Raw genomic sequence first — 144,179 nt, forward strand, 5'->3', positions numbered from 1 at the left:
CACACAGAGTCGGACATGGCTGAAGTGACTTAGCAGCAGCAGCAGCAGCATGTGCTAGACACTATTCCAGATAGTGAAGATGAGTAGTGAACAAAACATGGTCTGTTCTTATGGAGCTACAGTTCTAATGATGGTTGTAATGGTAGGATATAAATAAACAGATAATGTCAGATAGCAGTGAATGCCAATAAGAAAGAATAGAATTAAGTGCTAGGAGATAAATAGATGTCATATGGCAATGAATGTCAATAAGAAAGAATAGTTAGGTGATAGTGATATAGTATGGAGATATTAGGGAAGTCCTTTTTTAATAAGGAGACACTGTGACAGGGACATGAATGAAATGAGAGAACAAATGATACAGATTTCTAGAGAAGATCAGTCCAGGCAGAAGAAGCAGAGCAACATGTGCAGAGGCTCTGAAGTGGAAGCGTGCTGGTTATATTCACAGAACAACAGGGACACCACAGAGGCTAGAGCCATGTGAGTAAGGGAGAAGGGAAGGAAATACGATCAGAAAGCACTGGGACTGGGGGTGTGTTTAGAGCTCCTTTATGGAATTTGGATTTGATTCTGAGTGAGTTAGAAGATTTTGAGCAGAAGAAACATGATCATGAGCACAGGGGTGGCATGTCTTTAAAGAATCACTCTGGTTCAAGGATCACTCTGGTTCTTGTGTACAAATGGAGATGAACTGGAAGCCACTCCAGAAATCCAAGGATGAGGTACTAATAGCTCAAACTGGGTGGATGCTGTGGAGGATGTGGAAAGTGTTCAGATTCTAGATACGTTGCAAAGTCGAATGACAAGAAGTGCTGGTAGGTTGTGAGGTGGATATGACAGAAGCAGTTTCAAGGAGGATCCCAAGGGTTTTGGCCTGAGCAACTAGAAGAATGGGATTACCATTTGTGAAAATGCAGAATCTAAGGAGTGGAAATTAAGAGTTTGGTTTTGGAAGGATTAAAAAGTAAGGAGTGTGTATATGGTGAATTGGCAGTTGGATGTACAGATATATCCATTGATATGTTTATATCAGTGTTTATGCACACACATGCACACACATATTTCTGAAAGTGCTTACCTCTTGTGCTTACAGTTCATGCACTCTTCGTGCCCCAGCAGTACTAAACACACCCTGTTCGAACCTCTGTGCCTTTGCTCGAATTTTTTGTTAGAATACTGATTGCCATATTGGCAGTACTGGCAAATACTATTGAAAAATCCTGTGTTGAGGGACTGACATAAAGTCTTTCATAATTTTGATTGCTCATACGTCATGCTGCTGTATCTTGTATTGTGTTTACAAGTTTGTGCCTTCTTTTGGACTCAAGGATAGAGTGTTTTTTAGGTGTTTTGCTCTTTAAGCCCTGGATTACTGCAGAGTTCTAATAAATGCCTCTGTGCAGTGTTTCTGTCATTTGGCTTTATAATCCAAGCCTTGTGAAGAAAATGGTTTGTATTAATCAGCTTCAGTATAAGCTTATACATGTATTTGGCAAACTTAATATCAGTGACAGTCTCTTGGAAACTATTTGATCCATGTAACTACTTAATATCTAGTTGATGGGAGTCTGAAGGTTTAGAAACTGATGCTGCCAAGAAAACTGAAAATGCAGGAAGTTCATGAGAACAGTACTTCTGATCATGTGAGAATGTCTGCAGTACGTCCCTGTTTTTTCTGTACTGTGCATGTGATGCTTTCTCAAGTCTGGAAAATTGTCAAAATGAAGATTTCTTGGGCTCTAACACAGGCATAATAAAATAGAATTTGAGGTGGTGAAAAATGTCTCATCCTTTCCTACCCTCTCCCCATGTCCTTAAGCTTCTTCTCTATGTCTGTTTCTCCATTGTTGCCCTGTAAATAAATTATTCAGTACTATTTTTCTAGATTCCATATATATGCATTAGAATACAATATTTATCTTTCTCTTTCTGACTCACTTCACTCTGTATAATAGGTTCTAGGTTCATCCACCTCATCAGAACTGACTCAAATGCCTTCCTTTTGATGGCTGAGTAATATTCCATTGCATATATGTAGCACAATTTCTTTACCCATTCATCTGTCAATGGACATCTAGGTTGCTCCCATATTCTAGCTATTGTAAATAGTGCTGCAATGAACAATGGGATACATGGGTCTTTTTCAACTTGGTTTCCTCACGGTATATGCTTAGGAGTGGGATTGTTGGGTCATATGGTGGTTTTATTCCTAGTTTTTTAAGGAATCTCCATACCATCTTCCATAGTGGCTGTACCAATTTACATTCCCATCAATAGTGCAAGAGCGTTCCCTTTCCTCCACACCCTCTCCAGCATTTATTGTTTGTAGATTTTTTGATGATGGCCATTCTGACCGCTGTGAGGTGATATCCCATTGTAGTTTGATTTGCATTTCTCTAATAATGAGCAGTGTTGAGCATCTTTTCATGTGTTTGTTAGCCATCTGTATGTATTCTTTGGAGAAATGCCTCTTTAGGTCTTTTTCCTACTTTTTGGTTGGGTTGTTTGTTTTTCTGGCATTAAGTTATATGAGCTGCTTGTATATTTTGGAAATTAATCCTTTGTCAGTTGTTTCATTTGCTATTTTCTCCCATTCTGAGGGCTGTCTTTTCACCTTGCTTATTGTTTCCTTTGCTGTGCAAAAGCTTTCAAGTTTAATCAGGTCCCACTTGTTTACTTTTGTTTTTATTTCCATTACTCTAGGAGGTGGGTCATAGAATGTTTGATTGATGTCATCCAGTGTTCTGCCTATGTTTTCCTCTAATAGTTTTATAGTTTCTGGTCTTAAATTTAGGTCTTTAATCCATTTTGAGATTATCTTTGTGTAGGTGTTAGAAAGTGATCTAATTTCATTCTTTTACATGTAGCTGTCCAGTTTTCCCAGAACCATTTATTGAAGAGCCTGTCTTTGCCCCATTAGAAAATTCTTGCCGCCTTTGTCAAAAATAAGGTACCCATAGGTGCATGGGTTTATTTCTGGGCTTTCTATCTTGTTCCATCGGTCTATATTTCTATTTTTGTGCCAGTACCATACTATCTTGATGACTGTAACTTTGTAGTATAATCTGAAGTCAGGAAGGTTGATTCCTCCAACTTCATTGTTTCTCAAGACTGCTTTGGCTATTTGGGATCTTTTGTGTTTCCATATGAATTGTGAAATTTTTGTTCTAGTTCTGTGAAAAATGCCATTGGTAATTTGATAGGGATTGTGTTGAATCTGTAGATTGCGTTTGGTAGTATAGTCATTTTCACAATATTGATTCTTCCTACCCAGAAGCATGGAATATGGCTCCATTTGTTTGTGTCATCTTTGATTTCTTTCATCAGTGTCTTATACTTTTCTGTGTACAGTTCTTTTGTCTCCTTCAGTTCAGTTCAGTTCAATCGCTCAGTCGTGTCTGACTTTTTGTGACCTGATGAATTGCAGCACGCCAGGCCTCCCTGTCCATCACCAACTCCCAGAGTTCACTCAGACTCACGTCCATCGAGTCAGTGATGCCATCCAGCCATCTCATCCTCTGTCATCCCCTTCTCCTCCTGCCCCCAATCCCTCCCAGCATCAGAGTCTTTTCCAGTGAGTCAACTCTTTGCATGAAGTGGCCAAAGTACTGGAGTTTCAGCTTCAGCATCATTCCCTCCAAAGAAATCCCAGGGCTGATCTTCAGAATGGACTGGTTCGATCTCCTTGCAGTCCAAGGGACTCTCAAGAGTCTTCTCCAACACCACAGTTCAAAAGCATCAATTCTTCGGCGCTCAGCCTTCTTCACAGTCCAACTCTCACATCCATACATGACCACAGGAAAAACCGTAGCCTTGACTATACGGACCTTTGTTGGCAAAGTAATGTCTCTGCTTTTAAATATGCTATCCAGGTTGGTCATAACTTTCCTTCCAAGGAGTAAACGTCTTTTAATTTCGTGGCTGCAGTCACCATCTGCAGTGATTTTGGAGCCCCCAAAATTAAATTCTGACACTGTTTCCACTGTTTCCCCATCTGTTTCCCATGAAGGTATGGGACCAGATGCCATGATCTTCGTTTTCTGAATGTTGAGCTTTCAGCCAACTTTTTCACTCTCCACTTTCACTTTCATCAAGAGGCTTTTGAGTTCCTCTTCACTTTCTGCCATAAGGGTGGTGTCATCTGCATATCTGAGGTGATTGATATTTCTCCCGGCAATCTTTATTCCAGCTTGTGTTTCTTCCAGTCCAGTGTTTCTCATGATGTACTCAGCATGTAAGTTAAACAAACAGGGTGACAGTATACAGCCTTGACTTACTCCTTTTCCTATTTGGAACCAGTCTGTTCCATATCCAGTTCTAACTGTTGCTTCCTGACCTGCATACAGATTTCTCAAGAGGCAGGTCAGGTGGTCTGGTATTCCCACCTCTTTCAGAATTTTCCACAGTTTATTATAATCCACACAGTCAAAGGCTTTGGTGCCGGGGTCCAGCCCCGGTGGATCCAGGGAATTCGAAGCGGGGACGGCGTCATGGCGTCGGCGAGGATCAGGAAACAATTGCTTAATTAAATGTTAATTAAGGATATAAAGAGTAATAGAATGGGGATAGCTCAGTGAGGAAATTCAGTGGAGAAAAGAGGCTGAATAATTCAGCCAGAAGGTAAGAGAAGGAACGACATGGTGAGACCAAGTTTCGGTGAACAAGGCCCGCACTTTATTTTCCAAAGTAGTTTTTATACCTTAAGTTATGCATAGAGGATAATGGGGGAAGGGGTAGAGTCATGCAGTAAGCCAGGCTTTCTTCCTGCAAACTTATCATATGCAAAAGTTTAGGTGATTTGCATCATCTTCTGGCCCGGAGGCCTTTTTCTCTAAAGGTGATTATTCTCAAGTCAGGCGCCAGCCTCCAAAAAGCATTAGATAAAGTTGCATTCCTACAGAGCAAAGGTGTGGTGGGCTATAACAAGAAAAAGAATTAACTCAAGGGTCCCAGGTTACAAACAGTAAAGCTACTACTTACACCAATTATATAAATCAATACACTGCCAGGGACACAGCAGATAAGGGATATGGAAACTTAGCAGCAAACATTGGCCCAACAAGTGAAAATCCCTTCACCAATACAATTTCTAATCAATCTTTTAACTGCTCAAAGGAATCTGTATTTAGACAGTTTAGAACATCTCATGCCTTTCACAGTTGGGAGGCTCTGAACAATCACGTGTGGCCGGAAAAACCTGTTCAGGCAGGCTACAGGATTTCCAAAGGAGTTTGTAGGTTAAACACTGTCACACCCAGGAATTATTAACTGGAGCTGTAAGCTAACTCTTTTTTCAGAGAGAGGTAGTGGGGGACAGCCCCCCATAAAGCCAGAGGTGTAGGTGAAAGCACAAAGCAGAAAGTAGGCAGACTCTGGTTTTGGGGGTAGATGGGGGACTCCTGAGGCTCGATCCCGCCTTTGTGTATATATGCCGAGCCTCCTTCCTCATGACCTTTGTCATGGGCGGAGTTCCTCATGCTGGCTACCAGCAGTGATAGAATTCAAGTTGAGCTATTCCAGATCCTGAAAGATGATGCTGTGGAAAGTGCTGCACTCAATATGCAATATGCAATATGCACTCAATATGCAATATGCAATATGCACTCAATATGCAATATGCCCTCAATATGCAATATGCCGGCTCCCGGCACTTTGGCATAGTCAATAAAGCAGAAATAGATGTTTTTCTGGAACTCGCTTGCTTTTTCCATGATGCAGGGGATGTTGGCAATTTGATCTGTGGTTCCTCTGCCTTTTCTAAAACCAGCTTGAAAGTTTATTCCTCGATATTTAATTTTTTTTGTTGCAATGGTGAATGGGATTGATTTCTTAATTTCTCTTTATGATTTTTCATTGTTAGTGTATAGAAATGCAAGTGATTTCTGTGTATTGATTTTGTATCCTGCAACTTTGCTAAATTCACTAATTAGCTCTAGTCATTTTCTGATACTGTCCTTAGGGTTTTGTATGTACAGTATCATGTCATCTGCAAACACAGCTTTACTTCTTTTCTGATCTGAATTCCTTTTATTTCTTTTTCTTCTCTGATTACTGTAGCTAGGACTTCCAGAACTATGTTGAATAACAGTGGTGAACGTGGACACCCTTATCTTGTTCCTGATCTTAGGGGGAATGCTTTCAGTTTTTCACCATTGAGAATAATGTTTGCTGTAGACTTATATATGCCCTGTGCTGTGTTGAGGAAGGTTCCTTCTGTGCCCATTTTTTGAAGAGTTTTAATCATAAATGGGTGCTAAATTTTGTCAAAGGCTTTTTCTGTATCCATTGAGATGATATGATCTTGTCTTCAATGTGTTAATATGGTGTATCACATTGATTGATTTGCATATATTGAAGAATCCTTGCATTCCTGGTATAAATCCAACTTGATCATGGTGTATGAGCTTTTTGATGTGTTGCTGAATTCTGTTAGCTAAAATTTTGTTGAGGATTTTTGCATATCTGTTCATCAGTGATATTGGCCTGGAGTTTTTTGTTTTTTGTTTTTTTTTAATTGTCTCTGTCTGGTTTTAGTATCAGGTTGATGGTGGCCTTGTAGTATGAGTTTGGAAGTGTTCCTTCCTCTGCAATTTTTGAAAGAGTTTTAGAAGGATAGGTATTAGATGTTCTCTAAATGTTTGATAGAATTCTCCTTTGAAGCCATCTGGTCTTGGGCTTTTGTTTTTTGGGAGATTTTTGATCACAGCTTCAATTTCAGTGCTTGCAGTTGGGTTGTTCATAATTTCTATTTCTTCCTGGTTCAGTCTTGAGAGATAGAAGTTTTCTAAGAATCTGTCAATTTCTTCCAGGTAATCCATTTTATTACCATAGTTGTTCATAATAGTCTCATAATCCTTTGTATTTCTGCATTGTCTGAGGTAACCTCTCCTTTTCACTTCTGATTTTGTTGATTTGATTCTTCTCTCTCTCTTTCTTGATGAATCTGGCTAAGGATTTGTCAATTCTGTTTATCTTCTCAAAGAACCAGCTTTTAGTTTTATTAATCCTCATTATTGTTTCTTTCATCTCTTTTTCATTTATTTCTGCTTGGATCTTTGTGCTTTCTTTCCTTCTACTAATTTTGGGGCTTTTCTTTTTTCTTCAGTTGTTTTAGGTGTAAAGTTAGGTTGTCTATTCCATGTTTTTCTTCTTTCTTGAGGTAGGATCATATTGTCATAAACTTCCCTCTTAGAGCTGCTTTTGCTGCATCCCATAGGTTTTGAGTTGTCATGTTTTCATTGTCATTTGTTTCTAGGAATTTTTTTTATTTCCCTTTTAACTTCTTTAGTAACCTGTTGGTGATTTAGAAACATGTTGTTTAATTTCCATGTGTTTGTGTTTCTTACAGTTTTTTTTTCTTGTAATTGATATCTAGTCTCATAGCCTTGTGGTTGGAGAAGATGCTTGATACAATTTCAATTTTCTTAAATTTACTGAGGTTTGATTTGTGACCTAGGATGTGGTCTAGCCTGGAGAATGTTTCATGTGCCCTTGGGAAGAAGGTGTATTCTTCTGCATTTGGATGGAATGTCCTGAAGATATCAATGAGATCCATCTCATCTAATGTGTCATTTAAGACTTGTGTTTCCTTATTAATTTTCTGTTTTGATGATCTGTCCATTGGTGTGAGTGGAGTGTTAAAGTCTCTTACTATTATTGTGTTCCTGTCAATTTCTCCTTTTATGTCTGTTAGTGTTTGTCTTATGTATCGAGATGCTTCTATGTTGGGTGCATAGATATTTATAATTGTTATGTCTTCCTTTTGGACTGATCTCTTGATCATTATGTAGTGTCCTTCCTTATTTCTTGTACTTTTCTTTATTTTAAGGTCTACTTTGTCTGATATGAGGATTGCTACTCCAGCTTTCTTTTACTTCCTGTTTGCATGCAATATATTTTTCCATCCTCTCACTTTCAGTCTATATGTATCTTTAGGTCTAAAGTGGGTTTCTTGTAGACGGCATATATATGAGTCTTGCTTTTGTATCCATTCAGTCAGTCTGTGTCGTTTGGTTGGAGCATTTGATCCATTTACATTTAATTATTGCTATATATGTTCCTATTGCCATTTTCTTAATTGTTTGGGGTTGATTTTTTAAACCTTTTTTCTTCTGTTCTATTTCTTGACTGTATAAATCCTTTTAACATTTGTTGTAAAGCTGGTTTGGTGGTACTGAATTCTCTTAACTTTTGCTTGTCTGAAAAGCTTTTTATTGTTCCATCAATTTTGAATGAGATCCTTGCCAGGTACAGTAATCTTGGTTGTAGATTTTTCCCTTTCAGTACTTGAAATATATCCTGCCATTCCCCTCTGGGCTGCAGAGTTTCTGCTGAAAGATAGCTGTTAAGTGTATGGGATTTCCCTTGTATGTTACTTGTTGTTTCTCCCTTGCTGTTTTGAATATTCTTTGTTTGTGTTTAGTCTTTGTTACTTTGATTAGTGTGTGTCTTGGCGTGTTTCTCCTTGTGTTTATCCTGTATGGGACTCTGTGAGCCTCTTGGACTTGATTGACTGTTTCCTTTTCCATGTTGGAGAAGTTTTCAACTACAGTCTCTCAAAATTTTTCTCATACCCTTTCTTTTTCTCTCATTTTTCAGGGGCCCCTGTAATTTTAATGTTGGTGCATTTGCTGTTGTCCCAGAGGTCTCTGAGACTATCCTCAGTTCTTTTCATTCTTTTAATTCTTCTAGGCCTTTGTTAATTGATTCTTGCATTTTCTCCATTTTGTTTTCAAGATTTTTGATCATCTTTACTCTCCTTATTCTGAATTGTTTTTCAGGTAGTTTGTCTATTCCTCTTCATGTATTTGGAATTCTGTGTTTCTGGTTTGCTCCTTCATATTTGTAGTATTTCTTTGCACTTTCATAATTTTTTCTTAACTTGTTGTGTTTGAAGTCTCCTTTTTCCAGGCTTCAAGTGAAGTTGAATTCTTTCCTTGAAGAAGGTTGAATTCTTTCTTTTGGTTTCTGCCCTCCTAAGGCTGGTCCAGTGGTTGTGTAAGCTTTGTGTAGAGTGAGATTTGTGCTGAGTGTTTGTTTGTTTGTGTTTCCTCTCATGGGTAAGGCTGAGTGAAGTGGTAATCCTATCTGCTGATGATTGAGTTTGTATTTTTGTTTTGTTTGTTGTTTAGATGAGGCGTCCTACACAGGGTGCTACTGGTGGTTGGGTGATGCTGGGTCTTGTGTTCAAGTGGTTTCCTTTGTGTGAGTTCTCACTATTGGATACTCCCTACAGTTAGTTCTCTGGTGGTCTAGGGTCTTGGAGTCAGTGCTCCTACTCCAAAGGTTCAGGACTTGATCTCTGGTCAGAAACAAAGATTGTACAAGTGGTTTGTTATGGCAGTAAGTGAGATTAAAACAAATATCCAAAAATGAGAAACCAAAGATGAACCCCAGACAAATGGCAGTTACAAAATCAGGCAAATAATAGTTAAAATAATGGAATATACACATATACATATACACCCATGAGCAAAGTCAAAACAGTCCAACAAAAATAAAGTACAGTAGATTGATCCGGCAAACAAAGGAAATGAAAAATTATATTTACCAGTTAAGAACAAAACTAACTAAAGCACAAACTGGAAAACAAAACTAAAGCAGTGTGCCAAGTGGGGAATAGAACAATGAAAACAAAACTAACAAATATGTTGAGAGGAAAGGAAGGAAAGAAAAGAAAGAATGGATATACAAATTTAAATAGAGATAGATGAAGATTTATATACATTAAAGATTAATTGCAAGGGGAAAAAAAAAACAGGAAAGGCAAAGAAAGGGATAAATATACCAAAAATACAATAGGTTTTAAAAAATTAAAATTATAAAGAGGAGAAAAGAAAAAAAAAATGGAAGAAGAAAGAAAAAAGGAAAACTCCACAGAACTGCAAAAGCCCAATGTAGAGGCAGAGGTTTATAACAACATTAAAAAGTGTGACTGAATATACACATATACATACACACCCATAGGCAAAATCAAAAAAGTCCAACAAAAATAAAGTACAATAGATTGACCGAGTGAACAAAAGAAACCAAAAATTATATCTACCAGAACAAAACTAGCCAAAGCACAAACTAGAAAACAAAACTAAAGCAAAGTGCCAACTGGGGAATAAAGCCTTGAAACTAAAACTAACAACTATGTTGAGAGGAAAGGAGAGAAAGAAACGAAAGGATAGATATGCAAAGTTAGATAAAGGTAGATAAAGAAGATTTATATATGTTAAAGATTAAATTAACTGCAAGGGGAAAAGAAGCATAGGAAAAGCAAACTAAGGAATAAATATAGAAAAAATAAAAATAGGTTTAAAAAATTTTAAAAAGAGAAAAGAAAAAAAAGAGGAAAACTCCACAGAACTGCAGAAGCCCAACATAGAGGCAGAGGTTTATAACAATAAAAAATGTGACTAGAAAAAATAAAGCTCAAAAGCTTAATTGGATTTCATAGTGCCAGTAAAATTGACAGCTACAATGGGGGAGGGGGGGGGAGAGAAAAAAGAAAAAAAAATTCAAAAGAATCTAGAGAATAAGTCAAAAAATAAGAATAATAAATGTTTTTCTTGAGTCATTGATGTCAGCATCCTTTCCCACACTGGGAGTCATAGTCTGCTTTACCTCCCTCGGATGCCCTCCAACACTGTGCTGATCTCTGCACCTGCTGTGGGGGCAGCTCAGATTCTAATCTGGTCCTACTCCTTTGTGTTCTTGCCTCCAGCGTCCACAGCTATCAGAACTACTGAGTGTTCTTTTGTGGGAGCTCTCAGTGACCTTTTATCTATTCCATAGAGACAGTCTTCCTAGTTGATCATGTGGATTTAATCTGCAGCTTGTACAACTGGTGGTAAGGTTTTAGGTCTTCTTCCTTAGCCACACTGCCCCTGGGTTTCAATTGTGGTTTCATTTCCACCTATACATGTGGGTCGTCCACTGGGGTTTCCTCCTGGGGCTTCCCTTTAGGGCTTGGGTTTGCCCCTGTGAGGGCCAGGTGTGGAGGTGGTGCAGCTACTTGGGTCGCAGGGGTTCTGGCAGCACCAGGTACTCAGGGGAGTTGGCTGCTAGGGCAGCAGGAAATACAGTGTTCTAGAAGGGTATGGCAACCAGTATAGGCTGGTACGCTCCAGGATTCTTGCCTGGAGAACCCCCTGCTCCCTGACAGAGATGCCTGGAAGGCCACAGTTTACAGGGTGGCAAAGAGCTGCACATGACTGAAGTGACTCTGTGGGTATAAGACTTTTTTTGCCTGTGGCAGCTCTGCCCCAGTGAGAGTTGAGCATGAAGGTGGCACAGCTGCTTGGCTTGCAGGGACCCTGGCGGTGCCAAGTGTAGAAGGACACGGACTACCTCTGCTGCAGGAGTTATGTCCCTATGAGTCTTTTTTCGAGCCTCTTGTAGCTGGCAATCAAAAGGCCTATCTTTAGCTCCGCGGGTTCAGGCACTTAGAGGGCTACCTTGCCTGGGGTCCTTCTCAGTTGTTCAGTGTGTCAGGCACGTAGAGGGGCCGTCCTGGCTGGGATCCTAGTCTGTAGGTTGGCGTCCCTAGCACTTAAAGTGGCACCCTGGGTGGGGTCCTACTCTGTAGTGCAGTGTGTCAGGCGTTTGATGGGCCAGCCTCTCTATTGTTCAGCTGCTGATGCTGGCGTGTTGGGAGAGAGAGGCTATGGTGATGGCTCCATCCCCTACCCGTGACTCAACAGTATGGCCTTGCTTCCGCGGCTGCCTGGCTTTCCTCCCTCATATCCCCTCAATCCGTCTCTTTTCCCTCACATCCCCACAGTCCATCTCTCTGCAGTCAACAGCACCCCTCGCCCTGGGATTGCCCCACAATCCCTAAACTCCAGCTCCCAGCTGCTGCACCTTCCAGGGGACCTGTGTCCCTGTCCGGGGTGTGTACGGCTGCGGTAAGGACTGTCTGATTCTCATTCCATTTAGGCTGCCACAGATCAGCTGTTTCAGCCTTAAATGTTTCTCAGACAATTGCCCCATGCAGGGATTGGACCCCTGCCTCAGTTTCCCCACCCGCCAAGGGCAGGTCCAGTCCTTCTAACCCTCCTGTTTTTCCCATAGTTCCTTCGTCCTACTGAGTTTTGCATGGTTCTATATATTCTTTTCCATTGGTCAGGTACTCTTGTCCCCTGTTAGCATGCACTTCTGTCTCTGAAGGTGTATTCCTGATGTATCCTTGGAGAGAGATGTACCCCACGTCCACCGACTCCTCCGCCATCTTATTCTAGGGAAGATTTTTACCTCTTATTTTTAAGAAAATTCTATTTGAGTCTAGGGTAAATTGAGGACTATCTTGTAATTAAACTTAAAAAAAAAAAACTTTTAGTACTGTTCTACTGGAGCTTTTTATTTATGTATGTTTATTTTATATATACTTATTTATAGTTTGAAATCTTACTGTAAACTGTGTCCTAAATAGTATTAATTACACTATTTATTAATGGCTATGCCTGTTTTAATAAAGAGTAATATTTTGAAGCCAAAACAAAATTAAGTATACATTTTTCATTTTTTTGCCAACTGTGGAATATCTCATCATATGACCCACAAGCAAGATATTTGCATTATTTCTTCGACATATCATAATGTTCTCCAAGGACATAAGCATAAATAAGCCACAACTGCTAAATGTGGAAATCCAAATCATTAGGTTCCCAATAAGTAAATGATTCTTGTCTTGTGTTTTTAGGTTCCCAGATTGTGGTGAGCCATATCCTCGGCTGGTGGACCTGAATTTAGCTGGCGATCCTACTGAAGGAGCCTCAGTGGCAGTGCAGAGGGACTATGGCTTTTGGTGTCCCTGAGAGTTGAATATTGATCCTGATCTTGGCTGTTCCTTTTTGCACATGTGTGATTGTTCACCTCCTTGTCCAAATATGTACTTTAGGAGAGAAGAGCTTTCATTTGCTCGTTATTTCATAGGATTGATTTCAGTCATTTGCCTCTCTGCCACGTTTACTTTTTTAACTTTTTTGATTGATGTGATAAGATTCCCGTATCCTGAAAGACCCATTATAATTTACGGCGTCTGCTACATGATGGTGTCATTAATTTTCTTTGTTGGGTTTTTGCTTGAGGACCGAGTTGCCTGCAATGCATCCAGCCCTGCACAGTATAAGGCTTCCACAGTGACCCAAGGATCTCATAACAAAGCCTGTATCATGCTTTTTATGATACTCTATTTTTTTTTACTATGCCTGGCAGCGTTTGATGGGTGCTTCTTACCATCACGTGGTTCTTGGCAGCTGTGCCAAAGTGGGGTATTGAAGCTATTGAGAAGAAAGCCTTGCTATTTCGTGCCAGTGCGTGGGGCATCCCTGGAACACTGACCATCATCCTTTTAGCGATGAATAAAATTGAAGGTGACAATATCAGTGGCGTGTGATTTGTTGGCCTCTATGATGTTGATGCTTTGAGGTATTTTGTTCTTGCACCCCTCTGCCTGTATGTGGTGGTTGGGGTTTCACTCCTTTTAGCCGGCATTATATCCCTAAACAGAGTGCGAGTTGAGATTCCATTAGAAAAGGTGAACCAGGATAAACTGGTGAAGTTTATGATCCGGATTGGTCTGTATCTCATACCACTCATGGTTGTAATTGGTTGCTACTTTTATGAGCAAGCTTACTGTGGCATCTGGGAAATAACGTGGATACAAGAACGCTGCAGAGAATATCACATTCCATGTCCATATCAGGTAAGGGAAACCTTGTTCTAAATTTCAAAATATATAACAGTGAAAAGAGCTAATCTTAGCTGTATTTTTTTTTTTAACTCTTCATGAAAAACCTGAACTTTAAAATTTTGAAGTGAAGTTAATGAACAAATTTATTGTAGTAAGAATGTCATACACACGTTTCTGTTAACATCTTCCTTTTAAAAGATCACTTTCATGAGTCCAAGCCATGGGCTTTTAAGCACTTTACTTCTGTTATCACAGAATAGTTGCTTGTTGACTACTTAGAAGTCTGCAGGTTTGAGGGGAAGATATTGATTAAAAGACAGTGTCTGTGGAAATTTTACTGATACTTAGAACGGGAGTTTTAACAGTTTTGAAAAAAATTAGAATGCATTTGTACAAACATTTTCATCTTTTAGTTGGTCTTAGTTTTTCTTTTTTGCATACTGAATATTTTGTGATTTACCTTTTAATTTAAAGAGATTGGATAATCATAGAATTTTAGATCTAGAGAGAACCTTAGAGATGGTTTATTCAAGTTCCCTCTGTAATTCAGAGTTCTTAAACATCTATCTCATTTGAGGCTTAGAAATGTTAAGTGACTTGCTCACTTTATTAAAGTACTTATGCATTATAGATAACTTCTGTCTACTTTCTTTCCCCTAGTGGCGCAGAGGTTAAAGCGTCTGCCTGCAATGTGGGAGACCTGGGTTCAATCCCTGGGTCAGGAAGATCCCCTGGAAAAGGAAATGGCAACCCACTCCATTATTCTTGCCTGGAGAATCCTATGGACAGAGGAGCTTGGTGGGCTACAGTCCACGGGTCGCAAAGAGTTGGACACGACTGAGCGACTTCACTTTCACTTTCCCCTAGTAGACAGTGAACTCTTTAAATGCAAGAACATCTTTTTCATATTTTTTCAAAGCATGTTCTATAGGTTAGTAGATGATGGCATTGAGGATGGGAATATGTAGATTGAGAAGAAAACACATTTTTAAGAAACGTTCCACTTGTACTGGAAACAAGGAGTGTGTGATTAGCGCATAGTCAATTCTCGTAAATACTTGATGACTGAAAATGCCATTTCCTTTTTTATTTTGTGGTATAGATAATTCTACACAAAATTACACTTTAATTATTATATCAGTATAATTTATATTATATATAATATTATAAATATTAACTACTGGCTTTTAAAAAACCAACCTATAATTGAGAGACCAGAAAAAATGAATAATTGAAATTTTATTACACTTCTTGATAGAATTGCTTATTAAAAACTCTTAATATGAGTTTTCAGGCCTGAAGCTAAGTAATCAAATTTTGCCTCTAATGAGAGAGAAAGAGATGATTGAATTACATCATGTGCTTCTCCATGTAAGGTTTCTAGGATTACAAATATATATTATCTTAGGACTATAAAAGAAATAACATTTGGCTCCAAAATAATAATCTGAAAAATACCAGACCTCAAACATGTAAATTAGTAAATTAGAGTAGCTGGGACGCCACTATTTTCAAAACATTCCTAAGAATCTTTTAGTGCCGGGGACCAGCCCCGGCTGATCCAGGGTATTCGAAGGAGAGACGGCATAGGCGAGGATCAGGATACAATAGCTTCAATTAGATATTAATTAAAGATATAAAGAGTGATAGAATAAGGATAGCTCAGTAGGAAAATTCAGTGGAGAAAAGAGGCTGAGTAGCTTGGTTTACGCGGGAGACCAATAAAACTTCAAGACAAGAAGTTTGCACCACTTACGTAGGCTGCAGGCGTCCTTCCGTTCTCCCGAAGGAGAGGAGACACTGAGGCCTCCCCGGTCGGATCTTAGAAGCCCAGGCATAATTAGTAAGCATGGTGGGTTCCGCGCTCCAGATGGAGACTCAACCAGAGTGAGAGAGAGAGCGACATGGGGAGACCAGTATTTCGAGAAACTGATCCCAATTCTTTATTTTCCAGAGTCTGTTTTTATACACTAAGATGTTATACAAAAGTCACGTGGGGACAGCAGTCCTGACTTTTATTAAAGTCAGGTGCTTCACACAAATGTATACAGAGGTCTTAGGGGTGTTACATCATCTTCTGGCCAGGGCGGCCTGCTGACAATTTACGACCCTCTCCTTTTGACAGCGGTCAGTCAGTCAGGACACTTATTTCTCCAGGGCTGATTATTCTCAAAACAGATGCCACCCAAATAAAGTTACATTCCTACAGGGTGAGGGTGTAGTGGGTTTTAGTTAAGGAAAGAATTTACTTAGCCTAAGGTCTAACGTGATTAATATCAAAGGTTAATACTTATTTCTTCTATATATTCATTAATGTGTGTAAGGGCGGGGGATGTGGAGACTTAGCAACAAACATTGGCTCAACAAATGAAAAACCCTTCACCAACACAATTTCTAATTAGCCCATTATACTTATACTAATAGTTTTCTAACTTTTCTAAGGAACCTGTTTTTAGAAGGTTTAAAGCATCTCGTGCCTCTCACGGTTGGGAGGCTGTGAGCAATCACATGTGGCCGGACAAGCCTGTCAGGCAGGCTAGAGAACCTTCAGAGGAGTTTGAGGGTTAAAACACTCTTGTCACACCCAAGAGTTTTTATTGACTGGAGCTCTAGGTTAACTCCTTCTCCGAAAGAGGTGGTGGGGGACAGCCCCCCGTAAAGTCAGAGGTGTAGGTAAGAGCACAAAGTAGTAAAGTAGGCAGGCTCTGGTTATGGGGGTAGATGCTCGAGGAGTTCCAGGGGGACTCCTGAGGCTCGATCCCGCCTTTGCGTATGTCGAGCCTCCTTCCTCATGACCTTTGTCACGGGCGGAGTACCTTACTCTGGCCCCCAACATTTTAGCATCTTTAGAACCAGTTTGAGCTATATAAAAACCTGTGTGTGTATTCATTTCTTTACAGTCATAGGTTCTATAAGTGTTTTTTATTTCCAACTTACAGAAATAATGTTGGATTTCCAACATCCTAAAAAGAATAGAAAATGGTATAATAACTAATGTAGTTATTAAGGTATAAAGTCTGGGTCAGGAATTCCTGGCTTCATATCTCACTCTTATTATTTACTAGTTTTATAGTTTTAGATCAACTTCACCTCTTTCCACTTCAATTCCTCATCTGTAGAATGAGTAATGGAATCTCATAGTAACAAAAGAGTAATTGTGTTAGATATAAATAATAGTAGAATCTGTCTCCTAGGACTGTTTTTAGGCATCTACATGCAGTTAGAAGAGTGCCTTCCGTATAATAAGTGCTCGAATGTTAGTTCTGTTACTCATTTTTTCATTTATTGTTGCTGCTGTTACTGTTTTACACACACACACGTACATAAACTGTTTTTTAAACCATTCAGTACCAAACTTTAGCAAATGCTAAAGTTATTGAGAATATACATGACAGTATGTGTATCACTAACTTGTTCATTTTAACTGCAGTAGAGAGATTTAATGGACAAATATACTTTAATTCATTTACTCATTATTTTGCTGAGGGACATAGAGTTCCAAGTGTTTTACTGTTGTAATACCTACCTTCCTTGTACATGACCAGGAAAGTTCATGGGGTGTATACCTAAAAGTGTAGTCGTGGCATTTTAACATATAGGCATCTTCAAGTCAAGTGGTTATTTTTATTTACACTGTCAGTATAGAGTTGGAATTCCCCATTTCGCCCCATCTTGGTGTTCTCGGGCTTTTAAGTTTTTGTCAGCCTTTGAAACAATATCTCAAGCCTGTCTTGATGTTTATTTTTATTTCCCTTATGTCTCGGTGTTTTCATATGTTTACTGGCTGTTCCAGGGTTTCTCTTCTGTGATTTGCCTGTTTGTTGCCTTTGTCCTCTGCTCTGTCAGGTTATTTGCCTTTTATTGTTATTCTTGTTTTAATTCTTCTTCAGTTACTTGCATTGCAGATATCTTATCCTGCTTGTCTTTTCACTTTGTGTTTTCTTTGCCTTTTGTGTTTTAACAAATCCCTGCCTACCTCTAAAAATCATAAAAATGGTCTGCCATTTTTTCCAGCAGTTTTTTAAATTTGATCTTTTAATTCATGACTCTAATCTCTTGAAATTCATTTTTGTCTATGTTATGAGTAACAATTTTAGTTTTTCATATGAATGGTCCTTTTTGCACCATTTATCAAATAGCCCATGTGAATAACAATGCATTACTGTAACATACAAGTTCCATTTTTAGGCTGTCTTATTTACTGCTCTGTTTGAACAATCTTGTTTCAGTCCCACATTTCCTCTACCTTATGCTTCAAAATTATTTTAACTGTTCTTGGCACTCTTCTGTTTGAATTTTAGAATAATTTCTTCATGAGAAACAGTTTGTATTTTGTTGAAATTGTTTTAGGTTTTAAATGAATCCAGGGGAAATTTCTGTCTTTGTGATACTAAGTTTTAGTATCTTTTTGTTTGTTTATTTATGTATTCATTAATTTGTTCCTAGGTACCTTACAGTGTTTGTTTCAATTGTGAATGAGATCTTTTCTCTGTTACATTTTTCAGTTTGTTATTGCTGGTCTACAAGAATGCCACTGATTTTTATATATTGACCTTATATTGAGCATCCCTGCTGAACTCTTCTGCTAGCTCTAATTGTGTGTAAATTCTCTTACATATTCTTTGTAGAAATCCTGTTGCTGCAAGCAAGGCCAAGTTCATATCTCACATTCCAGTTCTTATGTTTTATTTAAGATTTTTGTGTCTATACTCATGAGATATATAGACTGCAATATTAATAGTTCTTCTTTTCTTGCCACATGTTTTTCCTTTTTGGTGTCAAGGATGTAATAGCTTCATAAAGTGAGGTCTTTTCCTCCTGTTCTTTGAAACTGTTTTTACAATGAATAGAGACTGTCTGCTCTTTGGAAGAGTCGGTATTTCATCCTGTAAAAATCCTCTGTCATGGTATCTTTGAAGTAAAGAGAGAGAAATTTCATCTTTCCAAACTGAAATTCTACGATTTTCCATTCCTCCCTATCTCCTGGCCTTTGGCAACCATTGTTCTACTTTATTTCTCTATGAATTTGACTGCTCTGGGTACCTCATATTAATGAAACTCAAACACTATAATTATAATATTAGTTTTCATTCAGGATTTTACTTCAGAGGAATTTTATACAGACTTGTAAACTGACCACTAGAGCTATTGAATTCCTATTTGAAGTAATATCCATACATAATTGAATACGATTTACTGTTACTGAGCATGCCTAAAAGAATGCTTGTCAAATTTCGATGGTAATTCCTAATGAGAGGTTTTTAAAATGTAGTAAGCAATGATGTTATCCTTGAGGTAGCTGCCTCAGGTGTCTTGGAGAACGTAATATTTGAATATATGTTCATGTGAATATCAGTGCAGTTTCTATCAGTATCATTTCTCCTATTAATGAAACTTTCAAACATTTGAAAATTGTTTGAGGTAGTTGATCACATTGTTTCAAAATACCCAGTTGGGTTTAAAGTAAATTGCATGTATTTAGGTCCCTGATTTGAAGAAAAGTGGGCTTGTGTAAAGTATTTTAAAATATTTAAAATGAATGTCCTTGCTGAAAACAGGAATTCACTGCTTGGATTTTTAAATGCTTTACACCAACTGTTTTTTGCAAGAACACTTTTTTAAAAATGTGTGTTAAATAATTCTTGAGAAAGTAATATTTAATGCCTGAAAAGAGTTGGTCGTGAAATATAGCTTGAGTTTTCAGAATAATGTATATTTTACAGTTTAAAATCAATAAAGTTTATTCCTAGAATATGTTTCATCTTATGTATTATTTAAGTAACAGTAATTTTCCAGGTAGTTTTTTTTTTCCCTGTAAAGTATTTCCTCCTATTTATTTAAGGGCTTCTAAGAGGCTCAATGGCACCCCACTCCAGTACTCTTGCCTGGAAAATCCATGGACAGAGGAGCCTGGTAGGCTGCAGTCTATGGAGTCGCTAAGAGTCGGGAACGACTGAGCGACTTTACTTTCACTTTTCACTTTCATGCATTGGAGAAGGAAATGGCAACCCACTCCAATGTTCTTGCCTGGAGAATCCCAGGGACCGGGAAGCCTGGTGGGCTGCCGTCTCTGGGGTCGCACAGAGTCGGACACCGCTGAAGCGACTTAGCAGCAGCAAGAGGCTCAAAGCATTTTATGAAAGAGTTACACATTTCAAAATTTGCTGATATTTCTAGAAAGCCATTCACATGTAACATATTTATTAAAAACATGGGGTTTAAAGTCCCATCTGTAACACTTTGAGTCTCAGTTTCCTCATGTAAATATAGGGAATAATATGTTAAATACAGTAATATCTACCTCATAGGTGGCTGTGAAGATTAAATGAGAAAGTTAAGCCTCTTACTAGAATGCCATACACAAAGAAAAATTGCATTATTCTGTTGTGGCAAGTACATAATTCCTGAGGTTTAAAAAAGAATTGTTCTTATATTCTGTATTAGAATCATCATTTTGTCTTTTAAACACTGATTTTCAAAAGAACATGTTTCCTTTTCTAAAGTTTCCCCCTTCATTTTTTTCTCTTTCGTCCATCTAATCCAATTATCTATATCCCAAGGAATTTTGATACTAGAACCTGTGTTTCAATAATAGAAATGTGTTACCGTAATAGAAGCAGCTTAGCCAAGACTGTCAAGTTCACATTAGAGCCATTTGTAGAATTTTTTAAAAAGTTATTTGTGTAGAAAACAAACAAAAAAACCATTATTTCTATTTTTCAGCCACAGAAGGCAGCCCATCTGTTGTTTATCTAATCTTGATTCAGAAACATACAAAAATAGAATAATAACATCATATCTAACTTACGATTTTAGCTTCATTTTCTGATAACAGTGTTTCCCCTTCACCAGACAATACCAAAAGGAATCAGCATTGTTTATGAAAGGACCATAAGGAAATGGGTATGTTTTGCTTTTCCAACATTAATGACAGCAAATAATTGTCTATAAATATATAGTATATACTACTAATCTTTTTTTTTTTTTTCCTGCTACTAATCTTTAAAGTGGTAAGTATCCTGCCTGTGACTTCCTAGCACCAAACTGATTTTTCCTCAGAATTGTTCAGTGCCTGTAATAGAAGGAAAGAGGGAGAGTTACTGAAAAAATATTCGAAGTCTCTTATAGGAAAGTATTTTGAAATATTATATTTTAGAAGTATAGACTATTAAATTTATTTTAAAAATATTCATCCTATTATGTACAGTCTGTAAAATGCTATCAAGGGGCACTTTTGGATAAATACCTTAAAATATATGAGTCATTTTCATCTGTGCTAAACAGACTAAATAGCCTAAGCCATGAGTTCCATTTTAGTCTTAGATCAACTGGTGGTGGTGGTGGTGGTGGTGATTCGTTAAGTCGTGTCCGACTCTTTGTGACCCGTAAACTGCAGCACGCCAGGCTTCCCTGTCCTTCACTATCAAAGAGACCCGTCTTTGTCTTTTTGGGCTATTGTTATAAATCCCATAGACTAGTTGATAAACAACAGAAAGTTGTTTCTTGTAGGCCTGGAGGCTGGGGAGTCCCAAGATCACCAGCAGGTGCCATGTCTGGTGAGGCCTGTTTCCTGGTTCCTAGACTGCCTGCTGCTTCTCCCTGTCCTCGCCGCATGGGAGCCCATTCCCTCCTGGCCTGACCCCTCCCAGAGTGCCTGCCTCCTAGGATCATCACCATGTGCGGGGTGAAGTTTGAGGGCCCATAAACCGTCAGCCCATTGCAATCCCTAAGTATACTCTGCATTATTTCAGTCCTTTGAAATAATTCGAGCTTTCCTAATGGCCCAATACATATTCTTTTTGTTATATGTTTGTTGGGCTCTTGAAAATAATATGTATCAGTGGGAATGCAATGTTCTGTGTGTATCAGTTACATCAGGTTTGTCACTCATGTAATTCAGATTCCAGTAGCCACGTTGAATAAAAGCAGAAGTAGGTGAAATTACCTGTAATATATTTTATTTTAACACACCCAAAATATTTCAGTGTGTAATCAACATGATAAAAGCTAATGAAATATTTCACGTTCTTTTTTTCATGCTAAGTCTTTAAAATCCAGTGTGTGTTTCAGGCTTGCAGCACATCTCATTGTAGAGCCAGCCACATTTTAGGTACTTCATGGCTGCAGGTGACTACGTACCAGGGAGCCCAGTTCCACGAGAGATGTGTCTTTAACATCTCCCACTGGGATTATGAACTCGGCTGTTACTCCTTTTCTATTTCTCAGTTTTTATGTATTGATATTTTGAGGTTATGTTATTAGGTACATTCAAATTTAGAATCCTCATCTTCTTGCTAGACTGAACTTGTAACAGTATGAGATGCTCTTTTTTATCGCTAGTAATGCTTCTTTCTTTAGACACTGTTTGACAGTGATATTGCCACGTCAGTTTTCTGTCCTTGTTGGCCTGGGTATCTTTTACTTTCACCTGTCTAAAAGATCTTCCATCTTAACATGTAACTCTGAATAGTGTATAGTTTTCTTTGGAATCAGTTTGAGTATTGGCTCTGTTTATAATGTTGGTATTCAGTGTGTAGATACCATGTTGCTGTGTGTTTCCTGTTTGTCCCACCTAGTCTGTGTTCTTTGCTCTTGGCCTTCTTTTAGAAGTATGAAGTGTTTCTCTAGTTCTGTGCTCCTCTGCCAGGTTGTTGGGTGCACATTTGCAGACACAGCATGTGTTTTACTTTCAAGTCTAACTTAGTACTTTCACTGCCTCCCTGACACGACTGTTTCCTCCTTGTCACTGTTACACTTTAAACTGTTAGATATATTTTTGGCGTTAACATCATTGTTCTGTAGAGTTAATACTTACCCTCACAGTTACCTCATTGTTGGTCTTTACTTGTTTTTTATATTTCCTTCAGAAACTACTTTTCTTTTCCCAAAGCACTGCCTTAATATTTCTTTTAGTTCATGTGTGTGGGTGATGAGTTGTCTCATTTCCATTTGCCCTTAAAGTCTCTATTTTGCTTTCACTTTCGAAGAGTGTTTTTGTTGGGTATAGAATTCCAGGTTGGTGGTTATTTGTTTTTCAGCATTTTACAGATGCCAGTCCATTATCTTCTGACTCCCTTGTTCTTGGAAAGTCAGCTGTCAGTGTTGTGCCATTAAAAGCCAAACCTTTTTTCCTCTGAGCGCTTGAACATTTTTCTTCTTGCCTTAGGCACCCTCAGAGCTGCTGAAATCAATGTGTGGTTTTCATTTTTGACTCAATGGTCTGATTCTTGAACTAACTCTTGTCACTGTCCCTGTCAGTTCAGTTGCTCCATGTCTGACCCATCTCAACCCTATGGACTGCAGCATGCCAGGCTTCCCTGTCCATCACCAACTCCCGGAGCTTGCTCAAGCTCATGTCCATCAAGTTGGTGATGCCATCCAACCAGCTCATCTTCTGTCGTCCCCTTCTCCTCCTGCCTTCAGTCTTCGCCATCATCAGGTTCTTTTCCAATGAGTCAGTTCTTTGCATCAACTGGCCAAAGTATTGGAGCTTCAGCATCAGTCTTTCCAATGAATATTCAGGACTGATTTGCATTAGGGTTGACTGATTGGATCTCCTAGTAATCCTTGGGGCTCTCAAGAGTCTTCTCCAACTCCCCAGTTCAGAAGCATTGATTCTTTGGCGTTCAGCCTTCTTCTTGGGCCAACTTTCACATCCATACATGACTACTGGAAAAACCATAGCTTTGACTAAATGAACCTTTGTTGGCAGAGTAATGTCTCTGCTTTTTAATACGCTGTCTAGGTTTGTCATAGGTTTCCTTCTGAGGAGCAAGCATCTTTTAATTTCACCATCTGCAGTAATTTCGGAGCCCAAGAAAATAAAGTTTGTCACTGTTTCCATTGTTTCCCCATTTATTTGCCACGAAGTGATGGGGCCGGATGCCATGATCTTCATTTTTTGAATGTTGAGTTTTATGCTAGTTTTTTCACTCTCCCCTTTCACTTTCATTAAGAGGCTCTTTAGTTTCAACCCCTGGAGGCATTTCTTATTCCCCTTTCTGTCTTTTCTCCACCATGAGGGTCCCCATTTATAGTTTTTAACAATGTAGTTTTAACAACAGGCTCCTTCAATATATTCTATACTTTTTCCCTCTTATATATATATATATATATATATTTTTTTTTTAACCGATCTATCCTTCAGTTCACTGATCCTCTCTTCAGCTACGTCCAATCTGATGTTAAGCCCAGAGACAGTTCTTAAATTCAGTCACTGTTATTGTAAAGTTCTAGAGTCGGTTTTGATTCTCAGAAATGTTGCCTTTTGTCAAGTATATTTTTGAACAGGTGACGTTTGCATCTGATACCTGTAGCATACCTCTGATATGCTGATATACATCTGATACCTCTGGATCTGGTTCAATTCTTTTTCTCTTGGTCCTGTTTGTTGTTACACCATCTTTTGCTTTTTTGGTTGCATGTTGGACATTATGATTGGAAAACCCTAGAGGTTCTGAGTGATGCTGCCTTCTCCAGAGTTTCCTCTGATGCAGACCTCCAGTGGGGACAGAGCTGTCTGTTCACTCAGGGCCTGAGGGACTTGAGGCTCAGGGGTCCTTGTAAGCTCAGTCTCAGCAGCCTTCACCCACCCGCCCCACCCCCCCACCCCCCGCCCCGAACCCCAGGGAGGAGCTTTCCAGCGTCTCCAGCGTCTGGAAGCCTGGGGTGCCTCCCAGGGCCCCCTCTTCTCGGCAGGTCCTGAAGCCCACCGTCTGTCTCCTGAGCACCACGAGTTGACTGATACTCAGCACTCAGCTGGTTTGGGCAGAGTGTTGGGTACATTTTCTGACATCTGGACTGACTTGTCAGGCCTGCGCTTGATTTTTTGTCTCCACAGCCCAAGGAACCCTCCAGAGCTGTGTTAGCCAGTCCCCTCTGCTTGATTTTTTCCCTGCCTTTTCTTCACAGAGTCGGCTTTGCTCAGATGCCTGGAGGGAAGGAGCAGCCCTGTCAGTCTCCAGCTCCCTCACTGGGCTTCCCTTTTGTTTGAAATCTTGGATTGTGGCTGCCTAAGGACCTCTTTTAAACCATATTTAGCGAGGAGCCTGGTAGGCTGCAGTCCATGGAGTCGCACGGAATCCGACACGACTGAACGACTTCACTTTCACTTTTCAGTTTCATGCATTGGAGAAGGAAATGGCAACCCACTCCAGTGTTCTTGCCTGGAGAATCCCAGGGATGGGGAAGCCTGGTGGGCTGCTGTCTATGGGGTCGCACAGAGTCGGGCACGACTGAAGTGACTTAGCAGCAGCAGCAGCTCTTGGTAGGCTGACCTACAAGCTGCTTGCGTCTGTCACTGGAAGTGGAGACACCCTGGGGGTCTTCTGTCATCTGAAGCCACATGTAACTCACAGTAATTGTATTGATCAAGTTTATTTGATACCGGGGAAAACAAGAACCAGGGGTCCTTGCTTGGTACCCACTGTTGTGTTTCTGATCAGAATCCCCAGCTTGCCCGGGCTGTTTCAGTGCCACGTGAACTTGGGAAGGAGGTGGAGCAAGCGGCCCACGCAGCCTGGAGACAGAGGAGGTCTCCCCTCTTCCCTTGCCCCTGCCGGCCCAGGGCAGGCCTTGCGATGACGGGCTGCTGGTGGTGAAGGAGAAGGCTGAGGAGGGGTTACGTGACCTGTATTCTGTGACATGGTTACATGTGGGTTTTCTTTTTCAGTTTGAAAAAATGACTGCTTTTAGTCTTCCCTCCAGTTTCACTTTAAGGTGGAAAATGAAGATTTTATTTGTAAAGCTGAGCACAGTAACCTTACAGTCTTTTTGAAAGCAGCAGTTGAAGTTTTAAAAACACATCTCTGAGAACTCCAGTAGATAAAGCCAAAAAAAAGAGAACGTGTTCAGGGTGAACTGAGGGCGGGACCCCAAACTGTACTCTGTCTCTCCCAGAGTGTGTAATTGCTGAGATGGGTGGATATAGGACCTCAAGCACCCTGGGGACCGAGGTCCTCAAATATCAGCAGAGGTCCGGGCTGAGCCAGGAGCAATGTGGCCTGTGCCCTGGCGAGTGGAGAGCCGCGAGGGTGGGAGTGGGGCCAGAAGAGAGGTGGGAGACTCAGGCGGGGTCTGGGAGGCGCTGGCTGTCACGGCTCGAGGCAGGGACACCCCTGAACCTCCACCGTGCAGCCCCCATGGGGCAGAGTCATCTGGCAGCTCAGGGTCTAAGTTAAGAGGGCGAGTTCACAGCAGGTTGAATGAACCCCTGTACCCACTGTGGGTTCATTTTAAGTGCCTGGAGTGAGGTTAGTCAAGCCCTTGCTGAGCTTGAGTGAGGGAGTCCTACAGGGAGGACCGAGCTCAGGGTGAGAGTGAGGGGCAGCTAGCGTGGTGAGTCCTCAGCTGGGTGGGTTCTGAGGACACCCTTGAGTTCAGGGGTGCCCTTTCAGTAGCCTCACTGGAGGCTTGTTTGGGGGGTAGAGGGGACAGAAGCCCACTTAAAAGACTTGCTCATTCCCAGGGGTGGTGGTTTCTGAAGCAGTTTATACTGGTCGGTTTGACTGTGACCCAGTACCCTGCAGGGTCATGTTTGACAGGGGGCCTGAGCCGTGGGCACGGCCTTCTTTCTGCTGCACCCCACACTCACCTGACGTCTTTTTGACAGCCCCTCCCCTCTCTCTGCACCCTTGACCGTGGGCCTGAGCCCAGCCCCCCTGTTACCACGGAGCCCCTTGTGACTGAGTGGGTTCCAGTTCCGGGCTCCTGGGAGACGTGCTGGAGCTAGAGCCTTCATGCCATTTGGTGGTCATAGTGTGAGAGCAGTGGTTATAGTGTGAGAGCAGAGTGTGTGAGAGTGGTGTGTGAGAGCACTGGTCGTAGTGTGAATAGTGGTGGTCGTAGTGTGAGATTGTTGGTGATAGCTCGGTGGCCAAGGTATCCTACCGTGAAACAGTGGTTGCCCCCGAGTTGGGGGCTGCCCCTATCCACGAGGATGGGTTGCAGAAGGGCCCACCTGTGGGCGTTATTCCAGCACTGCAACCCCAAGGCAAAGGCCAAGACTAGGAAGGACTTGGCTTCAGCCCACGTCCTGGAAGCAGAGTGGCCTGAGGTGAGAGCAGCCAGGGGCTGGGCCCGTTGGATTGGCCCTCACCCGGTGAAGCGTTGGGGTTGTGTTTCATTTTGTTAACATGATTGTGGGCCCTGGGCCTCTTATCTTGTAAGAGGTTGTGCAGTTGCTGCATGGAGGATGGGCGGGGGCCCCACAAGAAGGGAAACACTGGCTGGAGGAGTCACTGGGGCACGTGGACTGAGCTATAGAGTCAGTCCTTGAAGCAGAAAGGCTAAGCCTCTTAATGTCTCCCTTCTTCCAAAGAAAGGATACACGGGCTGGAGGAATGTCTGGGGCATGAGGATTGAGCTAGAGAGTCAGTCCTTGAAGTAGAAAGGCTAAGCCCGTTAATGTCTCCCATCTTACAAAGCACAGACCAGTGTGTCCAGTATTTTAATGATGGGTACCTACTGCTTACGCGTATGACATACACCCTCATAGCTACACATGTCTACTACATGCCTCTTACAAGTGCTAGACACTGTTCTGGGTGCTGAACACTCGGTATGTAGTAGGGGATACGTAGCCCAGGATTTTTTAATTTCTGCAAAGAAAAATAGAAGAATGAAAGACTCCGTGTGGTTCAGTTTAAGCAAGTTCACCACGTGGATGGCCCCGCATGCATGCAAATTGTGGTAAAGTACATATAACATAAATTTAACATTTTAACCAGTTGGTTGAATGACTGGGTGGCTTCAGTGGAGTCAGGCTAACAGATGGCCCTGAGGTGCCATCCACCTTTTTCCCAGAGGAACACTCCAAAGCCTCGTGGCTTGTAGACCTTCCCTTTTTTCTTCACTCTCCCCAGTGGCTCTAGGTCACTGGTCTGTGTGTCGTTTAAGGATCTCTTTATCCACTCTGTTGTTAGGTTTATGTTTTGAAAAGTTTCTCAGACGTCACTGGGTCTTGAGAAGGCAGGCTTGGACTCCGGGTTCTCCCCTGCCACGTGCCTGCCAGACCAAGGTGGAGGCTGAAGGCCGGTCTGAGTTGTGGTGGTCTGTGTGGTCTTGGGGTCAGTGGACCCCATCTTCTCTGGAGGGGCATGGAGATCCTTTGTGTGGAGCCTGGAGAGACTTGACATAGTCAGTCTTCACAGTCTCGCTCTCTTTTTAATTTATGTTTGCATTTAGTTTCTCATTTAACTGTTTTCTAGGAGTTTCCAACTCCTGAAGAACTAAAAATATTCAGGGAGCAGCTTCTTAGAAGAGGAAATCGCTGAGCTGAAAGTAGAAAGAAACAACACCAGGATCAGTAGGGGGATTTTCACGTGTTGACATTTGCCCCACGGGGGTCACCACTGGCCTCCGTGTTGCTGTCTTTAAACTTTGTCTGATTTTCAAGTCATTTTTCACATCTTCCCACTGAGCAGACCAGGGTGGATCAGTTCGGGGTTCTCATACCTTGCTTCAAATTTATGATGAGAGCTAATGTAATTTTAGTACATTTGAGGGGGGAGTTCTCTTAACTTACATTTTTGTCCACGCTACACTTTGTGTGGGATCTTAGTTCCCTAACCAGGGGTTAAAACCCATGACCCGTGGAGAAGTGTGGAGTCTTAACTACTGGGCCCCTGGGGAAGTCCACTCTAACTTTAGACAGAACTGGCGGGATTTTGATGTGCCTCAGCATGTTTCTGGCTATAGCGTGAGGCTGAGAGGAGTTATCAGCCCTGAATTCGAGCATGAGGTTGAAGGTGTTCCTTTGGCCCTGCCCTGCAGCTGCTGCTGGAGCACCTGGAGTGCCTGGTTTCCTGGTACATGCCATCCCTCCGAATGACGGCGGGCAAGCAGCAGACGAAGTCCCCAGCCGGCATGACCAGTGAGGTGGAGGTGCTCAGGGCACTGAAATTGCTCTTTGAGCACCACAAGGCCCTGGACGAAAAGGTACCAGCCACCCAGCCGTCCTGGATTTGTACACTTTCTGCCTTGTTAGGTGGATGATGCATGTATTTATGTAACTAGTTGACTTTTGAGCTTCTTGAATTCTTGTATATACATTTTTTTCTGTAAGAAGTCAGAGTTTTATATGGTTAAAAAGTGTTGCCTGTGTACATGCTCAGTTACGTCTGAATCTTTGCAACCCTGTGGACTGTAGCCCACCATGCTCCTCTCTTCATGGGGCTTCCCAGGCATGAATACTGGATTGGGTGTCCATCTTCTACTCCAGGCAATCTACCCGACCCAGGGATCGAACCTGCCCTCTTGCATTGGCAGGCGAATTCTTTACCACTGAGCCACCTGGGAAGCCCCCAGTTAAAAAGTATTAGTGGACATGAATGTCTCAAGATTTATTATATTCTGTATATCAACTTGCAGTTAAAAACTGGGTAATAGAATTAATTTAGGATAACATTTTGTTCTCTCAAAGTTAGAATTTAAAGCTGTTAACAAGCAGATTTTCTTGACGTTAAGATCAATGAGAGACATTAAAGGTATTCTGTTACAGTATCCATGTACTAGGGTGAGTATACACTAAGAAGTGTACTAACGTATATACACACATCAACACACAGTGACTCGGCCCCTTTTATTTGAGTTGAGAGCGTGATTACGAGTAGCACTCGAAAGGTGTAGTTCGTTAGAAGAATTAGGTGCCACCTATAAAGAGGTAAGTTTGGTCAGTCATTGTGTAATTTCAGTGAAAGGTTTGTCACTTGAATCATTTTAAAAAGGAATGAAGGCTGTAGTGGTGGGCATCAGATGTTATTTATCTTTCTGATTGAAGACCCGCCCACCTGGGTTATTTGAATGACTAGTAAACTAGACTTGTGGCTCAGAGCTGCAGGATCTCTTAAGTACCCCTTTGTCCAGTAGAAGACAAATTCTGACTCTAATCACCTGGTGGTATTCGGGATGGATAGCATCACCATGTATTTTCTTTTTATGTTGTGTTTTCAGTTTGCTGCTGCTGCTAAGTCGCTTCAGTCATGTCCGACTCTGTGCGACCCCATAGACGGCAGCCCAATAAGCTCTTCTGTCCCTAGGATTCTCCAGGCAAGAATACTGGAGTGGGTTGCTATTTCCTTCTCCAATGCATGAAAGTGAAAAGTGAAAGTGAAGTCTCTCAGTCGTGCCCGACTCTTAGCGACCCCATGGACTGGAGCCTACCAGGCTCCTCCGTCCATGGGATTTTCCAGGCAAGAGTACTGGAGTGGGGTGCCATAGAGTTGAGTTTTTCCAGGTGGAGTTTTGCTGTCTTTACTTATTTCTTTACTCTGATTCAATTTTTTTGATTTTAGCAGATGATTCTTACAGAGGAGAATAACCAGGAAAAGATACTAATGGACAGGGTGCTTGATATACATCACGAGCAAGAAAACATGCCAAGCGCCAATGGAAAGACAAGTCCTTGGTCTCGCTCTCTGTCTGGTTCTGTTTTACCATCCAGTCTGTGCGGGGCTGTTGGGACCTCTCACCGATGCACTATGTAGGTCTGAGCGGCCGTGAGGGTCCTGTGAGCTCCCATAGTGCAGAAGGCAGTTTTGACCTCACCAATTGCCCAGAAGTACTGTGTTCCCTCCCTCCCAAAAGCAGGCTGTGTAAGGCTTCCTTTCCCACTTAGAGACCCTCCGATGGCTCTCTAACCCATGAGGAAGACCTGGCTAAGGTGATCAAGCTCCAGGAAATCATATAGAGGCAATCACGGGAGCAGAGCCAGATGAAGGAGCGCCTGGCAGCCCTCTCTGCCCACGTGACAGAGCTGGAGGAGGACTTGGACACAGCCAGGAAGGACCTCCTCAAGTCCGAGGACATGAACACAAAACTGCAGCAGGGTGTCCACTGCTGCCTCTCTTAGATTTCCTGCCCATTTACTTCACCACAGAGCACTGAGTAGACTTCCCTGTGCTGTACACTAGGTCCTTACTCGTTGACTTTATGTGTAATATCAGTGCTGTATATATGTCAACCCGAGTCTCCCGGTTCATCCCCCCGCACCCTCCCCCCCCCCCCCCCCCCGCAACTGCCTGTCAAATGTGTTCCTGATGATGCTGAAATTTCCTTCTGATTCACTCATGCGAGTCTGGCGACACCTGTGGAGCTCGTTCTCTCAGAGAGATGGGAGCATGCTGTGTGGGCTCTGCTGAGGCAGCTTGCCTGGCCATCTTCTCGAGTTTTCTGAGGTTTTGCTCCTTGAAGGGATGTGTGACAGTGATACTGGTGGTCAGACAAGTCGAGTGGCGTTTGCTCACCCTCAGATCCTCAGGCCCGAGCTGTGTAACCATGTGGAATCGTGATGTTTCTGGCGGTCGTGTCTGCGGGTGTCGTGATTTATGAGAAACTCCCTAGCGGTCACTGTGAAAACAGAAGAGTGTTGGGGATTCAGGCCTCCTTCTGTGAGCCTCACCTCTCCTCTGTGCACAGACAGACGGCACCCACCCAGCCCACCCCTCCCCGTGAGACCGTCTCAGAGAGAACCCCTCCAACATGTGGTACAGCAGGTGTACTTGTTTAGTAGCTTGGTGTGAGTAATTCTGTTTGAGAACTCAAAACAGAAATATTCGCACAGGTTTGTATAACCTACTCACACTATTCTTTGGCAACAGGAGGAGATTAGGTGTCAGAGTTTAATACGTATAGAATTCTAGAAAAAGCGTTTTTAAGACCTTTCACTTTTAATGTTAGGACTTTGCCCACATTGGTTACTTAGTGACAAGGGAGGGACCTGAAATGGATTTTGAACTGGCAGACAGGAGTTGCACCAGCAGCAAGTTCTGGTCCTGGTTTGAGCGTTTCATACATATGGTGTAACTCTGCTTTAGAAGAATTAGGCTTGAGAAGGCTGCTCCCAGCTGTGTACAATTTGACTTCTGTTTCCACTCATTAATATTCTTACTTTAATTCTGAGGAAATTGCATGAGACTTTTCCAACTTTTACTTGAGGAAACAAGCCACAGAGCTCCCTGTTGGATCTGTTGAAGGTCCCTCCCTGTTCTGGGTCAAGCCCGCCTGTATAGTATAGCAGACAGAGGTCCTGACTTCATGCCAGATACCTTCCCTCCTGGAATTCTTGCAATAACAGGGTAGTTTAGTATACTTTTTGTTTGCTGTTTGGGTTTATTATGTAGAAAAGAAGCTTGGTAAACTGAGTGGCTGGACAGAACGTTAAGACAGATGGGTGCCAATCGTGGCAAATGTGGTCTTTAGGGTAGGCACATTTTTGCTCACGTCTGAGAAAACTGCCATGTCTAGGACTTTTATTTTGAGGACGTTAACTTTATGTTTGATTTGAAACTTAGGACGACGTCAATGATAAACTTAAAAATGAAATTGCAAATAAGGATTCTAGGCATCGACAGGTAATGGCCTTTATGAACTGTGTCTGACTTTTATAGTAGTGAATTACTGAGGAAGGAAAGTAAAGATCTTTTCATGTGACTCCCATGTTGGAAATCAAGTCCCAGTATAAAGTTCTTATGACCCTAAAATATTGCGTTCAAAAGTGTGGATATACATCATGGTAAATCAGCTGTACTGGAAGGAAATACATTTTTAAAAAATTGGGGGTGACTGCAACTTACAGGTTTGAATTATTTGGGACTTGGTTTAACCATTTTGTGAAATTCCACTCCTGACTCTTTTGTTTTACTTGAACGTGACTCTGTTGGCTTGTTAGAGTTTTTACTGAAAGAGCAGAGAGCAGCAGGGAACTTCACAGCAGCTGGCTGCCTGTTGGGAACTGGGGTCACTGTGACAAAAAGCAGGATTAGAGCTCCGGTCTGATTAGGGTTTGTACTTCCTGTGGTTTGGTGATCCTTACTCGCTCCTGTTCCTGAGTGGTCTCAGATAATCGGGATTTAACCAGGAAAACCAAATCTGGCTTCTCCAAAACAAAGTAAGTCAGTCTGATGTGTGCCAAAGTGTATCATTGTCCCCACCACAAAAATAAAATACTAGAAAGCCATTGAAACGTATGATGGGGAATACTAATTAAGAGCATTACGATATACAAAATAATGGCTGTAAAAGGCAGATCAGAAAATACTATGTACCATATGCTATTGTTTTCTGAGGGTTTTAAAGCATATCATATTGTTTGTGTACGTACATAGAGTAATATGCACACAGAAAAAGTAAGAAAGCTGCTTAGAAACAAATGCTAACCTCTCAGGAACCTGAGCTTATAGATACTTCAATTTTTTTTCTTTTTTTTAAAAAAGAAACTGTCTAAATGTTCTACATTGAAAGTTTTTCAGAGTAAGAAGATCTGTTAAAAGAATAATCGTGCATTTACAAATACTAGTTGACTGGCATTTCACCAGGCACGCTCTTATCAGGTCTGTATTTCAGAGGAGATGAAAGCCATATTTTGGCTTACATGCCCGTGGCCATCTGCAGTCAGTAGGGTTCCCTCTAAATGATGATTCTGGTGATGTTTTAAGAAGGGTCCATACTGAACCCTTCTTCCCTTAACTTGTCAATAAGAATGAATAAGATTCTACAGAAAACTGATCTTCTTTAATATATAAGAACTTTTTTTTTTTTTTTAAGACGTCCTTGGGGAACGTTTAGGAAAAGCAAATCTCTGGCAGGAGGTGTTCTGCTCACTGAGACCAAGCCCAGGAACACTGAGAAAATTTACCCTGACGCAGCTTCCGAAACAGAATGAATCCAGTAGACATGTGCATTTAGGTTTTGTCTCAGCTTACTTAAAGCAACAGTGGCTACACCTCTCGGCCTATTTTGATCCTCTGCTCTCCCTTTGTAGACGGAGGATAAGAACCGCCAGTTGCAGGAGCGCCTGGAGCTGGTAGAGAAGCTGCAGCAGACACTGTGGAGGGCGGAGACGCTGCCTGAGGTAGAGGCGGAGCAGGCACAGAGGGTGGCCGCGCTCTCCAAGGTACTGCTCTGGGTCCCTGGGGGGCAGGCGCGGGGAGGGCCTGTTCCGGTGCTGTCCCACCGCGCCCCTGCCCGTGCTGCTCAGTCCACACAGCATCGCAGAAGCGGGGGTCGTGCTGCCCGTCTGAGATGGGAGCGCTCCCTGAGTGTCAGGCAGCCCCTGCTTCTGCGTCATCCCTACGTAAATTTCCCTCGTTTTGTCCCATGTTCTGTGTGTCCCCAGGATGCTTCAGCTCCGAGTCACAGCTGCTCGGAGTTCAGTCAGCCACTCAAATCCTAGCAGGATAGAGACCTAGAAAAATCCCATTCTCGTTTAAGAAATGGCCAAAAATAGCTCTGTAATGAACACAGTTTTAAGTCATTATCCATACACTTGTTGAAGAAGTCCCAGCAGGGCACGTGTAGACCCGGGGCCCCACTTCCCGCTTGCCATCCCCGGGAGCCCACGGGTGAGAGGCCGCGTCCCAGGGATGTGGCGCTGCTGGGGGCATCGTCCCCACTGCCAGCCAGCCAGCCACCCCGTCCTTCTGGTGGGAAAGGTGTTGCCCGTGCTGCCGGTGGGCACTGGCTGGGCATGGAGAGTTGGGCCGGGTCTGTGCTGACGCGGCTTTCGGAAGCGTTGCCCGGAGCTCAGTGAGCGCCTGAGGGGCGGTCAAGTCGCTGGCGGCCGGCGGTGTAGGGTGCTCTCAGACCCTCCCCGAGCAGGGTCACTAACAGCCGCCAGGGGGCGCCCTTCTGCCTGTGACCTTCCTCTCCAGGCTTGGTTTCTCCTCTCCCCTGGCATCTCTGCTGTCCGTCCCCGGTCGGCCTTCTAGTCCGACCTTTTGTCTTCCGGAAGCTGTACCCACTCAGGAGGCTAAACAGTTCGAACTTCCTTCCCAGCTTAGGAAGGTAGAACGTGTGCCTCGCGCTTGCGGCTGCCTGCTGCCCACGCTGGCTAACCACAGGCAGTCCGAGGAGGGAGCGCAGCGGCCGCGGGTGCGAGCCCGGGGCAGGGGGAGCACGTCTCCTCTCACGAGCTGGTCACCAGCACCCTCCGTGAGCCACATGTCACACACGAAGCCGCCCAGGCTGCGTGAGCAGGCGTGCGGGTGTGACCCCCACGAACCCGGGCCCGTGGTCCGCACAGAGCATGGCCCACTTGCCGCCCCTGCAGTCACAGCCCGTGTGCCGTCAGGACAGGGTTGTTGCGAATGGAGCTGATGCTGTTTTTGGCCGACAGGCGGCAGAGAGACACAGCAGCATCAAGGATAGGCTGCGCCAGATGGAGGCCCAACTGGAGGAGGAGAACAAGGAGCTGCAGCGGGTGCCTATGCTGACGGGGAGGCGGCCCCTGGGCGGGAGACGCGGCTTGGGCAGGGGCCAGTGCTGCCTTTCTCTGCCGCTCCCGTCTCTGCCGCCGAGTGTGTGCATGTGTGAAACTGAAGGCATGGCGCCCAGGTGTGGAACCTGCTTGCTCGGACGTGGCGCTGGAGTCCCACATGCCAAACTGCTGGTCGAGACATGGTGTGTGTGTAGGATGGCTGTTCCTAGGCAGGAGGAGAACAGTAGTTGTACTGTGACAGAAGGCGTGTCAGGAAAGGGTGATGATGGAGGCTCGCATCACCAAGTCCTGAGAGAGGTTTCCCGAAAAGGTTGGCCACACAGCGATACAGACCATCCAGGAAATAGAGTGGGGATCCCGGGTCCAGCCTCACGTGTCAGTACTGTCCCCACCATGCCTGTGTTCTTGGCCCTGGACTGCAGAGCTTCACAGGCGGGCTCCCAGGGGGCAGTAGTTCTGACTCCCATCGTGAGACCCGTGGTGAGGCGCCCTCACCGCTTAGGCAGAGAGCTCAGTGTCTCCCGATCAGGGGTGCACTTCCTTACTTTCAGAACTGCTGCTCAGAGGCTGTTGAAATCGGGATGCTGTTTATGACTAAGCCAATTCAAAGTCAACTTTTGTTTTGCTTTAAAAATCTTTGAATGCCAATGCCTTATTGTGGAAGCTGTGACAGGTTTTGTTTCCTTGGGCTCAAAAATCACTGCAGACGGTGACTGCAGCCATGAGATTAAAAAAGGCTTGATCCTTGGAAAGCTATGACAAACATAGACAGCATATTGAAAAGTAGAGACATCACTTTGCCGACAAAGGTCCATATAGTCAAAGCTGTGGTTTTTCCGGTAGTCACGTATGGGTGTGAGAGTTGGACCATAAAGAAGGCTGAGCACTGAAGAACTGATGCTTTCGAATTGTGTTGCTGGAGAAGACTCTGTTTTAACAGAAAATAAACTGTTTTTAAATGTATTATGATGGAAAACTTCAAACATGCACAAAAGTGGATGGAGTAGTATAATAAATACCCATGACCCGTCCTGTCAATTAGTCTCAGCAATTTCTAACACAGAGCCAATCTCAAATAGATCATTCTTTTGTCTTCTCTCCATTTTTTTTTAATACAGTAGGTCCTAAAAGCTTTTTAAACCTTGAAATTGATGCTCATTTTATAAAACACAGACTTGCCAACTTTGTTATTACATTTAAAAATTGCTTGAGGTAATTATTTCCAGTTTTTTAATATGAATTTTCATATTGGAAAAGACCCTGATGCTGGGAAAGATTGAAGGCAGGAAGAGAGTGGATGACAGAGGATGAGATGATTGGACGGCATCACCAACTCAATGGACATGAGTTTGAGCAGATGCTTAGCAGAAGTCGAATTACATTTTCCTTATGGCTAATCCACTGCTGCAACATGTATAGCATTTCTGGTTTTGAACACTGAATGTGTTTGCATTATAGATGGGTTTAGAGTGTGTGGCCATTATGTGTGGTTCAGAATTCTGAGTAGTCCTTTCTGGGTTCACCCGAAAGCTGAGACAAAGCTTGAGCCTTTCACGTGGACTGTGCTGTGCGTCAGAAAGATAATACGAGCCACATACACAATCTAAAATTTCCTAAAAACCAACGGGCTACTTGACGTCCTTCTTTCACTGCAAGTCTTGAAATCCTCTGTGTGATTTCCACATCGAGCTTTGCACCAGCCTGTCTCACGTGCTCAGGGGCTGCACGAGGTGAGTGACTGCCATGGCCGACAGCACAGAGCTGCTGGGTTGAGTTGAGTGACTCAGAAACTTGGCCTGTTTGACTTGTTTTACCCCATGAGGAAGTGAAGTGGGCTGTAGAGGAATGAATGTGAGGAATGTAGGTGAGCTCCATGGAGACAGTTTAAAGCAATGAGAGGAGCGAGGGCAATACAGTGAGTCGTATCCCCCTGACCCAAACCCCCGCCCCAAGTCCAGCTTCTCTCTACCGACTTCATCGTTGTTAATGGCTTGCCATGTTTCCTCCAGAGAAACCTTTTCTACACCTGAGAGGGAACTTCCTCTTCATTATGGTTTATAAAGGTTAATATTGTTCTGAGTGTTTATATTTGCTAGGGACTCTTAGAGAACTTTTTCTCAGAATTAAAATGTTGGGAGTTGATACCTACTAACGTAACCTGTTCTGCACATTTTGGTGCAAGTCATTTTACATCTGGAAAGCAAGTGGTGCAGGCTGTGTCATTTGCTGTTTCATAGGACCAGCTGATTCTAAACCTGGAAACCCTGAGAGCCGAACTGGACCAGACGAGACTGCAAGGGGCTCCCTTCCACCACGGGTAGGCTGCTCTCCCGGACAGCTCCCCTCAGCGCTTTCGAGTGTCACAAGGGCCTGTCTGGTGTGTGGACAGTATGACTGGGTGTTGCTTATGGTTGCACCTCAAGGAGCCTGTAGCTTCGTGGCCAGCAAGAGGGAAGAGACAAGCATTGTTCCTTAGGGTCAAACTTGGTACCACGGAGTGTTAGTCACAGGATTGACAACACTCAAAACCACAGGCAGAGGTTTGGAAGTGGGGGGCCGACCAGTTGATATTTGGGTGTATTCATTTGAGGGGCCTGACAGACTGTGACACTGATGTTTCTGAAGAATCGCAGAAGGTTAATGACCTGTAGTCTTTTTTTTTACGTGAATGGAGCCTGAGACATGACTTGGCATTGACTGCGGTGGGAGGAATCACCTGGCTTGTGAATGAGGAGAGTAGAGTACTGAGCATCCTGATTTTTTCTTAACTCGTTGTTATAGGGGCAGTAATTCTTATTAAGTATTTAAATGTTTCTTTGGCTTCATCACGGAAAATGGTCACAAGTGAGAGATAAACTTTAGCAAAGGTTATTAAGTGCTTAACTGGTGACATTCATTCATCTGTACGAAATCGACTACTGCTTGAATCCTGACTTAGGAGACAATTTGGAGCCCATACGCATAGTTCTGTGTTTGTGTGCTTAGGGGATCCTTGCAGTCCAGGGCCCCCACCCAGCCTTCTTCTAGAGAAAAGGAGATGTCATTTGAGACACAGGCAGAGCCAGAAACTGGTCCTGTGTCCGAAACCACAGCGGATAGAGTTCAAGGAGAGCACGTGCCCTGCAGAACGGGAGGGGACATGGCCGGACTTGGTGGCAGAGCTCCTCCAGGGTGAGGGGCTGGTGCTGTCAGAGGTGGGGAACCCCTGCTCCCGGGGTGGATGAGGTGAGTGTGAGGAAGACTGCGTAGACAGTGGAGGAAGAGGAGGTGGACATGGCCTCTTGCTCTTGGGGGTTTTTGGGTAACAAGGAGGGCCCTGGTGCCAGGACCTTCGGGTTCAGATGAAGAAGCCTGGGGCCTGGTCACCAGTCCCCTGTGTGTCAGTGAGAGTGAGAGACGAGAAGAGGAAGTAGCCGTGGGGCAGGAGGGGCCACTGTACTCTGAAGACAGTGGGCCACAGCGACTGGTGCGAGGGAGGGGTGTCTCCAGGAGGCAGCTCTCAAGGGGTCACGGCAGTGACTTAGCAGCACAGGTGGGGCCTCGGAGTGGGGCTTGCGGGCAGTGTGGGCTGGGTGGGGGGCACTATGCTGGCTCAGGAGGGAGGGAGTGGGGACTGAGAACCTGGCTCACAGGCAGGGCAGGCATGGCGTATTTGGTGGGACCTCCCAGGGGAATTGGTCACCTTGTCTCTGAGACCTTCTCCCGGAGGAAAGAGCTTCAGGTAAGGAGGGGGAGAAAGATGGAGGCTGCACCCCGTGAGAGGACTGGGAGGTGATGGTTGGGGGCTGACCCAACCCGGAGGCCTCTGTGGCCCTCAGAGGACCCTCGAGAGTCCGCAGTCCACAGCGGGACTGTGTCATACCCCCCACCCAGTTCCCAAGTGTGCTCTGGCCCCAAGCCCTTGGGTGGAAGTGGAGCAGAGAAGGGAGCAGTTCTGTCAGGAGGGAGGAGAGACGGGAGGGAAGACAGGTGTGGCTCCGGGAGATTCCAGACTTCCATTTCCTGTGCAGCACAGCGTTCCTCGCAAAACCGTCAAGCAGAGCAGGGTGTGACCCTGAGCAGGCTGAGCTGGTGGTTGGCCCTGGTCACTTTGCAGACGTATGGGGTGTCCTGTCCTCGGAGGAGGGCCCTGTCTCCCGGGTTTAGGGACTCCTGCATGTGAAGACACCACCTTCTTCCCAGAGACAAGACTGAGCAGAGCCCGGGCGGTCCTGCAGTGCAGGCAGCTCACAGTCAAGACGGGGCTGCCCTGCCTCTCAGCAGGCCCCTGCTGAGTGAGCTCCTGGCACCTGCAGGCCCAGGCCTTAGTGCTCAAGGCCTGAGCATCTGTGACACACTCACCTCTGCTTTAATGGGAGACACCAATGGTGCTCAGCTCCGAGCTGTGGGTCCGAGGCCTTTCTGCTGCGGGTTGTCTGAGGCGCCTTTAAAAACACTGAGAGTGGTACAGACAGTGTTCCAGGCAGACTGTTGATTGTGATCCACGGACTTCACTTGGGAGAAGGGAGGTCAGAGCAGGCGTGGGCTGAAGCGGGAGGTGGGGTGTCAAGGGGAAAGCAGAGCAGGTGCAGGCCCCACCCTGGGACCTGAGAGTGGGCTCCAGGGGGACCCTGGACACCCCAACCCCAGACAGCCAATCCTGTCCTAGTCAGCTTCACACCCTCACGTCAGCACTGCCTTCCCCATGTACGGGAGTTTTCCAGTTGCTGGAGATGAGCCCTGAGTGTCTGCAGAGCAGCAGGCGGCCTGTTGCTATTGGAGCAGGAGGGCAGTGCCCTCCCAGGGGCCCTTTTGCTGTGAAATTGCCGATCTTCCAAATGGACAGGCTCTGGCTTAACAGACAGACTGAGCTCTCTTTTCTTCTAACAGCACTCTTCTTTCCTGTGTGTTTCAGCCCACCCCACTTGGGCAGCGCCCCAGACCTCAGGTTTCCTGTGGCTGACCGGCCCAGCATGGTACTAATTAGCACAGTTTTGAAATTGTCCTACAAGTAAATGGATACAACATATCCATCAGCTTATAGTGAGAAGAATTCTCATTGGAAGTTTAAGTGCCTTTATATTTTCACCTCATTCGTGGCATGTATTTTTTCATACATGTCTGTGTTTTGAGCTTCCATATTAAGTGAGCAGTTAGTTTGGGCCAGACATGGTCAGAAGTAGGACTCCAGCAGTGAATTAAAAACCGTGTGTGTTCTTTATCCACTGCTATGTAACGAATTATTGCAAAGCTTAGTGACTTCCCAGTGAGCAGCTCACAGTCCACAGTGCCTGTGCATTGTAGCAGGTGGGCCTGGTTCAGGGCCTCCTGAGAGCACAGACATGGGAAGGCCCCCCAGGGCTGGATCGCAGGCTTTCAGACTCACCTGGCTGCTGGGGACAGGCCCAGGTCCCTGCCGTGTGGCTTTCCCATGGCCTGGCTTTCCTCGGAACACCCTCTGAGAGCGAGAGCGCGGGGTTTAGCCCGGGGCCTTTCGCGCCCCAGTCTCGAGGCTGCACATCTTCACTTCTGTTTGCGAAAGTGAGCTGCGAAGTCCTGCCTCGCACAGGGGCTGAGCAGGAGTTGCCCCTTCTGCCTCTTGAAGGGACGAGGATGGAAGAATTTGTGGACCCCTTTTTAAACCCGCACAGCCTGTCGAACAGTAATGAGCAGGGAAAGGAAACCAGAGAGCCTGAGTTGTCCGAGGAGGAGGGGACGATCGTGTGTGAACAAGATGGCCAGCGAGGTGACACCAGGAGGGTGACCTTGAACCAGAGACCCGGAGGCAGGAAGAGAAGTAGCCACTTGGAGATAGAAAAAGGGTCGTGTCAACCAGCGGGGACAAGGGAGAGAGTGGGCTGCAACAGGGAAGAGCCTGGGCTCAGGCCTGGGCAGATCGAGGCCAGAGCCTGTTTCCTGAAGTGGGGAGGGCTGCCGGGGCGGGGAGCTAAGAGCCGGGCCTTAGCCCTGTTGAGGTGGATGAGCCCATGGGGCTCGTGTCAGGGACGTGTCAGGAGAGCAGCTGAGTGTTCTGGCCTGCATCCGGGAGAGGACTCATTCAGCTCAGGGTGGACTTGGGGCCGTGGACATACAGATGGCATTTAAAGGCACGAGCATGGTAAAGTCACCAGGCGGGTGCTGGAGGAGAGAGATAGGGTGCAAGGGTAGAGCTGTGGGGCACCCCACATTCCAAAGTTGAGAAGGGGTGCAAGGGACTGAGGAATAACCGCAGGGAGGGCAGGGCCTGGAGCCCAGGGAGAGACATGCTGGTGGGGGGGGGGCGTGGGGGAGGGCAAGGAGGGGAGGGGGCTTGGTAACATGTGTTCCTGGAGCCCCCGGGGAGCTGCCCTGCAGGGCGGGGCACACAGCCTGCTGACAGAGAGCTGGAGACCGAGCGGGGAGGGGGACCGTAAGGGCCACTCCCAGGGGGCTTTCAGAGACCCGCAGTGGGTGCTACAGGGAGCCCTAGAGGAGGAATCTGCTGGTTCCCCTTGTGCTATTGGAAGGCGAGAGAAGGGAGAGGACGTGCTGACCGGGCTGATGGGGGTGAACCCATAGGCAGCTGGTTCGTCGGAGCGGAGCAGGAATGATGGCAGGTGGTCCTGGAGCCAGTGAAGGAGGTAGCCCAGCCCTGGGGCGGGGTCGTGACAAAGACAGGAGGCGAGGGCACTGGCCACAGGGAACAGGGACCCAGCAAGCCAGCACCTCGAGGCTGCCCCTCAGTTTCTTTGAGGTCATGTCTGGGAAAGAAGGCAGGACCTGGGTGACAGTGTGGCAGGGGGGAGGTTTGCAGAGAGAAGGGTGTGAGGTGTGAGAGCGGGAGGGCAGCACGGGGCCCCGCGGGCACTCTCCAGTGTGTCTCAGATGACAGGGCCGCCCTTGCGGTGCAAGGGGCCGTCCCCCAGAACAGCCCAAGGGCCTGTGCCCTGAGGAGAGCCACGGAGGGCTGGCCCTCCCGTCTCCTAGCTGCCCCTGCTTGCTCCTGTCTGTGGGTGTTCAGACCAGCCTGGGAAACGGAGGGCTGGGAGCCTGTGAGGACAGCACTCTCCAGTGAACTGGTACCAGTGATGACCGCTGATAGGGATCCAGTGGCTGCCGAGCTGAAGGGTTCTTTTTTCTTATTTTCCTCCAGCTTGGCTGATGGAGGCATGGATGTATTTTTGTAATTTTCGGTTTCTGTCTCTTATTCCATTAGCCCACCTTTGTGAATAACCTCATAGGATTGCCTGCCTTCCACGCTGAGACCTGAATGTCACCAGGCCATCTAGGAACTGGATTCTCCCCCTGCCTGTTTCTTCAGCCCTGCTCGCTTAAGAGATGGCAGTGTCTCATGAGCATGGTCCATTTATCCACAGTCAGGGCTTCCATGTAAAATTAGGTTCAGTTCCCGATAGACTTGAGCTGCCCTGAATGTTGCTGATGAGACGTGGTCCTCTCATGCCCAGGTGCAGACCCTGAAGGAGCAGGACTGGGAGCGCGTGCAGCAAGCCAGCGTGCTGGCCAACGTGGCCCAGGCATTCGAGAGTGACGAGGGTGTGTCTGACGGTGAAGGCGACAGGGTCACCCTCTTCAGCTCAGCCACTCAGCTGTCACCCAGGGGGAAGGCTGATGCCAAAACTCTGACTGTGATGCTGCAGGAGCAGCTGGACACCATCAATGAAGAGATCCGGTGGGTGATGCCGAACTCCGCTCCCCAGAAACTCGGTTTCTTTGAGGAGCTGTCTTCTCCTAGGGACGTCTGAGTGTTCCATAGTAAGAAATCTGACCTCAGGTCTGCTTAAAGAATTTTCAGTTTTGAGATTGCCCTTGAGTATAGAACTCGGTCAGCTGGGGCATTCTGTCCACGGTGTGGTGTCAGCACTCTGTGGGGGGGGGGGGGACGTTGTGGGGTGTCTCCCCTCAGCTCTGAGCCCCAAGGTGGGTGAGGTGCCGAGACGGTGTCCCCTGCGGCCCATGCACCCTCCTGTGTCCCTCAGAGCCCCCCACGTTCTGGTGAAAAGCCACCTGGAACAGAAAAGCTAGAGTTTTGGGGTTGGCAAATTCCCACTCAGATCTGCATTTTCCTTTTTAACTTAATACAGTGTGAAGATTGGCTTGTAGGAAGACAGTGGTACAGGGACATGTGTTTGAGTTTTTCTCATCTCATCAGTATATTTAAGATGTTTTCTTTAGACACCGGCTTGGCAGTTATAACAATTTATAAAACGGGATAGAATCCAAAGGCCCGCTTCGTGGTGAGCAGGGGGCCTTGGGGCTGGGGGCCCCGAGGCCTGCCTGGTGCCACACCCGCACAGCTATGCCCATGTCCCAAGTTTACTTTCAGAGTGGCCGCAGGCTGGTGACCCTGCACAGGACCAGGCAGAGCTGCTGCTCAGATTGTTCTCATCACGTCAGCCCAGGCCGAGGTGCCCCTTCCTGTCAGCCGAGTGCGGGGCTCCAGGGGAAAGTCAGGGGGTGAACAGGACAACCAGAAAATTCAGGTGGTGCCGCCTGCCCATTTGACGCTGAGACAGACAGCTTTGTGGGCCGTGTTTGAGCACAGATGAGCTCAGAAAGATGGTCTTTCTGCATCCCCGCAGGAAGTGTGGAACGGTTATATATTAATATTTTTATTTTTACAGCAAGTTGTCAGGTAAAAGTGATTTTTTCCTTATACGACAAGTTGGCTTGATGTAAATGGTAAATTCTGTCCATCAACTTGTTATCAACAGTGAAAAGCTTTCAAGATGTATAAGTAGAAGTGAAGCTGGAGAGTTTACTTCCTGTAAGAATCTTGTATTTTAATTTGAAAATCATTTTATTTGCATAATCATGTATTTAAACTGCTATATAAAATCATCCACAGCACATTAGGGGAGAAGAGCAGAAACTGTGAATTCTAGGTTAATGAAACACATTGACATGAATCCAGAAACTCACACAAAGCGGGTGGTCAAGTGATGCGTTTGTACATATACAACCTTAAAAAAAAAAAAAAAAAAGATCAACTCAGCACTTCATCTGGTCTGGAGACTTGTGTTTAGAAACTCCAGCTTGTTCGTGAATTGCTGTTTTGATTGTACAGAGTTCCCGATTCCCAGTGGAAAAGACTTGAGGCACTGACGTGCATCTCTGCCCTGAGAGCCCGGGAGGTAAAGGTTGTCAACTTGAGGTATCTCCTCACAGGAAGAGAGTCGCCACCAGGGTCCCTTCAGAATGTTAGAGTAAATAAGTGAAATCAAGCGTGAATGATCAGGGGCCAGTTTGTAAGACTCAACGCTAAGTTATTTTAAGTTTGAGAATATTCAAAAGAGGAAAAGTAGAACCTTTTGGCTGAGATGTTAATTGAGCAACTGTTTCTGGAATTTGCTAATCGTGACACAGAATGCTAGCCCATATTTGTTGTCCAGACACGTTCCTCTGCTGACAAAGGCAGGTGATGGGTTTTATTCTATTTTAGGTTGATCAAAGAAGAGAAGGAGAACAAGGAGCAGCGGGCCGAGGAAACTGAGAGCAGGGAGGGCAGGGGGAGCTTAGGCAGCCTTTGTCATTTTAAATCAGTGAGCTCCCTCAACCTGCTTCCCGCCTCCTCACATGCCGGCTCCTGCCTGCCCTGCAGTGGGCATTTCAAGCCGCGAAGGGGGCAGCACAGCCCAGCCCAGGAGGGAGACTGGCTGGGCATCATGACTCTGGTATGTGTCTGCCTCCTCCCTGCCTCATCCTTCCCCCAGGACACTGGTTTTCTTTTGTTTGTTTTCTGGTTTTTCCCTTTTTACCCAGAAGAAAATCAGGTACATTTGCTATGCTCAGAGGTCTAAAATTTTTTAAACTGCCTAGTCTTTAATAATCCCACAATGACACAATGACAAATTAGTCTTGATATTTGGACCACTACTTAGCAAGTCATCATGAACTCAGCCAGAGCCTGCCTCTGTAACGTTGGGCCTGGCCTGTGCTGGGCACAGTAGCTACAAGGAAGTTTCTGTTCTCAGGGAGCAGACAACTTCGTGAAAGTAACCATAGGCAGTTCTCATGGCGTGGGAAAGCCGTGCAGCACATTTTCCATTGGGGATGCCTGGCTGCAGGGTGTAGGGCATGCAGTGGGAACAAAACCAAGAATATACATTGGTCTGCTTGCTGATGGACCTGGCCACACGCTCAGGCCAGCTCTGCATGTGAAACCAGGTTAAAAGCCCAGTGCTTCAGGGCCCCAGGGAAGACGTCGGGCTGCCTCACTTTTCCGAGTCTAAAACTGGGATGACGACCTTTTGGTGACAGAGTGTGTGGCTCTAAAGCACATGTTCCAGCTTTCTTGTGTGTTTAGCTTAGGTTTTGTGAGTGCATTGCTATTTACCCCCATGAAATCACGTGTACAACACTCTGCTTTGTAACTGGACTTGTATTATCTCTTTTTTCTGTTACCACCCATTTCATGTTAGCTGCATTGTTAGTCAGCTTATAATTAAATTAACTGTGAATCATTTTAGCGGCCTGTGAAGTGGTAACTAGTCCATTTTGTGGTCTTTTGACACACTCTTTTTATAATTTGCATCATTGGCTAATTAGTTGATATTTAAAATTCTTTGACGATTTCTCTGTGGTTTCATGCTTGATTTCTTTCCGAATATTTGTAAAAGAACAGTTCTGTGTGTTTTCCTTGTTGTTTGAGTTCTCTGACAGTGTGTCTGCTTTCATCATTGATTTTGATTTCCTGTCTCATCCTGTTGTCTGCTTAGTCGTCATCAATCCAGGACCCTCCCCCCCCAGCCCCCGAGGCTGTAGTTTACCCATCCATCTCCCCTCCCCCATCCCCCAACTTGCTCTGGTCATAGCAGTGCTGTGGTCCACAGTGTATGTCCCCTTAGTCGTGTTTGTGCTTTGTCTTCATGTCTCATTAAATGGTGTTTTTCCCCCATAGCAGTAAGTTGAATTGGTGTATCACTATGCAGTTACAGGAGAAGGCAATGGCATTCCACTCCAGTACTCTTGCCTGGAAAATCCCATGGACGAAGGAACCTGGTAGGCTGCAGTCCATGGGGTCACACAGAGTTGGACATGACTGAAGCGACTTAGCAGCAGCAGCACGCAGTTATAAGCATAATGTAGATGGATCCTAAACTACATATCATGTGTAATTCATAAATGAGATTGTGCTTACGTAAAGAAATTATCCTCTTAAGTGTAGAATTAATGGACTTTTAGATATGCAGATGGCACCACCCTTAAGGCAGAAAGTGAAGAGGAACTAGAAAGCCTCTTGATGAAAGTGAAAGAGGAGAATGAAAAAGTTGGCTTAAAGCTCACCATTCAGAAAACTAAGATCATGGCATCTGGTCCCATCACTTCATGGGAAATAGATGGGGAAACAGTGTCAGACTTTTTTTGGGGGGGCTCCAAAATCACTGCAGATGGTGACTGCAGCCATGAAATTAAAAGAGGCTTACTCCTTGGAAGGAAAGTTATGACCAACCTAGATAGCGTATTAAAAAGCAGAGACATTACTTTGCCAACAAAGGTCCATCTAGTCGAGGCTATGGTTTTTCCAGTTGTCATGTATGGATATGAAAGTTGGACTGTGAAGAAAGCTGAGCGCCAAAGAATTGATGCTTTTGAGCTGTGGTGTTGGAGAAGACTCTTGAGAGTGAGTCCCTTGGACTGCAAGGAGATGCAACCAGTCCATTCTAAAGGAGATCAGTCCTGGGTGTTCATTTGAAGGACTGATGCTAAAGCTGAAACTCCAGTACTTTGGCCACCTCAAGTGAAGAGTTGACTCATTGGAAAAGACTCTGATGCTGGGAGGGATTGGGGGCAGGAGGAGAAGGGGACGACAGAGGATGAGATGACTGGATGGCATCACCGACTCGATGGACATGAGTTTGGTTGAACTCTGAGAGTTGGTGATGGACAGGCGGGCCTGGCATGCTGCAGTTCATGGGATCACAAAGAGTCGGACACGACTGAGCGACTGAACTGAACTGAACTGACACAATATCCTTTCTGTGTTGGTGCTTGTATTTAAGACTGTAAATCTCATCAGCTTTTGCACAGTTAATGTCTCTATTAGACTCTTTAAAAAAGTATCTTCTATGGTTAGTAAAATGTAAAGACTGCACCTGCTATTATGCTAGCTTTCATCCTTACATATTTTCACAGGGAACTTGCTTTAATGAATTTATTTTGAGAACTTTTAAATCAAATTCTATGTCAGGATTTTACATTAATGTCCAATAGGTGGTTAGATTTGTTCAATGTTAAAATAGGTATTATGGTAACTTCCTCATCAGTTAAATTACTAACTTAAAGTATAACATGTTTTTTATTAAGAGAAACAAACTTATAGAGAAATTTGGCTGAGAATAGACAACTGTTAAGGCCCTCTGTTGTATAGAATGCTGTGCTTTAATAAACCATGATGTTGTAATAGAATGGTATCTTCCTGAGTAATAATTTATAGTGTTTCTCTAGTAAATCTTGAATAACTTATTTAACTTCTGTGGTCAAAAAAAATGTTCTGTTTCCAGTCACATGTTCTCTAAATCTTCATGCCACTTACATATTTGCCATCATTTTTGCTTTACTGTATTTGCCGATACAGATTCTTGAAATTTTAGCTTCAAAGTCGCAATAAGTCTGGTTTCTCTTCATTTCTTTGCATGCATCTATCAGCCTAGTGATTTAAGGAAGCAGCGTCTAAAGGTAAACTAGTAATTTAGCAGGCCTTTGTTTCTCTGTGAAGTATTAAAGAGTCCTTATCATTTAACATGAATGAACACTGTGTGGTTATGTCCTGGTGAATAATTGACGTTTTAATGGAAGTAATGAAACTCACCCACCACTTAAAATGTGCTGATGGTTCTGTTGGAAATAGATCATTCATTGGGACAATTGTAACAGTTTGCCTTTCTCCCACTTGTTTGCCTTCTGATCATCTTATGCTTGTTTATAATAGACATAGTATTATTTATCATTTTTAAAATTTTCTTTACTTATTTTTTTGGCCATGCTGCACAGCTTATGGGATCTTAGTTCCCCAACCAGGGATGAGACCAGTGTCCCAGCAGTAAAAGTGCCAAGTCTTAACCTCTGGACCACCATGGAATTTCCGCTTAGTGTTTTCTTTTAAGAAATGACTGAATCAGAGCCATAGATGTTAGATTTGTGGGAAGCCAATTTAATGATGGTGGGTAGCAGTGTGCAGGAGACTCTGTGCTGGGCACGTGCTTTCTGAGTCTGTCATCTCATCTCCAGGTGAGGTCCAGGCTACTGCTATCCCCATTCAGCAGACATAAACACTGAGGCTTAGCGAGGCCAGGCACCCTGCCCAGGCTCTCACACCCAGCAGCACGGTGCAGACTGGTCTGATCAGAGCCTGGACACTTAACCGTGGTGCCGTCCAGCCCGCTTTCCTCCAGAGGCTCTTGTGTCCATCACGGCATCCCTGATGGAGGGAGCATCAGGAGGGAGCTTGCTGCCTCTCCCAGTGGGTCACTTGGATGAGCCCCTGTTGTTGGAGTCCAGTGCCCCAAGGGCTGGCCTTCCTTGTCCCTCTCCTGCTCCCAGCCTGCTGACAAGCACTCCTGGGCCTTCCCGTAGGGCTGGGGTGGCTGTGCTCCAGTTCACGCAGTTCAGTGCCCAGGAGCCCTTCTGCTGGGCACAGCAGAGCAGCGCTGTCCCCCTGAGGTTGGTGACCTGGGTGTGCCACTCGCCCACTCTGTGGTCTGCTTTGCCCTATTGTTAAGTGGACACGGCACTGCCCATCCTGGCCACGTGGGCACCAGTGGGGTGGCTCCCATCCTGGGGGAGGATGGCCAGGCTGCGGACCCAGAGGCCTTCCTCAGGAGGAGGCCCAGGCGAAGGGGCTGGCCATGGTCCCTGACTTTGAGGCAGGTGTTTGTCTCCACTGAGTCCATAGTCACCCCAGGTGTGTCACTTCCCTGCTCTGTTCATTGTTGTTTTCTGATTTTTATAAATGCTTATTTTAACTTGAATTTGAGATTGATCCCTGTTCAGTTCCATGTGGATAATTTCTAGCTTTTGTAGCCTTCTATTGTCTGAGGGTTCTTGTTAGAGCTCGGGGAGGATGCCCAGTTTATCCAGCTGCTGTTAAATGAGTTCAGCTGTATTTTACACTAAGTCACTTTGTTGTCACCAAGCTCCTGTGGGGCTGCACGGGATCAGTATTCTTTACAGAATCCCACTAAAAAGGCACAGGTTAGTTGGTTAAAACAACGCACTCATTGTTTATAAAAATGCATGCCATGCATGTTTCCTAAAACCTCCCCTGGTTTAACCACACACCAAAATGTATCAGTAAGACCTGTCTGGACCCTGCGGGGTTAATCTGTTCCCCACACTGTCTTTCCTTTCCTCACACTCAGGACCAGCGGAAACACTGGGAGTCCAAGAGAGATCATCATCTTTTTTTTTTTTTTTAGTTAGTTTATTTTTTAATTGAAAGATAATTGCTTTACATAATTTTCTTTTCTGTCAAAACTCAACATGAATCAGCCATAGGTACCTATATATCTCCTCCCTTTTGAACCTCCCACTGCTCTAGGGTGATACAAGATCATCTCTTAGTGAAGACCTGGGAGTGCCTTATGGAAACCACTGTGAGCGAATGATACTCGAACTGTGTGTAAGTACTTCAGTGGGTAGTTCCCAGTCTATATGTTACCGAGAAATATGATCCAGGCACATGGTGTTCGCATGGAGGGGTTAGGTACCTTTTCTGTGTTTCTCTTGTTGTCATGGTTTCCAGTAACCTGTATCATCACTACAAATGATCTTGGGTGGTGGCACAAGCTGTGTCTTTTTCTCCTTCAAACAGAAAGGTCTGGATGGCTTTGCTGAGAGGTTTCTTACTCTAGCTGTGGTGCTTCTGAGCAGCATCTGGCGATGAGCACAGTCCTTTGCTCATCAGGGCAGTTCATGCTGTGCACGTTTCATGGTGCCAGCATTGCTCTGCTGTCCTGCCCGGCGGGGCCATCTGGTCGCTGGATTCCAGGGAGGGTGGAGGCCGGCTGCAGGGAGGCTCCCGTCCAGGGTCTCTGCACTCAGTCAGATGCTCTCGCTGCCCCATGGCCCCACTTCTTTTGAACAAGACAGTCCTTTAAGATGGCATTAAGCTATAACAAGGGTTTTTTTTTTTTTTTTTTTTGTACTTGGGGGAAAGCATAGCTAATAGATTTTCAAATAAGTTTCTGGTTATAATGTAAAGCGTGTGTGATTGCCTATTTCAGAACAGTCTATTGTTAGCCAATATGACACTTACCTCACTCCCTCAGCTGCCAGCTTTATGGGAAGAGGTAGGAGATGACAAGACCACCATCAAATGTGAAACCTCGACCCCTGCCTTGCCGCGGTCCCTTCGGCTGGACCGCCTGCACACGGGGACACTGCGCACAGCCACCCATGAGGACATCAGGGACCCCCGCAAGTAAGCGGCCTGTGTGTGCGTCGTCAGTTTCAGGAGCCCTGTGCCTCTTGTCTTGAAAAAGTTGCAAGGATGATTTTAAAGGAATACCACTGAGTTTGGTGCCTGTGTTTAGTGGTGAACTTCAGGTGCTGGGGAAGAAGAGCTCAGTGACCTCAGTGATTTTAGAAAACATCCATCTCTACAGATTGACTCCTGTGGGAGCTTTCTTCCTGCTCTTGGTAGAGGTCTGCCCGGCTCGGGGCACGTTCCTGATGGCAATGGCCCCGTGCCTCTCGGGTTCACTCTTGAGGGTCCCTCCCTTTTCCGCAGGGGTCTCCTCTCAGGAGACTCTGTCCCCTCCTGTGACTGACACTGTCCTCATTCAGACCACCACCTGCTGAGCTCTTGTCCTGAGCCAGGCAGCACTCGATGGAGGGCACATGTGGTCACCTGACCAGCAGCCCTGCACGGTGACCATCACTCTTCTGTCACGGCCAGGGACGGTCACCCTGTGGAAGGCGGGGGGAACTGCCCAGAGCAGGGGAGCTTGCCTTCTCATGGAGCATCATCACCTGCAGAGCAGCAACCCTGAGGGAGGGTTGGAGCGCCCTCTGCACCACCTGGCCTGGAGTCAAGCCCTCCTCGGGAGTGAGCTCGAGGCAGAGAATCTCAGCTTCTGGGTGTGGTTGTCTGAGGCCGGGAGCCTGAACTGCTCATGTGGAGTGTGGTTGGTGAAGGAGACTCCACTGTCAGCTGCGAGGTTGAGGCGCGGGTGTTGCTGGGTGCCCGTTTCTATCAGTAGCTCTTGTGGAGGAGTGTGTGTTTGCACAAGGGTGCCAATTAAAGGCCGTTTTCTCTCCCCAAAGCTCGACAGGCTCTCAGGACAGCCCCGGGAACAACCCCAGCAGCAGCACCAGCAGCCAGGACTCGCTGCACAACCCCTGAAGAACAAGGGCATCAAGTCCTCCATCAGCCGCTTGTTTCGCAAGAAGGAAAATGGCTGCATGAACACCCCAGCAAGGAGACGTTAGGACCCGGTGGGTGCTTCACCGTTGAGAGGGAGGAGGGCCTGCAGGCATGTCCCTTCTGTGTCTCCCCTGTCATCCCCACGAGGCTCCTGTCACTCACGTTGGGGGTCCTCCTGGGAGCAGGAGCAGAAGAGGCGTCTGTCTTCTCAATGGGTCTGAGATGATCAGATGAGTTAATCAGTGGATGGGTGGATGGATGGATGAATTAAGAGTAGATGGATGGATTGATTAGTGAGTGGTGGATGATGAACAGATGGCTGGCTGGATGGGTGGATGAATGGAGCATGGAATGAATAAAGCAGATGATTGTACTCCAATGCTAGAAACATATTCGATGAAATTGATTGAGTAGGAGCTGGGCAATGATTGTTTCATCCTAACAGTGACATGTGTTTGGAAACGGCCTAAGTGCTCATCAGTGAGGGGTGAGGTACAATCTGTGGACACCCCACAAGGAACAGCCCGCCCTCCTTCTGCCACCTTCCCCATCCCCAGGAGCTCATCAGGGGTTCTGCCCATGCCCTCCACCCCACCCCACAGCCATGCAGGTCCTCCTGGGGTCCCCTCATCACACAGGGTTATCATCAGGCCCCCATCTCACTCAGCTTCCTCTCCTTGAGGACAACGTATGTTCCTGCCTCTTCAGCCACAAATTTGTTGAGTCTTGTTTGTGCTGGGTGTGGGATTTACAGGGGTAAGTAAAGCAGATGCAGTCTGGAGCACAGTTAAGTGACAAGAGAGAAAAAGGAGCAGATTATTAAATGCTATCCCTATTATTAATAAATACAATGCTGAGATGGATGGTGCATTGATTATATACCAGATGCTGTGTGTGCCCCTTACCAAGCAGGTGCTGCCCCCTCCCGATTTACAGAGGAGGACACAGTGATAGTCACATGGTTAGGGAGAGGTGGGGGCAGGTTCATACCCACGCAGCGGGACCAGGCACTTTGCCAAGCCCCAGCCACCTCTCTGGTGGATGCAACAGGAATGAGATGGTTCTGTTCTATGGCATGATGATTCAATGGACATGAGTTGGAGCAAACTCCAGGAGATAGTGAAGGATAGGAAAGCCTGGAGTGCTGCAGTCCACGGAGTGGCAAGAGTCGGACACAACTGAGCAACTGAACTAAAACCTGAGTGTGTGCTAACCTGCTTCAGTCATGTCTGACTCTTTGCGACCCCAGGGACTGTGGCCCACTAGCTCCTCTATCCATGGGCTTCTCCAGGCAAGAAGACTGGAGTGGGTTGCCATGCCCTCCTCCAGGGCATCTTCTCGACCCAGGGATCGAACCCACATCTCTTGTTATATATTGCATTGGCAGACAGGATCTTTACCCCTAGTGCTACCTGGAAAGCCCCAGTGAACGCTGACAACTAGAAATGCAGAAAATAAGGGCTGCTCCTAAGTTAAACTGGAAGAGCAGCAAGCACAGGTTGTAAAGAGGAAAACACATGATGAGTGACAACAGCACCGACAGAAACAAGGGATGCGTTCACCCACATAAAGAAAATATCTGTGCCATTCGGAAGAGGAGCCTGTCAGCCCTTGGAGGGACAGTTGGAACCAGAATGAAAACCGAGGCCATGGTCAGCAGTGCCCACCACACGGCCTGGGTGGTGTGGTGTCACTCACCGGGCTTCCTGAGTCCCCAGAGCTGCTGGCGGTAACATATCTATGTGCCAGGCCAGGCAGCGTCCGCGTGTGGGCTAAGGCATCACTGCTCTCCTTCCAGTGATGCTCCGGGGCCCTCTGTGAGCAGCCACCCTCATCCCCTGCCCTGCCACCCACTGGGGCCCGGCTGTCCCGCTGAGATCCTTTCAGCCCTTGAGCTTGAGTGTTCCCAGCCCTCTGCCACGCCAGACTGGGACGCAACTCAGGACTTGGGCTTGAGATATCAAGGAGACCTTGAATCTGAAAGGACACCGCCATGGGGCCTGTGAAAGAGCAGGAGAGCAAAGCCCCCACAGGGAGGAAGCAGAGCTGGGGAACATGCCCACAGCCTCTACTGCCTCCTGCACAAGTGCCTCTTCTTTGCCTCTCCTTGACCTGAAACAAACCCCAGCTGCTGCTGCTCCACAGGTGATTCCTAAAGATGCACCTCCTGCTAGAGCTATTGTCCTGCTGCTCTGGGGCTGCCTGAGTGTGCTCAGGAGCGTCAGACAAGTAGGGCTGCCACACCTTATACTGGAGGTGGGGGGCCTGATACTGGGGAAGGGTCGGAGGTGGGGGGAGGGTCTGAGGGTGGAGGAGGGCCTGATGCTGGACTAGGGCCGTGATGCTGGACTGGGGTCTGTTGCTGGACTAGGGTCTGATGCTGGGGGAGGGCCTGATGCTGGACTAGGGTCTGATGCTGGGGGCAAGGTCTGATGATGGTGGGCAGCCTGCTCCCAGATGTACATGGAGTTGAGGATAAATATGAGAAATCTTTTTTTCATACTTTCCTGACCACCTTGCTATGTTCTTTTTAACTTAAGGATAATTTTGTGCAATATCGGTTGATTTCTGCCATACATTAACATGAATTAGCCATAGGTGTACATATGGCCCATCCCTCTTGAATCTCCCTCCCACCTCCCTTTGCTACATTCTTGTTTCTATGGATATATGAATAATAAAGTCTGTTGACTAAAATAACATGAAAATCCCCCACACAAGTGTGCACACACATACTCCCTAGTGCATCATTCAGGTCCACATCAGGGTTGCCTTTGGCCCCCCCACCCTCGGACCGACGGCGAGCCTCGATACCTGCACTTTGTTCCCACCCTCGGCCTGCTGCCCGCACCTCAGCAGCAGAGGGGCCCTGTCCTCGAAGATGCTGAAGTGATGGAGCCTCTTGTCTCTGGAGCCAAGGGCATGAACACACCATCAGTCGTCCTCTGGGGACACCTGTGCTTCTTCCTTCTGGCCTTTCCATTGTAGCCGTCCATTTCTCTTAACAGAATGTCCGTGTGATGACACAGGCTCCCATTACCAGCTCTGGTCTGTTCTCAGTGAGAGTACAGCTTACCCTCGGCACTCTTTATTGGCCCTGGGAAATTTTGCTTCAGTACTTTATTGAAAGAAAGCAATAAATAATACTGCGATAAAAATAGTTCAAAAGTAGAGTGTACATACTTTGTCACATATTCGGGAAGTTCACAAAAGATCAATAGGAAAATAGAATGATAACAATGAATTGTACAAGTAAATTAAAGGTGAAACCCACATGTAAAGAGACATGCTGTCTCTGTCTACCAAGATACCAGCTGCATAATAAATATCACACCGTGACCTGAATGCATCTCTTGCTGGCTTTTTTAATGTGACGCTGGAAAAGTAAAAATTACATTTGCTACTTATACAATCCAGAATGGCTATGTCATCACAATCTAAAAATGTACACCTAGGTCCATTCTTTAAACATGTTTACAAACAGATGTAAAAAAAATTATTTACATAAAAATAAGGCCTTTGTCAGAGCTGCACTACCCTGTCTGTCTGGGAAGTGGCACCTTCACTGTCTAGCTCAATGGCTCCACAGCGGGTGCAGGGCATCGCTATTGGTCCCTGAAGAGTCTCACTGGAAAGGAGGGATCTGGCTCCACAGAGACTAGGTTACGGGAGAGATTTTCATAGTCTTCTTCTAGTCATCCTTTCAGCCCAAATTTCATTAGAAGCTCACATTTAACACCCAGTACTTTTAAATCACGCTGTGGACAAAAAGCATTTCTTGCTAGAAAAAGTACAGTTTAGGCCAGTCGTTAACATTCAACAATTGGTTGAAATTAAGTTTGCTTATTTCAGGGTGATTGTTGGAGAGCTTGGTTACATTCCGGAAGGATAATGCACACCGTGTCATGATGATTTTACAATCACAGGAAAACCCCGTCTCTCATGGTTTAACACTTTAAAATTAAGCAAGAATAATTACAATAAATGCATCATTTACAAAAGCCCTATATTTTTTCATAGGATTTATACAGACAAGCACTACAGTACATTCATTTGAAAGACTAAAATCAGATATCAGAACATGAATTGATCTGAAAGGATATTTATAGCCTGAATATACAAGAAAAAGTAAATAATAATATAAATGAAGTCATAAGTTTACATAAATATCAGAAACATTAAATTCTAAAATATTTTCTCCATGGTATTCATGAATTTTTCACTAATTAAAAACACTGTAATATCTTCCGGTCCATGTAACAAGTATTAACAGAGTAAAGATTACATTGAGTTCAAAAGGTAGTCTTTGTTGTATTCTGGACGCTGTATAATCATCTGGAGAATTAGTGCAGGTAAACTGGAAATAAACACACAGACAAGTCAGTCCTGGGTCGGCAGCTGGTGCCCGAGCCCCTGCCCCTCCTGACAGCCCCACCCCCAACCCCATTCAGGGCTTCAGCTGCTTTGAGAATTCAGAGAAACATGGAGGACCAAGCAGATCAAGGACAGAACTCTGTGGCTGACTTTATTCTGCTATGCTATGCTATGCTAAGTCACTTCAGTCGTGTCGGACTCTGTGTGACCCCATAGATGGCAGCCCACCAGGCTCCCCTGTCCCTAGGATTCTCCAGGCAAGGACACTGGAGTGGGTTGCCATTTCCTTCTCCAATGGATGAAAGTGAAAAGCGAAAGTGAAGTCGCTCAGTCGTGTCCGACTCTTAGCGACCCCATGGATTGCAGCCTACCAGGCTCCTCCGTCCATGGGATTTTCCAAGCAAGAGTACTGGAGTGGGGTGCCATTGCCTTCTCCGGACTTTATTCTGACATATAGCTAAAAGCTGCTGGTAAAAAAAAACTCAAAAATCCAATTCAGCTTTCTAGCTGAGACGTGAACAGGACAGAGCAAACAGCATCCTGCCCTCAGAGCCCCTCGATCAGGGCTGGGCCCCAGGGCTGGACCCACCAGAGGACCACCCAGAGCAGCACCTGCAAGGGAGGGTGGCCCCTCAGCAGCAGCCGAGCCCCAGATGCCGGTGCACCTGCGTGTGAAACACTGGCCTCCTCACGGAGAGGCCCAGGGCAGGGCAGCCTCGTGAACCCTGATGCTCTGGGCCCTGTTCCCTCCGAGAACATGCACACAGGGCGTGGCCGGCAGCACTGCCACTGTGGGAGGAACACCCATGCGCCCCGATGCGAGGGGCCTTGGCCATGCTCTGACCACTCTGGCGGCAGCAGGGCGCCAAGGTCACGTTCTCTGCTGCTGAGGGCTCTCCCAGGCCAACCTCCGGAGACCCACTGACCCTCACTCCCTGGGGCGTGGGCTCCATGCCCCCGCGGGACCAGGCCGGCCTGTACTCACCTCGAAGCTCATCAGGAGCAAGTCCTGACACACACCCGCAGCAGCGCCCACTCCTACTGAGGGTCTGGGGAAACTTTTAGAGGGTGGATGAGCCGGAGAGAGCGAGCCTAGGGGCTGCCACGTGGGGGTCCCTACCACCCGGGGTGGGGGGAGGGCGGTCAATGGCACATTTGATGATATAAACGCCGTCATGGGGACAGATACTCCACGTCAGCAGCTGCCAGTCTCTCCGTAGACCTACGGATTCACAGAGATCCAGATTCACAGATTCCACACAGTCTATTGTTATTCAATTTTACACTTACCTCATTCCCTCAGCTTCCAGCTTTACCAGAAGAGGTACAAGATCAGACGAGATCAGACGAGTTCAGGCGTGTTCAGGGTGGTATGGCCGTAGAAGGAGGCGGCTGCCGCTGGGCGCCCTAAGAGCCCTGCACTGCGCCTCCCTTTCGCTCCGACCTGCTGGTCGGGCCAGCCGGCCGCACCTCTCCACGGGGGCGCGCGCTGTACTTGAGCCAAATGATCCGCGACCAGACTCCTGCCCGCCGATGCCGCCACGCGCACGAACACCGCCACCCCGCGGCCAGCAAACGCCTGGCCAGGTCCGGCGGCCCGGAGGGCTTCCCGGACCCCCAGCGGCAGGCCGGGCGTGCGTGCGTACGGGGGCCTGGGGGGTGGGGGTGGGCTGAGGGGCGCGGAGGTCTCGGCGCCCTCCCACCCCGGGCCTCTCCAGGCCCTGCCTCGCTCGGCAAGCGGGGCCTCCCCGCATCCCGTTCTCTGCTCAGGGCCACGCGGCCTGGAGGTGTCTGGCTTCCCGCTCTGCCGCCGCCTGCCCCCCGCGGCCCGGGGCCTCTGAGCCTCCTGCGGGCCTAGGCGCAGCCCAGCCAGGGCCCTGAGCGCCCATCCCTCCCGGCACCTGCCCGGTGCCCAAACCCAGCGGGAGCCATGGAGGCGCGGTCCACCCAAGCGCCTCAGTCCCGCCCCTTCGCCCTACCGAGGACCCCCTTGCCCCCACGCCGCCCGCCAAGCACACGACCTTCCTAAGAGAGCAGACGAGCGACAGGCAGGCACACGGACAGGCACACAGACAGGAGACAGGCGGCCGGCGCAAGCTTGTCAGCCAGAGCCATAGAATCTGTGAGAGGCCGGGGCCAGAGGAACGGACAGGCGGCCGGGTGTCAGGAGAGACAGAGGCAGAAAGAGAGGAAGGTTCAGAGACAGACTCCAAGACTGCGAGAGGGAGATACAGACAGACAGACAGACGCACATGCACGTGCGCGCACGTGTGCGCGCACACACACACACACACACACAGGGAGGCAGAGACAGAGAGAGGGAGACACAGAGCGAGTGACAGAGAGACAGCAAACGGGAGACAGACAGGGGAGAGAGGATGGCATCGGATCCGAGACAGACACACTGGCACAGCCTGTGACGCACCTCAGAGGGAGGCGCGCGGAAGAAGCAGCTTCCCCAAGGGAGGGGGCGTCAGCCTTGGGCCGGCCCCGGCTGGACACGGTGCCCTGGGTCTGGCAGTCACCCGTGGGGACCCCAAGACTTCCTCAAAGCCTAGGTCTCAAAGGTCCCCTTCGGCCTGGCTACCTAAGGTGAGACCCAGCCCCCGCTCCCAGGCCAGAGGGTGAGTGTGTGAAAGTGTGTGTGAGTGTGTCGGTGGGCGAGGGTGGGATCGGGTTGACTTGGGGCCGGGTGGATACCCAGAGTGGAGGGGGGAGGGTGTGGAGGCCGGGGGTTGGGAAGCTTGCGTGATCCTCTTGCTGTCTCTCTCTGCCTCTTTCTCCGTCTCCCTTATCTGTGGTTTCCAGCTCTTGACCTGTCTTGGCGGTGGGGCGTGTGTGTGTGTGGGTACCTCTAAACCCAAAGCAACTTTCTATGGAGACGTAGTGAAGGGTAAATGCACTCTTACTCATCTGATATATCCTAAAACACTGGACATGTCTGGACTCAAACTTTTAGGGCAGCCTTCCTGCCACCTCTGGCAAGCATTGATGGTGCAATAACTGTAATCCTCTAAAGGACCAAAAGTCCTGTACAAGTCCAGACATCTGCTCTGTACAGTCTCTTCCTATAGTACAGAAAAGTATAGAACAGAATGACACATTCTTTTTTAATTGTACAGATGAATCAGCTGCTATCTGCTGCCTAGTCAACATGAGGGAGTCAAGCAAGAGTTCCAAATCTCTTGAATGTGGTCCTTGGAAATACTTCTGTTCTTAGTTGCTCAGTTGTGCCCAACTTTTATGCGACCCATGGACTGTGGCCCATCAGGCTCCTCTGTCTGTGGCATTTCCCAGGCAAGAATACTGGAGTGGGTTGCCATTTCCTTCTCCAGGGGATCTTCCTGACCCAGGGATCAAACCCGAGTCTCCTGCAGGCAGATGCCTTCCCATCTGAGCCACGATACAACTAATTGCCTAGTCAAAATACAAAGAAAAGAGCTAGTGTTCTACTAAGTGGAAAGATGATTTAAGAAACGGAAGCTTTCCTTTGTTGGTATATTTGAATCTTTATTTAGTTTTATTTTATTTTTACGATTAAGGCTACTTGAACAAGGCAATGGAGAAACCCCAGAGTTGAAAGGCAATTGACTTTTTAAAAGAAACATGTGGCAGGTGAAACTTTCTTCATTTTTTAGAGTTGGTTCAATGTAAAATCTTTATTCAACAAATATGACTCTTCTGAACTTTACTTCAAATCTCCACAATGAATCACTAAGGCATCAAGGAAGAAAGGAGTAGAGGTGGAGAAAAAAAGAGCAACCTTTCCCCTGGCTCTATCTCAACCAGCTGCTTAGTTCCTTCATCTCATGGACTACGATCTAGGATTATCTTGTTTGTCTGATTTTTGTTTGGGGACCGTTTCTAGTCACAAGGCTAGAAACAGTGGGGGGGAAGCACTTCTTTCAATTCCACATGAGACCCAGTGGACAATCCAGGCCCTGCCCACTGCATTGAGTCTGTAGCAACAGAATCACCAGTGATGCTGATTAACAATGCATATTCCTGGAATCCACTCCATTCGCTACTGACTGTTTGAGGTGGTGGTCTGGAACCTATAACTGGAAACTTTCTTGATTCCAAATCACACCAAAGTCTGAGGACTATGGAAGATCTTCACATTTCTGGAAGAGCCACACACCTACAGAAGGAACCACAAGAGTTGCCTGAAATGGTAAAGGTATAAGTATTGAACTGAAAGTTGGAAAGTCTCCACCTTTGCTATGTAAGTAAAATGATCTTTTTTTGAAATGAAAATGGATAATACTAAAAGTTCACATTGTTCTAGAGCATTTAAAAAACCCTAAATTATAGAAATCTGATGTACGAGTTCCTGGAAAGGAAGAAGCTATATTTATTGATATGTCTTCATGCCTTAGATCGTGCCTTGAATATAGTGTGCACCTCAACAGAAGAAAGAAAAGAAATGAATCAACAAAGATACAAAGAGATCAAAAGTCCTGAGCCAAATGAAAAGTTGAGGCTTCAGAGAACTTTTCTGTCTTTCACACACTGAATAAATATTGAGCACCTACTATGAACTAGTAGGCATGTAATATGTTTCTGGAAATAGAATGCTGAGAAAGGAAGACACACAGTTCCTTCTTTCACTGAGACTAATCTAATGATAAATAACAGGCAGATACTTTGAGAACTTCTATAGCGGCCTCTTCCCTCACCAAAAACTGGGTGTCAGAGAAGCCTTTTCAGAGAAATAATTGAATTGAGATGCATAGGTTTAACCAACATAAACCAGGGTTGAGATGCAGGAAGAATTTCAGGCAGGTAAAATAGCATCTTGGAAGGCTATGTGACAAGGGAAACTTAGGACATTCAAGAAATGAAAAATGCCCTAGGGGATGGAACCAAAAGACTGCAGAGAGCATTCGAGTGAAAAGACATCAGAGAAGAACGTGGGGAGCAAGCAATGAAGGGATTTGGTCATATATTAAATATGATGGGAAAATACAAGAGCAGTTTTAGAAGAGAGGCGATAGAATTGGATCTGCATTTTAAAAAGGTCATTTTGCTCAACATCACTCATGATTGGACAGACTCAACTCCAAACTTCACATTAGTCAGAATGGTCCTCATGGAAATGTCTGTAGATAACAAAAGCTGGAGAGGATGTGGAGAAAAGGGAACTGGCCTCCACTGTTAGTAGGAATGTGAGTTGGTAGAGCCACTGTGGAAAAGAATATGGAGGTTCCTCAAGAAATTAAAACTAGAAGTACCATATGATTCAGCAGTCCCACTCCCAGGCATATATCCACCAAAAGTATAACTGAACAAGATACACACACCTTCTGTGCACATATATCTGTGTGTGTGCACGGGTGCACGCGAGCACCAGCGATCGCCTGCGAGGATGGGGGTGGGGTTGGGGCTGGGGGTAGGGCTGGGGCTGGAGCTGTTGCAGCCCCCTGGATTGCCTGAGGCACGGTAAGGGAGCCCCAGACCGAGACCCGAGGGACGGTCGTCTGGTTTCCTGGAAGCCGAATGCGGAGGGGCTCGCGGGGTGCGTGGGGGCAACCCAGGTCTGCAGCGGGAGTCGGTGCCCCAGCCACCCACCCCCCGGGAGGGGCTGGGGCTGCAGGAGCCCAAGAGTTGGGACGTGGGGCGGGGGCTAAAGGAGAGGGGAGGCAAAGCGCCTACAGCACCCGGTATTCCCAGGCGGTCTCCCACCCAAGTACTAACCAGGCCCGACCCTGCTTAGCTTCCGAGATCAGACGAGATCGGGCATTCAGGGTGGTATGGCCTTAGACGGAGGCAGCTGCCGCCGGGCGCCCTAAGAGCCCTGCGCTGCGCCTCCCTTTCGCTCTGACCTGCCGGTCAGCCATTCTGTCTACAATTAATTTTACTCCCTCCCCTTTCTCTCCCTGCTTTCTGAGAGTCTCTCTCCTTCCATACTTGATGGTGTAATGAATGGATGCATTAGATCATTTTCCCTCAACATTTTTTTCTCTTTATTTTTACATTGATTTATATGAATTCATCTTCAAGTTTATGGATTATTTCTGCTAGCATCTCAAATGTGCTATTGAACCTATCAATTTTTCATTTCAATTATTCTAGTTTTCAAATCCAGAATTTATATTAGTTTCCTTTAAAAAAAAATAATTTGTAGCTTTTCATTGAGTTTCTGTGTTTGTTGACTTAATATCATACTTTCATCTAATTCTTCAAACATGGTTCCATTATTTCATTTTGTTGTTATCATTATTTTGATATTTTATCTTTTGACCTTCATACTGAATTTATAAGTGATATACTTATATGAGTTATTGGTGGTATGTTATACAAAACTACCATTACAAAAAGTTTTCTGATTTTAACTGTATACTTACCTGTCCCAGCAGGTTGATAAGAAGTCCAAGCCTAAAGCCCCTTTAAGGAGGAGGCAAACTTTCTTTCTTTTTAACTTTCTTTTGCCTAAGACAAGTAGGCATTGTAGGGAGCAGTATCTCAGGTTCAAGGACATTCCTTTTTTTGAGCTTTGGATGTATGTTATAGGAAAGGGTGTGGGCAAAACGCTCACATCCTTGAGATGTTGTCTATTCTCAGAAGCTAGTTGAGAAGTATATATGGCCCTGCTTAAATTAGTGAGGTGGTTACACTCCTACCCCCTTCTGATGTCTGTGTCAGAAGCTTTTTTGGTCACCTTCACTTTAAATAAAATATACACAAAGTTCTGAGTGACTGAGACTGTCTTTGGCCCCAGAAGAATCCATGAATCCAGTGGCAGGAGGAGAAGGGGACGACAGAGGATGAGATGGCTGAATGGCATCACCGACTCAATGGACATGAGTTTGGGTGAACTCCGAGAAGTGGTGATGGACAAGGAGGCCTGGCATACTGCAATTCATGGGGTCGCAAAGAGTCGGACACGACTGAGCGACCGAACTGAACTGAACTGAAGTGGATCAATGAGCTCTAATTAATTGGCCTAAAGAGAAGTAAGTGCTTACAAATCAAACAATTCTAAATTCAAGAAAATTAAAGTAAATGAATTTCATGCTTGTGTGAACTGGGAAATAATCATTATTGAATTGATACATGATATTGATGTTTGTTTATTGATCTAATTAACAGAAACATTGTGAATATACTTCTATAAATGACATAACTTTGGGTGATGTATCCTTACCAGTGTATAGAATGATGATGTAAAGTACAATTCATGGTTGCTGAAGAAAAGTAAGATATGTGTTTTGAATAAAAAGTAATAAGGAATGGAATTACATTCTATTAAGGAAAAGGAAAGTAAGTCTAAAAGTACAGGTGGCTGTCCTCTAAATGGACAAATGAAGTGATGAATACAGAAAGTGTAAAAAAGGTGTGTGGCAAGTGAAAGAAGATTTTTGTGCATGGTGCAAGTTTGTTAACACATTAAACTACATTTGAAGTCTTATTGTTACTATGACTAAGTGAATAACTATTGCTTCACAGCCAGTACCAAACTGGAATTTGGTTTTCTCTCGCTGATTGAAAGAAGAAAGTTCTCTTGGAAAGTGGCTTTTGATAACAGACTATAGCACACATGAATAAAGCTCATTCTGCTCCTGCAAAAATTAACCCTTATCGGGGAATTTAAAATGGATTAAAAATGGCTATAAACCAAACAGTTGAGGCTATGAGACGTCCAAGATGGCCGCTTGGCTTTTCCTGGCTCCCTGACAAACCTCATTTTTATTTGATAATGCCTTTCCTGGCTTCAGGATTAATATCTCAGAATAGAAAGAAAGAAAGAAAAAAAAAAAAGGTTAAAATGTGCTTTCTACAATCTCCAGTGATTGGGGCACCCATTTTGCTGGACAGGTTGTGCAGACACTGGCAAAAACTTCATGAGTTTCTTCGAGACTACTGCTTTCACTGATGTCCTTGGTCATTGGACAAGGACAACAGAACAAAGGGATCAATTGCATGGGATGGAGTAGACTGCTAAATATGACCACAATTTTCATGACTTTTTGTCTGACATATTATTGGCTTTAATCTGTGTTTTCAGATATAAAGAAGCACTTCTCCTTGAGTTACTGATCGTTTAAAACAATCTAGTGACTCACTCCTATGGGTAAAATTATATCTTTTTTCTCTCTGCCTCATCCCTCCAGAAACTGGAAACACTTGGGTTCTGAATGGCCTTATCAGGTAAATAAAAATACTGTGTCCTGACATATACAGAAATCTAAACATATACTGGGGAGCTCTAAAAGACAAATCCACCTAACTGATGTCAGGCCTATGGCATCTATTATGTTTCACTGGATATTAAGCTCCAGTTTTGTTAAGTAAGGTCTGTATTTCTAAGACTCACTCCTTAGATAGTTGGTTGTGATTATGTTACATTGCTAAGAGGCTTAATTAAGTTGTTAAAAAGGACACTCTGAGTTTGTTTCTAAAGCTTATCTCAGTAACCAGTATTTGAAGGAGAACATAGGCAAAACACTCTCCGACATAAATCACAGCAGGATCCTCTATGACCCACCTCCCTGACTATTGGAAATAAAAGCAAAAATAAGCACATGGAACCTAATTAAAATTAAAAGCTTCTGCACAACAAAGGAAACTCTAAGCAAGGTGAAAAGACAGCCTTCAGAATGTGAGAAAATAATAGCAAATGAAGCAACTGACAAACAACTAATCTCAAAAATATACAAGCAACTCCTACAGCTCAATTCTAGAAAAATAAACGACCCAATCAAAAAATGGGCCAAAGAACTAAACGGACATTTCTCCAAAGAAGACATACAGATGGCTAACAAACACATGAAAAGATACTCAACATCACTCATTATCAGAGAAATGCAAATCAAAACCACCACAATGAGGTACCATTTCATACTACTCAGAATGGCTGCTATCAAAAAGTCTACAAGCAATGAATGCTGGAGAGATTGTGGAGAAAAGGGAACCTTCTTACACTGTTGGTGGGAATGCAAACTAGTACAGCCACTATGGAGAACAGTGTGGAGATTCCTTAAAAAACTGGAAATAGAACTGCCGTACGACCCAGCAATCCCACTGCTGGGCATACATACCGAGGAAACCAGAACTGAAAGAAACACGTGTACCCCAATGTTCTTCGCAGCACTGTTTATGGTAGCCAGGACATGGAAGCAACCTAGATGTCCATCAACAGATGAATGGATAAGAAAGCTGTGGTACATATACACAATGGAGTATTACTCAGCCATTAAAAAGAATACATTTGAATCAGTTCTAATGAGGTGGATGAAACTGGAGCCTATTATACAGAGTGAAGTAAGCCAGAAGGAAAAACACCAATACAGTATACTAACGCATATATATGGAATTTAGAAAGATAGTAATGATAACCCTGTATGTGAGACAGCAAAGAGACACAGATGTATAGAACAGTCTTTTGGACTCTGTGGGAGAGGACAAGGGTGGGGTGATTTGGGAGAATGGCATTGAAACACGTATATTATATGTGAAAGGAATCACCAGTCCAGGTTCGATGCATGATACAGGATACTCGGGGCTGGTGCACTGGGATGACCCAGGGGGATGATATGCGGAGGGAGATGGGAGGGGGGTTCAAGATGGGGAACACATGTACCCCCGTGGCGGATTCATGTCAATGTATGGCAAAACCAATACAATATTGTAAAATAATTAACCTCCAATTAAAATACATAAATTAAAAAAAATAAATAAATTAAAGGAACATCAAAGTAAGAGATACAGGGACTCTCAACCCCTCAGGTGTCACAGTCTGCACTGCTATTCACTTTGTTGGTTATTTGTGGCCTTGTCCATGTAGGGAGACTCCCCAGAATGTGGGTTCAGGCCTCCATAGAGCTCAGTTCCCTTGCTCTGTTTACACCAGGTTTAGTGACATAGGGGAGCAGGCTGCATAGTCAGTTCAGTGATGGCAGGCTTACATTTCAGGGTAAATAGTGGGTGAGAGCCATGAAATAGGTGCCATTCTGTCCACGTGTTCTGAGGAATACCAAAGCTGTAGGGGAGTTCTTCTGATTTGAAAGCCTTCATCAGGTTCCCAAGAACCAGCACAGGTTATAGGAAAATGAGTGGAAAGTGAGTGAAGATCTAACTGTACATTCTCATAACTTCATGAGTGTCTTCCTTTTTAACATGAAAACATCAACACATATATTCAAACTGCGCTCTTGTCCACGATGGGAGAAACTTTGCTGAATGTAGTAATAGACATCAATTAGTAGTCTGATGTCGAATCATGACTGGTTTGCAAGTTCAGATGGGGTCTGTGCCTATTTAGTTGACTGGTGGAATCTGACATGTAGCCCAATGTGTAGGTTGGTTTTGTTTGTGGATATTTGTATTTAAGGGCAGGTTGTGTTTTTGTGAGGATGTGTAAAGGCGAATGTTGTATTTGAAGGAAGTTTAGATTTCATACAGGCATACTCAAGGTGCGGATGGTTAGGTAATTGTAAATTGGTGTTTGGGGAATATTTTCACATGTGTTTTTTTCACCCATGAATTTGGAAATTTGTATGGGTGTAATGGTGAATTTCTGTATGCATAAAGGGCAATGTTAGGAAAACTACTGGGGTATATTATTTTGGGTATACAGTCTTTTGTGTATTTGGGGAATGTAGGATGATCATTTGTGTATTCAGGATATCATTTGTGTATTGTGTATGTTGTATGGATTTGAGGTTTGTGCATGTGTGTATTTTCCAGAGCTGTCTCTGTGTGTTTTGCTGTGTAGGGGGCAAGTCTGTGGCTATTGCATGGGACTTGTGTAGGTGTGTTTTATTTGTGTGATTCTGTATTCTTCATGATGGAAGAATTAATCTGTCTGAGAATTTGGGAATGTGGGGTTATGTATATGCTGATAGTGTGGTATTATATGTGTATTTGGAACAAAGGTTATATACTGCTCTATGTTTGCATATTTGTAGTGTAGTGGGTAATTGTGATTGTATTTGGGGCTTGTGGATTGTTGTGTGTATAATAGTTTGTGTGTGTATTCAAGGGGCATGGCCATTTGCAGGAATATTTGTGGCTGCTATGCATTTGTATTTTTACTAGGGGCCACTTAGGCTTACATATTTTGAGAAGTGAGTATATGTGTATCTGATGGTGAAGTGCAGTTCTATATTTCTACAGAGGAGATGCAGAATTGCATTTATATGTATTAGGAATATGTGATATGATTATTTGTTGGTCTTTGCAGACATAGGACCTGGCTCCTATTAGCGAAGGATAATCTGGCATATGGAAGGTATTTCCTAAATGATTTGCTGTAGGTATTTCTCTGTGTCTTCTTGTGTATTGTAATTTGTATGTCCATCACCATGTGCCTGAGTTATCAGTTTGTTCATAAGGTATGGAAGTGTTAGGTATATTCTAAGTGCATTTCTTTGGAGACTCCTAGGATGTTTATACATGGGTTTGAAGTAAGCAGTGGTCCGTTTGTATATTAGTCTGAGGGTAGATATATGTATATAGTATCTTTTGTTGACATTTTTTGGGATCAGTGGGAAGGTTGTATTCTGGAGAGGTAGCATAGTGTATAGTGTTTGGGGCAGTCTCTACATTCAGGGGTTGGGAATGTTTGCACATATGTGTCCATAGATGTGTGAGAACTGTGTATGTATATTAGTAAGATGCAGAGATTGTTGGTGTTTTTGTGTTTTGTGTGTGTCTGAGCATTTGGGGTGTATACACATGGGTGGTGTGTAGATGTGTGTATTTGTGATTTGTGAATATATCAGAAGGCTTAGAGTCCTCTTTGTATATGTCTCAAAATGTAATGCCTAAACATTTTAGTGATGTTGCTTGTATATGTATTCTCAGTATTAGTGAGTTGGACATATAAGTACAGTTGGCTCTGTAACATCATGGGTTTGAACCACACAGTCCACTCCTAGTGGTTTTGTTTTTTCTGTCTATTTTTAGTAAATACTATAGTACTGGATGAAGCACAAGCTGGAATCAAGATTGCCAGGAGAAATATCAATAACCTCAGATATGAAGAGGACACCACCCTTAGGGCAGAAAGTGAAGAGGAACTGAAGAGTCTTTTGATGAAAGTGAAAGAGGAGAGTGAAAAAGCTGGCTTAAAGCTCAACATTCAAAAAACTAAGATCATGGCATCCGGTCCCATCACTTCATGGGAAATAGATGGGAAAACAATGGAAACAGTGACAGATTTTATCTTATTGGGCTCCAAAATCACTGCAGATGGTGACTGCAGTCATGAGATTAAGAGACGCGTCCTCCTTGGAAGAAAAGCTATGACCAATCTAAACAACACATTAAAAAGCAAGACATTTCTTTGCCGACAAAGGTCCGTCTAGGCATAGCTATGGTTTTTTTCCAGTAGTCATGTATGGATGTGAGAGTTGGACCATAAACAAAGCTGATGCCCAAAGAATTGATGCTTTTGAATTGTGGTATTGGAGAAGACTCTTGAGAGCCCCTTGGACTGCAAGGAGATCAGACCAGTCCATCCTAAAAGAAATCAGTCTTGAGTATTCATTGGAAGGTCTGATGCTGAAGCTGAAACTCCAATACTTTGGCCACCTGATGTGAGGAACTGACTCATTGAAAAAGACCCTGATGCTGGGAAAGATTGAAGGCAGGAGGAGAAGGGGATGACAGAGGATGAGATGGTTGGATGGCATCACCAACTCGATGGACATGTATTTGAGGTAGCTCTGGGAGTTGGTGATGGACAGGGAGGCCTGGCATGCTGCAGTCCATGGGGTTGCAAAGATTTGGACACAACTGAGCGAATGAACTGACTGACAGTACTAATACATGATCCATGCATACAGAAGCACTGAATGGAGGGTTGGCACCCTATACCCCAAGTTGTTCGAGGTTCAGCTGTATTTGATAAGTGTAGGTGGTTTGTGTCTGTGTGTGATTGGAGTTCCTGGAGTTATTAGGTGGGTATTCTGGTGGATGTGAGGATTCAGTAGACTGTGTAGGTTACGTGTATGTTCAGAAATCTGGAGTATATGTATTTTAGGGCTGTGGGATTGCATGTGGGTCTTTTTGGAGTTATACATGAGGCAGTTGTGTACTTGCTGAGCCTCTGTGTGTGTGTATTCAGTGTGTACATCTCAGTGGTATATTAGTTGCACATTTGTGTTTAGGCCCATGTTGTGTGTGTTATATATATAGTTGTAAGAGTGGCGTGGACATCTTCAGGGTGAATAGGGCTTTGTCTGTAAAATTTTAGGTAGTAAAAGTTGCTCTGTGTGTATATTTATTCAAGATGAGGCTAGGAATGTATATGTGTGTTCAGAATAGATGTATATGAACACAAACATGCACACATATATGTATGTGTGTGTGTGTGTATATATATATATATATATAGTGTCCTTCTGCTTATATATCTGTGGTGGGAGTTGAGGGTCCTACTCTGGGTGTAAGTAGATTGTATGCACATGCTCATATGAAAAGATTTGGAATGCTCTGGAACTGGTTCATACTAGCATCAGATAGTCAATGGTACGTATCTCCTCCCAGCTCTGTGTTCAGTGATGTCAAGTAGGTAGCTTGAAATTGATCATGGTGGGAACATTTATGTAGATATCACAAATACAGTCCTCCTGCCTTTCTCAAAGAACTTTTTATTAAGCATTTATCATCACATATTGATGTTGTGTTTAGAAGTATATATGTGTCAGCAAGAATGTTTGGGCACCAGTGGGAACATTGTAGGACCCTCTTATGTGATTGTGTATCGGGCTTCTGGGGTTTTGGGCCCTTGTATGTGTGAATGGATGCTGGGAGCTGGCGAGAGGCACTCTACTCATGGCAAAGGTCATGAGGAAGGAGGCTTGGCATACGCAAAGGCGGGATCGAGCCTCAAGAGTCCCCCTGGATCTACCCCCAAAAAACCAGAGTCTGCCTACTTTACTGCTTTGTGCTCTTACCTCTGACTTTACTGGGGGCTGTCCCCCCCCCCCCCACCATCTCATTCTCTCTGACAAAGAGTTAACTTACAGCTCCAATTATTAAAGTTCCTGGGCATTAGGAGTGTTTAAATCCAAACCCCTCAGATAGCTCTCTAACTGGCCTGACAAGTTTACCCAGACTCCTACAGCTATGCATATGATTGTTTACCGTCTCCCAGTCTCCAGAGGCACAGGAAGCTTAAGATATTCAAATAGCTTAGAGCCTCTCAGAGAGTTAGAAACTGTCAGAATAAAACTAGTAAAAGATTTCATTGATGAGCCAATGCTTGCTGCCAAGTTTCCACATCCCCTGTATTGTATGCTTGAATGTGTATTAATTAATATAGTTGGTATGTAGAAAAAATAAGTAGTGGCCTTGGTGTTAGCAACTTTAGACCCTTAAGGTAATAAATTCTTTCCTGTTGTAAACCCACTGCACCTCTGCCCTATAGGAATGCAACTTTATCTAACACCTTCGGAGGATGGCGCCAAACCTTAAAATAATTACTCTTAGAGAAAATAAGTCTTACGGTTGACAAACCTTTGTCAAGAGTTATAAAATGTTAATAGGCCTTCTGGCCAGAAGATGATGTAAATCACTTAAACCATTTGTATCCGATAAATTTGCAGGAAAGAAACCCTGGTTTTTGATAAGGATCAAAGACTGCTGACTTTGCATGATTTCACATCCCCTATTATCCTCTATGTGTAACTTAGGGTATAAAAGCCCCTGTTGAAAATAAAGCTATGGGCCTTGCTCACTGAAGCTTGGTTTCCCCATGTCATTCATTCTTTTCACATTCCGGCTGAGTCTCCATCTGGAGCGCGGAGGTCCTCTGCGACCTTTATTTGCCTGGGCTTCTAAGACCCACTCGAGAAGGTGTCTAAGGTGGGGCACCTTCCGCTATTCGAGAGGGCGCCTGCAGCCTCCGTGGTCAGAGCTAACCTGGTGTCACAGGTTATACTGATTTTCCGCCTAAACCAAGCTACTCAGCCTCTTTTCTCCACTGAATTTTCCTACTGAGCTATTCTCATTCCATTACTCTTTATATCTCTAATAAATATTTAAATAAATCGCCAACACCGTCTCTCCTCCAAATACCCTGGGTCAGCCGGGGCTGGACCTCGGCAAATGGACCCTCATCATTCTGAATCATTGCATTGTTCCTATCAGGTGGGTCAAAGGATTCCCATCAATATTGGGGATTCCCAGCAGAAATAATGCAGATGGATAGAGGGATGTCTGTACCTCAGGCTGGTGGGCACTCCTTCAGCATTTGTGTGGTGGGTCCTAGCATCTGGGCCCCTAGAGGGGTGGGTCTGGTGGACAGATGGCCATGCAGAGGAGAACTCTCAGAGGTGTCTTGTTGGTGTAACAGGCAGCAGTCAAAAGTCATGGTGCTTCCTGGGTAAGAGGTCAAATAACCAAGTGCTCTCTCAGGAAAAGCCCCTGCAGTTTGGTGGGACATCGCCAGGTGGTGCTGGCTCTTCTGTGGGACAGCTGATGGGCAAGGACAACTCCATAGTGGGTCCAGGTGGTGTAAGTCTACAAAGTCATGTGTGCCTAAACACAGCTGCCCCAGGATGCCATGGGCACTATGGAGTAGCCATCTGTATCACAGTGATACAGTATCATCTGTATTACTAGGTCTCAACTAACCTGTGTGTGTGCGCTCAGTCGTATCTGACTCTTTACGACCTCATGGACTATAGCCTGCCAGGCTCCTCTGTCCATGGGTTTTCCCAGGCAAGAATACTGGAGTGGGTTGCCATTTCCTCCTTCTGGGTATCTTCCTCACCAAGGGATCGAACTCAGGGACCCAGGGATCAATCCACATTGTAGGTGGATTCCTTACGAGTAAGGCACGAGGGAAGCCCTTCAACCAGCTTAGATGTGTGGAAGCCTAACATCCCAGGGATACATAGGACCTCTGGGAATCAGTGAACTGACAAGGATGAAGGTGGGTGTTTTGCAGAAAGTTTTCACTTTTGTCTCAGATTCAAAGAATTTATTAACAAATTGGATGGGTTTTGACCAACACTCAGACATAAATAGTACTGGGAAGTCGCATGACATCACATATCTGGAGTCCCAGTTGGAAGAAGTTTCCAGGCAATGCATGCACTCCATGAGTGAGATTTCAAATGTTACAATTTGGGATTCCAGTTTATAATCCAAGAACTCAAACTGATACCATCATCAATCTGTGAACAAACTGCAGCCCTGGTTTCATATTAATGCTGTTTGTTTGACATGCGAAACTGGAATGTTGTTAAACCTGGGACTTTGTTGGCCAGGGACCCTCCAGTTCAGTTCAGTTGCTCAGTCTTGTCTGACTCTTTGGGACCCCATGGACTGCAGCACTCCAGGGTTCCCTGTCCATCACCAACTCCCATAGCTTACTCAAACTCATGTCCATAGAGCTGGTGATGCTATCCAACCACCTCATCCTCTGTTGCCTGCTTCTCCTCCTGCCTTTAATCTTTCCCAGTACGAGGGTCTTTTCCAGTGAGTCAGTTCCTCACATCAGGTGGCCAAAGTATTGGAGTTTCAGCTTCAATGTCAGTCGTTCCAATGAACATTCAGCACTGATCTCCTTCAGAATGGACTGGATGGATATTCTTGCAGTCCAAGGGACTCTCAAGAGTCTTCTGCAACACCGCAGTTCAAAAGCATCAATTCTGTTTTTTTTTTTTTTTTTTTTAATTTTTAATTTTGTTTTATTCTTAAACTTTACATAATTGTATTAGTTTTGCCAATATCAAAATGAATCCACCACAGGTATACATGTGTTCCCCATCCTGAACCCTCCTCCCTCCTCCCTCCCCATACCATCCCTTTCGGTCGTCCCAGTGCACTAGCCCCAAGCATCCAGTGTCGTGCATCGAACCTGGACTGGCATCTCGTTTCATACATGATATTTTACATGTTTCAATGCCATTCTCCCAAATCTTCCCACCCTCTCCCTCTCCCACAGAGTCCATAAGACTGTTCTATACATCAGTGTCTCTTTTGCTGTCTCGTACACAGGGTTATTGTTACCCTCTTTCTAAATTCCATATATATGTGTTAGTATACTATATTGGTGTTTTTCCTTCTGGCTTACTTCACTCTGTATAATAGGCTCCAGTTTCATCCACCTCATTAGAACTGATTCAAATGTATTCTTTTTAATGGCTGAATAATACTCCATTGTGTATATGTACCACAGCTTTCTTATCCATTCATCTGCTGATGGACATCTAGGTTGCTTCCATGTCCTGGCTATTATAAACAGTGCTGCGATGAACATTGGGGTACACATGTCTCTTTCCCTTCTGGTTTCCTCAGTGTGAATGCCCAGCAGTGGGATTGCTGGATCATAAGGCAGTTCTATTTCCAGTTTTTTAAGGAATCTCCACACTGTTCTCCATAGTGGCTGTACTAGTTTGCATTCCCACCAACAGTGTAAGAGGGTTCCCTTTTCTCCACACCCTCTCCAGCATTTATTATTTGTAGACTTTTGGATCGCAGCCATTCTGACTGGTGTGAAAATGGTACCTCATAGTGGTTTTGATTTGCATTTCTCTGATAATGAGTGATGCTGAGCATCTTTTCATGTGTTTGTTAGCCATCTGTATGTCTTCTTTGGAGAAATGTCTATTTAGTTCTTTGGCCCATTTTTTGATTGGGTCATTTATTTTTCTGGAGTTGAGCTGTAGGAGTTGCTTGTATATTTTTGAGATTAGTTATTTGTCAGTTGCTTCATTTGCTATTATTTTCTCCCATTCTGAAGGCTGTCTTTTCACCTTGCTAATAGTTTCCTTTGATGTGCAGAAGCTTTTAAGTTTAATTAGGTCCCATTTGTTTATTTTTGCTTTTATTTCCAATATTCTGGGAGGTGGGTCACAGAGGATCCTGCTGTGATGTATGTCGGAGAGTGTTTTGCCTATGTTCTCCTCTAGGAGTTTTATAGTTTCTGGTCTTATGTTTAGATCTTTAATCTATTTTGAGTTTATTTTGGTGTATGGTGTTAGAAAGTGTTCTAGTTTCATTCTTTTACAAGTGGTTGACCAGTTTTCCCAGCACCACTTGTTAAAGAGATTGTCTTTAATCCATTGTATATTCTTGCCTCCTTTGTCAAAGATAAGGTGTCCATATGTGCGTGGATTTATCTCTGGGCTTTCTATTTTATTCCATTGATCAATATTTCTGTCTTTGTGCCAGTACCATACTGTCTTGATAACTGTGGCTTTGTAGTAGAGCCTGAAGTCAGGTAGGTTGATTCCTCCAGTTCCATTCTTCTTTCTCAGGATCGCTTTGGCTATTCCAGGTTTTTTGTATTTCCATACAAATTGTGAAATTATTTGTTCTAGCTCTGTGAAGAATACTGTTGGTAGCTTGAAAGGATTCTTCAATATCTGCAAATCAATCAATGTAATACACCACATTAACAAATTGAAAAATAAAAATCATATGATTATCTCAATAGATGCAGAGAAAGCCTTTGACAAAATTCAACACCCATATATGATAAAAACTCTCCAGAAAGCAGGAATAGAAGGAACATACCTCAACATAATAAAAGCTATATGACAAACCACAGCAAACATTATCCTCAGTGGTGAAAAATTGAAAGCGTTTCCTCTAAAGTCAGGAACAAAACAAGGGTGCCCACTTTCACCATTACTATTCAACATAGTTTTGGAAGTTTTGGCCACAGCAATCAGAGCAGAAAAAGAAATAAAAGGAATCCAAATTGGAAAAGAAGAAGTAAAACTCTCACTATTTGCAGATGACATGATCCTCTACATAGAAAACCCTAAAGACTCCACCAGAAAATTACTAGAACTAATCAATGACTATAGTAAAGTTGCAGGATATAAAATCAACACACAGAAATCCCTTGCATTCCTATACACTAATAATGAGAAAACAGAAAGAGAAATTAAGGAAACAATTCCATTCACCATTGCAATGGAAAGAATAAAATATTTAGGAATATATCTACCTAAAGAAACTAAAGACCTGTATATAGAAAACTATAAAACACTGGTGAAAGAAATCAAAGAGGACACTAATAGATGGAGAAATATACCATGTTCATGGATTGGAAGAATCAATATAGTGAAAATGAGTATACTACCCAAAGCAATTTATAGATTCAATGCAATCCCTATCAAGCTACCAAAAGCATCAATTCTATGTCACTCAGCTTTCTTTATGGTCCAACTCTCACGTCCATACATGACTACTGGAAAAACCATAGCTTTGACTAGATGGCCCTTTGTTGGCAAAGTAATGTCTCAGCTTTTTAATATGATGTCTAGGTTTGTCATAGCTTTTCTTCCAAGGAGCAAGCATCTCAGTATCATGACTGTAGTCACCAGCTGCAGAGATTTTGGAGCCTAAGAAATAAAGTCAGCCATTGTTGCCATTGTTTCCCCTTCTATTCGCCATGAAGTGATGGGTTCTGAGGCCATAATCTTAATTTTTTGAATGTTGAGTTTTAAGCTAGCTTTTTCATTCTCCTCTTTCACTTTCATCAAGAGGCTCTTCAGCTCCTCTTTACTTTCTGCCATAAGGGTGGTGTCATCTGCATATATAAGGTCATTGATATTTCTCCCAGCAATCTTGATTCCAGCTTGTGCTTTGTCCAGCCCAGCATGTCACATGATGTTCTCTGCATGTAAGTTAAATAAGCACGATGACAATATACAGCCTTCACCTACTCCTTTTCCAATTTGGAACAGGTCCGTTGATCCATGTTCAGTTCTAACTGTTGCTTCTTGACCTGCATACAGATTTCTCAGGAGGCAGGTAAGGTGGTCTGGCATTCCCATCTCTTTCAAAAATTTCCAGAGTTTGTTGTGGTCCACATAGTCAAGGGCCTTAGCATAGTCAGTCAATGAAGCAGAAGTAGGTGTTTCTCTGGAACTCTATCACTTTTTCCATGATCCAAAGGATGTTGGCAATTTGATCTCTGGTTCCTCTGCCTTTTCTAAATCCAGCTTGTACATATGGAAGTTCACAGTTCACAAACTATTGAAAACACACATGGAGAATTTTGAGCATTACTTTGTTAGCATGTGACATGAGTGCATTTGTGCAGTAGTTTGAACACTCTTTGGCCTTGCCTTATTTGCGATTGGAATGAAAACTGACCTTTTCCAGTCCTGTGGCCACTGCTGTTTTCTAAATTTGCTGGCCTATTGAGTGCAGCACTTTCCCAGCATCATCTTTTAGGACTTGAAATAGTGCAGCTAAATCTCATCACCTCCACTAGCTTTGTTCATAGTGATGCTTCCTAAGGCCTACTTGACTTCACGCTCCAGGATGTGTGGCTCTAGTGAGTGATCACACCATTGTGATTATCTGGGTCATGAAGATCTTTTTTGTATAGTTCTTCCATGTATTCTTGCCATCTCTTCTTAATATCTTCTGCTTCTGTTAGGTCCATACCATTTCTGTCCTTTGTTGTGCCTGTCTTTGCAGGAAATGTTCCCTTGGTATCTCTAGTTTTCTTGAAGAGATCTCTAGTCTTTCCCATTCTATTATTTTCCTCTATCTCTTTGCACTGATCGCTGAGGAAGGCTTTCTTCTCTCTCCTTGCTCTTCTCTGGAACTCTGCATTCAGATGGGTGTGTCGTTCCTTCTCTCTGAGCCTTCCCTTCCCTTCTTTTCTCAGCTGTTTGTAAGGCCTCCACGGAAGCCATTCTGTCATCCTCAAGACCATCCCCAAGAAAAAGAAATGCAAAAAGTGTTCCCCCCAGGGCTCAGCAATTTCAAGACTCGTCCCCTATCTTACATATGGTGCCACCAGCCTTGCACTCACAATAGGCAATCAGGGTGCTCAGTGTTAGAGCAGTGTCCAGTTAGAAGCAGTCAAGTTAGAAGCTAGGTCAGAGGTCTGCTCTGCCCTGTCTCTGAAGCCTGGAAAAGACTATTTATTTAATTTCCCTAACAGTGGGGAAGTTGTGTCCCTGAGAGGGAGTTAAGGTCAGAGAACTGGAGAGACTGAGGAGTCCCACTATGAGGAGATATGGCTCTGATGTTCCCAAAGCCTTTAGACGTGCTCTCTGCTCTTTTGTGAAGACTTAGGATTCTTCTAGCAGTCGGAAGCTCAACTCAGTTTCATGTTTCACTGATGGGATGAAGTGACTCTGCCCCCTGCCACCTTTCCCTGCATCCGAAATTAGGGGCACAGTGTCCCACTCCCAGACAGTGAGGGGACTGCACACAAAGACATGTCCGTGCCCAGGGTCCGTGTCCGTGTCCGTACCCTGGCAGAGGCGGGTACTATGAGCAGGCTGTCCTCTTCTCCAGGGTGGAGGTGGACTGGCCTTTGGAGGCCTCCATGCTCCACACCACACACCCTTAGAGCTGAGAGTGTGTGGTCCTCATCCTCGCCACTGCTCCAGCACATGAGAAACACAGAGGAAGGGTGACAGGCCTAGTCCATCTCACTACAGCTCCATCCAGAAGAGGACAGAGCCATTCCAGGACAGAGCCATCTAATCCCACCATTACACGGGGACGTTCTCTCACCCTGGACTCCGGGCCAGCACTGCCCCAAAGTCCCCTCCTTGTTCTGACATGTGAATTGTCTCTGACACTTTCTGAGCCTGAGCGGAATTTCAGCTTCTGCAAACTCCTCCCCTACAGCCTCACAAATTTCAAGGTAGAGAGAGAAGTGGAGATGACAGAGCTAAATCCTGAGAAGAAGGAGATCTTTAGGTTTAGTTCATGTGACATATCCTGAATGCTGTTGCTTGTTTCTGTAATGCTGGTATTGCGGACACTGAGGTGCAGGGAGGGAATTAGGGTATGGATGAGTATCCATGCTGGGGTTCACTTTCCTTCCATGACCTTGTCCCATATGGAAGTCAAAGCAGGTACCTGGGAAGAGTGGACCCTGATCCATTTTCTTCCAGCCAGCAGGGCAGAAAAAAAAAATATTTCAGGAAACTAACTGTGTGGTAGGAAGAAGCTTTTAGAACACAGAGGATGTTCTAACATGAGAGAACAATGTTTTCATATGCATGGTATGCATTTTTTTTGGAGAAGAGTTTTCCTTTCAGGAAAGCTGTGACAAGCATGTTTTGATTGACCACAAGAGGTGTATTTCTGAAGAAGACAGTGTCTTGGACAGTGGAGGGGATGGCCTGGGACACTTGTCACTCTTGATCCATGCTGACAGGCTCTGCCTGGAAGGGGACCTGACTCCCTGGGAGGGAAGGTCCACATACAGTCCCTGGGACTAGTCCACTTACTCTTTGTAGGGCAGCTGTGGCCCATGGGGGTAGCACACTGTTTGTCCCCAATTTGTCCCCCCTGTTTTTCCATCACTCTCTTTTGCTCTTTGTTGGAGAGAAACTTATGGTAGCAGTAAGTATGGACCTATGGGTCCGGGAGTTCTCCTTTGTATCAATGAAACTCTGAAGCTGAGGTCCATGGTGAAGCTCCATCTTCTCCTCTAAGATCTGTCCAACAGCTGTCATGACAGCCTGATCCTCAACAGTCTTAATGTCCATAATCAGACTTCTTTGGACTGTTCCCTGGCTCTGGGCAGTGTCTGGTGCAGGCTTGACTTTTTGCAGGGGCTATTCTGGTCTTTTGATTTATTGGAGAAAATCCACTGCAGAAAGTGCTTAATCCTTTCTCTGAAGTGGTTTTCTGAAGAAATGTGTCCCTTCTTCAGGATTATCTTGTGAGACTTGCTTTGTAGGGACTCTGCTGATTCCTTTTTCTGGCCAGGGTGGCTCATCCTGCAGGCCTGGTAGGACTTCCGTACTGCCAATCACTTTCTATGCTGTCGCAGTTTCGGATTCCTATTAGTCTCTCTCACATCAGTGGAAATGAACTTCCTGTGCTGACTCTGATGTTGAGGCTGCCTTATCAGGGCCTCCTGCTGTCCCTGGCTGCTCCCCCCACTCGATGTAACATCACATGTGAGGGAATCGGACGTGTCTCCACTGGACAAGGTCTCAAAACAGCACAGAGACCCCTGAGAAGCCAAGGTGTTTATGGCAATGATTATATCCAAATGGCAGTCTTTGAGAAGCCTCTCAGTGGCATAGTCTTGAAGGAGCAGGCAAGTGGCCTGCCCTGAGCCTGTTTCTGCCAGTCTGTGAACCCTTGGAACTTAAGCTTTTGAAACTGTTCATCAAAGGATACATCTTCTGGATTTGTGGCAACAGATTTTGTGTTTGAGGAGGGATTTTTATGGGGCCTTGGATACCATGATTTCCTCATATCTACATTAATTATTTGGTGTTTGATTAAGAGACCAGGTTCAAAAGTACCTTTCCAAGTAGTGTCTCTACCCATTGCCTCTTGTTCTCCGGAAGATTGGGAATATTCATCGAGGTCCATGACTCTCTCACTAGAGCAAGTTTCTGGGGAGGCCTGTCCTCCAGATTCCTCCTGTGGCTCATTCATGAACAATGCTGGATTTGGACTGGGCTCCAGGCTGCCTTTGTCAGCCTCCACAACAGACTCATTGTGCCAAATTCTGTTCTATGTGGGGGCCTAAGAAGGTGGCTTGTCTTCCTGTCCAGTCAGAGGGGCCTCTGAGGGCCTCCGGATGCTTGCCAGTTGAGGTTCCTTCCAGAGCCCCCCGGGGTTTCCTCAGTCACACATTAGGGGGCAGGGAGGGGACTGTCCAGGGTGGGCACTGCCTACATTGTTATCAATTTCTCTCCTGGATGAGGATGAGAATGTTTTCACAAGCCCTCTGGTAACTGGGCTTTTGGGTGGTCCCCAGAGTGGCCTTCAAGGTGGACCTTGGAAGGAATATACAGTGAGTACTTTTCAAATTCAAGCTAAATGTGATCTTGAGGACCTTGGGTAGTAGGACCCATCTGTGCCTGATGCAAAACCTTGTCATATGCACTTCCAGCTCCTATTGAATATAAGGACTGAGGACAAGAGACTTCATGGGAAGTATCATGGAGGCTTTCCTATCCTGAGAGGAACCTGCATTTTCTGTACCCGAAGGAGCATTTGACTCTCCAGGAAGGTCTAAGAAGTGGTTGGCAGTAAGCCTTGAATAACAGACACTGACAGGTATCCGTCACTCATACATCTGCTGTCCCTTCCTGCTTATAAGGACCACCAGGACTTCTGGATGCTTCCTGCCTGGGCTCAACTCTTTCTAACTTAGGTTTTGCACTTGAAACCTTCACTGGAGGGTTGGCTGAGATCATGTACAGATCTTTTAGGATCCTCCCCATGCTCTGCTTTACATCCTGGCACAGGTGCTTCCCTTGTGGGATCCTTGCTGGGTACCAGGACCTCATCTTTTGTGCATCTGGATTGCTTTTGCTTAGACCTCCAGAGGGACTTGAGGGCCCCTTCTTTTCCCGTGCCTGACAAGGCCTTAGGGAATCGCCCTGAATCTGCATCACTTTCTGAGACTCTTGGATTTTGCAGGGCAGGGCTCTCTCTTGTTGCATGAACCTTTCAGAAAGATGATACTCCAGTTTCTCCCAAACCTCAGGGCTGATCAAATACCTAGGAGTGATGGAAACAGAGGTTTGGGCCTGAGAAGACCTGTTCCCCCTGGGGAAGATTGGGGGTGACCTGGCTAAAGACTTGCTGAGATTTTTTAACCAAAGAGGATAAAGTTCTCCCACTTTTTAGTTGCTTTTTTAAAAAAATGATATTCCAGGATTTGAATTGCATTGGGGATCAAAGATTGTGGCTTATTTTGGATTATAGGGCAAGACTTCATAGTACCTAGTCTACAGTTGATAGGGAGATGGTTGGATTGGGAAATACAGTGTGAGATGGGCAGTGGTCTCTAACTGAGCCCAAAGTGGTCCTTGATCTTGGGGCATGGTTAGAGTCAAGAGTTGGAGTCAGGCCTGGATTGTCATATGAGCCCCAAATTGTGGTTGAGAGTGAGGCTTGGTTAGAGTCAAAAGTTGCAGTTGGGCTGGGTTCTCTATGTGAGCCTGAAGTTGTTGTTGTGAGTGAGGCTTGAGTGGAGTCAAGGATAGGAGTTGGCCTGAGTCTTTATGTCAGCCCGAGTTTGTGGCCGTGAGTGAGATATGGTTGGAGTCAAGGGTTGGGGTTGGACCTGGGTTCCCATGTGAGCTCGAGGTTGTGGTTGAGACTAAGGTTTTATTGGAGTCAGCGACTGGGTCAGTCTGGGTCCCCACGTGAGCCTGAGGTAGTGGTCAGTGAAAGTGAGCTGTGGTTGGTGTCAAGGGTTGTGGTTGAGCATATGTGTCCACATAAGCTGGAGGTGGTTGTTGAAAGTGAGTCATGGTTGGAGTCAAGTGTTTTGATTGGATCTGAGTCTCCACTTGAACCTGAGGTGGTGGTTGACACTGAGGCATGGTTGGAGTCAAGAGTTGTCGTCTAGCCTGAGTCTTCATGTCAGCCCAAATGTGGTGATTGAATCTGGGGCATGGTTAGAGTTAAGGGTAGGGGTCTGGCCTGGGTCTCCATGTGACCCAGAGGTGATAGTTGCAACTGGGACATAGTTGGAGTCAAGGACTGAGGCTGAGCCTGGGCTACAGCGTGGGTAACGGCTGGACCAATGACAGCTGTGAAGTTAATTTAGCTTGAATTTGGAATTGTTCAGCCTTAGAGCATTTATTGAATAAGATAGGGTGTTACTCTAGAGGGGACCCAGGTACTGTGTCAGTAGCCACCAGAGACTCATTTGCAGAAAGGGGAGACCCCAGAAGAGGTGCCTGCATGTCTTCTGTAGATGGTTCCCCAAAGTGTCAGGATATCAGGTCTTTTGGGGACCAAGCAGCTGTTCTGGTTTGTCTTTTATGTTCCAGAAGTTTTGGTGACCCAAGGTGTCCTGCTTGTAACTCAGTGACTTAATTCTCATCCCCAGTGAAGTCAGATGGTAGCCTGCCTCCTCCTCTTTTTATTTCTCCTTCCAAATCTTCAGTTCCACTCTCTTGGTAATTCATATCTCTAGCAGCTTCTGGACATACAGGTTGACAAGAGAAGCTACCAGCCTCTACCTGTCTGTTTCTGGGGTGTCTGTTTCTGGTGGGTGGCAGTGAAGGTGTTCTTGCTGGGACTCCAAATGTGTCAATGTGTAGAAGCTCCATGCTCTGGCAGTCCCCTACCAACAAGACAAGTTTTAAAGAGGACAGCTTGAATGGACAAGCCCTGAGACAAGCTTGAATGGACAAGCTCCAAGGGGAGCATGGAGATGACCTTTGTGGGATGGTGCCTAGTGGGAGTGCCATGGAGTTAGCCTAAGTGAGACTCAGCATGGATCCTGATGGTGGTGAGGTGGAGGATGGTGTCAGAGGTGGAGGGCAGGTCCCTTCATCAAGATGACATGGTGGGGAAGGGGAAACAGCAAGTGGCCTTGGTGAAAGACTGTCCAGGGGAAGGAAAGGCTCTGATGTTGAGAGGCACTCAAGGATGAATTTGAGTGAGTGGAAATGAAGGAGGGAACTGAGCCTGGAGAAAAGGTGGAGGCTCAAGGCAGAGGTTGTTTGGGCCAAGGAGACATGGTGGGAGCAGGCTCTTCCCTGGAGCCTGCTGTTGGGCTCCAGTAGGTGTTGCTTTGCATGCCTCCCAGGAGTATCTTGAGAGAAGACCTGATGAAAGTCACCCTTGTCAGGGAACCTTCCCAGGTGTCTGCAGGAGACTTGAGGAGCAAGCTGCAGCCAGGAGCTACTGGGCCAGGAGAGATGGGCAGGTTGGCCAGGGTGGGCATCTACAGCCCACAGCCCTGCACGCCCCGCCCCCCCCCCATACTGACTTTACAATGCTCCTGCTGTTCCTCACCCCAGGATTTTAGCCATAACCCACCCCCAGGACTCCCTTTCCCAGCTCAACCCCAGCCTACCTACAGCCCTAGGGTCACACCATAGGCTCTGGGAAGAAGAACCACCAAGGAGAGAAGAGGAAGAGTCTCTGCCTTTGCAGAAGTGATAGGTCCCAGACCTCTTCCAGTGCTTCCAGGCAACCTCTGCAAGCTGGAAATCAGCAGACTAGGTCATGGTGAAGAAGCCAGGGCATAGGGGTACTATAGGAGGCTGATTGCTGTGTCCCTTTAAGGGGACACAACTGGGAGATTGGAATCCAAGTATCAGGGTCCAAGGCCACATGATCCCTTCAGTGATGGTGAAGCTTATGATAGGGTTTACATTAACAAAGTGCTTTCATATCCATTACCCCTTGATGCCCTCACCAACCCCTCTGTGGGGAAGAATAGACAGCAGTCACCACATAGACGAATATGAGAGAAGTTAAATGATGTGCAAAACTAATTATCCTCCTGTTAAAATAAATTAATTAAAACAAAAAATGTGTCCACAGTTGGACCTGGAGTCCCACCTCCCAATCCAGGTGCTATTGGCTCAGTGCAGCCCACAGGCACCTGCTGGGCCACACCTTTGGAATCTGGGTAGTATCTGGGTTCTGCTCTTCTTCCAGGAGCTTCCCTGAGGTTTCTGTTTCCCAAGGGACGGGCCCTGCCACTGCCTCTTCTGAGCCGGTGGTCCTGGGCCCTCAGGGCTGGAGAGATGGGGCTAACACCAGGGACACACGTTGCTGAATGGCCTTTCAAAACGTGCCTTTCAAAGCTCCATTTCCATCCCTACTCCCGCCTCCCCCTTTGGCTCCACTTGATGCTGAGACCCACCCAAACATATGAGGGCTTGAGACCCAAGTTTCAGGCTCCCCTCTCAAGAACTAGCATCAGACACTCAGTGTCCATACATAATATGATTGTCTGCATTTCACTAACAGAGCTCTGTGGTTTTTCTTTCTTTTCACGCATTTTTAAGGTGGATAAAAAGATTTTCTGTTTTCATTTTTTGAAGAACATAAGGATTCTGAAGTGAGATTCACCTGGATATTTTGCCATTGTTCCTCTGCTCAAAAATGCACACATTGTCAGAACAGCGGCAGAACAGTGCCTTCTGTCAGGTGGGTCTCTGTTTCCCAAGTCCAGGGCCCCACTCCAAGACGCTCAAGACCTCAGCACTGTCCTCAGATCAGTCCTCGTCCAAGATACCTTTTCATGGCTGGTGAAGCAGTGCTCGCACGCCTGTGCTGTATTTGAGATTGAACTCAGTATCCAGTCCTCGGGCCCTGGTCACTGTGTTTGGGACATACCCTGGAGCCCTCAAACAGACATGGACAACTGATACCTGAGATCTTTGGAGAGAAATGGTCACTCTGCCCAGCCTGGTTGTCCCCTGAGGGTGACATTTTATTCTTTCATGAGAATAGATGTCCTATTCTTTCCCTTCTCAGGGATCTCTCTAGATGATTCAGAAAAGTAGAAATAATAATAGAAAAGAAATGAGGATCTCATACTTGTGGATCTCTGCCAAGGTTTCCTTCCCTTCCTGATGCTTCCACATTTCCTAGGAGGAGGAAAGGATGGGTTATTCTCGAGGTAGGGAAGAACCAGGAAAATGAACTCTAGTCCACACAGAAAGGCGAGAATGGTATCAATCGCCCAGGAAATGGAACTGGAGTTCAGCCAAATATCAAAAGTGCTTCTCAGATAAAAGAGAGGATTCTCCATTGCCTGCATCAGACTGCTGCCCTTAGGCAACTGCAAACAGCATATGTACTTGGGAACTAAAGTACTAGACCAACATCTTAGAGCTGTGGTCTGGTCACATTTGACTCCTGAGGGTGAGGAGGGAGTAGTAGAAGAGGAGGCTGAAACATGGCCCCTCCTCAGCCATTCAGCCCTGCAGTTCCATTCATCTCCCTTCTCTGACCTCCCATCCTGCCCTCTCATCCTGTTGCTGCTGCTGCTACTGCTTCTAAGTCACTTTAGTCATGTCCAACTCTGTGCGACCCCATAGGTGGCAGCCCACCAGGCTCCCCCATCCCTGGGATTCTCCAGGCAAGAACACTGGAGTGGGTTGCCATTTCCTTCTCCAATGCATGAAAGTGAAAAGTGAAAGTGAAGTCGCTCAGTCATATCCAACTCTTCAGCCTATCAGGCTCCTCTGTCCATAGGATTTTCCAGGCAAGAGTACTGGAGTGGGGTGCCATCGCCTTCTGCACTCATCCTGTTAGGCAGAGACATTAGTCAAGTTTCAGTTCATTCCACCTGGAACTCACAATTCTTGCACTTACTATGGTTTATATCAGCAGGATACAGATTAAAACCAGCAAAAGAATATAGATCAGAGCTAGCCAAAAAAAAAAAAAAGATACAGGGAGCCATATGCAATCTTCCAGTTGTCTGGCCTAGTGGGGCTCTACAGACAGTGCTTAGTTCTCTCAGCAAACAGTGTGACAGCATGTGCAGAGTAGTGTCAACCATCATCAAGCCTTGAATGTCCAGGGTTTTTATTGGGGGGTGGAAACAGTGGCTGACTTATTTTTTGGGGCTCCAAAATCACTGCAGATCGTGATTGCAGCCATGAAATTAAAAGATGCTTACACCTTGGAAGGAAAGTTATGACCAACCTAGACAGCATATTCAAAAGCAGAGACATTACTTTGTCAACAAAGGTCCATCTAGTCAAGGCTATGGTTTTTCCAGTGGTTTTTCCACATGTATGGATGTGAAAGTTGGACTGTGAAGAAAGCTGAGCGCCAAAGAATTGATGCTTTTGAACTGTGGTGTTGGAGAAGACTCTTGAGAGTCCCTTGGACTTCAAGAAGATCCAACCAGTCCATTCTGAAGGAGATCAGCCCTGGGTGTTCATTGGAAGGACTGATGCTAACGCTGAAACTCCAATACTTTGGCCATCTCATGCGAAGAGTTGACTCACTGGAAAAGACCCTGATGCTGGGAGGGATTGGAGGCAGGAGGAGAAGGGGACAGCAGAGGATGAGATGGCTGGATGGCATCACCAACTCGATGGATGTTAGTTTGAGTGAACTCCAGGAGTTGGTGATGGACAGGGAGGCCTGGCGTGCTGCGATTCTTGGGGTCACAAAGAGTCGGACATGACTAAGTGACTGAACTGAACTAAACTGAGGTCACATAGGGATGAAGAGCCCATATACTTGACCTTAGTTACTTAGTCATTAGTACTCCTCCCTGAGATCAGACTGATACAGCCTTGCCAGGCCTCCATGTCAACTTAAAACAAGTGTACCCTGTAAGTCACATCATTTCCATAAACTATTTGGCAAGACCAAGGTCTCATTTATACAAATATGATCTTATCAAGCAGGCTATTCCCAGGACTCAAAAGTTATCTTCAAGGATCGAAAGGTCAATGGTCACTCTGGAATGTGAAGGGCTTGAGGGACCTCAAGCTCATTGACTTAACACTTTGCTGCAACTTATGAAAGATGCTGGCAACTTATGAAAAATTTACCCTGAAGGCTTAACTATTTCAATTTGCTTTATATTTTGTGGCCTTGTAAATTTCAAATCATTTTTAATCTAATTTTTAATTCCCTGTATTTGAATATAGTAAAGATTAACTGATTTTTTTAAATTTAGTATCATAAGAGTAAAAATACATACGATTAACCAAAGTTAGAACTCCAGATTTTTAAAAGTATTGATGAAGCTCAAGCAGTTATATTAAAGTAATCAGGAATTCTCTTGAGTTCTAGGTGGAATGAATCGACACTTGACTAATGTCTCTATATAACAGATGATAAGGTAGAATGATTGAAAGAGGAGAGTGAAAAAGTTGGCTTAAAGCTCAACATTCAGAAACCTAAGACCATGGCATCTGGTCTCATCACTTCATGGTAAATAGATAGGGAAACCATGGAAACAATGTCAGACTTTATTTTGGGGGGCTCCAAAATCACTGCAGATGGTGATTGCAGCCATGATATTAAAAGACACTTACTCCTTGGAAGGAAAGTTATGACCAACCTAGATAGCATATTCAAAAACAGAGACATTACTTTGCCAACAAAAGTCTGTCTAGTCAAGGCTATGGTTTTTCCAGTAGTCATGTATGGATGTGAGAGTTGGAGTGTGAAGAAAGCTGAGTGCTGAAGAATTGATGCTTTTGAAATGTGGTGTTGGAGAAGACTCTTGAGAGTCCCTTGGACTGCAAGGAGATGCAACCAGTCCATTCTGAAGGAGATCAGCCCTGGCATTTCTTTGGAAGGAATGGTTCTAAAGCTGAAACTCCAGTATTTTGGCCATGTCATACGAAGAGTTGACTCATTGGAAAAGACTCTGATGCTGGGAGGGATTGGGGGCAGGAGGAGAAGGGGACGACAGAGGATGAGATGGCTGGTGGAATCACTGATTCGATGGACGTGAGTTTGAGTAAACTCCAGGGGTTGGTGACGGACAGGGAGGTCTGCCGTGCTGCAATTCATGGGGTCGCAAAGAGTCGGACATGACTGAGCAACTGAACTCAACTGAACTGAACTGAAGGTCAGATGGGAAGGCTCAGAGGAAGGGAGATGCATGAAGCTGAGGAGTTGGATGGTTAAGGAGGGGCTATAGTCCAGCCTCCTCCTCTGCTACTCCCTCTTACCCCCAAGAGCCCTTTGTGACCAGACCACAGCTCTATGAGGTGGGCCGAATACTTTAGTCCCCAAGTCCACATCCTGTGCTCAGTTGCCTGAGGGCAGCAGTATGATTCAGATGATGGAGAATCTGCTCTTTTCTCTGAAAAGCACTTTTGATATTTGGCTGAACTCCAGTTTCACTGCCTGGGTAGTCATTACCCGAATCACCTTTCTGTGTGGACTGGGGCTCTTTTTCCTGATCATTCTCTACCTCAAGAATAAGTCATCCTTTCCACCTCCTAATGAGAGGGTAACAAGTAGGAAGGCCAGGAGTCTCCAAACGGAAGAAATAGCCTGCAAGTGTCAGACATTTTTATCTCTCTTAAGCAGCAAGAGGAAACAAACTAGCGATAAATTTTTCCTTCTCTATACAAATTTAAAAGGAGGTTTCTCTTAAAACACTGTGTTGCCATAATGACATTTGGTTTCACCTGAAGTTAGCTATTCTCAAACCTTGAGATAACCAATGCATTTCCCTTATGGAAATGTTTGTCTTAAGCTATGCTAATGTACTGTACATTTACCCTAAACTTTGTCTTCAAGTCAGTTCCACCTCTTGGCTCAGAACCTACTTGACAAACCAGCATTTTATACTCAGATATTGTTCCCCTAATCTATGTAAATGAAACTATTTGTATGGTAATCTGTCTTTCTACAAGATTCAAGTTAATCATTTTATGGCCCAGGATGAACCATTTGGTGCCAAGATTATCCCAAAATGCATCTTATGGGTGAGGGGCCTGGTGCCATTCTGAGTTTTAAGACATTCCTTTCTTTCATTAACAGACTGCTGGTGACTATATAACATCCAGCTGAAGACTAGCAGGGGGCACTCTTTCTGCCCCCTTCTGATGCCTATGTCAGAAGCTTTCTCTATCTCCTTTATACTTTAATAAAACTTTATTACACAAAGCTCTGAGCGATCAAGCCTCATCTCTGGCCCCGGATTGAATTCTTCTCCTCCTGAGGCCAAGAACCCCAGCCAGGTTTTCATTCAGCAACAACCTTTCACTAAGAAACATGGAAACATCAGGAATGTAAGGAACTCTTGGCCCAGAGTCACAGGCACATATTTCTCTGTTCTTTTGTATTATTATTTTTACTGTTCTGAGTCAACTAATAAGACCCTTGAGATAGAAAAGAACAGGACATCTATACTCAAGGAAGAATAGATGAATATCTCTCTAGGGACAAATCAGGCTGAGGAGGGATACAGTGAACACTAGGATTTCTATTTAAAGATCTCAACCCATGTATCCAGGTCGGTAGATGGCTCCAAGGCAAGTCCCAAACACAGTGACCAGAGGCCAATGACTGGATCCTGAGTTGAATCTCAGCCAGAGGACAGACTCCTGAGCATCAGTTCAGCAGCCGTGAACAGTGTCTCAGACAGGACTGATCTTCTGGCAGTGCTGAAGCCCTAAGAGCCTCAGAGCAGGGGTTGGAGGGCTGGGGGCCTGGTATCAAAAAGCAGAGACCTACCTTATGGAGCTCAGATGCACCCATAGATCTGAGTATATGTGTGTTTCTTGAGCAGAGGAACAGTGATGAAAGAAGTCCAGAGTGAATCTCACATTGAAAATATTTCATTATGTTCTTCAAAGAAGGAAAACAAAATATTTTATCCCTTTTAAAAATGAGTGAAAGGAAAGAAAAATCACAGAACTCTGTTAGTGAAATGTAGAAAGTCATATTATGTATGGACACTAGTGTCTGATGCTTGTCTCGAGAGGGAAGACTGAGATTTGGGTCTTTAGTCCTCATTTTCTCTCTCTCAGCATCCAACAAAAAGAAGGGGAAGAAGCAGGAGCATCAGGAGAAATGTAACTTTGAAATTTGAAAGTGAGCTCTGACATCCATCCATGAGTGGCCCAAGTGTTAGTCCCCACCTCTCTGGCCATGAGAACCCAGTTCCACAGACTCTGAGGGGGTCTGTGGCATGACTTCTCCCTTGTGAAATGAACTCCAAGAGAGGCTTCTGGGAATGAGACCAGAATCCAGATTCTTCCCAGATTCCATGTGCAGAATGAAGCTATCCAAAACGGCATGTGGGCTGCATTGGACCAATAGGGCCTGGATTGGGAGGTGAGCCCCCCAGTACACGTAGGACACATGGTTTTACTTTGCTCAGATTCAACTGCAAAGTGATGCCTGCCCATTCTCTCCACAGGCAGGTTGTGAGGGCAGCAAGGGGTAATGGATATGGAAACACTTTGTAAATGATAAACGTTTTCAGAGCTTCACCATCACTGTCAGGGGTCATGTGGCCTTGGACACTCATGCTTGGGCTCCAATCTCTCAATGGTGTCCCCTTAAAGAGACAGTGCACTCAACTTCCTGTAAGACCCCTAGGCTCCCATGTTCACCATCATGACCCGTCTGCTGATTTCCAGCTTGAAGAGATTGCCTGGAAACACTGGAAGTGGTTCCAGACCTGACTTCACTTATGGAAAGGTAGAGAATCTTCCCCTTCTTTTCTAGGTGGTTCTTCCTTCTAGAGCCTTTGGTGTGACCCCAGGGATACTGGCAGCCTGGGGCTGAGCTGAGAGGAGTCTTCCCTGGGGCGGGTTAAGGCCAACGTCCTGAGGTGAGCAAAACCAGGAGCACTGTGAAGTCAGCACTGGAACCGTGCAGGCTGTGGGGTGCAGGTGCCCACCCCAGCCTGGCCCACCCAGCCTTTCAGGCCTGGCAGCTCCTGGCTACAGCTTGTTCCTCATGTCCCCTGAAGACACCTGGGGAGGTTCCCTGACAAGGGTGGCTATCATCAGGTCTAATGTCAAGATTCACCTGGTGAGGTTTGCAAATCAGCACCTGCTAGAGCCCATCAACCATGCAGGGAAGAGGCAGCTCCCACCATCTATCCAGCTCCTCTGACCAAGCAGCCCCTACCTTGGGCTTCTACCATTTCTCCAGGTTCAATGACCTCAGTTTCCATTCCCTCATGCTCATCCCTGAGTACCTCTCCAACACCAGAGCCTTTTTTCCCCCTGGAAAGCCTTTCAACCTGGCCACTTATACTTTCCCCTTCCCCACCAAGCCCCCCTTATGTGAGAGCCTGCCCTCCACATCCGACACCCTCCTTTGCCCCACCTCCATCAGGCTCCAAGGTGAGTCTCAGTCAGGGTGACTCCACGGCACTCACACTGGGCACCATGTGACACAGGTCATCTCCACACTCCCCTTGGAGACAAGCCATCACGGCCTTGTCCATTCAAGCAATTCTGTATCAACCTGGCCTGGTGGCAGGAGACAACAAAACCATGGACTTCTCCACCTTGACACACTTAGAGTTCCAGCAAGAACTCCTTCCCCTCTATCCACCTGAGGCCTCATTTTGGGAGACCCCACAAGCAGGCAGGTAGCCTCTCTTTTGTCAGTGTGGATGTCGAGAAGATGCTGGAGATACTAATCACCAATAGAGTAGAACTGAAGATTTGGAAGAATAAAGAAAAAGAGGACGAGGCAGGCTACCAGGTAACTTCACTTGGAAAGAGGATCAAGTCACTCGGTGACAAGCAGGATACCTTGGGTCACCAAAACTTATGGAGCATAAAAAGCAAACGAGAACAGCTACATGGTCCCAAGAAGCCCTGATATCCTGACACTTTGAGGGATCATCTACAGAAGACATGCAGCCAGCTCCTTTGGGGTCTCCTCTTTCTGCACAGTGAGAGCCTGGTGGCCACTGTCACAGTACCTGGGCCCCCTCTTGAGTTATGCCCTGTTTTATTCAGTGAACATTCTAAGGCCGAACTATTCCAAATTCAAGATAAATTAACTTCACAACTGTCATTGTTCCAGCCCTTGACTTACCTGTAGCCCAGGTTAAACCTCAAAACAAGATTCCATCCATGCCCCAGGTGCAACCGTCATCTCTAGGTCACCTCTAGGATCACATGGAGACTCACACCCGCCTCCAACTCTTGGCTCCAACCATGCATCACTTTGAGCCACCACATCGGGCTCACTTGGAGACCCAGGCTCGACCCCAAGCCTTGACTCCAGTCATGCAGTAGTTTCAACCACCACCTCAGACTCATACGGAGACCCAATACTGACCCCAAATTTGGACTACAGCCATGGCCCAGTTTCAACCAGAACCTTGGGCTTGCATAGAGATACAGGTCCAACCCTTACCCTGGTCTGAAACCTTGCTTCAATGTCAATCACCACTTGAAGCTTCCATAGAATCCCAGGCCAAATCCCTACTCTTTTCTACAACCATGCCCCAGTTTCAACCACCACCTTGGGCTCACATGAATATGCACGTACGACCTGTACACTTGAAAACAACCATGGCCCAATATCAACCACAACCACCTCGGCCTCTCATACGGACCCCAGCCATCTCCTACCCTTGACTCTAACCATGTCCCCATGTCAACCACTAGCATCTCAGGCTCACATGGAGACCCAGGCCCAACCCCAACATTTGACTCCAACCTTACCTCACTGTCAGCCACCTCCTTAGGCTCACATGGAGATTCAGGCCCAACCCAAACCCTTTACTCTGAATGTGTCAAGCATGACCTCAGGCATAGTTAGAGAACACTGTCCATCAATCACCCTCTCTCCAAGTCTGACCATCTTCTCAATACCAGATTGGGTCCTATGAAACATCTTCCCTACAGTCCCAAATGAGGCACATCTTTCATCTCAAATGCAATTGAAAACCTGGAATGTCACTTTTGGAAAAAGTGGCTGAACTTCCCCCTCTTTAGTTAAGAAATCTCAGCAAGTCTTTATCCAGGTCACTCTCAACCTTTCCCAGGAAAATAGGTATTGCCAGGCACACAGCTCTGCCTCCATCCTTCCTAGGGAAAGGATCAGACCTGATATTTTGGAGGTACTGTGACATCAGTTTTCTTAAAGGTTGGTGCACCAAGAGACTGGCCTGCCCTGCAGAATGCAAGCATCTGAGAAACTGATGCAGCCTCAGGATCAATCCACAAGGCCTTGTCAGGTGCAGGGAGGGGCCATCAAGGCCCTCCACAGGTTAGGCAAAATCAGCTGGGACACAGAGAAGATGAGGTCCGAGTGCCCAGCACAAATCCCGCCAGGGAGAGAGGGACACTATGATGTAGGGCAGAGTATGAGGAGGATCCTCAAAGATCTGTACCTGATCTCAGCCAACCCTCCAGTGAACAATCCAAGAGTGAAACCTGAGTAAGAGAGTTGAGAGTAGGCAGGAAGCATCCAGAAGTCTCAGGAGTCTTTATAAGGAGGAAGGCACAGGAGATCCACGAGAGTGAGATCCCTGTTGAATGTCTATATTTCAAGATTTGCTGACAACCTTCTTTTAGACACTCTGAGAGAGATGCATGCTCCCACGGAGATAGAAAATCCACACTGCTTTCAGGATGGGGAAGCCTCCATGAACACCTCCCTTGAGTCTATTGTGGTCAGTCCTGATATGCAACAGAAGCTGGAAACACATGTAGTAAAGTTGAGGGTGAGACACAGGTGGGACCTACGCTTCAAGGTCCTCAAACTCATAGTTAGCTTGAAGGTGAAAAAGGCTCAAGGGTCCACCTTGAAGGCCACCTGTGAATCTGGGGACCCCTCAATAGCCCTATTAACCAAAGGGTTGGGAAAAGCTCCTTAGCCCCATGAAAGAAAGAAAGTAGTAATGAGAGGGGCCAATCCCTCCCTGGAGAGGCTGCTCCCCACTCCTTCACAGGTGAGTGAGGAAGCCCAGGGGCTCTGGGAGGACCCACAGCTGGTGACATTCGTAAGCCCTCAGAGATCCCTCTGAATGCACAGGAAAGCAAACCAACTTCTCATGCCGCAGCATACAGTTTAGGGATCAGAATTTGGCACAGTGCTGTCATGGGGGCTGACAAAGGCAACTTGGAGCCCAGCTGTAGTTCAGCAATGGCCAGCAATGAACCACAGTAGGAAGTTGGGGGACGAGCCTCCCCAGAATCTTACTCTATCATGACATTAGTGGACCTTGATGAATGTTCCACATCTTCCAGGGAACAAGAGTCTGTGGAAGGAGACCCTGCTGGAAAAGGTACTTTGGAACCTAGTGTGTGGGTCAAATCCCTACTCATTAATATGAATTTGAAGAGTCCACGATCTCCAAGGTCCAGTAGAAACCCTTCACTGAATACAAAGTCTCTTGCCTCAAGTTCAGAACATCTAAAATTTGAAGCACATTTTCATAAGCTTGAGTTTCAAGGTTCACAGACCAGCAGAATCAGAATTGAATCTGGGCCACCAGGCTGCTCCTTCAAGACAGTACCATGGATACACTTCTTGAAGACTGTCACTCAGATATGTTCCTTGCTGCAAACATCTTGGCTTCTCAGGAATCTCTGTCTTGTTCCCAAACCTTGTCCAGAGAAGACACATCCACGTCCAATTCTCAGATGCTCTATGATGTTACATCGTGTGGAGGGAGCAGCCAGGGGCAGCAGCTGGCCCTGAGATGGAAGCCCAAATATAAGAGCCAGAAGTGTGTCCCCACTGAAGGGTGAGAGACATATAGAAGTCCCAAAGTAGGGCAGCAACAAAAAAGATTGGCAGAATGAATGGCTACCAGGTCAGAGGGATTAGTCGCTCTGGCCAGAAAAAGGAATCAGCAGAGTCCCTAAGAAGCAAGTTTCGACATTTAATGCTGAAGAAGGGACAGGTTCTTTCAGAAAGCTGCTTCAAAAAAAAGGATTGATCTCCTTCTGCAGTGGATTTCCCCCAGTAAATGCAAAGGACTAGAAGAGCCACAGCAAAAAGGCAAACCTGAAACAGCCACAGCCCAGAGCCAAGAGGCAGTCAAAAACACATCGACCACGGACAGCAGGGCTATTGAGCTCCAACTCTCATGACAGCTGTTGGACAGATCCTAAAGGAGAAGATGGTGCTTCACTATGGACCTCATGCCTTGGAGTTAAATTGGTACAAAACAGAACTCTGGGACCCATTGGGTCCCCATTACTGCAACCAAAGTTTTCTCTCCACCCAAGAACACACAAGAGTGAGAAGAGATATAGCCTGTGATTACCCAGTTACCCCCATGGGCCATAGCTCTCCAAAAGAGAATAAGTGGGCCAGTTCCAGGGATAGCAAGTAGGCCTCCCACCCAGGGAGCCAGGTCCCCTTCCAGGCAGAGCCTGCCAGCATGGCTCGAGTAACAAGTGTCCCAGGCTGTCCCCTCCACTCTCCAAGGCATTGTCTTCTTCAGAAATATGCCTCTTTTGTTCAATCAGAACATGTTTTTCACAGTATCCCTGGTAGCAAAACTTCTCCAAGGAAAAAATGCTTATCTTGCAGAGACCCTTTTTTCCCCCTCATATCAGTGCATACTGTGTGTGCTAATAGCTTCCTGTTACCACACTTTTTCTTTTTTTTTGGTTCCTGAAATGTTTTTTCTTATGAGATCTGGTGGCCTCTGTCTGTGCCCTGCTGGGGGAAAGGCAATGGATAATGGTCCACTCTTTCCAGGTGCCTGCTTTGGCTTCCAGGTGGGATGGGGCCATGGAGGGAGGTCGACCCCAGAGTGGAGACTTACCTTCACCCCAATTCCTTCGCTGCAACTTCTGTTTCCATCATCTCAGCATTACAGAAACAATCAATAGCATTTAAAACATATCAAGGTGAACTAAATCTAAAGATCTCCCCCTTTTCAGGATTTGGCTCTGTCTTCTGCTCTCTCTCTACCTGGAAATTGTGGGGCTGTAGGGGAACGGTATTCAGAGGATGAAATACCCCTCAGGCTCAGAAAGTGTCAGAGACAAACTCACATGTCAGAATAAGGAGGGACATTTGCAGGCAGTGCTGGCCCCTTGAGGTAGGAGAAACCTTGTCCTCATGTCATGGTGGGATAGATGAAACTGCCCTGGAAGCCCCTCCTCTTCCAGAAGGAGCTGGAATGAGATGCACCAGGCCTGTCACCCTACCTCTGTGTTTCTCGTGCTCTTGAGCAGAGGCAAGGTTGAGGACCACACACTCCCAGTCTGAGACTGGGTGGTGGCGATCATGAAGGCCCCCAAGGGCCATTCCATCCCTGTCCTAGAGGAGAGGACAGCCCTGCTCAGAGCACCCACCTCCCCTGGGTAAATGAGCCGGGTTCTTGGCTGTGTGTGGCATCACGTCATGGTCTGAGGGCAGGACGCTGTGCCCCTAGGGTGGGATGCAGGGAAGGAGGCAGGGGGCAGAGGTGTCCATAGACGGTGCAGTGACCAAAAGCCCGTGGTGTCCAACCACCATCTACAGGCCAGAGGAAAGAAGTTAGGGGCCCGGTGGCTCCTGGTGGCCCCACCTCAAACAGGCCTCCCCTCTACGCTGCTCCCAGAGCTCAGACAGAGGGAGAACTCCTAGAGCTCCTCCACAGAGGGCCAGGCTGCCAGAGGCAATGGAGCCTCCAAGAAGGGAAGCTGCACTTCTCCACAATGTAAATAATCAGATTTCACAGGATGGGGAGCCCAGGACAGACTCGTGGTATGTGATTTCTATCTGCACGTGTGGCCCAAGGAGGCTCCCAAGGGACAGGTGAGGGGCTCAACAGGCCCAGGGATGTGCAGGGGTCATAGCAAGTCTCACCTGCTCTCAGCCTCACTCAACCCAGAACCTGGAGAGGGAAGAGACCAGCAGACAGGATGTGTCACCGAGCAGGAAGTCACCTGTGGAGGAAAAGGGTGCTGTCAGCTTTCCTCCCAGGGCCCACCCACACAGGAAAGTAGGGAGACAAGAGCAATCCCCTAGAACAACTGGGGGCTCTATGTCACAGTCACTCCCATGGTGGAGAGACCTGCTCCTGGAGGGGGTCCCTGATCCAGGAGCCAGCGGGAATGGCCCTGCCTCCATGCCTGTCAGGACCCCCACATGTGGGACCAGGCCTGGGGCTGTGGGGACAAAGGACAAGGGCCTGCTTGTGTTGTGTTTTCTCCCTGGAGACTAGTCCTGCCTCTGCACCGCATCCTCCATGGTCAGCATGGCGGCTCAGCCAGGATCTGAGGGAAGGGGTTGCATCCTAGGCATCGAGTGCCCCCCAGAGTTCAGGAGAGGGGAGCACAGAGAATGGATCCTGAGCCCACCTCATGCCAGGTCCTCTCAGAGGCGCCAAGAGGTGAGTGCTGAGTCGGGGGAGCTGGAACTAAGGTGCCTGTCTGGAGCAACGACACAGAAGGGACACTGAGAGAACAGCAAGGAACCAGATGTGGAGAGGCCCTTGCCCTTCTCCTGCCGTGAGGTACAGAAAGGACAGCAATGGAGGGTCCCCCTCAAAGAGTGGGTCAGACCCACACTGACCCCAGATAGGGATCAATCATATACCTGCACTGATCCAGCACAGGGCCCCCAGAAACCCCACACAGAGACCTAGACAGATCCACACTGATCCCAGAGAGTGACCCTTGACAGACCCACAGTGTCCCCAAACAGAAACCTCCCACACACCCACACTGACCTTGCACAGGGCCCTCCCAGAGACCCACACTCACTCCAGAGAGGGACCTCCCACTGACCCACACTGACTCTGCATAGGGATCTCCCACAGACCCACAGCGACCCTGCACAGGAACCCTTGCACAGACCCACACTGAGCCCATACAGAGACCTCTGACAGACCCACACTAACCCCATACAGGGACTCCACTAACCTTATTCGGGAATCTCCCACAAATCCACACTGACCCCACACAAAGCCCTCTGACAGACACACATTTACCCACCCTAATGACACACAGGACCCCCTCACAAACCCACATGGAGCAATCTCACCCAGAGTTCTTTCAGATCATCATACAGAGACCCCCACATAGACCTCACAGACGTTCTTTAGAATCAGAGTGTACATCTGATATCACTTAACAAAGCATGTGCACTGCTGTTTGGAATGTAAATTGGTACAACCAATATTAAAATAGTATGGACATTCTTCAAAAAAATAAAATTAGAATACCATGTGATCCAGGAATACCACTTCTGGTCATACAGCAAAAATTTTAAAAGACTGCAATAATTTCAGGTTATCTTTTCTGACCACAGTAGGATGAAACAAGAAATCCCATAAGAGTAAGAAAATAGGAAAATTGACAAATATGTGGAAAGTAAACAGTACATTCTTTTCCCCCATTCTGGTTTTATTGAGGTAAATTGACATTGACCACTGCATAATTTTAAGACATATAGTGTGATTATTTGGCTTACATACATCATGAAATGATTACCACAAGAGAGTTAGTGAACATCATCTCATACGGATAAAAAAAAAAAAGAAGAAGTGTTTCTGTTGTGATGAAAACTCTTAGGATTTATTTTCTTAACCATCATATATAAAACACACCAATTTCAATTATATTTATAATACTGTATGACACTTTTTAAAAAAAATATTGAGTCAAAGACAAAAACCAAGGGAAAATTAGAAAGTACATTGAGACAAACTAAAATGGAACACAACACACCAAGACTTATAGGATGAAACAAAAGCAATACTACAGGAGATGTTCCTAGTGGTAAATACATACATTAAAAGGTAAGAAAAACTTCAAACAATTTAATTTTAGGCTTCAAGGAACTATAGAAAATTAAAACACTAATCTCACATTTAGCAGAAGGAATTAGAGAATAGAAAAATAATAGAAATTTTAAAAAGTGGTGTTTTTTTTAATCATAAATTTGACCGACTGTTAGCCAGATTAACTAAAATAAAAGAGTGAAGACAAATCAATGAAGTCAGAAATGAAAGAGGAGGCAATACAAATGATGTCTCAGAAATAAAAGAATCATTAGAGTCTATTATAAACAATTATGTCAACAAAGTAGATAACCTAGAAGAAACAGATAAATTCCTATAAACATACAACCTATCAACACTGAACCAAGACAAAACAGAAAGCTTGAACAGACCAATAACAAAGGAGATTGAATCAATCATATAAAAATATAGAAAATCCAGGACCATATGGCTTCACTGGTGAATCTTACCAAGAATTTAAATAATTAATACCAATCCTTTTCAATCTCAACCAAATAAACTGGAGAGAAGGGAACACTTTCAAATTAAGTTTACAAGGCCAACATTACCTTGATACCAAAAGCAGATGAAGACATTACAAGAAGATTATAGGTCAATATCTGGAATGAGCACAGACTCAACAATCCCCCACAAAATATTAGCAAAGCTAATTCAAGAATAAATTAGAAGGGTCATACCCCATGATTAAGTGTGATTTATTCATGGGATGCAAGGATGGTTCAAAATACACAAATCAATCAACATAATACCCTACATTAACAAAATGAAGGGGAACACATGTAATACCTGTGGCGGATTCATTTTGATATTTGGCAAAACTAATACAATTTGTAAAGTTTAAAAATAAAATAAAAATTAAAAAAAAGAGAAAAAAAGAAAAACTCATATGGTCATGTCAATAGACGTGGAAAATGATCTGACAAAATTCAATATTCTTTCATGATAAAAACTCTCAGTTAATTAGGTATAGAAGGATTATACCTCAACACAAGAAAGGCATATATGAAAAAACCATAGCAAACATATTACTCAACAGTGAAAAACTGAAAGCTTTCACTCTAACATCAGAAAGAAGGCAAAAATGCCCACACCCACCACTTTTATTCAACATAGCACTGAAAGTCCTAGCCAGAGGACTTAGGCAAGATGAAGAAATTAAAAGCATTAAAATCAGAAAGGAAGAAGTAACATTACCTTCGTTTGCAGATGACATGATCATATATGTAGAAAATCCTAAAGTTTCCAAAACAATAGTGACAACAGCAACAGAAACCATTAGAACTCATCAATGAATTTAGCAAAGTTGCAGGATATAAAATCAGCATATAGAAGTCATTATATAAAAGCAATGAACAACCCAAAAAAAAAGATATTAAGAAAGAAACACTATTCTTAGTCAATATAAAGAATAAAAGGCTGTGCCGTGCTGTGTTGTGCTTAGTTGCTCAGTCATGTCAGACTCTTTGTGACCCCATGGACTATAGCCTGGCAGGCTCCTCTGTCCATAGGGATACTCCAGGCAAGAATGCTGGAGATACACTATACTATCTCTCCAGAACACAAACTCCTCACCTCTCTACCAACATATAAATAGAAAGACACTATACATGTATATATATCTTCAATGAATATACAAATATATTACCTATTACCTACTACAACACACATGTATAAACACCTTAGCAGTCTCCAAAGAAATACACTTGGATACTCCTAACACTCCACACATTATGAATACTTTCATAATTCATGCATCTGATGATAGACACATACAAACCAGTACACACAAGTAAGACACATAGAAATATCTCCAGGAAACCATTTATGAATTAACTTCCATATACCAAATGATCCCTGGCTAGTAGGAGCTGGCTCATACATCTGCATATACTAACAAATGAGCGTATCACATATTTCTAATACACTTAAATGAAATTTACTAAATCCCCTGTGTAAACCTGGAACCTCACCTTCTCATCAGATACACACATACTTACTTCTCAAACTATATAAGCCTAGGAGGCCCCTACTGAAAAACAGAAATCCATAGCACTAGCAAATAGTTCTCCAAATGGCCGTGCTTCTTGAATACACACATAAATTCACTATACACACAACTCTCCATAAGCCCCAAATATAACCACAATTACCCATTACACTACAAATATGCAAACATATAATTATATATACTCTTTGTTTCAAACACACTACCCACACTACCTGTATATGCTTACCCACATTCCCAAATTCTCACATAGAATTATTTTTTCCATCTTGCAGAATATAGAATCATCTAAACACTACTATAAACAACCTCTACCAGCCCTATAAAATAGCCACAGACTTTCCCCCTATATAGCAAAATATACATAGCTTCTGGAAATCCACACACACAGAAACCACAGACCCATACAACAAGCACTAGACACAAATGATACCCTCAATATACAAATGATCATTCGACATTCCTCAAATACATAAAATAGACTGTACACCCAAACTAATACACAACAGTACTTTTCCTAACATTGCCCTTGCACATATGAAAAATCTACCATTCAACACATACAAATCCCCAAATTCATGGGTGAAAAAAGCACATGAAAAATAGTTCTCAAATACCAAACTACAAACACCTAATCACTAACTCCTTGATGCCTGTGTTACAATCTCAACACCCTCCAAATACAACACCCAACCTCACACCCTGTCACAAAAATAGAGGCATGAACTCAAACACAAATAGCCACAGACAAAACCAACCCACACATTGGACTATCTATCATACCAACCAATGAAATACGTACAAACCCCATCAAAGCTTGCCAGTCAATCATGATTTGATATCAGACTACAAATCAATGTCTTTTACTACACTTGGCAAAGTTCCTCTCATCAGGTACAAGAGTACAGTTTGAACATACGTGTTGACTGATGTTTTCACCGGAAAAAGGAAGTCACCTGTGAAACTATGAGAATGTACTTTAGATCTTCACTCACTTTCACTGATTTTCCAATGACTTGTGCTACCTCTTTTTCACGTTCCTTCTTTTCATATTCAAAAGGAGACTCTTCAGGGGAGTCTCCCTACACCGACAAGGGCACAAGTACCCCCAGGGTGAAAGGGAACACCTGAGCGTTGAAGAATGTGTGTCTCCCTTACCTCAAATACCTCAAGGTTCCTGTAATTGATTCTAGAGGCTGCCATGAGGGCCCGCCTCCGCCCAAGCCAGGATAGCTGTTGGGGCTCCGCCCTCTTATTGCAGCGAGAGCTCCTGTCTTCCTGAGGGGACAACCTGAACAGACGCTGGGAGCAGCTGTTGGATAATGGCCGTCAGCCTGCCCACAGTGGGCGTGCACATGCGTGCAGACACGCGGCACACAGGCAACTGTCCCATAAGGTTGCTGCGGGAGAGGAGAGAAGTGGAGGGTCTGGGCACGCTGGGGAGGTTCTCTATCCATGGATTCTCACCGGGAATCTTCGTAGCATTATTTTCTTAAAACTAGCTCTTGTGAGATGCATACTGGTGACTTTTACATTGCACACGTGAAATCCATGCATTTAGGTACAAGAGTTTTGGAGAACTCCACCCTAAGCACAATATCCTTAACTTGGAAAAGTGTTTTCATGCCTTTTCATGCACTTGGACTGCAGTTCCTTGGTTCTTATTTATGTCTGTCAAAAAAACAGTAGGTTCTTTTCCCTACTAGGCCAAAAGTTTTCACTAAAGAACAATCTTAACAAAGAATTTCAGACCTGGGAACACTTTGAGATACTGTCTGCTGACTCCATTCCTAGACTATCCAAATGCATTCAGTTTACTAGAATATTTTTTCTTACTGTATTTATTTACTACATGGAGGTGCTTCAATAAATGTTGATTCTCAGATGTTTCCTTGCAGGTTTTTGTTACCAATAACTTTGATCAGGACTTGAAAATGTGGGTCAGTTTCAGTTGAGTAGCATGGGAATAATTTTATGCTCCCTGTCATTTTTATTTGAGAATTTTAGCTGTCAAACCTAAAAAAAACAAATAGTAGCAGAATCAACTTATTGACTTGGATTGGTAATACTTTTGAAAGAAGATTCAAGCATCATATTCTCTTAGTGATCAATTGTAAGATTAGTAACATTTTTACTTCACAGGATATCTCTTAAAACCCCTGGTATTTAACAATACTGAGAGCCTCCTAGCACACAGATTGAAAACTCTACAAGACATAAGCATGGGATCCCACTGTACTTCTAATGTTCCATGCTTCAGTAGAATATGATCGGTCATCTGAAGTCTGTGATCCATACCCAGAGATTTTTTTTTTCCTCAGCAAACTTTACCTGCCCCCACCTTTCTGCATGAATAGTCGGAGATCATGGTAAAATGATTTCTAGTTACTCCCTTCTGTTGCCTGTCTCCCCAAATTACTTTTGGACTGATTTAATTATATCTGCCTCTGTGGTCTAAGATTTTCACAGAGTACAAAATGATTGTAGACATGAGGTGGGTTAATTTTTTTCACAATTCCATTTGTATGTCAGTGGCCCTGGGAAGGGCTCATTCAAACTCTACTCAGAGGCATGAATGAGACTCTTTTAACAACTGATTGACAGGACAAGGGGAAGAATCAGCAAGAAAGCCTGCCTTTCTGGAGTGCCAGGGTACAATATTTTACATCCCCATTCCTCTAGTTTGAAGTTACTGGTTAAAAATAATATCATATTTTCCCATGAGAAAAGCTCAAATAGTGAGAAATGTCTCCAAGTTGTTAATTTCTTCAACCCTTAATTTTTTTTAATTAAGTTTACTGTGATTTTCTTTAAATTGATCTCACCTCATCTTCTCAACTAAGGTCAAGGGAGAGGGCACAGAGTAGTTAACCAGAGAATAAAAAATAAAAGTTACATGCATATAAGAAGATATTTTTGTACTGAAGAGTACTAGAGGCCTGGGAAATATCTAGATGGACACATCATTCCCTTCAAGTGACTGGTAAAACTCTGAAACTATCCAATATATATATCATTGAAATCTTTCAGATTTAAAGTTGGGAAAAACGTTAGAAATTGTGAGAATATTAGGCAGGAGTTAAGGACAAATTTCCTACACAGTTGTAACAAAGAAGAGGAAAGAAACCTGAGCTCTGGATTCCCAATTCTCTTTCTTTTTCAATATGATTTAAATACAAAATTTTAAATTTTGAAACTTTTATAAGAAAAGGAGGGGAAAATCTTTGGGTCCTAGGGCTTGGTGAAGAGTTTTTACACATGAGAGCAAAAACATTACTCATAAAAAAAGAGAAATTTGGATTTTACTAAAATTCGGTATTTTCCTACATGAAAAACTCTGTTAAGGACGAGAAGAAGCTATAAGTTTGGAGAAATTATTTGCAAGTCACACATCTGAGAAAAGTTTTTTGTCTAGAGTGTATAAAAAACGATTAAAACTCAGTAAAAAGAGGAACAATTCAATTAGAAAATGGGGAAAGATATGAAGAGACATTTCACCAAAGAGGACATGTGTTTGGCAAGTAAATCATGAATAGATGTTCAAAACTCCTGGTCATTAAAGAAACTCAAATTAGGAACACAATGAGAATAATCACATGTTGATTTAGAACAGCTAAAATGAAAATTAACTTGTTAGTTGAGTATGCCATGAGATTGGATTTCTCATAGTGTTACTAAAGGAACTGTAAAATCATAAAGTCACTCTGGAAAGCAGCTTGTCTGTCTCTTAAAAAAAAAAAAAAAAAACCTAAATATATACTTACCATGTAGTCCAGCAATTGCATTTCTGGCTATTTACTCCAGGAAAATGAACACAGGGTAACAGGCATCTGGGTACAGTCTGCAGGAGTACAAAGAACAACGATATTCAAGTTCTGTAAGAAAGATCAAGATTTGAATTCCTGTTCCCACTAATTTTTACCTATGTCATGTATGAAAAACTACTTAACCCTGCTAGGCTTCCGTTTATCTTGAAAAAGCAGGTAGACCAAGATAATGCTGAACACTGAGTCAGTTTCAGGCAATGGGAACTGGCTGGGCTGGAGTTGACATTTGGTCCATCTGTTACGAGGAAGAGGTATGTGTTGGGATTCCCCGGTTAGAGGTCTAAGGACAACCAGGAGGGACAGAGAACCACCTAACTCCAGAAATGAGGTGTATGATGGCCAGGCCCCAGGGCACAGACAGCCTGGGGCTGCTGGGGTTGGGAGGAAAATAAGAACTTAGGAGCAGTGGAGTGGCTACTAGTGCAGCTGAACTGCCTGAGCTCCCCTGATCTTCTGGAGAATGTGTGTGGACCTCATGGTGTGGTAGTAGCTCACTGACTCCAGGGCCCTGCGCAGTCTTGCCTGAGGATCCATAACTGAGTTCACCACCAAGAGAGGGAATGCTAGTCTTCCCCCTTCCAGAGACTGCTGGGCTCTTAAGGGCTGATGCTGGTGGTGGACACACGGCTAAGCATGGTGGTACCTCAGTGGTAGAACTCCAGCCAGAGGCAGGGACTGAGGAAATGTGTGGACGCTGGGAAGACACTTTCTTGAGGCCTTCCAAGCTCATCTAGGGGAGAGAGTTCCTGTGCAAGTTCCTGGCTCCAGCAAGTGGTATCCGTGTGAGAGTCCATGTGAGTCCATTTGTGCTCATCTGCCAGTGAGAATCCAGGACATGTGGGCAATGCCAGGATTGGAAAGAATTTGGCCTGAATCTTTTGAATAGCATCTAGTCCATATTGGATATGTGCTAAAGGGGAACTTTACCAGATTATCAGGGATTCTGAAGGCTGGGGCAAGTGCATTGTGAGGCTTCCCGGGATCCTACTGGCCACAGAAAAACTCTGTGACAGGCAGACTAGCAGGAAGGATGATGAGAGAATTGCTTCAAGGCTTATAGGCAGGGTCACTGAGTCCTGAGCCAGCTAAGCAGAAAGGAGACACTAGGCTTCTACTGCTGAAGGTGTGTGGATACCTTGGGAGGCTGACCTGGGCCCCTGGCCAGAAGGGAGCTGTCATGTGGGGTTGAGGGCCAGGAAGGTTCCTGTTGTCTAAGCCACATTGCTTGTAATATTTGTTATGGCAGCTGGAGCTAACTGATGTACTTCCTCCGAAGTCTGTGCACTTCCACAGCAGGAGTGGTGCATGCAAGTGGAGACGCCCTTCTCTCTCCCCCGCTGGACTCCAGTGTCCTCACCCCTGCCACCCTCCCCAACCCCCCGCTCTAATGCTCCTGCCAGTTGCTGTTCCCTTGTCCAGGGAGTCAGATGACAAACCTCAAGTGAAGGGTGAGTACTGAGGATCAGGAGGAGCAATAGGGCCCAAAGACAGGGTCAGGATGAGTCTTTTATTTGTTTGTATTTGGTTTTTCAAGCTTGGTTTGTGGGGGTCACAGCTGGTGGACAAGAAAGCCAAGACGGGACCACTGAGAGCTGATGAGGCTGAGGGAGGGGAGGGAGGAAGGTTCTAGCGAGGAGGCTATTGTGGAAACTGGGTCTGTGGAGGAGAGCAGGCATGGGCTCAGGGAGGGATGTGAGCCTCTGGATCTCATCGATCCAGTTGGTGACGTTGGTGAAGATGCTAGGGTAGATGGGGTGTTGGCTGCAAAGCCCCAGCTGGCCAGCCCCTTCAAAACCCAAAACTAGTGAAGTCACAGACCAGCCCCCCCCCACACACACACACACAGAATCACTCTAGGAAAGAAATGGGAGTTCAGATGGGTTACTGAGCCAGGTCTGAGAAGACCAGGTAGCAAAGTGGGGCTTATGAGCCTCTGCCCTCCAGCCTCACTTGGGTGGACCACTGTGAAATTCCAGATAGCAGCAACCCACTCAGACCAGCTTGATTAAGTCATGCAGGTAAGCACTGGAATCATGCCTCAGGAAGTTCCTGATTGACCTTCAGAATAATCACAAATGTAAATCCATCAATATGGAGGCTGTGCCCAGGAAGGGCATGGTGGTCCAGGAGAAAGCACTCTCCAAGGCCAAGAAGGGGCAGCTTCAGGATTTGAACCCAAGAGAGCTGGTCTGTGTGTGGAAACTGGCCAGCTGAAGCTGCTGAAGACCCGGCTTTTGCAAACTCTGAGCTGAAGCAGCATATCCCCACCTGAGTCATCCTCCTTTTTCATTCATTTAGTCTGGCTTTAGTTTTCTCTCAACTTCTTGGCTGAGTTTCTTCAGAAATTGCTCATACCCAGGCCTGGTGGAGGCAGCCTGTATTGCTCAGGGAGCAGCTGAGGATCTCTTGAAAGCCTCTGAGAGTTATTGGAGTCCTGAAATGCTGTCAGGACAGGACCATCTGGGTGGAAACTCCCTCACTTTATTAGCCAAATGGAAGGTTTCATCATTGGAGGTATGTAGAGGAGCATGGGCCATTTGCTGTGCTTGGTCCCCTTCAAGCACCAGTCCAACACACACATACAGCATTCAGAGCAGCTTATGCCCTTGAGCACAGGGGTGAAATGACAAAGTTCCTTTCTCATGAAGCTTTTGCAAAGAATCTAACTAGACTGCCATTGTCAGACTTGACATGTGGAAGCAAACCATGGAAGGGACAGGACAGGAAGGGAAGGACGTTTCATAGGGTGGAAGCATGCAGCTTTCACGAGCTGAGATTCCAAATAGGACAACCCAACTTTCTGATGCTGGAGCAGAGGGAGCAGTGAGTGCAGACGAAGAGAGGAAGGATGGCCAGGTGGGTGGGAGGAAGAGCAATGACAAGTGGGAAGCAAGGCGGGTAGACGGGACTCAGGTTCCCAGGGCCTTTATGGTGGGGGTTGGAATTGATGCCCATGGAGAACTGTTAGGTCAAGTCTAGCACCTGGATTGCTCTGGTGCTGTGTGGAGAATTAATTGGTTTGGAGGCAGCTACAGGAGAGAAGTGAGAGATTATGGGTGGGGAGGGGTCAGGGCGGTAAGAAACAGTCAAATTTGGGACAATATGTTGAAAGAGGCAACAGGACCAGTCAAAGTTGAGCCTATTTCACCAAACAAGGAAGAAGCACAGAGGGGGAGGAGCAGGCTGAGCACAGAGCCCTGGGGTCTCCAGCATTTAGATGTGGGAAGGGAGGGGACCAGTGCAGAGTGGAGTGGCTGGCTGGTCCTGGTGCCCAGGAAATGGCAGTGAGACTTGCTCAAGTGCTGAATGAGAGAAGGACTCAGGTCCAAGGGTAGCTCTGGCAAGACAGGCTCTTGGAGACACTGGCCATGTGGCTCTGGTGGCACTGGGGACACTCATGTCCAGAGTGGGTTAGATTCAGGGCTGTTATGAGGAGTCTTTGGGGAAAAGGAGGCAGAGAAACTGGGCAGTAGCAGGAGGGAGATTGCCCTGCACATTCACACAGGAGCCATGAAAGGGCTCACGGAAGACATGGAGCAAGGGAGACTCTGGGTACCCAGAGCTCCAGGAGGGACTGACTAGGATGGGCCAGGAGGCTCAAGAGAGATAGAAGATGCTTTCTTGGGGTGAGAAGAAGTGGGCTGGGAAGATGAACGGGGTCTAGTCTGAGTGCTTTGATATTCTCAGTGAAACAGGAAGGAAGCTCTCCAGCTGAGAGGGAGGGGTGGGGAAGTGGCAACTTGAAGGAAAGAGAAGGGTACATGGTGTGGCTGGCCAAAAATCACCCTCAAAAATGGCCATTCTCATCATCAGAACTGTGGTTAAGTTACCTTACATGGCAAAAGGGACTCTGCAGCTGTGATGGAGCAGAGGATCAGGGAATAGGAAGATTATCCTGGATTACCTGGTTGGACCCAACATAATCACAAAGGTCCTCATGGGGAAAGAGGGAGGCAGGGGGTCAGAGTCTGAGGAGGAGATGTGAAGACAGGAGCAGAAGGAGGAGTGATGTGCTTTGGAGACAGAGGAAGGGGCCATGAGCCAAGGAATGCTGGGGACCTCTAAAAAGACATAGAGATGGCTAACAAACACATGAAAAGATGCTCAACATCACTCATTATGCAAATCAAAACCACAATGAGGTAGGTACCATTTCACGCCAGTAAGAATGGCTATGATCCAAAAGTCTATAAGCAATAAATGCTGGGGAAGGTGTGGAGAAAAGGGAACCCTCTTACATTGCTGGTGGGAATGCAAACTAGTAGAGCCACTATGGAGAACAGTGTGGAGATTCCTTAAAAAACTGGAAATAGAACTGCCGTATGACCCAGAAATCCCACTGCTGGGCATACACACCAAGGAAACCAGAAGTGAAAGAGACACGTGTAGCCTAATGTTCATCACAGCACTGTTTATAATAGCCAGGACATGGAAGCAACCTAGATGTCCATCAGCAGATGAATGGATAAGAAAGCGGTGGTACATATACACAATGGAGTATTAATCAGCCATTAAAAAGAATACATTTAAATCAGTTCTAATGAGGTGGATGAAACCGGAGCCTATTATACAGAGTGAAGTAAGCCAGAAAGAAAAACACCAGTATACTAACACATATATATGGAATTTAGAAAGATGGTAATGATAACCCTGAATGCGAGACAGCAAAAGAGACACAGATGTATAGAACGGTCTGTTGGACTCTGTGGGAGAGGGAGAAGGTGGGATGATCTGGAAGAATGGCATTTAAACATGTATAATATCATATATGAAACGAATCACCAGTCCAGGTTCGACGCAAGATACAGGGTGCTTGGGGCTGGTGCAGTGGGATGGCCAAGAGGGGTGGTATGGGGAGGGAGGTGGGAGGGGGTTCAGGATGAGGAACATGTGTACACCCGTGGTGGATTCATGTTGATGTATGGCAAAACCAATACAATATTGTAACGTTCACTGCAGCACTGTTTATAATAGCCAGGGCATGGAAGCAACCTAGATGTCCATCAGCAGATGAATGGATAAGAAAGCTGTGGTACATATACACAATGGAGTATTACTCAGCCATTAAAAAGAATACATTTGAATCAGTTCTAATGAGGTGGATGAAACTGGAGCCTATTATACAGAGTGAAGTCAGAAAGAAAAACACCAATACAGTATATTAATGCATATACATGGAATTTAGAAAGATGGTAATGACAACCCTGTATTCAAGACAGCAAAAGAGACACAGATGTACAGAACAGTCTTTTGGACTCTGTGGGACAGGGAGGGGGTAATGATTTGGGAAAATGGCATTATAACATGTATAATATCATATAAGAAATAAAATAAAATTGTTCTTTGGTTTGAAACAAAAAAATAAAATAAATAAATTTATAGTGAAAAAAAAAGAAAAAGCAAGAAAACATTTTCTCCTAGAGCCTCCAGAAGGGAGCAGCCAGGCCAACACCTTGCCTTTAGACTCGGATGTCTAGAAATGTAAGAGAATACATTCTGTGGTCTGAGCCACCAATTTAAGGTGATGTCACCAAAGCACCAAGAAAGTCACACCAGGGCTTCTTGGACATTGAGAATGTGCCATCATCACCTCAGCTCTTCTCCTCTGGGGTCTCTATCTGGGGTGCCCTCGGCCCTCCCCACAGTGCACCCATACTGCACTCTTTTAAGGCTGGGGAAGGCCAGGCCCCTGTACACTCCAGGCCTCAGGGATTCATGCAGATGAGCCTTGTGGTTGCTGATATTATGGTGGATTCTGGACTAGTATGAGGAAGATGGGAAGGGCTCCAGTAGCCTCCTGACCCCACAGGAGTTCTCAGAAGGCAGAGGAAGCCCCATCACTAGTATATCCCATGGAAAGTGAGCTGTGCTTAGCACTACTGAAAAGACAGAGTAAACTGAGTGTGGGTGTGTGGGTGTGTGGGTGTGTGGGTGTGTGGGTGTGTGGGTGTGTGGGTGTGTGGGTGTTGTGTGTGCTGAGTGGAGCCAGGGCAGTGAATTCCACATTGGGTGAGAGGATAGGTCTAAGACAGGTCCAGAAGAGTAGGTACAATCCGGGTAGATGGAGACAGGCCAGGCCAGAAGATTGAAAGCCAAGACTTGCTAAGTACCTCCTGAATGCCAGTACAGTACTAAATTTCCTACAGGGACCTTATTAAGAGGAAGCTTTAGCAAATCTATTTCATGGGTGAGGAAACTCAGCTAAGGTCACAATCCCAGGAAATGACAGACTGAATACAGGAACCATGTCTTTTCTGCCCCACAGTCTAAGCGCTGAGGGCCCCTGTGGTCTGTCTCTACTCAGACCTGTTTCTGGATGCCCTGTGCCAGGGGGAAGACACTTTCAGGGAGAGAAGAGGGGCCTGGGTTGGAGGATGGGAGCCAGAGCAGGTAATATGGCAGAAATGAATCTAGATGGAGTCTCTCAGGAAGGTTGTGGGGACTGAAAGGCTAAAAGAGGCAGGAGTGGGGTGGGGGTTATATGCTGCCTTGGCTCTTCAGGGTCCATCTCAGTGGTGTCCTCATCCTGAGGAGAAATGAGATGAAGAGTTGGCACTATGGATATCCAGCAGGCAAGCAGACAAAGGGCCATGGAAGAGCTTGGCACATGAAGCCAGCTTGGGAGGCTCAGCCCTCAGGGCGATGCGGTGGAGGTCACATTAGGCTTCGAGTGAAAACACAGGGGCCCATGCTGTGCTGCCTTATTTTAGGGTAGCCACTTGTCCTCCTCACGCCTGTTTTCTTATCTATAAAACAAGGCACTACACAGAGTGTAAAGGTTCACAATTAAAATATCCAACAAGGAATCTTCCTTGGTGGTCCAGTGGTTAAAAATCTTCCCTCCTTGCAGAGGACATGGGTTCCATCCCTGGTCAGGGAACTAATATTCCACATGCCACGGGACAACCAAGTCTACATGCTGCAACTACTGAGCCCATGCGCTCTGGAGATCGCATGTGACAACTGAGAGAGGCCCACACTCTGCAATGAAGAGCCTGTGTGCCACAGCTAAGATCCAACACAGGCAAAGTAAAACAAACAAACAGAAAAAACACAAAAGCAAAAACATACATGAAAACGCAAATAGCCAACAATGGACATATATCTGGAATATATAAAATATATAAAGAGCCCCTAAAAGAAGAGACAGAGAACCCAACAGAAAAATAAGAGGGGGGAAAAATCTTGAAAGGAAACGTTACATAAAACAGATATCCAATAATAATAAATATGTGAAAGTATATTTAATTGGTCATTGGGAAAATGCAAACCACAACAGTCTATTAAAATGAGAAAAGATGGAAAATGCTAAGTATTGGTGAGAATATAAACTCTAATCTACTGCTTGAATGAGTGGAAATGGTGAACCACTTTGGAGATGTTCAGTAATATTTGCCAAAGCTGAATATACGCATACCTTTTACTCCAACAATTCTACTCAAGGGTTTCTGTGAAATAGAAGGTAAAACATTTGGAAGTGAAATAAAATGAAAAACTTGGAAAGTAGTAAAATATCCATTAAGAGTGTAATTGATCATCAAATTCAATGCACACAGTAGAGTCCTGTAGAGTAAGGAGACTGAACAGGTAACAGCATGTATGAATTTCACAAATCTAATGTTAAGACTGCCAACTGGAAATAAATTCTACTTACAGAACATTCAGAATCTAATCCAAAGTATTAAAGGTGAAGATGGTGGTTTCTGTTGGGTGTTGGTGACAGGAAGGAAGTGTGAGTTGGGCCTCTGGGGTATTGATCACATGTGGCCTCACTATGTGAAAATTCATCCAGCTTATGAAAAGAGCATGGATATATTCTTTTGTATGTATGTTATGCTTCAGTAAAAACTTTAATATATGCCTCAAGAATAGATGCTGTAGATGCTTTCATGTGCAAGGAACTTAGGAAGGGGAGTTGGCCTGGGGGACACTGCCAAGGGATGGAGTCCAGGAAGACTCATAGAGGGAAGAAATGGGAAGTCCCAGGGGCTCCACAAAGAGAGCAGAGGCAACACAGTCCCTCCCCGAGAGAAACTGAAGCCCTGAGAACAGGTGAGGGAAAAACAGAAAGGCAGATTATTCACTTGGCAGATGGACATTCCTGTCGAGAAGTCCCCAGCACACAGCATGTTCACATGGACAGAGCAGTCTTGCCTTTTCTATCTCCATATAACAGTTTATAGAACTTGTTCTTAATGAAGCTCACCTTACCCTACTGGAGATGGAAGGATTCGAGCAGAGGTGCTGTGAGGATAAGGAGGAAATCAGGGAAGGATGCTGTAGCCTAGCTACAGAGCTCTGTCTCACCAGTCAGCAGTGCCCCCAACATGGGGTTTTCTCTGCACAGCACAGCTTTCATCCTTGTTTCAGTCTTCTATCTATGCCTAATATGCCCTCCCCTGTTTCTCAAACTTTTCCTAATTCATCCTATTCCCTCAACCTCTTTCATAGCAATAGGCCATACTCCTATTCCACAAAGGAAAAAGGCAAATCCTACCAACATCTGCCACTCACTGGTGCTTAGCAACCATTCACCAACCTATCTATCCTTTAACAAACCATCCCATCCACTCACCTTTTGTCTATCACTAACATTGCTTTCCATCCACCTGTTCCTCCATTCACCTACCTACTTTTCCTCATGTCCCATTTGCCCACTCATCTTTTCATCCATCTCTCCATTCTCCCCTCCATCAATGGACCCACTCACTCCATCTCTCTGCACACCATCCTTCCCTTCCACCCATCTTCCCTGCCACCCACTCGTCCTGCACCTTCCCCCATCCATCCTCTCATCATGACACTCATTTATTCTCCATTCAGTTTACTCATTTATTCGTCTGTCCTCATGTTAAGTATCCTTTAACTAATGATACAGGGGACAGTTTTTAGTTGGGACAGACAGCGTAAATGGAATAAATAAGGAGCATTATTTTAGACATGATAAGTGGTGTAAAGGAAACAAAACAGGAAGATGTGCTATTAGGGTTGGCCTGTTTTAGCTCACGTGATCAAGTGAAACTCTTCAGAGGAACAGCTGAATTGCATAGGTAAAGAAACGACTCATGGCAAGGTCAGTCAGGACAGCAAACGAGTCCAGGGAGATAGTCAAGGTGGAGATATGATGTGGGAATGGCCTTGACATAGTCAAGGCAGGAAGGAGGCCTGCTGGCTGGGGTGGTGTGGGTGAGGGACACAGTAGGAGATGAAAGAGAGGAATGGGGCCTGAGATTCAAGGCAGGGAGTTGTGACCTTATTTTAAGTAGAAATGAGAAGGCACTGGGGGTCATGAGCAGGGAACTGGCATGACTCCTGCTCTAAAGCAAATACTCAGATAGCTATCAGGAGAGTAACATAAAGCACACAGGATGGGACCTGAGATCAGTCTGGAGGTCCAGGGAAGAAGGACCCGGGGGCAGCAGTGGGATACCTACCAGGTGCCAGGCCCTGCCTGAGGCATGGACTGGGATATCGAAACAAGAAAGACAGGGTCCCTGTCCTCAAGGAGGAACCAGTCTGTGCGTGTGTGCGTGTGTGTGTGTAAAGTGTGTATACATGTTCTGTATGTGTGTCTGTATGTGTGTGAAATGCATGGTGTCGTGTGTCTCTGTATTGTGCCTGTGTGTGTGTGTGAAGTGTGGTATACATGTGTTGCATGTGTGTATGTGTGAAGCGTGGTATACATGTGTTGTTTGTGTGTGTGTCTGTGTATTGTGTGTGTGTGTGTGAAGTGTGTGTGTGTGGTATGAGAGTGCTGCAGACCTGGTTGTTTGTCCTATGATTAGGACGTGTTAGTGACATACTAATAGGCAGGGACCAGAGATGCTGGAACATACCACCCAATGAAAACAGCATCAGTTCAAAATGCCTGTAGTACCTCTGTAGAGAAACACCATATCAAATTATGACCCAACTTAATAATTACAAATAAGTACTCTTTCCCTCCCTAATTTTGCATCATAAGCATTTCACCCAATCATTAAAGTTTTTCTTTAATAAAACTTTTGCTCATAAGTTTTTGCCTACATGTGTCCACTTTCAAACTTAAGAAACACAGTTTTTTTCCTGTGTCATTCAGTTCACCTAATGAGCCTACAAAGTAGATGACTGAACTGGTTTGGGAGAAGAGCAAAGCGAGGTTTGGAATTGATCAGGCAGCCTCAGAGGTCAGAGGTCATACTTGAGTTTTGTTTTTTTTTTTTCCCATTTTTCCCAAGTGCCTCCTATGGCACTGGGAAATCAGAGAGTTTGTCAATGACTTGGAAGGAGTCAGGTCTCAACCATGATCTTTGAGTTGGATCAAGTCATTCAGATCTATGGTTGATTTAAACCTTGGAATCAAGAACCAGAAAGACTTCAAGAACTCAGATTCTTGATTGCAAAGTCAAAGATTCCCAGACTTCAGAGCTTTACACTTAGGGAACACCAAAGCCTTAGAATCACACACTTTCAGAACTAGAACTAGAATGGGCCTGTCCTCTGGAAATGAAGCATAGTGGGCCAAGGGGACCTTTGCCTGGCAACACGTCAAGTGGAGACATACCTCCCTTCTTTGCTCCTCTGTCCTTCTCCCCTTCCTCCTCCTCCCCATTCTCATCCCCCCCAACTAACCCACACCCCCTCACTTTCCTCGTTGAGCATCCCCCAGCCAGTTTTGCAGCAGGATGAGTCACTGGGAAGCTTCATGCCAGGGACTGGGAGGCAGGCAGGGATGATGTAGGAGGTGAAGTTCACAGGAAAGAGCAGCTGCAACATGGCGATGTCACTCCCAAAGGGATGTAACCTCTCAAAGTCTGGGTGTGTGATAATCTGGATCACAGACACCTCCTGGGCATGCTGGTACAGCTGGATGCTTCCTAACAGAACCCTGTAGTTCCCTGGGGCTTTGGAATTCCTGGAGGAGGAAAGGCACACTGTCACCATCATCTCCAAGTGGGAACTAGCTCTTTCCCTGCATCCTCATCTAACTGCCCACACCCCTCTGGGCCCCTCCACTCCATGGGATGCCAGACAGCTTCTGTCTCCCCATTTCTATTGCTCAGGAGGCCTTCTTTCTTGAGGCTAATTGATATCCTACTTATAGTTTCAAACATATGGCTGGCTTCTCCATCACATACTAGAATTGGAGAAGCACTGAATCCTTGTTCTGGAAAACTCTGTGGGGTCATCAAATGAAGGCCTTTTGATTGTCCATGGCAGGCATTCTGACTCAGTCCCAGCTCTAACTTTACCCTTCCCGAGACTCCATACAACCCACCTTCTGGCCCCACACTCTTCCTGACCATCCCCTCTTTTCAACACCTACCTGCCGAAAGCTTGCTTCTCCACTGAGTTACAAGGACTTGAAAAAGATTCGGTAAATAAATGAGCAAATGAAGGCACGAAACAGAACCTTGCCCTGTTCCCCCAACACAGGTGCTGAGACTTCCCCCCTCCCTCACGGTCTTCACAGCTCATCTACGTGGAGGCCCTCTCTCAAGTTCCCTCACCCAACCCTTCCCCTCCAGCAAGCCCTCCCTCTCCACACATCTTCTCCTGACCCCCCACCCCATGTGCTCTGCCCTTTTCACCCATGCTGGGCTTTCTCTCCTGACAGGATGGAGACATGGTGAGGAAGGATTCGCCACCCCTGATGCCACTGAAGGCCTTGCACAGAGCATGGCACAGAGTGGGTGCCAATGGACTCTGAGCCCTCAGGGCTCCAGGGCCCAGACCTGGGCTGTGATGCCTGAACTCCTTGGTGAGCCCTCCTCATCCGTTAAGAAGCCAGTCACTGAGCCAGCCCCACCTGGCTAGGTGAATCAGACTCCTGGGCAGCCCTGTCACTCTCCCAGGGAGCCCACCTCCCCCTTATGCAGCCTGGCACCATGGCTTCCTGCATGCACACCAGTGACCATGACTCCTCCTGGGCACACAGTTTTGCAGGAGTAATAAGAAGAATCATTCAGCTGCTGGCCACACATGCGGTCCCAGGCCTCCATCTAGAGTCTGACACCTGGCAATAAGGGGGCACTGAGAAGAAGGTGTGATCTGAGATGGGTTCACACCAAATGGCAGCGAGGACTGACACTGCCACTCTCCTGAGGCACGCCTGTGTTGGGGGACGGACACAGGGGCCGAGGGCAGAGCATGAGGAGGATCTGGGCAGGTGAGCAGGGAGGACAGTCCAGGTGGAGGGTACACAGGCCAAAGGCAGGAACAACACACCTTGGAAGGCCACAGACTGCCCAGAGGAAAGCCCAGAGGAGCTAACGTGGGACACCATCCCACTTTTTTCGTCTTCCCCCGCATCCTCCTCCCCTGCAAGCACCTGTGCTGGCAGCCTAGGAAGGAGACTTACTTGAGAAAGCAATAGGTGGTGGAAAGGAGCCAGCTGGAGTTAATGAGGATAGCTCCACAGACATGCAAGCCCTGGGACCACAGCCTCCATGTCCCGGCCACCATAGATCCTTCCCATCTCCTTGGATTTCCCGCACACTATGGAGACTCCCCTGCCGCCTATAATAGAGACACTGGTGGTACTCCAAATGTTGCAACCAGGAAAGCCTCCCTGTTTCACATATGGGAAAATCAAGGCCAGGCCTCCAGCAGCCTAGCCAAAATGACAGGGCTACTTGGACTCTGCCTTCGCTGGCTGCCACTGAGGACTGGACAGCAGAGCACAACACATCAAGCCCTGTGAGGATAAGGACCCAGGGGTCTGGGGGGACCAGCTCACAGGAACATCTCCAGGCAGATGGACGTCCTTGAGCAAGGTTGCCAAGTGCTGGGCATGACACAGACCTCATTTCCCTCACCTAGCACACCTCAATGCCTTGTCTTGTAGATCAAAGAACCAAAGGTCTCAGAAGTTGCCAACATTACTTTCTCAAGACCATGGCTTCTAAGGGCCTGTGCACCTCCACTTTACCCCATGTCTTAGGGAGGAAGACTTGCAGGCAGAAGTTGTGGTGGTGTGTGATCTGGGGCAATTCACTCCCCTCTCAGACTCTGCAGGAGTCTCCGTTTCTAAAAGAAGAAGGAGGGGGCTAATGAGGATTGCCCTAGTTCTGGGACTCACACCTGGGAGGGCAGGAGTGTGCCCAGGCCCCCTGAGCCCGGGCATCCTGGTCTAAGGCCGGGGCTACCAGGGCCTCAGTGAGGAGAATGAGACCCCTGGTCCCTGGACTCAGGCCTATTTACTCAGTAGTCCTAGAACTTTCCTTCACCCAGCCTCCAACCTCTGGGCCAGACCCTGCTAGTCCCCACTCCCACAGCCCCACAAAGGGATTGGGTCTTTTCCCACCCAGAAGCCTCACAGTGGAGGGCCTGACCCACCTGTGTGGGGGGTATCTCTGGGCTGTCTGGTAGGAGGGAAGGGCAGAGAAAAGATGAGGCTTAGTGGCTCAGGACACACAGGCCCTGGTCACAGCCGCCTGCCCTCAGGCCCTGTAGGCTAGGGGATCTTGGCCCGAATGGAGGCCCCAACGAACCTATAGCTCCAGGAGCCAACCGCCGTGGTCGCCAAGTCGGAGCTCCGCCCCTCAACGCTCCCCGATCGCCTGCAGTCCGGCTGGGGAACCTCGCAGCTCCAGGGTGGCCACGGTCAGCAGCAGCAGCCAGCTGCGGGCTGGCCTAGACCTTGGGGGATCCCCGCCTCTCTGTCCGTTGCCAGGGTTACTGACCCCAGTCTGAGCTCACCCTGCTCTGGCCCCGCCCCAGACTAACTCCAATCCCACTCTCATCCTCTTAGTAACTTTTTAAACAACTCTACTTCAATAAAATGTGTATACCATGATGTTCACTTATTACAAAAGACAGTTCAGTGATTTTCAGGAAATTAAAATATATATATATATTTATATTTACATAAACCTTTTACTTTAGAATAATTTTAGGTTTATGAAAATGCTGCAAAGATAATACAGACTTCTAATATCCCCCTCACCCCGTTTCCCCTAATGTTGAGATCTTGTATTACTACAGTACATTTATCATAACTAGTGAGCCAATACTGATACATTGATGTTAACCTTAGTCCATTCTTTTTTTTTTTCCTTCAGTTTAAGTTTGAGGTGCATAGTGTAGTGATTTGCCTTACATGCATCATGAAATGGTCATCACAATAAATTTAATGAAACCACATAGGTACAAAATGAAAGAAATTGGGAAAACAATGTATTTCCCAGTGATTAGAACCCAGGATTTACTCTATCAACTTTCATGTATAACATAGAGCTGTATTAATTATATTTATCATGCTGTATATTACATTCCTAGTACTTATGTATCTTAAAACTGGGAATTTTATTTTCCTAGTACTTATTTACCTTGTAACTGGGAATGTGTGTCTTTGACTGTAGCTATCCAATTCCTACTTCCTGGCCTCGTGTAACCACTAGTTTAATCTATCTCTTTCTATGCATGTGTTTTTGAAGTATACTTGACCTACAATGTTATGTTAGTTCCTGTTGCACAACATAGTGATTGTGATATTTGTACACATTTCAAAATGATAAGTTAGTTACGATACATTACATACAAAGACATTACATAGTTATTGACTATATTCCCCACACTGTACATTTCTTACCCATTTCATACTCATTTATTTTCAACTATAAAAATACCATTTATTTATTTATTCTTTTTGACTGCGCTGGGTCTCTGTTGCTCCACAAGGGATTTGTCTAGTTGTGGAGAGCAGGGGGTACTCTTTGTTGTGGTGTGGTGCTTCTCATATGGTGGCTTCTCTTGTGGAGCACTTTTTCTAGGGTATGGAGGCTTTAGCAATTGAGGAACACGGGCTTAGTTGCCCCACAGCATGTGTTATCTTCCTAGACTAGGAATTGAACACATGTCCCCTGCATTGGCAGGCAGATTCTTAATCACTGGAGCACCATGGAACTCTTACAGCTGGAACTTCAATCTCCCTCAGCTTTTGCTTTCTTCCCCCTCAATCCTCTTTCTTCTGGTAACGACTTGTTTGTTCTCTGTGTCTATAACTCTGCTTATGTTCTATGTTTGTTCATTTATTTTTTAGATTTCACATATAAGTGTCATCATACAATGCTTGTCTTTGTCTGACTTATTTCACTTTAGCATAATACTCTCTGGGCTTCCCAGGTGGCGCTAGTGGTAAAGAACCCGCCTTTCTATGCAGGAGACTTAAGAAACAAAAGTTCAATCTCTGGGTTGGGAAAAGATTCCTTGGAGGAGGGCATGGCAACCCACTCCAGTATTCCTGCCTGGAGAATTTCATGGACAAAGGAGACTGGAGGGCTACAGTCCACAGACTGCAAAGAGTCAGACATGACCGAAGTGACTTAGCACAGAACAGAGCACATAATGTTCTCTAGGTCCATGCATGTTGGCACAAATGGTAAGATTTCATTCTTTTTCAAATATGTGATTTGCCATATTTTCTCCAAGGCTGTGGCTTGTCTTTTAACAGTGGCTTTTGAAGAGCAAAAATGTTTAATTTAATCAAGTCTAATTTACTAATTTTTTCTTATATAACTCATACTTTTGATGTTATAGCTAAGAGATCATGATTTTCTCCTATGTTTCTCTGAGAAATTTTAAAGGTTGTTTCTTACATTTGAAGCCATGATCAAGTTTTAGTTCATTTTTGCCTAGTGTGATATAATAAGTTTCTGTTTCTTAGTTTTTGGTCTTTCTTGTGGCTATCCATTTGTACCAGTACCTTTTCTTGGTTAAAAAATAAAGATTAGAATTTCTTATATTGAATTGTTTTAGGACATTTGTTGAAAATCAATTCATGATAAAAGGTTCTATTCCTGGACTCTCAATTCTGTGCCATTGAATTATGTTCTTTTCCCATGCCAGATCCACTCTCTAAATTAGTATGTTATGGTAAAATTTGAAATCAGGTAATAAAAGTTCTACAACTTTATTCTATTGCCAAATTGTTTAGGCTGTTGTGAATTCTTCATATTTCCCTCTGAATTTTAGGTCAGCTGTCAAATTCAACCCCCCCCCAAAAAAAAAACCCTGCAAGAATTTTCAATGGGACTGCATTGAATTTATAGACCAATTTGAAGAGAATTGCTTTCTTGGTAATATGAAATTTCCTGATCCATGAACAAGAACTATTTCTCTCTTTGGATAGATCTTCAATTTCTGTCAGCAATATTTTGTAGTTTTCAGTGTACAGATCTTATAGTTCTTTATTATGTTTACTGCTAGGTATTTTATCATTTTCCATGCTATTCTAAATGAAATTATTTTTAATTATTTAATTTTAATAAAATATTAATATTTTAATATTTAAATTTAATAAATATTTAATAAATTATTAAATTTAATAAAATTTAATAATTTAAATTATTTAATTTAATTTTTCCCTTTTCATATTTTTGTACCTCATATATAAGAACACCATTTATTTTTATAAGAAATATTGCTCCCTATGAACTTTCTAAACTTTCTTTATCCTAGTCTGTTTCATCTTGTTTTACTTTGCTCTGGTGGGTTCACTGGGGTTTTCTAACACATGCAATCATGTCTTCTGCAATAACAGTTCTAATTTTTGCATTTAAAGTTGGATTCCTTTAATTTCTTATTTCCCTCCTATCTTCTTTTCTCTTTCTTTTTCCATTCCTCCCTTCTTTCCTCTCTTTCTCTCTCTCTCCCTTTCTTTCTTTCCTCCACTTTATAGAGTTGGCATTGATAAGGATCCTGTTTTTAAAATATGGTCTATCAACCTTTGTCTTTAATTTTGAGTATTTAATCTATTCACATTAATGTGGTTATTAATACGGTTGGAATTACATTTTCCAGTTTGCAATTTGTTTTCTGTATGTCTCTTATCTTTCCTCCACTTTTGAGACAGACTGGGCCATGGGGCACTTTGCTGAAGTGCTGCAGCGGATTCCCATACACTGGTGTACACATGAGTGAGTCCCACCTGTGAGTTAGAGTCCCACAGTCAACGTACAACTGGCTGGTTTCCAGGCTTGATCACTCCAGTGGGCAGTGCAAAGGGTGCTCCTTCCTTGACTGGCCCTTTCTGGAAGCACACAGGTTGGTGCCTGAATGGATGGACATGCACAGGGGGCGGTTGAAACTGCAATCTCTTTCTGTCATTTTCTCTTTTTTCAGTCTTTTCTGTCCCTCCTCCCTTTACATCTCCCTTAGTCCTATACCCGCACTCCCATCCTTTTAATCCTGAATACTTCTTGTTTGTGTCTTTCAGTTTCTGTCATTGAGGTTTGTCCAACTGTTCCTGCAAGTCTCTGCTGACATTGTGGGCATGGAGGAGCACCTATGCCTTGAAATACAAATACAATCTTCATTGTCTGAGACTCCAGCCTTGGGTTATTTTCCTGTGTGCTTTCCAACCCTTTGCCACCCTTTGGACTGTAGCCTGCCAGGCTCCTCTGTCTGTGGGGTTTTCCAGGCAAGAATACTGGAGTGGGTTGCTTTTTCCTTCTTCAAGAGATCTTCCCAACCCATAGACTGAACTCCTGTCTCCTATGTCTCCTGCACTGCAGGCAGATTTTTTACCCACTGAGCCAACTTAGTGGGAGTTTAAAGAACAAAAAAAGAAGAGAGGAGACTGTTTTGCTATCCTCTGACTTTGCAATGTACTATTCTGCCACCAGGTTTCTCTGCTCATGAGATTCTCCATGAAAGAATACCATAGTGGGTTTCCATTTCCTACCCCAGGTAATCTTTCTGACCCAGGGATTGAACCTGCATCCCTTATGTCTCCTGCATTGGCAGGCAGGTTCTTTACCACTATCACCACCTGGGAAGCCTAGTTGGCCAGGACTCTCTCAGGAAATACCTGATCCATCTGTAGTCCCCCAGACTGAGGGGGAAATAAAAGGCCTTTTAGAATTCAAGCAGGAAAACTATGAGATCTCTGGTGTTGTAAAAATTAACTTGTCTGGCTTAAGTTTGTGGGTTTAATCAATACAGACTTCTTTGTATTATCAGCAATAAGTATACTACTTTCATTGTACCTAGAGTTATTGGAAGTCAATAAATACATGCTGTTTCTATTGTAAAATCTGTCATTGAGGAAAATAAACTGATATGATTAAACTTCTAAGTAAATATGACTGGGATAAGAGTTTTCAGTAAATTCTATGGGAATAATTGGGCTTCCCTGGTGGCTCAGATGGTAAAGAAGCCTCCTGCAAGGCAGGAGACCTGGGTTCCATCCTTGGGTCAGAAAAATCCTCTGGAGAAGGGAATGGCTACCCGTTCCAGTATTCTTGTGTGGACAATCCCATAGACAGAGGAGTCTGGTGGGCTATAGTTCATGGGGTTGCAAAGAATTGGACACAACTGAGTGACTAACACATTCACACTTTTCTGGGAATAATTATGCTTTGGAAATGTCCATCTAGAATAGTTCCTCCTAATTTTGGTAACTTGAAACCAAATTAAGTTAAAGAATGGTAATCTACTGAGCAATCAGAACATTTTAAATGAAATGAAATATTGGAACTTTAATTGCTAAACAGATCTAAATTTACCTATTCTTTTTCCTCTTGTGAGAGAGAAATTAAAGATGCTTGGCTTTATTAGACACATTTCTTGCAGCACATCAAGGAAAGAAATTGTGATTTGGAAAGATATGTGTTTCTAGAAGTTATGGGATATTCCAATTAGGGAATGTTAATGCAAAATGTAGTTCATGGTGGCTTAAGAAAAATAGTATGCATGTTTTCAGAAAAGAAGGTATGAGGAATGGAAATATACTTTGTTATTAATAAAAGGAAAGAGGTAATTTTGTCCTAGAGCTGGTTAGCTCTGCATGGATAAAACAAGGTACAAAATATGGCTACAGAAAATTGCAGAGGATTTCTGGGAAAGGAACACTGAGAAAATAATTTTGTATGAGGTTGAGACTGTCTAAGGTTGGATTACATTTAAGTAGATAGATGGATTTTATTAAGAGTAAGCTGATATGAGACTGGATTTGGTTTCTTTCATAAGAGAATGAAATTTTCCTGAAACGCTGCTTTTGATAACAGGCTGTGAGTTTCTATGATGTTAAGTGATCTGTACTTACTTTTGAATGTTTTTTTTTAGCTCAAGGAATAATTGTTTCACAGCAACCTATGATTCTCTCTGACTGGGTATTTTAAAACTTTTTGGAAATTTTGAAAGATTTCCCAAACATCAAATTCTGGTTGAAATTCTTTTGACTTCCAGTAAACTTTGGAATGCTTCAAGGGGCCCATGGAGCATCCAAAAGAGAGATCCTAAACCAATTGTGCTCATTTAGTATGTTAAGTTACATGGGAAACCTTGTCCAAGCTCACTGTTGCCTGTGTCAGATGGAAGTATCATGCTCTCCCCAATATTATTGTAGCTGCCAAGTAGGGGAAAGGGTTTTGGGTTCTTTAGCTGTTTATTCTTTCACTACCTAAAAAAAAATCCCCTGTAGGAATAATCCCACCATTAGGCTCTCAAGTCCTGTTGCCCATTGCAGTTTTCACTGCATTCAACTCCAAGTTCTTTCAGGAGTTCTTTTTTCCACCTCTGGGATTCCCTTCACTCCAGGCCTTGGCAGCCCATACATACCATGTCACAGAACATCTGTTGTGCTGGTCACTTCCAAGCAGCCCACATCCTAGGCTTCACAGATGCTCATACTCGAGGAATACCACCCCCAGCATAAGAAAACCTATTATAGGGCAAAAGCCTCCAGGTGAGTGTCTCCAGGACACTGAACTACCTTTCTAGGGGCGCTCTTTCTGGATTGCAGGTTATTCAACATGTGAAGATGTAAGCCAGAAGAGAAACCTCTGGAGTATATCTTTAAAACCTGAAAATTTTTCAAAATAGACAGACTGAAAAGGGAAAAACTTAAAACGCTATTGTAGTATGTCCTGGGCTTTATATAAGTTGGAAAGTGGAGAAAGCATTGCCTGAAAATGGCCTGAAAATGGCTCTCTAAATTATAATACCATTTTGCAATTAGTTCTTTACTCTTGCAACATGGAAAAATGGATTGAGGTTCCCTATGTCCAAGCCTTCATGCTCCTGGGATTTCCCTGGTGGTCCAGTGGTCAGGACTCCAAGCTCTCACTGCTGAGGGGCCAGGTTTGATCCCTCGTTGGGAAACTAAAATCCCACAGGTCACTTTGGCAGACAAAAAGGGAAAAAAGGGTTTCATGGTCCTTTACCAAAACCCTACTTTATCTTGCTCCTCTAATCAAAAACCTAGGGAATCAGTAAACACTTCTGATGTTTTAGATGATCCCCTTCCAACCTTCCCCAACTCTCAGGTGAGAAAAAACAAGCCCCACCTACTTCCCAGAACCAGCTACTTCTCTGGGGCCTTCTGACTGACCCCAAACTCTCCCTCCTTATGTTCCTTTATATCCTCTGTTACCTCAGGAGAGAGAGACTAGTCCCTCTGGGGTAATCTGTAGTGGAACTTCCTGTCACCCAGGCTCAGGTTCAAAGTTAGCCCCCACCTCTTCCCCACAAGGCCTTCACCCACTTTGGGAAGTGGCTGAAGGGAACAGAGAGATGACTAGAGTGCATGTCCCCTTCTGAATGGGACACTTAGGAATCTGTAAGGAGAGGTTTTGCAGGTTCTCAGAGAACCCTGAAAAGTTGAGGGATGAATTTATCAGGCTGGAGGTGACATTCTCTTTCACCTGACAGGACATCATGGTTATTCTGGCATACAGTGGTAAGGGAGTATATTCTAACGAAGGCCAGGAAACATGCAGTGGGTCACTGATCCGTGCCACCAAATTTATCAGGTGGGTGGGGATGCAACCCCAGAACATGACCCACACTGGGACTGTGAAGATCCTATAGGTCAGGCTAGGGTGAGACATATTACTTGTCTATCAGAAGGAATGAAAAAGTTTATGGTGAAACTTTAAATTTCACCTGTAAATTATGATAAGATCTGAAAGGTTACACTGGAAAGAGATGAAAACTTGGCAGTCTTCTTGAACTGGGTGACAGAGGCCTTCAGGAAAGCCTCTGTCCACAGAAGGGAGGATACTATTGGCCATGCATTTTATCACCCAGGCTACTTCTGATATAAGGAGAAAATTACAAAAACTTGAAGCTAGACTCCCAACCCCCTTGTCAATCTTTTTTTTTTTTTTTTACATTGTCAATCTTGGTAGAGGAGACATTCAAGGTCTATAGTAACCAAGACTTGATGGAAGAGTCCAATAAAGATAAGGGGCTAGTAAAGAAAACAATTTTGGGCTGCTGTGATTCACTCACTGCCTCGAGTGGACCCTGGAGGGCTGAGATGTCTGGGCAGATGGCAAAGAAGCTGCCTGGGCTTGAACCAATGTGCCTTTTGTCATAAAGAGAGGCACTGTAAGGGGGAATGTCATGAGTGCCCTCCTATGGGATGCCTAAGGAGCAATCCCAACTGTCGCCAGGTCCTTGTGAATCTCTTGGATGAGAGAATCCCACACATTGAATGTTGGGGCCTGAGCACCTGCCTGGCTCCAGATTCCACTTGATCCATCCTCATTACTCCAGGGGAGTCTCGGGTCACCCCTGATATGGCAGGTAGGTGAACTGAATTTCTTGTAGACACTGGAGCTGCCTGCTCTGTTCTGACTTGGCCCTCTCTCCAACTGAGACTGTATTGTGATGAGAGCTGATGGACTGTCAAAGGGAAGGCAATTACATCTTCCCTCACCTGAGGAGTCCGGTTCATTATTACTACTCACTCCCTTTTGTATATTCCAGAGTTCCACGTCCCCCTTCTCAGAAGACTTGATAAATAAGATAGGAGCTAGTATATTATTAGGACGGGGTGAAGTCCAAGAAGGTAGACAATTCAAGCAGAGATTGCATCTATTAGCAACCCCAGATGACCCACCTGCTGGTCATCAAAATATTCCCACCAAAATCAGGGACCAAGTAGATCCTGCACTTGGGATACCTCAGGACCAGGAAAGGGAAAACATGCTCCTCCAATAAAAATAAGGTTTAGGCCTGGGGAAATATACCCCTGGGAAAAACAATATCCTTTAAAACTTGGGGCCATGAGGGAAATCCAACTGTTGTTCACCAAATATCTAAAATACAGACTCATTGCTGCTGCTACTGCTGCTAAGTCGCTTCAGTCGTGTCCGACTCTATGCGACCCCATAGACGGCAGCCTACCAGGCTCCCAGTCCCTGGAATTCTCCAGGCAAGAACACTGGAGTGGGTTGCCATTTCCTTCTCCAATGCATGAAAGCGAAAAATGAAAATGAAGTCGCTGAGTCGTGTCCGACTCTTGGCGACCCCATGGACTGCACCCTACAAGGCTCCTCTGCCCATGGGATTTTCCAGGCAAGAGTACTGGAGTGGGGTGCCATTGCCTTCTCTGACAGACTCATTAGACCCTGCCAATCCCCTTGTAACACCCCTATCCTCCCCACCCCCACCCCACACCATTCAGGAGCCTAATAGGGAATATCATTGTACAAGGCTTATGAGCAGTGAATGAACCAGATCAGATCAGATCAGATCAGTCGCTCAGTCGTGTCTAACTCTTTGCGACCCCATGAATCGCAGCATGCCAGGCCTCCCTGTTCATCAAACTCCCGGAGTTCACTCAGACTCATGTCCATCGAGTCAGTGATGTCATCCAGCCATCTCATCCTCTGTCATCCCCTTCTTCTCCTGCCCCCAATCCCTCCCAGCAGCAGAGTTTTTTCCAATGAGTCAACTCTTCGCATGAGGTGGCCAAAGTATTGGAGTTTCAGCTTTAGCATCATTCCTTCCAAAGAAATCCCAGGGCTGATCTCCTTCAGAATGGACTGGTTGGATTTCCTTACAGTCCAAGAGTCTTCTCCAACACCACAGTTCAAAAGCATCAATTCTTCAGGGCTCAGCCTTCTTCACAGTCCAGCTGTCACATCCATACATGACCACAGGAAAAACCATAGCCTTGACTAGACGAACCTTTGTTGGCAAAGTAATGTCTCTGCTTTTGAACATGCTATCCAGATTGGTCATAACTTTCCTTCCAAGGAGTAAGCATCTTTTAATTTCATGGCTGCAGTCACCATCTGTAGTGATTTTGGAGCCCAGAAAAATAAAGTCTGACACTGTTTCCACTGTTTCCCCATCTATTTCCCATGAAGTGGTGGGACCGGATGACATGATCTTCGTTTTCTGAATGTTGAGCTTTAAGCCAACTTTTTCACTCTCCACTTTCACTTTCATCAAGAGACTTTTGAGTTCCTCTTCACTTTCTGCCATAAGGGTGGTGTCATCTGCATATGTGAGGTTATTGATATTTCTCCCAGCAATCTTGATTCCAGTTGGTTTTTCTTCCAGTCCAGCATTTCTCATGATGTACTCTGCATAGAAGTTAAATAAATAGGGTGGCAATATACAGCTTTGACGAACTCCTTTTCCTATTTGGAACCAGTCTGTTGTTCCATGTCCAGTTCTAACTGTTGCTTCCTGACCTGCATACAAATTTCTCAACAGGCAGATCAGGTGGTCTGGTATTCCCATCTCTTTCAGAATTTATTGTGATAAATTTATTTTATTATAGCTTATTGTGATCCACACAGTCAAAGGCTTTGGCCTAGTCAATAAAGCAGAAATATATGTTTTTCTGGAACTCTCTTGCTTTTTTGATGATCCAGTGGATGTCGGCAATTTGATCTCTGGTTCCTCTGCCTTTTCTAACACCAGCTTGAACATTAGGAAGTTCACGGTTCACGTATTGCTGAAGCCTGGCTTGGAGAATTTTGAGCATTACTTTACTAGCATGTGAGATGAGTGCAATTGTGGGGTAGTTTGAGCATTCTTTGGCATTGGCTTTCTTTGGGATTGGAATGAAAACTGACCTTTTCCAGTCCTGTGGCCACTGCTGAGTTTTCCAAATTTGCTGGCAATATTGAGTGCAGCACTTTCACGGCATCATCTTTCAGGATTTGGAAGAGCTCAACTGGAATTCCATCACCTCCACTAGCTTTGTTCATAGTGATGCTTTCCAAGGCCCACTTGACTTCACATTCCAGGATGTCTGGCTCTAGGTCAGTGATCACACCATCATGATTATCTGGGTCGTGAAGATCTTTTTTGTACAATTCTTCTGTGTATTCTTGCCATCTCTTCTTAATATCTGCTGCTTTTGTTAGGTCCATACCATTTCTGTCCTTTATCGAGCCCATCTTTGCATGAAATGTTCCTTTGGTATCCCTGATTTTCTTGAAGAGATCCCTAGTCTTTCCCATTCTGTTATTTTCCTCTATTTCTTTGCATTGATCGCTGAAGAAGGCTTTCTTATCTCTTCTTGCTATTCTTTGGAACTCTGCATTCAGATGTTTATATCTTTCCTTTTCTCCTTTGCTTTTCACTTCTCTTCTTTTCACAGCTATTTGTAAGGCCTCCCCAGACAGCCATTTTGCTATTTTGCATTTCTTTTCTATGGGAATGGTCTTGATCCCTGTCTCCTGTACAATGTCACGAACCTCATTCCATAGTTCATCAGGCACTCTATCTATGAGATCTAGGCCCTTAAATCTATTTCTCGCTTCCACTGTATAATCATAAGAAATTTGATTTAAGTTATACCTGAATGGTTTAGTGGTTTTCCCTATTTTCTTCAATTTAAGTCTGAATTTGGCAATAAGGAGTTCATGGTCTGAGCCACAGTCAGCTCCTGGTCTTGTTTTTGCTGACTGTATAGAGCTTCTCCATCTTTGGCTGCAAAGAATATAATCAATCTGATTTTGGTGTTGACCATCTGGTGATGTCCATGTGTAGAGTCTTCTCTTGTGTTGTTGGAAGAGGGTGTTTGTTATGACCAGTGCATTTTCTTGCCAAAACTCTATTAGTCTTTGCCCTGCTTCATTCCGTGTTCCAAGGCCAAATTTGCCTGTTACTCCAGGTGTTTCTTGACTTCCTACTTTTGCGTTCCAGTCCCCTATAATGAAAATAACATCTTTTTTGGGTGTTAGTTCTAAAAGGTCTTGTAGGTCTTCATAGAACCATTCAACTTCAGCTTCTTAGGTGTTACTGGTTGGGGCATAGACTTGGATTACTGTGATATTGAATGGTTTGCCTTGGAAACGAACAGATCATTCTGTCATTTTTGAGATTGCATCCAAGTACTGCATTTCAGACTTTTTTGTTGACCATGATGGCCACTGCATTTCTTCTGAGGGATTCCTGCCTGCAGTAGTAGATATAATGGTCATCTGAGTTAAATTCACCCATTCCAGTCCATTTCAGTTCGCTGATTCCTAGAATGTCGACAGTCACTCTTGCCATTTCTTGTTTGACCACTTCCAATTTGCCTTGATTCATGGACCTGACATTCCAGGTTCCTATGCAATATTGCTCTTTACAGCATCAGACCTTGCTTCTATCATCAATCACATCCACAGCTGGGTATTCTTTTTGCTTTGGCTCCATCCCTTCATTCTTTCTGGAGTTATTTCTCCACTGATCTCCAGTAGCATATTGGGCGCCTACTGACCTGGGGAGTTTCTCTTTCAGTATCCTATCATTTTGCCTTTTCATACTGTTCATGGGGTTCTCAAGGCAAGAATACTGAAGTAGTTTGCCATTCCCTTCTCCAGTGGACTACATTCTGTCAAATCTCTCCACCATGACCTGCCTGTCTTGGGTTGCCCCATGGGGATGGCTTAGTTTCATTGAGTTAGACAAGGCTGTGGTCCTAGTGTGATTAGATTGACTGGTTTTCTGTGAATATGGTTTCAGTGTGTTTGCCCTCTGATGCCCTCTTGCAACAACTACCGTCTTTCTTGGGTTTCTCTTACCTTGTGTGTGGAGTATCTCTTCACGGCTGCTCCAGCAAAGTGCAGCCATTGTTCCTTACCTTGGACGAGGGGTATCTCCTCCGTGAATGAGCCAGTCATCCCTATTTACCCACTGCTGCCAAACCTATGCACTTTCCTCAACCAAGTGCCAGGAAGCACTCAGTGTTTGTTTAGGACCACAAAGATGCATTTCTCTGTATTCCCCTACATCTAGACTCTCAATACCTTATTGCCTTAGAATGGAGGGACCCTGACACCCTGGAGGCTACTCAGTATCCCTGGACAGTGCTCCCACAGGGTTTTCAGGACAGACCCCATCTTTTTGGAAATGCAAAGGACCTGAGTCTTCATAAGGGTACTATGCAACAATATACCGATGGTTTATTGATAAGTAGTGATGTTACAGGGAAAAACAAAATCTGACTACTGTTGAGTCTGTTTCTTTCACTTTGACCTTTGCTACCTATTGCTTTTGTTCACTGAACGTATACTGTCTATACATAATGGTTTGCCTCAGGAACACTGTCTCTGCCTGTGTGTTAAACCAAGTGCCTTTGTTCAGAGAAACATCCTGACCCTGGCCACCTTTGAATAGCTGCAAGAAAGAAGAAGATATTACCACACCCTCTCCCAGAGCTTGGCTATTCAGGAGATATTTAGGAAAACTTATGGCCTTTTTCTTTACTTTTCCTCTAATTCCTCAGCTCCTCCCCATCTCTATTCTATAAAAGAAACTGGAATCCAGGCCCTGATAAGATATATGTTTTTTAAGACACTAGTCTGCCATCTCCTTGATCTACCAGCTTTCTGAATAAAGTCATTCTTCCTTGCCCCAAAACCTCATCTCCCAATTTATGGTCTGTCACACTGCAGGCAGAAAGAGCCTGGACTCAGAAACAAATATGGTGAGCCAGTCAGAAGCCTCGCTATTCCAGCCTAGCCAGCCCCAGTCAGGGAATACTGGGGCAAGGTCATAGAAGTTGCTAGGACCATTTTCCTGAAGATCTTCCCTTCAAAATTCCCCAAAGTGACACTGACTGCCCCAGCACTTGGCAATTAAGCAAGGAAACAACAAACTTCTGTGAGGTGATTGACTCAATTTTGTAGGGTAAGTCACTCCATTGTGCACCCCAGAATCATATTTCTCCCTCAGTTTGGGCTTTACCTCTACAGGACAAGCCAATTTGTTTAATTGGGGCACCTGATTGGAGAAGGGAATTGTAATGGCCTCTACTCTGAAGGAGATCAGCCCTGAGATTTCTTTGGAAGGGATGATGCTAAAGCTGAAACTCCAGTACTTTGGCCACCTCATGTGAAGAGATGACTCATTGGAAAAGACTCTGATGCTGGGAGGGTTTGAGGGCAGGAGGAGAAGGGGACGACAGAGGATGAGATGGCTGGATGGCATCACTGACTCTATGGACGTGAGTCTGAGTGAACTCTGGGAGTTGGTGATGGACAGGGAGGCCTGGAGTGCTGCGATTCATGGGGTCGCAAAGAGTCAGACACGACTGAGCGACTGAACTGAACTGAACTACCTGGTTTGGGAAGCAGTTCACTGGCTTTGTAGGCTAAGTCTATTTGATTTTGTTAGGTAGGTAGAATAGGGGGAAAGAGTCCAAAATGGCGGTGGCTAAAAGACAAGGAAGGGAAAAGCCCGCGAAAATAGAACAAAAGAAAGTCCGAGGACCAGAGTGAGGACCTCAGGTAAAACAAACACCACTTCTGACTGGCCCAGTTTACATAGGACAGGCCAAGGGAGAGAGAAACATATAAATAGAAGAGCCAAAGCTAGCTCTTTCTCTCTCTCCCCCGCACGCTGGGGCGCTCTTCTCCTCGTGTCTTTGTTTGTTTGTTTGTTTTAATTTTATTTTATTTTTAAACTTTACATAATTGTATTAGTTTTGCCAAATATCAAAATGAATCTGCCACAGGTATACATGTGTTCCCCATCCTGAACCCTGGATCGAAGTGCCCTCACCCTTTGAAGATGGATTTTCCTGCTATCTTCTAAATAAAACAGAGCTGTAACACTGAGCTGTAACACTGATTTGTCTAAGAGCTATAACATGGTCCATTCGAGACCTGAGAGCTATAATATGATCTATCCAAGACCTGAGAGATGTGACCCGCCGAGGGGGCTTTAATGTCCGTCACTCCAAATCTTTGTTGTGACTAGACAAAGAACCGAGGAACATACACTCACGTGACAATTTGAAAACTGGTTCATTGGTTTTGGTTTGCTTTTGTGTGCATCGATGCTGGAATTTGTTTGGACTTTCTGTGTTGGAATTTGTGTCTTTTGTGCTTTGGCATCAGACTTACAGAAATGAGAAATATTCCATTTATCCTGAAGGAGACCCCTTTGGGACATATATTAGATAAATGGGCGAAACCTAGCCATGAGCCTATGATTAAGACATGATATACCATGGTAATAGGTAGGGTATGGACCTAATATATGTCAGGATCAAAAGAGAGCCCCTGCATGGATCTCATAGTTAGAAATGTTTTGCAAAAAAGCAGGGAAAAAAGATTTGATTCCATATGTAGAGGCATTTATGCTATGGCATCAGGAGGAAAAGTAGTCAGAGAATTCCCACCTTATGTGCAGCAGTTTGAAAGGAAACCCAGGAAACCTGTTCTACAAGGAAAGAGGGAAAAAGTGAGAGGGGGGACATGTTATTTCAAAACTTAACCCCTCCAGTGTATCCAGCTCCCCAGTAGTCAAGCAGGCGACATTGGTACTTGTTCCAACTGCCCTTTCCCCCCATGCCATCAACACATTCACCACCTCCTATTTCCTCTACTCGTGGAGATTAAGTAGTAGGTTCTATGCTATCCCCTGGCACACAGGGACCTTGTCTGGTATCACCATGTAAGACTTGATAGGGTACCCAATTTGGACAAGGAGCCACTTCCACAGCAGGGCAATTTCCCTTGCACTAATATCCTGTAATAGCCCAGAGGACTCCCTTGGACTTGAAGCATCCTATTTCAATTTCCCCACAAGAGTCCTGGGTAACTTTGACAGTAGGTAAGAAGTTGATGGACTTTCTAATAGATACCACTCACCAAACCTTCCTTATTTATCTTAGGAGGCTTGTAATTATAAAAAAAAAAAAAAAAAAACAAAGTCATCCAAGGAAAACATGCCTGTATTTTTGAGTTGCAAAAGTCCTATCTGGTCTTCTCAGGAACTCTCATCTCTGCTATCTTTTTTAAATGCAGATTTTGAAAAGAAGGTAAAGTAATTTTGAAATTGAATTGTTAAGGCTAAATAGATACCATTAAGTGCCTTTTCTGTAAATATATAGCCATATATATAAGTGAGCTTAATTTGTTCTATTTGCCAGAAACCCAACTTTTATTGAACCTCTTTTGTAAACTGATGCACATAGGTTTAATAGAAGTTAAATGAAATCTTGCAGTGATTTTGGAGCCCAGGAAAATAAAATCTGTCACTTCTATTTTTTCCCCTTCTATTTGCCTCCTCAGAAAACCATTTTGCCTTCTTGTATTTCTTTATCTTTAGGATGATTTTTTGTTGCTATTTTAGGTACAGTGTTATGCGTCTCTGTCCATAGTTCTTCAGGCACTCTGTCTACCAGATCTAATCCCTCCAATCCATTTATCACCTCCACTGTATAATCATAAAGGATTTGATTTAGGCCATACCTGATTGACCTAGTGGTTTTCCCTACTTTCTTCAATTTAAGCCAGAATTTTGTGATAAGGAGTTCATGATCTGAGCCACAGTCAGCTCCCTGTCTTGTTTTTGCTGACTGTATAGAGCTTCTCTGCCTTTGACTGCAAAGAATATAATCAAAGAGGAGCAAGAGGAGAGTGAAAAAGCTGGCTTAAAAATCAACATTAAAAAAACTAAGATCATGGCATCCGGTCCCATCACTTCATGGCAAATAGATGGGGAAACTATGGAAACAGTTACAAACTTTATTTTCTTGGGCTCCAAAATCACTGCAGATGGTGACTGCTCATGAAATTAAAAAACACTTGCTCATTGAAAGAAAAGTTATTAAAAAGAGAGTATATTAAAAAGCAAAGACATTACTTTGCCAACAAAGGTCCGTATAGTCAAAGCTATGGTTTTCCCAGAAGTTGTGCATGGATGTGAGAGTTGGACCTTAAAGAAGGCTGAGGCCTGAAGAATTGCTGCTCTTGTATTGTGGTGCTGGAGAGAAGACTCTTGAGAGTCCCTTGGACAGAAAGGATATCAAACCAGTCAATCCTAAAAGAAATAAATCCTGAATATTCACTAGAAGGACTGAAGCTGAAGTTGAAGCTCCAATACTTTGGCTACCTGATGCAAAGAGCTGACTCACTGGAAAAGACACTGATGCTGAGAAAGATTGAAGGCCAAAAAAAAGGGTGCAGCAGAGGATGAGATGGTTAGACTGCATCACCAACTGAATGGACACAAATCTGAGCAAATTCCAGACATAGTGAAGGACAGAGAAGCCTGGCATGCTGTAGTCCATGAGGCGGCAAAACGTTGGACACAATTGAATGACTGAATAATAGCAACAAATATAATCAATCTGATTTTGGTATTGACATTTCATGATGTTCATGCATAGACATCTCGTGTTGTTGGCAGAGGGTGTTTGCTATGACCAGTGTAGTCTCTTGACAAAACACTGTTAGCCTTTGCCCTGCTTCATTTTGTATTCTAAGGCCAAACTTGCCTGTTACTCCAGGTATCTCTTGGCTGCCTATGTTTTTCCTTTCTCTATGATGAAAAGGACATCCATCTTTTTTTGGTGTTAGTTCTATAAGGTCATGTAGGTTTTCATAGAACCATTCAATTTCAGCTTCTTCAGCATCAGTGGTTAGGGAATTGACTTGGATTGCTGTGATGTTCAATGGTTTGTCCTAGAAACAAAGTGCGATCATTCTGTCGTTTTTGAAAGTGCACCCAAGTACTGCTCTTTTGGACCCTTGTTGACTATGAGGGGTACTCTGTGTCTTCTAAGGAATTCTTGTCCACAGTAGCAGATATAATGGTCATGTTAGTTAAATTCTCCCATTCCTATTTTAGTTCAGTGGTTCCAAAGATGTTGAGATTCACTCTGGCCATTTCCTGCTTGACCTCATCCTATTTACCTTGATTCATGGACTTAACATTCAAAATTCTTATGCAATATTGTTCTTTACAGCATCAGACTTTACTTTCACCACCAGATACCTCCACAACTGGGCACCATTTCTGCTTTGGCACAGCTGCTTCATTCATTCTGAAGTTATTCTTGATTGTATTCTGCTCTTCCCCAGTAGTGTCTTGGACATCTTCTGACCTGGGGGGCTCATCTTCTGGAGTCATATCTTTTTTGCCTTCTCATACCGCTTATGAGATTCTCACAGCAAGAATTCTGGAGTGATTTTCCATTCTGCCCTCCAGTGGACCACTTTTTGTCACAGCTCTCCACCATGACACGCCTGTCTTGGCTGGTCTTTCAGAGCATGGCTCAGAGCTTCATTGAGTTACACAGGCCCATCACCACAAAAGGCTGCAATCCATGATGTGGCAGAATACAGTATGATAAATTATAGTTACCATGTTATACATTAGCTCCTCAGGCCTTATTCCTTCATTTTATTTCTCGTTGCATAACAGAATATTTGTATCTGCTTCTAGACGTGTTTCGAATTCCCCCAGGATCACCTACAGACAATTTCTACTGTGTCCTATGATTTCGTTTTTTTGTTTGTTTGTTTGTTTTTTTAGTCCGTCTAGTCAAGGCTATGGTTTTTCCAGTGGTCATGTGCTGGGGTCCAGCCCCGGTGGATCCAGGGAATTCAAAGGGGGGACGGCATCAGCGATCAGGAAACAATAGCTTATTTAAATGTTAATTAAAGATATAAAGAGTAATAGAATAAGTATAGCTCAGTAGGAAAATTCAGTGGAGAAAAGAGGCTGAATAACTTGGTTTACGTGGAAAGCTAATCAAATTCCAAAATAAGGAATTTACATCACCTACATAGGCTGCAGGCGTCCTCCCATTCTCCCGAAGGAGAGGAGACACTAGGCCTCCCTGGTCAGATCTTAGAAGCCCAGGCATAGTTAGTAGGCTTGACGAGCCTCCCCGCCCCAGATGGGAATTCAACCAGAAGGTGAGAGAAAGAACGACATGGGGAGACCAAGTTTCGGTGAACAAAGCCTGCACTTTATTTTCCAAAGTAGTTTTTGTACCTTAAGTTGTGCATAGAGGATAATGGGTAAGGGGTAGAGTCATGCAAGGACAGCAGTCTTTGATCCTAATCTAAGCCAGGCTTTCAAACTTATCATATGAAAAAGTTTAGGTGATTTACATCATCTTCTAGCCAGGAGGCCTGTTAACATTTTAAGACCCTTTCTTCAGAAAACTTATTTTTCTCTAAAGGTGATTATTCTAAAGTCAGGCGCCACCCTCCAAAAGCATTAGATAAAGTTGCATTCCTATAGGGCAAAAGTGTGGTGGGCTATAACAAGAAAAGAATTATCTCAAAGGTCCAAGGTTACAAACATTAAAGCTACTACTTACATTTTTATACACCAATTATATTAATCAATACACTGCCAGGGACACAGTAAGTAAGGGATATGGAAACTTAGCAGTAAACATTGGCCCAATAAGTGAAAAACCCTTCACCAATACAATTTCTAATCAATCTTTTAACTGCTCAAAGGAATCTGTATTTAGACAGTTTAGAACATCTCATGCCTTTCACAGTTGGGAGGCTCTGAACAATCACATGTGGCCGGAAGAACCTGTTCAGGCAGGCTAGAGGACTTCCAAAGGAGTTTGTAGGTTGAAATACTCTTGTCACACCCAGGAACTTTATTAACTGGAGCTGTAAGTTAACTCTTTTCAAGAGAGAGGTAGTGGGGGGCAGCCCCCCATAAAGTCAGAGGTGTAGGTGAGAGCACAAAGCAGAAAGTAGGCAGACTCTGGTTTTGGGAGTAGATGCTCAAGAATTTCCAGGGGGACTCCTGAGGCTCGATCCCGCTTTTGCATATGCCGAGCCTCCTTCCTCATGACCTTTGCTACGGGCAGAGTTCCTCACACTGGCTCCCGGCAGTCATGTATGGATGACAGAGTTGGACTGTGAAGAAAGCTGATCACTGAAGAAGTGATGCTTTTGAACTGTGGTGTTAGAGAAGACTCTTGAGAGTCCCTTGGACTGCAAGGAGATCCAACCAGTCCATTCTAAAGGAGGTCAGTCCTGGGTGTTCTTTGGAAGGACTGATGCTAAAGCTGAAACTCCAATACTTTGGCCACCTCATGTGAAGAGTTGACTCATTGGAAAAGACCCTGATGCTGGGAGGAATTGGGGGCAGGAGGAGAAGGGGACGGCAGAGGATGAGATGGCTGGATGGCATCACTGACTCACATCGTTGGACGTGAGTATGAGTGAACTCCGGGTGTTGGTGATGGACAGGGAGGTCTGGCATGCTGCAATTCAGGGGGTCGCAAAGAGTCGGACATGACTGAAAGACTGAACTGAACTGAGATTCCACACATATGTGTCTTTTTGCTATTAGGTTTATATTATTTAGCATAATGATCTCCTGGTTCATTCATGTTCTTGCAAATGTCAGGATTTATTTTTTTAGGCTGAATAATATCCCACTGTGTATGTTATGTATGTGTATTTGTGTGTGTGTGTATCACATATTATCATGTATTCTTTATGGATTCACCACGACAAACAGGAAGTTTCTCTCCAAGTCATTACTGTGAATAAATTTTCAAAGAACATAGAAAAATACTATAACTCTTTAGGGTTAAAAACTTTGTTTCCTTTTGCTATATGACCAGAAGTGAAATTGCTGCATCACCTGGTATTCTAATTTTATTATTTGAAGAATTGCCATACTATTTTAAATATTTGTTGTACCAATTTACATTCCAAACAGCAATACACATGGTTTGTTAAGTGATATCGGGCTTGCCATGAACTATCAAAGGGTGTACGCTCAGATCCTAAAGAATGCCTGGGAGATCTGTGTGGGGGTCAAAAGAGAGGTCTCTGTACAATGATCTGAGAGGACTCTGGGTAAGATTACTCCATGTGGGTTTGTGAGAGGGTCCCGTGTGGGGTCAGTGTGGGTCTGTCTGAGGGCTCTGTATGGGGTCAGTGTGGGTCTGTGAAAGGTTCTAGTACGGTAAATGTGCATCAGTCAGTGCCAGGAGCCAGCATATTGCATATTGAGTGCATATTGCATATTGAGTGCAGCACTTTCCACAGCATCATCTTTCAGGATCTGGAATAGTTCAACTGGAATTCTATCACTGCCGGGAGCCATTGTGAGGAGCTCCATCCATGACAAAGGTCATGAGGAAGGAGGCTCGGCACACGCAAAGGCGGGATCGAGCCTCAGGAGTCCCCCTGGAAATTCTCGAGCATTTACACCCAAAACCAGAGTCTGCCTACTTTCTGCTTTGTGCCTTCACCTACACCTCTGACTTTACGGGGGGCTGTCCCCCACTACCTCTCTGAAAAAAGAGTTAGCTTACAGCTCCAGTTAATAATTCCTGGGTGTGACAGTGTTTCAACCTACAAACTCCTTTGGAAGTCCTCTAGCATGCCTGAATAGGTTTTTCCGGCCACATGTGATTGCTCAGAGCCTCCCAACTGTGAGAGGCATGAGATGTTCTAAACTGTCTAAATACAGATTCCTTTGAGCAGTTAAAAGATTGATTAGAAATTGTATTGGTGAAGGGATTTTCACTTGTCGGGCCAATGTTTGCTGCTAAGTTTCCATATCCCTTACCTGCTGTGTCCCTGGCAGTGTATTGATTAATATAATTGGTGTAAGTAGTAGCTTTACTGTTTGTAACCTGGGACCCTTGAGTTAATTCTTTTTCTTGTTATAGCCCACCACACCTTTGCTCTGTAGGAATGCAACTTTATCTAATGCTTTTTGGAGGCTGGCGCCTGACTTTAGAATAATCACCTTTAGAGAAAAAGGCCTCCGGGCCAGAAGATGATGCAAATCACCTAAACTTTTGCATATGATAAGTTTGCAGGAAGAAAGCCTGGCTTACTGCATGACTCTACCCCTTCCCCCATTATCCTCTATGCATAACTTAAGGTATAAAAACTACTTTGGAAAATAAAGTGTGGCCTTGTTCACCAAAACTTGGTCTCACCATGTCATTCTTTCTCTTACCTTCTGGCTGAATTATTCAGCCTCTTTTCTCCACTGAATTTCCTCACTGAGCTATCCTTAATTCAGCCTCTTTTCTCCACTGAATTTCCTCACTGAGCTATCCTTATTCTATTACTCTTTATATCCTTAATTAACATTTAATTAAGCAATTGTTTCCTGATCCTCGCGGACGCCGTCCCCGCTTCGAATTCCCTGGATCCACCGGGGCTGGACCCCGGCAAGTCAGGTCTCTGTGTAGGGTCCATGTGGGTGTTCTAGAGATCCCTGAGCAGAATCAATGTGAATCTGTGTTTGACCCCTGTGTGGGGTTAGTGTGGATTGTGGAAGATTCCTGTGTGAGGTTAGTGAAGCTTCTGTGTAGGGTCAGTGTGGGACTGTCAGAGGTCTCTCTATGGGGTCAGTGTGGGTGTTTTAGAGATCTGTAAGCAGGATCAGTATGAATCTGTAGTTGACTCCATACAGAATCAGTGTGGATTTGTGGAAGATTCCCATGTGAGGGTAGTCAAGTCCCTGTGTGGGGTCACTGTGAGTCTGTGGGAGATCCCTGTGTGGAGTTAGTGTGGGTCAGTGGGAGGTCCCTGTCTGGGGTGAGCGTGGGTCTCTGGGAGGGCCCTGTGCAACATCAGTGTGGGTGTGTGGGAGGTTTCAGTTTGGGACACTATGGGTCTGTCAGGAATCCCTCTCTGGGGTCAGTGTGTTTGTCTAGGTCTCTTTGTGGTGTTATTGGGGGCCGTGTGCTGGATCAGTGTGGGTATGTGGGAGGTCCCTCTCTGGGGTCAGTGTGGATCTGTCTAGGTCTCTGTGTGGGGTTTTGGGGGCCCTGTGCTGGATCATTGTGGGTATATGGGAGGTCCCTATCTGGGGTCAGTGTGGGTCTGACCCACTCTTTGAGGGGGACCCTCCATTGCTGTGCTTTCTGCACCTCACGGCAGGAGAAGGGCAAGGGCCTCTCCACATCTGGTTCCTTGCTGTTCTCTCAGTGTCCCTTCTGTGTCGTTGCTCCAGACAGGAACCTTAGTTCTAGCTCCCCCAATTCAGCACTCACCTCTTGGTGCCTCTGAGAGGGCCTGGCATGAGGCGGGCTCAGGATCCGTGCTCTGTGCTCCCCTCTCCTGAAGTCTGGGGGGAACTCGATGCCTAGGATGCAACCCCTTCCCTCAGACCCTGGCTGAGCCTCCATGCCCACCATGGAGAATGCAGTGCAGAGGCAGGACTAGTCTCCAGGAAGAAAACACAGCACAAGCAGGCCCTTGTCCTCTGTCCCCACAGTCCCAGGCCTGGTCCCACATGTGGGGGTCCTGACAGGCATGGAGGCGGGCTTCCTGCTGGCTCCTGGATCGGGGACCCCCTCCAGGATCAGGTCTCTCCATCATTGAAGTGACTGTGACATAGAGCCCCCAGTTGTTCTAGGGGATTGCTCTTGTCTCCCTACTTTCCTGTGTGGGTGGGCCCTGGGAAGGAAAGCTGACGGCACCCTCATTCTCGACAGGTGATGTCCTGCTTGGTGACACATCCTGTCTGCTGGTTTCTTCCCTCTCCAGGCTCTGGGATGAGTGAAGCTGAGAGCAGGTGAGACTTGCTATGATTCCTGCACAGGCCCTGGGCCTGTTGAGCCCCCCACCTGTCCCCTGGGAGCCTCCTTGGGCCACACATGTAGATAGAAATCACGTACCATGAGTCTGTCCTGGGCTCCCCATCCTGTGAAATCTGATTATTTACATTGTGGAGAAGTGCAGCTTCCCTTCTCGGAGCTCCATTGCCTCTGGCAGCCTGGCCGTCTGTGGAGGAGCTCTAGGTGTTCTCCCTCTGTCTGAGCTTTGGGAGCTGGAGTAGAGGGGAGACTCTGGGGAGGGGCCACCAGGAGCCACCGGGCCCCTAACTTCTTTCCTCTGTGCTTGTAGGTGGTGGTGGGATGCCAGGGGCTCCTTTGTCTCTGTGCCATCAGTGAGCACCTCTGCCTCCTGCCTCCTTCCCCACATCTCACCCTAGGGGCACAGAATCCCACCCTCAGACCATGAGGTGACTGCACACACAGCCATGCCCCTTGCTCATTCACCCAGGGCAGGTGGGTGCTCTGAGCAGGGCTATCCTCTCCTCTGCAGCAGGGGTGGACTGGCCCTCGGGGGCCTCCATGCTTCCCACCACACATCCTCAGAGCAGGGAGTGTGTGGTCCTCATCCTAAACTTTGCTCCAGAGCATGAGAAAGACAGAGGTAGGGTGACAGGCCTGGCACATCTCATTCCAGCTCCTTCTGGGACAGGAGGGGTTTTCAGGGCAACTTCATCTATCCCACCATGACATGAGGACAAGTTTCTTCCACCTCTCACTCAGGACCAGCACTGCCCCCAAACGTCCCTTCTTATTCTGACATGTGAGTTTGTCTCTGGCACTTTCTGAACCTGAGGGGAATTTCAGCCTCTGAACAGCACCTCCCCCCACAGCCCCACAAATTCCAGGTAGAGAGAGAGCAGAAGACAGTCAGATCCTGAAAAGGGGGAGGTCTTTAGGTTTAGTTCACCTTGATGTGTTCTGAATGCTGTTGGATGTTTCAGTAATGCTGAGATCATGGAAACTGAAGATGCAGTGAAGGAACTGGGGTGAAGGCAAGTATCCACACTGGGGTGTACCTCCCTATATGGCCCCATCCCACCTGAAAGCCAAAGCAGGCACTTTTGGAAAGAGTGGACCATTATCCATTGCCTTTCTCCCCACAGGGCGCAGACAGAGGCCACCAGATCTCATAAGAAAAACATTTATTTCAGGAAGCAAAAATATTAGTAGTAACAAGAAACTATTGGCACACAGAGAATGTGCTAATATGAGAAAAAAAAATGTCTTTGCAAAATAAGCATTTTTTTCCTTGGAATAGTTTTCCTATCAGGAATGCTGTGAAAAACATGTTCTGATTGACCAAAAGGGGCATATTTCTGAAGGAGATAGTGCCTTGGACAGTGGAGGGAATGGCCTATGGTACTTACACTCTTGAGCCATGATGCCCGGTTCTGCGTGGAAGGGGACCTGGCTCTCTGGGTGAGAAGGCCCACTTGCTGTCCCTGAGACTGGTCCACTTACTCTCTTTTGGAGAGCTATAGCCCATGGGGTAACTTGGTAATCAAGGGCTGTATCGCTTCTGACTCTTGCTTGCTCTTGGTCGGAGAAAAACCTTTGGTGGCAGTAATGTGGACCTAATGAGTTCCGGAATTCTGCTTTTACCAATTGAACTCCAAGGCATGAGGTCCCTGATGAAGCACTATCTTCTCATTTAGGATCTTGTCCTACAGCTGTCATGAGAGTCTAGCCTCAACAGCCCTGCTGTCCGTGGTGATTAGGTTTTGACTAACACTTGCCTCTGGGCTGTGGCTGTTTTAGGTTTGTCTTTTGGCAGCGGCCCTTCTGATTCTTTGCATTTACTGGGGGAAATCCCCTGCAGAAGGAGATTAATCCTTTTTTTGAAGCAGCTTTCTGAAAGAACCTATCCGTTCTTCAGGATTAGCTGTTGAAACTTGCTTCTTAGGGCCTCTGCTCATTCCTTTTACTGGCCAGAGTGACTGATCCCTCGGACCTGGTAGCCATTCGTTCTGCCAGTCCTGTGTGATGCTGTCCTAGTTTGGGACTCCTATATGCCTCTCTCACTTCAGTGGGGACACACTTCTTCCTCTGGCTCTTATATTTGGTCTCCCACCTCAGGGCCACCTACTGCCCCTGGCTGCTCCCTCCACTCTATGTAACATCATAGAACGTCTGTGAATTGGACTTGGATGTGTCTCTTCTGGACAAGGTTTGGGAAAAAGACAGAGATTCTTGAGAAGCCAAGATGTTTGCAGCAAGGAACATATCTGAGTGACAGTCTTGAGAAGTATATCCGTGGCACAGTTTTGCAGGAGCAGTCTGGTGGCCCAGCCTCGATTCTGATTCTGCTGGTATGTAAACCCTTGGAACTCAAGCTTTTGAAACTGTGCCTCAAAATTTAGATTTTCCAGATTTGAGGCAACAGACTTTGTATTCAATGAAGGTCTTCAATCAGACCTTGGAGATCGTGGACTCTTCAAATTCATATTAATGAGTAGGGAATTGACCCACACACTAGGTTCCAAAGTATCTTCTCCAGAAGGGTCTCCTTCCACGGGCTCTTATTCTTGTTCCCTGGAAGATGTATCTTACTACAGTCATGATAGAGTAAGATTCTGGGGAGGCTCGTGCCCCAGCTTCCTCCTGTGACTCACTGCTGGTCATTGCCGAACTAGAACTGGGCTCCAGGCTGCCTTTGTCGGCTGCCATGACAGATGCACTATGCCAATTTCTGGTCACTAAACTGTATGTGGCAGTGTGAGAAGGTGGCTAGCTTTCTGTGCAGTCAGAGGGACCTCTGAGGGCTTACGGATGTCACCAGCTGTGGGTCCTCCCAGAGCCCCTGGGCTTCCTCACTCACCTGTGAAGGAGTGGGGAGGGGCCTCTCCAGGGAGGGATTTGCCCCTCTTGTTACTACTGTCTCTCTTGCATGGGGCTGAGGAGGTTTTCCCTTGGTTAATAGAGATATTGAGGTGTCCTCAGATTCACAGGTGGCTTTCAAGGTAGAACCTTGAGCCTTTTTCAACTTCAAGCTAAGTATGAACTTGAGGACCTTGAAGAGTAGGTCCCACCTATGCCTCACCCTCAATTTTACTAAATGTGTTTGCAGCTCCTGTTGAATATCAGGACTGAGGACAGCAGACTCAAGGGAGTTGTTCATGGAGGCTTCCCCATGCTGAGAGAAGTGTGGATGTTCTGTCTTCATGGGAGCATGTGTCTCTCCAAGAATGTCTAAAACAAGGTTGCCAGAAAATCTCAAACTATAGACTTTCACAGGGATCTCACTCTCCTGGATCTGCTGTGCCTTCCTCCCTATCAGGACTCCTAAGACTGCTGGATGCTTTCTGCTGAGGCTCAACTCTCTTTCTGACTCAGGTTTCACTCTTGGATCATTCACTGGAGGATTGGCTGAGATCAGGTACAGATCTTTTAGGATCCTCCCCACACTCTGCCCTACATCATATTGCAGGTCTGTCCCTTGTGGGATTTGTGCTGGGCACTTGGACCTCATCTTCTCTGTGTCCTGGCTGATTTTGCCTCGATCTACAGAGATCTTTGAGGGCCCCTCCCAGCCCTGTTCGTGACAAGGCATTGGGAATTTATCCTAAGGCTGCATCAGTTTCTGAGATGCTCGAATTCTGCAGGGCAGGCCAAACTGTTGCTGCATGCACCTTTTGGAAAACTGGTGCTCCAGTTCCTCCCAAACCTTAGGGCTGGCCAAATCCTCAGGAAGGATGGAGACAGAGCTGTGGGCCCAGAAAGACCTGTTCTCCTGCAGAAGGTTAAGAGTGATCTGACTAAAGACTTGCTGAGATTTCTTAACAAAAGAGGGTAAAGCTCTTCCTCTTTCTAGTTGCTTTTTCCAAAAGAGACATTCCCGGTTTTCAATTGCATTTGAGATGAAAGATTATGCCTTATTTGAGACTGTAGGGAAGATGTTTCACAGGACCCAATCTGGTGTTGAGAAGATGGTTGGACTCAGAGAGAGGGTGATTGATGGAGAGTGGTCTCTAACTGCACCTGAGCTTGTGCTTGACACGGGCATGTCTGGATCAAGGGTTTGGGTCAGGCCTGGATCTCCATGTGAGCCTGAGGTGGAGGTTGAAACTGCTGCATGGTTGGAAGCAAGGTTAGTGGTTGAGCCTGGGTCTCCATGTGAACTTGAGGTGGTGACTGAGAGGCATGGTTGCATGTCCATGTGATACAGAGGTGATGGTTGCACCTGGGACATGGATGGAGTCTTGTTTTGAGATTCATCCTGGGCCACAGGTTGAGTCAAGTGCTGGGCCAATATCAGTTGTGAAGTTACTTTTGATGAAATTTGGAATGGTTTGGCCTTAGAACTCTCATTGTTAAGACAGGGCATAACTCAAGAGGTGACCCAGGTACTATGACAGTAGCCAC

General features: G+C 45.1%; 1 long non-coding RNA gene, 1 other non-coding gene and 3 pseudogenes across 2 annotated transcripts; 2 read left to right on the forward strand and 3 right to left on the reverse strand.

Annotated features, from left to right (window-relative positions):
* The first annotated feature begins 12,691 nt into the window (after positions 1-12,691).
* LOC113898863 lies at positions 12,692-24,424 on the forward strand (annotated as a pseudogene).
* Positions 24,425-25,599: 1,175 nt separating this feature from the next.
* On the forward strand, positions 25,600-51,466 carry LOC113898864 (annotated as a pseudogene).
* A 2,876-nt stretch (positions 51,467-54,342) lies between these two features.
* On the reverse strand, positions 54,343-57,046 carry LOC113898773. The gene is made up of 2 exons (XR_003512735.1): positions 56,905-57,046; positions 54,343-55,597 (listed from the first exon to the last, which is right to left on the reverse strand). It is a non-coding gene; the product is annotated as an uncharacterized LOC113898773 (long non-coding RNA).
* A 4,216-nt stretch (positions 57,047-61,262) lies between these two features.
* On the reverse strand, positions 61,263-61,379 carry LOC113898901. Its single transcript, XR_003512765.1, has one exon. It is a non-coding gene; the product is annotated as a 5S ribosomal RNA (ribosomal RNA).
* An 81,986-nt stretch (positions 61,380-143,365) lies between these two features.
* The window catches only part of LOC113898865, a 3,774-nt pseudogene continuing 2,960 nt past the window's right edge, over positions 143,366-144,179 (reverse strand).

The sequence above is a fragment of the Bos indicus x Bos taurus genome, chromosome 9 (assembly GCF_003369695.1).
Source record: "Bos indicus x Bos taurus breed Angus x Brahman F1 hybrid chromosome 9, Bos_hybrid_MaternalHap_v2.0, whole genome shotgun sequence".
Taxonomy (NCBI): Eukaryota; Metazoa; Chordata; class Mammalia; order Artiodactyla; family Bovidae; genus Bos; species Bos indicus x Bos taurus.